The sequence below is a fragment of the Physcomitrium patens genome, chromosome 4, assembly GCF_059467195.1.
Source record: "Physcomitrium patens ecotype Gransden chromosome 4, ASM5946719v1, whole genome shotgun sequence".
Taxonomy (NCBI): domain Eukaryota; kingdom Viridiplantae; phylum Streptophyta; class Bryopsida; order Funariales; family Funariaceae; genus Physcomitrium; species Physcomitrium patens.
In genome coordinates, this window is record NC_143413.1 from 5,908,847 (window position 1) to 6,053,025 (window position 144,179).

At 33.3% G+C, this 144,179-nt stretch overlaps 8 protein-coding genes across 22 annotated transcripts; 6 read left to right on the plus strand and 2 right to left on the minus strand.

The window, feature by feature from the left end:
* The first annotated feature begins 35,705 nt into the window (after positions 1 to 35,705).
* Positions 35,706 to 39,049, plus strand: LOC112281606 (protochlorophyllide reductase). Its single transcript, XM_024518259.3, has 5 exons — positions 35,706 to 35,818; positions 36,601 to 36,705; positions 37,127 to 37,658; positions 37,827 to 38,185; positions 38,394 to 39,049. Exons 1-5 carry the CDS (start codon positions 35,762 to 35,764, stop codon positions 38,547 to 38,549), a joined length of 1,209 nt encoding a protein of 402 aa, XP_024374027.1. The 5' UTR covers positions 35,706 to 35,761; the 3' UTR covers positions 38,550 to 39,049.
* Positions 39,050 to 50,179: 11,130 nt separating this feature from the next.
* LOC112281554 (3-oxoacyl-[acyl-carrier-protein] synthase II, chloroplastic-like) lies at positions 50,180 to 54,416 on the plus strand. Of its 8 annotated transcripts, none has more exons than XM_073533828.2 (5): positions 50,180 to 50,319; positions 51,354 to 51,496; positions 52,565 to 52,767; positions 53,119 to 53,229; positions 53,323 to 54,416. In XM_073533828.2, the coding sequence occupies exons 3-5, from the start codon at positions 52,630 to 52,632 to the stop codon at positions 53,359 to 53,361; spliced, it is 288 nt and encodes a 95-aa protein (XP_073389929.1). In that variant the 5' UTR covers positions 50,180 to 50,319; positions 51,354 to 51,496; positions 52,565 to 52,629; the 3' UTR covers positions 53,362 to 54,416. The 8 variants fall into 8 exon arrangements, with proteins under 8 accessions (XP_073389929.1, XP_073389930.1, XP_073389928.1 ...); XM_073533829.2 differs by having other exon boundaries at positions 53,326 to 54,416; XM_073533827.2 differs by having other exon boundaries at positions 53,655 to 54,416.
* Positions 54,417 to 54,915: 499 nt separating this feature from the next.
* Positions 54,916 to 58,980, minus strand: LOC112280816 (magnesium transporter MRS2-3). 5 transcript variants are annotated; one of them, XM_073533820.2, is made up of 10 exons: positions 58,775 to 58,980; positions 58,539 to 58,624; positions 57,804 to 58,420; positions 57,448 to 57,702; positions 57,112 to 57,288; positions 56,752 to 56,880; positions 56,310 to 56,635; positions 56,025 to 56,126; positions 55,628 to 55,826; positions 54,916 to 55,459 (listed from the first exon to the last, which is right to left on the minus strand). In XM_073533820.2, exons 3-10 carry the CDS (start codon positions 57,972 to 57,974, stop codon positions 55,181 to 55,183), a joined length of 1,638 nt encoding a protein of 545 aa, XP_073389921.1. In that variant the 5' UTR covers positions 57,975 to 58,420; positions 58,539 to 58,624; positions 58,775 to 58,980; the 3' UTR covers positions 54,916 to 55,180. The 5 variants fall into 5 exon arrangements, with proteins under 5 accessions (XP_073389921.1, XP_073389923.1, XP_073389922.1 ...); XM_073533822.2 differs by lacking the exon at positions 58,775 to 58,980 and having other exon boundaries at positions 57,448 to 57,516; positions 57,638 to 57,702; positions 57,815 to 58,420; positions 58,539 to 58,760; XM_073533821.2 differs by lacking the exon at positions 58,775 to 58,980 and having other exon boundaries at positions 54,916 to 55,453; positions 58,539 to 58,761.
* Positions 58,981 to 84,290: 25,310 nt separating this feature from the next.
* LOC112281133 (serine carboxypeptidase 24) lies at positions 84,291 to 88,939 on the plus strand. 3 transcript variants are annotated; one of them, XR_002969528.3, is made up of 11 exons: positions 84,291 to 85,517; positions 85,669 to 85,776; positions 85,972 to 86,070; positions 86,233 to 86,325; positions 86,621 to 86,703; positions 86,998 to 87,270; positions 87,451 to 87,587; positions 87,719 to 87,814; positions 88,039 to 88,144; positions 88,316 to 88,518; positions 88,798 to 88,939. XR_002969528.3 is itself a non-coding variant. In XM_024517335.3 (10 exons), exons 1-10 carry the CDS (start codon positions 85,193 to 85,195, stop codon positions 88,463 to 88,465), a joined length of 1,470 nt encoding a protein of 489 aa, XP_024373103.1. In that variant the 5' UTR covers positions 84,291 to 85,192; the 3' UTR covers positions 88,466 to 88,939. The 3 variants fall into 3 exon arrangements, 2 of the variants coding, with proteins under 2 accessions (XP_024373103.1, XP_024373102.1); XM_024517335.3 differs by having other exon boundaries at positions 88,316 to 88,939; XM_024517334.3 differs by lacking the exon at positions 88,798 to 88,939 and having other exon boundaries at positions 88,039 to 88,451.
* Positions 88,940 to 93,435: 4,496 nt separating this feature from the next.
* On the minus strand, positions 93,436 to 96,654 carry LOC112281857 (uncharacterized protein At3g52155, chloroplastic). Its single transcript, XM_024518814.3, has 5 exons — positions 95,744 to 96,654; positions 95,079 to 95,178; positions 94,527 to 94,706; positions 94,210 to 94,327; positions 93,436 to 93,660 (listed from the first exon to the last, which is right to left on the minus strand). The coding sequence occupies exons 1-5, from the start codon at positions 96,099 to 96,101 to the stop codon at positions 93,571 to 93,573; spliced, it is 846 nt and encodes a 281-aa protein (XP_024374582.1). The 5' UTR covers positions 96,102 to 96,654; the 3' UTR covers positions 93,436 to 93,570.
* A 5,181-nt stretch (positions 96,655 to 101,835) lies between these two features.
* On the plus strand, positions 101,836 to 103,999 carry LOC112281883 (uncharacterized). Its single transcript, XM_024518869.3, has 2 exons — positions 101,836 to 102,401; positions 103,160 to 103,999. Exons 1-2 carry the CDS (start codon positions 101,901 to 101,903, stop codon positions 103,700 to 103,702), a joined length of 1,044 nt encoding a protein of 347 aa, XP_024374637.1. The 5' UTR covers positions 101,836 to 101,900; the 3' UTR covers positions 103,703 to 103,999.
* Positions 104,000 to 107,717: 3,718 nt separating this feature from the next.
* On the plus strand, positions 107,718 to 114,962 carry LOC112281402 (uncharacterized). 2 transcript variants are annotated; one of them, XM_024517878.3, is made up of 20 exons: positions 107,718 to 107,950; positions 108,549 to 108,864; positions 109,430 to 109,786; positions 109,934 to 109,993; positions 110,162 to 110,260; positions 110,465 to 110,512; positions 110,659 to 110,745; positions 110,881 to 110,979; positions 111,093 to 111,146; positions 111,281 to 111,331; positions 111,466 to 111,537; positions 111,745 to 111,849; positions 111,982 to 112,047; positions 112,156 to 112,299; positions 112,475 to 112,510; positions 112,638 to 112,694; positions 112,890 to 112,997; positions 113,150 to 113,265; positions 113,365 to 113,782; positions 113,908 to 114,962. In XM_024517878.3, the coding sequence occupies exons 2-20, from the start codon at positions 108,619 to 108,621 to the stop codon at positions 114,328 to 114,330; spliced, it is 2,646 nt and encodes an 881-aa protein (XP_024373646.1). In that variant the 5' UTR covers positions 107,718 to 107,950; positions 108,549 to 108,618; the 3' UTR covers positions 114,331 to 114,962. The 2 variants fall into 2 exon arrangements, with proteins under 2 accessions (XP_024373646.1, XP_024373647.1); XM_024517879.3 differs by having other exon boundaries at positions 107,944 to 108,125.
* A 408-nt stretch (positions 114,963 to 115,370) lies between these two features.
* On the plus strand, positions 115,371 to 116,760 carry LOC112281403 (large ribosomal subunit protein uL23). The gene is made up of 2 exons (XM_024517880.3): positions 115,371 to 115,808; positions 116,515 to 116,760. Exons 1-2 carry the CDS (start codon positions 115,426 to 115,428, stop codon positions 116,597 to 116,599), a joined length of 468 nt encoding a protein of 155 aa, XP_024373648.1. The 5' UTR covers positions 115,371 to 115,425; the 3' UTR covers positions 116,600 to 116,760.
* Positions 116,761 to 144,179: the final 27,419 nt, after the last annotated feature.

Genomic DNA, 144,179 nt, shown 5'->3' on the forward strand with positions numbered 1-144,179 from the left:
TAAAAAGTTCCAAGGTAATTGAAAAAAATATACATAAGACTAGCTGAGGCCATTTGGACATTCCGTTAAGGATGGATTCAAATTCTTTCTTTTAATAAAGTTTGGTTTTCTTGTTCCATTTTATTTGATTTTGTTTAATTCTATTCTCTTATATTCAATCCTGTCTTTTATGTTCCATTCCATTTAGTTACTTTTAGTTTTATTTTGGTATGTTTGGTCTTATTTTGTGTCAAGATCTTTGTTGTTATGGATTTGGTATCACGGGCATATTTATGTAAGCTAGTATTTATGTGTATAAGTAGGTAAAAATAAAATTAATTCTATAATATCTTCTATAAAAGCTTCTTAGAAGCTTCATAGATGTTGCTTTGATTTTATAGGTATCTATAATTGACTTTTTGGATTAGAAACATGGTCAACAAGTTGGCAATGTACCACACATATTGTTATCTTGAAGACCAAGTTAACTATATGGCCCGTGCATAGAAAAACTTGCTTTGTAAGTCAAGATATGTATCCTACAAAGTCAACACATATTGGAGGTCCTATAGAACATTGCCATGTAGCTCCTAGTTACATAGTATATATAGACACAAGAATGAAGCCTTCTTCACTATTGTCAATTCTTTTCTTATTTCTAGTCTAGTTTAAAGAGTCTCAAGTTTTTTTATCTTTTGGCAATAAATCATTCTAGTTTTTTTTTTAATATATGTACTTTGTTATTTCTATTTTGTCACTCTTTCTTTGACACAAATTTTATTGATTTATGCATCATCTTTTCATTCATGTCCTTGACAGATTGACAAGAGTACACTTACAATATTAGAGCTTTGTCTAGTCTTGATTAACAGTGGATTATCCTTCTCTTGATAAGACATAAGCATATTAGAAGTTGTGGATTACCCTCTCCTAAATGGATATTTTTCTTAGTATTTTTTTTGGCCTCAAGTCCTTTCTTCTACTTATCTTGAGTAATATTAGATATTTTTCTAAGTATTATTATGGCAGAGCTTATTGAAATCAAGAGTACAATGGCACAAATGCAAGAACAATTGAAGGAGTTGATACTTGCGATGCATAAACTTAGCTTACCACCACAAGGATCAACAAAAATGGCAAGAAGTGAGGATATAGAGATGATTAGAACAGCTTCAATATCTGTACCAAATCATGTTCCTCCACCCATGATAGAACATCCTTCAAGTCTTAGAGAACTAAGAGTTGCCTTGTCCGAGATGTTTGATAGTAGAAGATTTAAATTTTGAAGATTTATCAATCAACTACAAGTTGTGATTTAACTTCAACCTCAAAGCTATCCAACTCCAGGCTCACAAGTTAGATTTATTAGTATACTTCTTTCAAATTTAGTACTATCATGGTTTTCATCTTTTTTTGAATGATGAGATCTAATATTGGATAATCTCGAGATATTTTTGACAAAATTTTGGTCCATATATAGAAAACATGAGACAATTTGTGTTTCGACCAAAAAGATCCATATTTTGTGAAAAGGCAATCGATCGTAACATTATATGCTTCATAATTTCGACAACTTGCAACTAATATGAAGTGAGATGATGTTGCACTTATTAGCCAATTTTTCTATGGATTAAAATATGAAGTAAAGAAATTGATGCTTAACTTATCTGATCTTCAAACATTGAGTCAAGCAATTGACTTTTCTATGAAGTGCAATAATCAACTTTTTGAATTTTGATCTGAAAGTTGTATAAAAGGGCTCAAAGTTACTACAATTCAATGGCAATATCAACATCTCTTCAAGACATACATTTAAAAGTGGAAGATATGCAAATTGATATGGTATGTTTTAAACCTCTGACCGAGCAAAAAAAAGCTCGTTGCCATCAAGAAGGATTGTACTTATATTATGGAGAATCTAAACATACTACTCAATATTATTCAAAGAAACAATAAAACTACAAAATGAGGAGCACAACTATCAAAGAAGATAATGTGTCAAAAAAAAAATTTGTTCAACTAGAATAGAGATTGTGCCACTGAAATCTTGTACAATTTTTAATGAAGGTCCTATTCTCTCATCAAAACTCTCTCCTTGTTTTATAATAGATGTGTATTTAGGACCTAATAATTATAAAGCCTCCACTTTGATAGATTCAAGAGCCTCAGCTTGCTTCATACTCTTGATTTCTCTAAAAGTATAACTAAGAGTGAAATTAATCCAATAAAAAATCATAAGTCTAGCACAATAAAACTTGTGTTTGTAGGTATGAGAGCTTTCTTGCATGTTGCAAAAAAAAATATCACCTTGTGTCATTTATGCCACATCTATTTCTAATGATGCAAAGACTTCAAGTAGTATTCCAAGCCAATATTATGAGTTTTAAGATATATTTAAGAAAAAGAATGCAGATACTCTTCTAGAATATTATCCCTATGACTACTCAATTGACCTTCAAGAGGGAGCAAAACTGCTATTTGGACCAATCTATAGTTTATCATAAAATGAATTGGCTGAACTCAAGGAATATATTGAAGAGAATTTGGCCAAGAATTTCATTCGCCATTCCAAATGACTAGTAGGAGCTCCAATCTTATTTGTGAAGAAAAAAGATGGATTATTGCGGATATAACTTGATTATCGAGGACTCAATAAGATCACCATCAAGAATAGGTATCCTATACCTTTGATATTTGGACTTCTTAATTAAGTGAATCAAGCTAAGATCTATACAAAAATAGATCTATGAGGAGCATACAATCTAGTATGTATTTTAGAAGGAGATGAATGGAAGATTGCATTTTGAACTAGGTATAGACATTTTGAATACAATGTCATGCCTTTTGGACTTACGAATGCACCGACAGCTTTTTAATACTTAATGAATGATATTTTTTGAGAATTTTTAGACGATTTTATTGTTTGTTATTTAGACGATATTTTGATCCATTCTAAAGATACAGATGAACCTAAACTTTATATTTGTCATGTGTTACAAAATTTAGAGATGCGAGACTCTATGCCAAGATAAAAAAGTATGTATTCTATACTATTCAAGTCGACTTCTTAGGATACATCATTTCAAATGATCGACTTATAATAGATCCTAAGAAAGTTCAAACTATCATAGATAGAAAAATCCCCAAAATGGTAAGAGATATTCAATGCTTTTTGGACTTTGCCAATTATTATTGAATCTTCATCAAAGACTTCTCTCGAATTGTAGCCCCACTAACACGTTTGACTTGCAAAGATAAACTTGAGTGGAGCAAAGAAGCTAAAGTAACTTTTGAAGCTTTGAAGTCGACCTTTATTTTTGCACCAATCTTGTATCACGTCAACTTTATTAAGGCATTTTTTATGGAAATAGATACATCAAACTTTGCTTTGGGTGTTGTATTATTACAAATGGAAATAGATGATAAACTTCATATGTTAGCTTTTCATTCCAAAAAATTTTTAGTAGTCAAGATTAACTATAAAATCCATAATAAAGAGCTTCTTGCAATTGTGGATTGATTTAAAGAATGGCGTCATTATCTATAAGGTGCTTCTAATCCAGTCACCATATATATGGACTACAAGAATTTCAAGTACTTCATGTCAACATATATTTTGAATTGTCGCCAAGCTCGTTGGAGCATGTCTTTATCAAGATTTGATTTTAAGATCACATATCAAAGTGGAAAATAATATGGTTTATTAAACGCCCTTTCTAAACATTCTTATCTTCCACCAAAAAAAGGAGATGCATCTTTTCATCAACAAAGAACGATTTCTTAAAGATAGAGCATTTTTATCTTCAAATAATGAAATCAATATTGATTGTTGATTCAATTCTTATAAAACAAATTCAATCAAGTATGTCTTCTAATTCTCTTGTTTACAATATCAAGAATCCTTCTTCTAAGTCCCAAAATACTTCTAAGTTTGAATTCAAAAATAACCTACTCTATTTTGAAGGTCAATTATATGTTCCAAAAGGAGAAGCACAATTACATGTTCTTCAAGCGCGTTACGACTTTCCAGCAGCAGAACATTTTGGATACAACAAGACTTTTGAGCTTATATTTAGAGATTTTTAGTGTTGACAAATGTGAAAAAGTATGAAAGATTTTTTTTAGTCATGCAACATTTGTTCAAGATCAAAAACTCCCTGTCATCAACCTTACGGACTTCTTCAACCATTACCTATTCCAGAACAACCATAGTCTTCTATTTCTATGGATTTCATTACGGATCTTCTAATCTCAAGTTCTTATGACTCTATATTTTTGTTAGTAGATCATTTTACCAAGATGGCACATTTTGTACTATGTACAAAATCTATCACAAGTAAAAAAATAATTAAGCTCATTCTTGACAACATCTATTGCTATCATGGATTATCCAAGGATATTATATTAGATAGGAAAACTCAGTTTATATCAAGATTTTTGTGGATTCTTTTCAAGATTCTAAAAGTGGATATAAAACTACCTTTGATATTCTATCCTCAAATTGATGGATAAATAAAGCATCTTAATCAAGTTTTGGAATAATATTTAAGATGTATCATCAACTACGAATAAGATGATTATACAACTCTTTTATCATTGGTAAAATTTGCTTACAATAACACGGTAAATTCTTCTAAAAAATAAACATCTTTCTTTGCTAATTATGGTTATCTTCCTTAACTTGATACTTTTGACTTTTTAAAAGTTGATAATCTTGTAACGAAAGATTTGGCAAATCATTTGTTAGAGCTACATGCAACAATGAAGAAGCAGTTAAAAGAAGCTCAAAAACAATAAAAGATCAATGTAAATGTTTATCAAAATGAAAAACTATCACTCCATGTAGGTAAAAAGATATGGTTACTTTGTCGCAATATCACGACCGCTTGTTGTTGTAACAAATTGGACTATCGTAAGCTTGGACCATTTCGTATTTCTGCACAAATTAATCCAAGTGCATATCATTGACACTTCTAGAATCAATGAAAATCTATCCAGTATTCCATATATCTCTTCTTGAACCATACAAGACAGTGGACATACCAAGAAGAAGACAAACTCTACCTCCTCGCATAGAAGTAGACAATAATGAAGATTTTGAAGTGGAAGAAGTCTAAGATTCAAGGTGATGCTAAAATAAATTACAATAATTTTTCGATTGGCAAGGATATGATATTAGTAAATGCACATGAGAATCAATAAAAATCTTGCATATACAATAAAGGTGGTGGAGGCTTTTCATCGATGGCATCCATCAAAATCAAGATGAAGGCCTTCCTTATAAAAGAAATAAGATCTAAGCAAGATAACATTCTACTTTTAATCCTTATTTGTAGCTTCTTTGTATATGTGATGCTAAAGAGATGGAAAATCAACAACCAACAGATTCGACTGAAGAGCCTTTATTTGCTAACTTGTCAGATGAGACATTGTGATTATGACAACCTTCAAGACAATGCAATCAAGATGAAGATCTTCAAGAATGACATGTTTTTCTTTCAATAGATAGCAAGATACAATGCATTTGATATCATGATCTTCAAAAAAACTGTCAATGTTTGGTAATTTTATTAGAGGTAGAAACAACTCTTGATGGTATTTCAAATATTTTATTTGAAGGAAGTTATGAAGGCCTCAACAATAATCAAATAATAGGGTGGTCTTTTTGTCTTGGTATGAGACACTATTATTGGTTGAGAGGCCCTATTAATCATCTTGGAAGAGAACAAAGATCTGAATACGTGGTGAATTCAATTTATCGCATCATAGATTTTTTCAACATATGATTATCAATCCTCATGGAACTCGATCCTAAAAAGGAGGGTAATGTCATGGACATACACATATAAGCCAGTAATTACCTGTATAAATAGATTAAAGTAAAATTAATTCTATAATATCTTCTATAAAAGCTTCATAGAAGCTTCACAGATATTTCTTTGACTTTATAGGTGTCTATAATTCACTTTTTGGATTAAAAACGTAATCAATGAGTTGGCCATGTGCCACATATATTGTTAGCTTAAAGACCAAGCTAATTATATGGCTCAAACATAAAAAAAATTATCTTATAAGTCAAGATATGTATCCTACAAAGTCAACACATATTAGAGATTCTATAGAATATCACTACGTAGCCCTTAGTTAGATAGTATATATAGAGACAAGAATGAAGCCTTCTTCACTCTTATCAATTCTTTTCTTACTTCTAGTTTAGTTTCAAGAATCTCAAGTTTTCTTATCTTTTGGCAATAAGTCATTGTAGTTTTTTTTTAATATATGTACTTTATTATTTCTATTTTGTCACTTTTTCTTTGACACAGATTTCATTGGTTTATGCATCATCTTTTAGTTTATGTTCTTGACATTTGGTAAGGTATTAGACCTTAGAAAATCCAATCTTGTTTTATTGATATCAAAGCAAGTATTAGTTTGTTTATTGATAGTATATTGATATCCACTGTTTAATTAAAAATCAATTACAATGATCACATGAAGTATTATTTTAGGACTATCACAGGCTATTTTAAGAAGTCAAAAAAAATAGAAGAAGGTATTACAATAGCAAAGTTCAATAAAGAAATTACAGCATAGGAGATATGGTGGAGCAATTCCAGATGGACACTCAGATACAATACCTTCTAGGTGAAACAACTACCTTGCAAGGATAAATACAAGATTTTAAGATAAGAGAATTAACATATGTTAGACTGAAATTGAGCAAGCCTAATACTTACTAAGGAACCTCAAGGCAAGAAGATGTATACTAATGGCTCTTTAACATGCAACGATACGTGTAATTATTTGGAGCAAACACTATCAAAGGAATTATATATATCTTGAGTGATTTGTACAATAGCCATTTGATAGTAACAACGAACTCAAAGCTATGGAACTCAAGGTGGGTATGAAAATTGAGAGGAATTAGAAACTAAACTTAGAAATTAATTTTGGGCCATTAATACAAAGAAGTTAGTACGCAATCAGTTGATTAACCTTACATAATTTAGATTAGTACAAGATTAAGTCTTTTGATTTAAGTCCCTATGTCTTCAAATTAGCAATGTTTTAGAGGTAGAGATGATGGATCAATTTGTAAGAGGGTTGAAACCTATGTTCCAGCAAAAAATAGAATTAAGAGATCTACAAATATTTGAAGAGGCAATTAAGATTGCAAAGAAGGTCAATACTATGGATTTCAAATATTATGGAGTACAACCTATAATACAAAGTCCTATGCTACTAGCCAATACTATGATACAACAACCAATGCTAATAGAAATTGATGCTCTATAAAAACTATTGACACCATAGAGATAACAATTATTGGCTTGAAAGCGATTGTGTTTTTATTGTCACAAGTTAGACCATCAGATTAGAAACTACCCAAAATATCAAAGTTCAAGTACTAACAAATCACGACATGTTTACAATCTTCAAGGCTACCAAGTTCTTGAAGAAGTGGAAGAAGAAAATAGAGCTCCTTAATAAAGGCAACGAGGGTCAATATTGAAAAAAGTTACTATTTTTAAGAGACAAACGACATGGCCTTGGATAACTATCAGAAGGATTCACTAGTGTGTCTAATAGATTGAATAAAAGAATAACCATATCAAATGCTTGTGGATTGTGGCTCTAAAAAAAAATTACATCTTGACGACAATTACTAATCAACTTGGGATTTAAACAAAGATGATCAAAAGAACGAACATATACTTAGTAGATGATCAAGAGAATGTATTGAACAAAACAAGTGAAGAAAAAAATATAAGGCTAAATAATACCTATGCCTTGAGAGAGAAATTTAGAATAACAAAACTTAGATATGATATTATTCTTAGTATGCCATGGCTAGAGATGAAGAATAAATATGTTGATTTGCTAGCAAGGATAATTTCTTTTAAAGATAGATGATGCACAATGATTCTTTGTGCCCCTATGTCAAGTAAGATAGCAAAATAATCTACGACTAAGAAATTACTTGTAGAAATAATCTTTATAAAGAAACAAATATGGCATAAGCAATTGATATATGTAGTGGTTCCGAATCTTACTTCAATAGTAGAAAAGACAATCAAATGAGCAAAAAAGATAGAACAATTTTTTACATGAATATTAGGATGTCTTTCCAACCAACTTACTTAATAAGGAGACACCTAATTGAGGTACTCCTTTCCAAATAGAATTAGTGCCCGAGATCAAACTAATAAGTTGACCAATTTATTTACCTAGGACCAAATAAACTTAAAGAATAGCAAAAGTTATTATGTGAGTTATTGGAAAAGAGCCTTATTTAGGAATATACGTTACTATAGGAAGTACTTATATTCTTTACATCCAAAAAAGATGGTGGACTTCAACTTTGCATCGATTCTCGGAGCTTCAATAAGCAGGCTGTTAAAAATGCATATCCACTTTAATGTATAGATGATCTTCTTAATAAACTTCAAAGTGTAACCATCTTTAGCAAATTGGACCTTTGAAGTAGTTAATGGCATATCCCTATTACCAAAGAAGATATAAAAAAGACTGCATTCCATATATATTGTGGATATTTTGAGTGGACTATATTATCTTTTGGCCTTATTAATGCTTTAGCCTCTTTTATAAATCACATGAATAGATTATTCAGGGACCTTTTTAATAAGCACGTGGTCATCTTCATTGATGATATTTTAGTCTATAGTAAAATTCATGAAGATCATGAGCAACATCTATAAAAAGTGCTACATCACCTATGTGACAATTCATTCTATTGCAAGTAATTAAAGTATAAGCTTTGGAAGTCGGAAGTCATCTTTTTGGAGCATGTAGTGTTTTTAGAAGGTGTGCACATGAAGTAGGATAAGGTAAAAGTAATGGAAGATTGACCAAATTTCAAAGATGCTTTTGAAGTTCACTCATTCTTAGGCCTTGTTAGATATTATTGCCATTTTGTTTGGCAATTTGTATTAATTTCTATCTTATTGATAAAATTATTAGAAAAAGATGCTCCATTTGAATAGAAATTGGAACAAAAAAGGATCTTCAAGGGATTGAAGGAGGCACTGATTACTACTCTAATATTACAATCATATGATTTCAACCTTCCATATACAGTTGATATTGATGCTTTTGACTTTGCTATTGGCATGGTTCTTTAATAAGACTTTGATAGAAGCTTTCAATTTGTAGCGTATGAATTATACAAACTCAAAAGAAAAAAGTGTAATTATTCTATACATGATCAAAAACAACTAGCAATTATACATACTACAAAGATGTGGTAACACTATTTGTTGGCAAAGCTAGTAACTGTTTGGATTGACTATCAACCCCTGCTATATGATTTGTATATGAAAAATATGAAATCACGACATCATCATTGAAAAGAGAAATTGCAGCTCTTTGATATTGAGCTTGACTATAGCTAAGGTGACAACATACCATACCAGATACCTTATTATGCAAATTTGACTTCAAATCCGAATCAAATGATAAGGTAAAACTTGCTACCATTAGTAGTGTCATTTCAAACTAAACAAGAGGAGCAAAATATAGAGAAGCTATATGTCACTCTTGGGATAGAGAGAGTATATCTCAAGAAAGCACTTAGATTTTGGTTGCCACTAAATGCTCAATCAAGTCTAAGATATAAACGTACCAAGTTTATATATATAATATTTTTTCTTTTAGGGCAATTATATCAATATATAAGCCCAAGTATAAAAAAAAAACATCCAAATGTATGATAAAGTATCTTAAAATCTTATATATTCTTATAAGAAATATCCTCTAAATTTCAACAGCTTATATCTCATGATTGGACTATCCAAAAAATCTAAAATTTTATATAAAGTACTAATATACTTTAAAAAACTTTCAGAAAAAAATTCAATTGCAAATTCATTACAGATCTTGAGATATCTTAAAAATACTAACAGTAGCTTCAAACCTTAGCTTACATACACCTGCATGCTATTTTCTTCATATGTCACAAAATAAGTACTCAAATACTATGAAACTTTGATCTATAGCTTCTTAACCTAATAACTCATACTTTCAAAAAATTTGAGTCAAAAATTCGTCTAGAAACTCAAGACATGGCTCCAATCATTACTATCAATAAAATGACTCACTTACTGCCTTTGAATTATATGTGCTATCTTCTATTCCCTATAACTCCTTCATATAGACTTGGAATTCATCAAACAATATACGTAAAGTATAGTTAAGAAAGTGTTCTTTCCAACTCTAGTCGCTCATCTTTCATTGCTTTTCGTATACATATGTTATGCTTCAAAGAGTGACAGTAGGTACAAATTTGACACCTTAACTTTGAATACCTATATCTCCTTCACAAAAACTCGAAATCACACAAATTCTTCGTCCAAATTATATCCAAAATCCTGAACTTGTTGAACTTAGCCTCCAAAGCTCAAATGCCTTTGAAAGTGAAACTCTAATTCCTAATAATGCCTCGGGCAGCCTCCTTGAAGCCCATTGGGCATGACATTCGACCAATAGGAATAAAGATCTCCATTCCTTGCCTTCATCCAACCATGTCTTGCTTTCATCCCTCCCAATAAGCCTCCTACTAGTTAAGATTTTCTTCTTTAGACTCTAATCTCCTCTCAAGGCTTCATATTAAACATTTAGATCCTATAATTTTTTTAAATGCTATATTCAAAATAGATAAAATCCAAAATAAAGTTTTTAAAAACACTCTCTTTAAATTAATTTATTAACCATTCTAATACATATCAAGACTTATGAAAATATTATATATTCTAACTAATTTTTACAAATTATAAGCATTTATAATATGACATCATAATGCTTATTTTAAGATGGATATCAATCAGCTAAAGATGGATACTATATAGATAATATCAAAATTATCATATCAATGATGGCTTGTTCTATTTTAAAAAGCAGATTTATATATCTCACAATGTTATAGTTTAAACGTACATACTTCAAGAAGGACACAACATCCCAATATCTAGATATCTAAGGCATGAAAAGATTTTAGAATGGATCTCAAGATTATGATTTTGAGCAGGTTTAGATTATGATGTTTGAGCTTTTATGCATTCTTGTGAATCATGTGAGCATAACAAAGTATATAATATAATATCAATTAGGCTATTGCAGCCAATTCTACTACTTGTGGCACATTGGAAGCAGGTAACTATGGATCTCATTATGTATTTGCCATAGATGCCTTATAATCATACTGCGGTTGTTATCTTTGTAGATCGATTCTCGAAGCAACTTCACTTGGCTCTAATGTGCTTTCATATTGAAGCTTTAGTACTTCCATGAATCTTCTTTAACATTGTCCTTTGTCACTATGGATTATCTCATGTCATCATTTCAGATCAAGTTCCATGCTATCGTGATGTAAAACTGCTAATAGGTGAAAAGATGAAAAAAATATCATATTTTTTATTATCTTATTTTAAATACATTGTAACAAATTATCTTAGAAAAATAGATAATAGTCAAGGGATAGAAAAATTACAGGTATTAATGCTATTTTTTTACAAAATAGGCTTCTACTCACTTTGTAGGACCATAATAGAAAAAAATAGTATAGATTAGAAAAATAAAGAATATATATACTTTAAGAAAGAAGTTAAGAGTATTTTATAGCAAAAATTACCTTAGAAACCTAAGAGTTGATACTCAAAGAGGACCGGTTACCAACCAAGGTCGAAATCAGACCTTGACGTACAAAATTAAGCCTCGATGATGATTTTGGGATTCTTTTGGAAATCAAAGAAGAAGATTTGGAAGATAACTTGATGACGTTTTTTTAAGTATTGATTTGAAATGATTTGAGTATGTATTGACTTTGTAAGAACTTTACAAAGTTGAGGTTTGCTTTGCATGACTCTAGATTTAAGAAATAAAATAGATGACATTTTTTGGAGATTTCATAAGTTTGGTAATAGATCTACAAGTGAAATTTTTTGGATCTGTGGATGTAGTTGTGCTTAATGTGTGATGTGAATTTGAATTTGATTAAATGGTTAGATTGAAAGACATGAAATTTTTTGTAGATTATGGCCTTAGAATTTAGGATTTTGAGGATTAATGAGGTTTTCCTAGATTTCTATCAATCCGCCTTTTAAATTGAGGCAAATATTTTTATAAAGATAGTTACTTTGATTTCTAATAAGTATGTAAATTTTGAAAATAAAGTAACTATTTAATCAAGAGTAATTTACTTTGAGAGATTGGCACCAAGGTTGGATAATGAGGCCAACTAATACCTGAGCACATTTTTGAGGTTATCATCTATTTGGTAATTCCAATCTCTTTTAATTTTTCTTTTACTTATTATCAATTTAATTTTTAAGAGATATGCAAAATTTGAGTTAAAATTGACAGTTCATTCATTACTTATTGAGGTTTAAATTTGATATAAGAATTACTTGAGATTGATTAGGGTTTGGTTTAGGGTTAGAATTAGGATTTTAGATTGATTTAAGATTTGATTGATATTCAGAGTTGATTAGGATTGGGATTAGAATTTTGGATTTGATTTAAGATTTGATTAGGATTAGGATTTGGTTTAGGTTAGATTTTGGTTAGAATTTATCTAGAATTTGACTAAGATTTATTTAGGATTTGATTAGGACTTATTTAGGATTTATTTAAGGTTTGGTTAGGATTTGTTTAGGATTTCATTAGGATTTGATTAGAATTTGATTAGGATTTGACTAAAGTTTGATTAGAATTTGGTTAGGACTTATTTAAGATTTATATAAGATTTGATTAGGATTTGATAAGGATTTGATCAAAGTTTTGCTAGGATTTGTTTAGAGTTTGGTTAGGACTTATTTAGAATTTGTCTATGGTTTGACTAAGATTTTATTAGGATTTGATGAAGGTTTGATTAAGATTTGACTAGGATTTGATTAGGATTTGATAAGGGCTTATTTAGGATTTGTCTAGGATTTTATTAAGACTTATTTAAGAATTGACTAAGTTTTGATAAGGATTTGACCAAAGTTTGTCTAAGATTTGATTAAGATTTGACTAGATTTTGAGTAAAATTTAATTAAGGTTTTTATTTTAATATTTTATTAAGATTTTTATTTTAATATATATTTTTTGAATTTCTATGTTATTCTTTTATGATTTCATTAAAAGGTCTGTAGGAATTCTTTGTGTTTTTTATATAATTCCTTTGAAATTTGAATTGAATTTGATTGATGTTTGATTATATTTACTAATCTTTAATTATAAATTATTTAAGAATCTATTAAAGTTGTTAGGAATTGTTATTGTAATTTTCCTTTTTATCTTCAACAGCTAGATGCGTGGTGCATTCTCAAGCCAAATGCCATATAATATGACAATGCTTCATGAGGAATTTTTGGCAAGCCTTATTTAAGCTACTAAACATACAACTTGTCATATCTATGGCCTTCCATCTTCAAACAAATAAACAAAAAAATTGTGCAAATTGAACCTTAGAAGAAATGCTACGGATATTCATAGCAATATCATATTATATGTTGTCTTGTTTGGAAATGCACTAGGCATCTGGCTGTAAAAGGTGATGATATATTTTACAAGTATTCAAAAATCTTAATATATTTCATCCTTATAAGAAGAATACAATTTGAATTTTAATTCAAAGTACTTAAATCTAATACAAAGTACTAAAAACACTCTTCTTAGTAATCTCAACCATATATATATACTCCAATTTCGTTATTACTTTTATAATAAGGCAATTTTAATTTTTTTTATAAGTCCTAATCCTAATCAAGAAGTTGTAGCTCCTAATTTAATTATATAGTCAGAGTAGAGAGAGTTTGCGTCAACAAAGCGTTGTCATGTTGCAACACAAGTATATAGTGAAAATATAAATGGAAAATATTTATTAATATTTAGTCATCTTAGATGTTAGAAATAGTAGCCAATTCCAATGCCAATATTCAAGGGCCAATTAATGTCACCCCATTGCAACTATATCATTAAATGTGACAACAGCTTATGCTCCACCGATGTCATCGAACCAAGTACCTTCCATACCAACGGGATGACCAGGATCATTTTCTAGCCCTACATGGAACAAGCTTAGTAGGTATAAACTGGTGGAGACACCCAATATGCTTGATGGGGGTACAAGAAGACCACTTCGTTGTTTCCATTGCAAACAGATTGGTGATTATGCTAGCGAATGTTCCAATCTCAGAGCCATTGATAATTACGCATCAATATGTGAGAATAGCAAACAGTCGGGGCATACTTATCAGCAATGTAATGCTCCATTCAATTTCAATAATTAAGATCAGCAAATCTAAAGCCAGGAAAAAATTGAGAGAATAAATCAAGATCCTCAAGATTCTCCGATAAATCGAGTAGAATGAGTCCAAGCTATTCTTACTAAGAGTCGACAAAAGAGAAAAGGACCAATTCAATATTCGCATGAGTCTGATGTGAAGGGCCAATTTGACCCAATTACAGGGACATCCAATGTAGGTCTTGTTATAGGCCTCTTACCGAGTATGAGACCTGACTCGGTTGGGCAACCCAATGAGGTCCCGAATATAGAGGCTTCAATTCCATTTCAAGCTGTTTCGTTCTCTATGTCATTTTGGGAAAAACATCCTTTCTATAGAAAGATTCTGTTAGAGGCGGGAATTCTATAGAGGCAGGTTTGCTGTTCCAATTTGGAGTCCAAGGCACAAGAATAGGGGACCTCACGGAGTTAAAGGGAAGGAGAGGAAAAAGAAGAAGACATTTGGAGATCGAGATTTTGAGATGGGAGAGTTAGCTTCAAGCTCCTTGGAAAGGTGTAGAATTGGAATTCATAGGGTTTGGGAGGACTTTTGCAATCGTTGCTGAAAGTCAATGTTTGTATTGGTGATTTGGATTTTTTTTTGCAATAAAGTTAAGGCTGGTACTCTTGACTGTTTTGTGAAATTAGAGAAACTTTTGCAGTTGAAATTTAGAGGTGTCTAGAGGGTTGAGTATGCCAAATGCAAGTAAAAGTTTGTATTAATCTGACGGAACAGATAGAGGATATTTGACCATTAGTGTAAAGAAGTATCGGAAGTTAGCAGATTGGGGTTGTTTAGGATTTTTGTAATATCTAGAGATCTATCGGGTGGAATAGGATGACTTTTTTGGCGTGGTAAGTCGAGGACTTCTAGGCGGCTGTCAAGATATATCAGTGTGGATTTACGGTATTTTCTTGCAACTTGTAAGTTAAATTAGATTGAAACTTCTTGAGCATTCGAAAGGATTGCAAAGACACTAGTGGTAGAAGTTTATAACAATCCGATGGTCAGATTGAGAATTACAACTTGCCGAAGCTTGCTGTCTAAGGTTAGGATTAAAAATAAAATAAATTAAAATAAAAATAATAATAAAAATAATAAATAATAAATAAAATTATTAAAATAAAATAAAAAATAAAAACTAACAAATAATAAAAGACTTTGTGCTTATAATATCTTGAAGTTATTAAAAATAGTATTTTTAAGTACTTTGTATTGGGATTAAGCTTTTACATTGAAATCCAAAATAGTTTGTATTTAGATGGTTGAAACCCACTAGCCTACCCAGATACTTATAAAACACTGTTTTATCTTCCACAATCAGACATCCAGTGCGTTTTCAAGCAAGATAGCACATAATACGACATAAGTAGTAAACTCGATGTGAAACGATTGAGGTGGGAGGTATTGGGATTTGTTTATTTTTATTTTTATTTTATGGAGAACAAGAATAAAAGTTTTGAAGGAGCTTCAAGTGGAACTTCTTCTAAAAGACAAAGTATGTACATGGATCCATCTTTTGATGGTATGTTTCAAGCATTATGATTATCTATGTAGCAACAGCAAAGCAATGATCGCAAAGAAGCTTTAGCAACCAAAGCTTTGTACGTAGTGGTCAATAAAATTGACCAATTTCATGGAAGGAATATTTCAAAGTATTTAAGATGTTATGTTCAAAAAATGGAATTAAATCGAGTTTCTGAGAAGAAGATGGTTGAATTATTTGGACTAGCCACAATATTGGAAATAAGAGAATATATTACCTCAATTATGGAGAATTATGGAAATTCATGAGAGATTTTTTTACATGCATTAAAAGACAAATATTTCTTGGAAGACACTGATCGTATTACTAAGAAATTATTTCTAGAATAGATAGAGTGGCCTAATAAGAATTTACAAGCAATAGAGCTACTAAGGAAATTTGAGAGGCAGTATTCTCAATTATCGAAGGTAGAAAAATTGACATTAGAGTCGAACAAGGTTGAATTATTTCTTCAACCTACTGATGGAGAGTTACAAGGGAAATTGGAGTTGCTTCTTGAAGACAAAGAAGAAGTTGAAGGATTGACAACAAAGTAGAAAAATGTTGAAAATGCGGTGGATTTGCTTGCAAAAAGAAAAAGAAGAAAGGATAGGAGTAATATTGTAAAAGCAGTACAAGCACCTAAAAATCCAGTATATACAATACGACTGACAATGCCTATTGTTCAACCTTCGACATCTTTATCAAAGAAAGGATAGATGGAAATTGAAGAAATTATACGTGGAATGTAAGATCTTCAAATCAAATTGGCAAGACTTGAAGAAAATACTTCTATAAATAATTTGAAGAATGTTTCAAAACAAGGGTATATACAAAGATGTATCTAGTGTGATGACATTTCACATACTAGAAAAGATTGTAGTGAATTTAATAATATAGTGCATCAAAGAGTTATTTATTGGAAAGATAGAAAGATTGCATTAAAGGATACAGAGGATCTCCTTCAAACCAATTTTGACAAAAGAGGTATGAGAGCATTGATTCAAGATTATTTAGTAGAATATGAAATAGCAACACGAGAGAGTGCAAGTTATGGCACTAGGGTAGATGATGACATTGGTGGAAATGTAGAAACTAGTGAATTTTAGGCTTCTACCATTTTCACAATGCAAAAACGAAAAATGCCCCGAAAAGCGTTATTGAGGATTACAACTATAATATGAAGTGCAACAGGTTGAGAAGATCCTATTGATTCTCTTTTAGTTCATGCATATATTACTAAGAGCCAACATGAAGCTTTGATGGAAGAAAAGAGATGAAGAAATTTTGATGATATAAGAGAAGGAAATTCTTCTAAGAGGCAAATTCGAGGAGACAAGGCTCGTGAGGCAGCTTCACAAGAATTGCCTATAAATGATACTTTAGCATCATTTGAAGAAAAAACAAAGGAGACAAAAGATAAGAATAAATCAATTGCTTATAAATTACTTTCTCATATTGAAGCGCCAACAAATTTAAAAAGGGTGTTGGAAGAACGTATATTAAATGCTAAGGTGGAATTCACATTGAAAGAAATTTTGGAAATTACAAAGAAGGAGTTTTATGATGTTATCATTGAAAACATTAAGCGAAAGAGGCAATTAATGGGCGAAGCTGGAATGAGTCATGCTATTGATGTAGGATTATATAAAGATGAAGAAGAGGTTGATAATGGTTACAAGAAATCAACAAATGAAAAGAATGGATATAATCAACTAATATGTTTCGAAGATGATAGTGATAAAGAAATGAAAGCTTCAAGCCATTATACTCAAAAACATTGAGCAAACGCAACTACTGAGTATTGGTGAAAGTAGGAGATATAGAAGAACCAATTGTTGCTTTAGTTGACCATGGTTTTGAAATAAATCTTATGTCTAAGGATCTTTATAAGAAGTAGAAATGGCCAATTGATATGGAACATGGATGGGCAATACGAGAAGCTAATAATACATGAGGCAAATTATATGGAACTAATCCAGATGTCAAAATTTGGATTAGAGATATTGTGGCAGAACAATATTTCTTTGTTCAAGATACAACATCTTATCCATTGATTTTAGGACAACTTTATATTACGGCAACACGGATGGAAACAAAAGTACTTGACGATAGTTCTGCTTATGTAAAGGTACGTAGTGAAGATGGAAGGAAAGCTATACAATTTTTGAGAGTACCTCCTAATCATGAACGGAATCGAGATAGGTTAAGGGAGAAACCATTGCCAAGGGTTGTTAAAGGATTTAAGGATTTTGGAGAAGTACCACTATAAAGTGGAATTATTGAGGTACAAAAGAAGAGGTACTCTCGCGAGATGAAGGTGCCTTTGATGCGAGTTTTATTGGTATTTTTGAGAATGAAAATATTATGTATAAAAAATTTGATGATTTTAAAAGAAAAGAAAGAAAAAGATTATATAGTATTGAAAAAAAATTATGCAAGTTAGGGACATTAAAAGATGATGAGAAGATTTTAGGTGTTTATGAAGAAAATGGCTTGGAGGATTATTCGGAATTAATTGCATATATTGGATTAGGGGATAATGATAAGATTGTGGAAATTTATTCGAGGGAGGTTTATTCTATACTTGAATCTTTTCAAGCACCACAAGTTATTGTAGAGACAAAATATGAAACAGTAGATAAAAAAGTAAACCCTGTTGCCAAACTTTTATCAGAAGCTTCTAAGGAACAAATGGAAGGAGCATCAAAAGAAGAGAGTTTAAGAGATCTAAAGAAGATTGGACATCAGTTTATAAAGGAGACTTTTGAAGAATGGAAGATTAGATGTGACGGTGTCGTATTACGTGCAGAAATTGAATATTTTAAAAAAATGCTTGCGAAATGAGGCAAATCATTTGCTCTTGGATCTCGTGAAATAGGATGTGTAGATCTTAATATTATTGATTCTATGGTTATCTTTACAGTACCTCATGTGCCTTGGAACTTAAGGCCAATTCCCGTGCCGAGGGCACATTTAACTAAATTGGTGGAATTATTGAAAGAAAAGATGTGAATGAAAATTTTGGAGCCTTCTTTTGCTCCGTATTCTAGTCGTTGGTTTACAGTGCCTAAGAAAAATGGATCGTAATATTTTATTCAAGATATGTAGCCAATGAATGTAGTAATTATAAAAAATACAGGTATAGGACCTCTAATAGACGAGTTTGCAGAAGCATTTGCGGGAAGGGCAATTTATTCAATGGGTGATTTACATTCAGGTTATGATCAATTTCAACTAGCGCATGGGAGTAGAGATCTAACAACAATGAGAACACCACTTAGATTACTTAAAATGTGTACTCTCCCTCAAGGTGCTACTAACTCAGTTGCACATATGATGAATGGGATGAACAAGGTATTAAGAGACTTCATTCCTGAAAAAACTATGCCTTTTTTATATGAAGTTCTTATCAAAAGATGTAAACAAGGAAAAAAAGATGAAACTTTAGATAAGAGGGAGTGTCGTAAATATGTTGTTGATCATATATAAGATTATGAACAGATTTTAACTCAATTTAAAGAGGTTCATCTTACACTTTTATGAACAAAATCTATATTTGGAGTGCAAAAAGTTCTTATTGTTGGGCATTTGTGTGGATTTTATGAGAAAAAGCTAGATTCAAGCAAAGTTGATGCAATTGGAAGGATGAAGGATTCATGTGACTCTTTAACAAAAGTACGCAGGTTTTTAGGAGCTTGAATATTTTATCGTATATGGATTCTTCAATATGCTAATGTAACGGATCCATTGTATGAATTATTACATAAGGATTATCGATTTAAATGGAAAAGAAAGCATACTAAAGCAATGTAGAAGCTAAAGATGTTATTGATGACTCCTCCAATTTTAAGAATAATTAATTATTACTGTTATAGATAAGTAATTCTTATTGTGGATACTAGTCCTATTCCTATTGGATAGGCTCTAGGTCAAGATGATTCAAGTGGAAATAGATTTGCAGTTTGATTTGGAGCTAAAGTTTTAAGTACTCGTCAACGTGCATATTCGCAAGTCAAAAGAGAACTTTGGAGAATTATTTTGGCTATGAAAGCTTAAAGGGATTATTTGATTGGTGCAGCAGTAGTAATTGAAACAGATTGCTTGCCATTGCTTGGAATGATTACTAATTGTTTAATGCCGAATATTGCAATGTTAAGGTAGATTGCTTATATTAAATCATTAAATCCAGAATTTAAGCATGTTATTGGAAAGGACAATTTAGTAGCAGACATGCTATCTCGAGCAAGATATGAAAGAAAAGACGAAATGGTTGAAGACATTGATGATGTTGGGTCAAAATTCTATTCAGTATCAAATCTTAATAAAGAAGACAAGCTATTTCTTCAAGAATTTTATGAAAGAGAATTATTAGATATTAGTCATTACTTGAATACCTTAACTAAGCAAGAAAATTGGTCTACAAAAAAATTTAAACAAATAAAAAAAAAGGCATATAGATTTTTGCTTCAAGAAGGATTCTTATCGAAGAGACCAAAGAAAGGAATTGGAATGCCACAAAGAGTGATAGGCAATAAGAAAGAAAAACAAAAATTATTAAAGGGATTTCATGATAGTTTATGGACAGGACATAGAGGAATTTGGGCTACTTTTGCTAAGCTTAAGGAATGATATTGGTAGAAAAATATGTATCGAGATATTTTCTTATTTGTAGGATCATGTGAAATTTGTCAAACATATTCTAATATATGACATCAAGATGGTCTTCATCCTACATATCCTCTATTTATTCATTTTAAATGGATTATTGATTTGATTATTATGCCAATCAGGTTATTGCAAATGAGATATTTGGTCTTAGCTCGTGAAGATTTATCAAATCAAGTAGAAGGAAGAGCATTGAGAACAAAATCTACGGAAGGAATTTATAGATTTTTGCTTGAAGATATTATTTGCCGCTACGGATGTATAGGAAAAATCACTGCAAATCATGGAGAATTAAATGCACAAGAAGCTCAGGAATTCTTTGAAAGATATGGAATTAAACTATCATAGACTACTGCTTCTAATCCTGAAGGAAATACAAAAAGTGAGCGTGATCACCCACCGATTGTGAAAGAATTAGTTAAAGCTTGTAATGGAAAGGTTAGAGAATGGCCACGACTTTTTTCATTTGCATTATGGATTGATCGAACAACTCATAGCTCAGTAACAGGATATATGCCTATTGAGCTTATGACAGGTCAAAAACCAATTATGCCAATTAAAGAAAAAGTACCTACTTGGATTTTATTACCATAGGAAGATGGATTGAAAAGAGAAGAACTTCTAGCTATTAGAATTCAACAATTAGAGCAAAAATCAGAAGATATACAAATAGCATTAGAAAGGTTAAAAAGATCAAGGTTACAAAACAAGGCACGATTTGATAAGCAGCATCAATTGAGGCCTAAAGTAATTGAAGAAGGTGATTGGATTTTGGTCTATGATAGTAGCTTGGACAATCAACATAGTATTTTAAAGAAGTTTTCTAAGCGATGATTTGGACCGTATGTGATAACAATTGTTCATGATAATGCAACTTACTCATTGCGGGAGTTAGATGGAACAAGGTTAAAAATACCAATTGCGGGGAAGCGAGTAAAAATATTTAAACAAAGATCCACAAAAATAAATATACAAGACATTCGTGAAGACATAGATATTCTTCAATAAGAAGATGAAATTGACTTGGATAGCAAAGGTGATGAAGAGGATTTGGACGAAGACTTGGAGAACATATTATAAATCAAACAACAACTAGATTAATTGGTGCATACCAAATGATGCACAAATTCAGAGAGGGTGGATGTCGTATTACAACGTGACTATATGGTAAAAATATAAATGAAAAAGATTTATTAATATTTAGTCATCTTGGATGTTAGAAATAGTGGCCAATTCTAGTGCCAATATTCAGTGGCCAGTTAATGTCACCCCATTGCAGTTGTACCACCAAACATTGTCGTATGGCATGATTTGCTATCTGAAAATATACTGGATATCTAACTGTAGAGAGTGTAGCTTAAATCTTTATATGAATCTTGTGTTAGCCTCCCAAAACTCCTTTATTTTACATAAAACTCAAAATATAACAAAACCCCTTCAAAACATATTTTTTCCGTGAAGGATTTTCTTGTCTCAAACTTTAGAAAATCATAACTCAGGATCTAACCGTTCTGTTTGTCTCAAATTTAAAAGATAGATAGAATTCATCCTTAACTTTTATCACAAAAAAAAAGTCAATAGCAAATTCACTCCCGATCTTTTGGCATCTAAGAAAAACTAGCAGATGCTCTAAAGCCTAATTTACAAGCATCCAAATACTATTTTCTTAATATCTCAAGAATCCAATATTTAAATTTCATAAAACTTATGCACAAAGTTTAGTAACATAAAATTAATCATTCCCTGAAATTTTGAGCCAAAACCTTATGAAATTGCTCAAGATATAGCTCAAGTCACAACTACTAGCAACTCGGATTACTTATTATCCTTAGATTGCATGCACTGACTTCAAAATCTAATAACTCTTTTACTTCAACTTAGAATCTAGTAAGCAATATGTGAAAAGTATAGCCGCAAAAGTTCTCTCTTCAATCGCAGTCGCCGATCCTCAATTGTTATTTGTACGTGTGCGTTATGCCAAAAAGAGTGACAGTAGCTTCCAAATCAACACCTTAACTTTGAGTGCTTGTATCTTCTTCATATAAACTCCAAAGCATACATAACTTGCATCAAAACCAAAGCCAAAAACCTAAACCTTTTGATCCTAGCCTTTAAAGCTTGAATGGGCCTGAGATAGTAATCCTAATCCCTAATATGGCCTCTGGCAGCCTCTTCAAAGCCCATTGGTCATGATTTTTGACCAATAGGAATGGAGATTTTCATCATTCATCTCCATTCATCTATATTGGTGCCCTAATTACTCCCTTTGCCACCAAAACCCTTCTTCAATCCTTTTTCTTATAAGATTTTCATAATTTATGCTCTAAACACCAAATAAAAGAACCAAAAGAAGTTTTCAAAGGTCACTAATGTCTAACAAAGGTGATTCTAAATATTTAGAAGTTACTATCAACCAAAACCGATCTTAAAAGCCACTATCAAAAGAAAATTAAAGTTATAAAAATTCTATAGTAATCTTTTTAAACAACCTCTTCTCAAGGTCATAATCAAATTATATTCTACAACGAACTAAAATCTACTAACATGGCTCTCACCATGTTACTTAATAAATTATATATTAAGTACATAATTACATTATTTTCATATAGTAGCCAAATCACAACACGACAACGAGACAATATCGTATGCTCCATCGGCATCATCGAACCAAGTATCCTCCGTACCAACGGGATGATCAGGATCATTTTCTAGCCCTACATGGAACAAGCCTAGTAGGTATAAACTGGTGGAGACATCCAATATGCCTGATGGGAGTGCAAGAAGACCACTTTATTGTTTCCGTTGCAAACAGATTGGTGATTATGCTAGCGAATGTCCCAATCTCAGAGCCATTCACAATTATGCATCAATGTGTGAGAATAGCAAGCAATCGGGGCATACTTATCAGCAATATAATCCTCCATTCAATTTCAATAATCGAGATCAGTAAATCTAAAGCCAGAAAAAAAATTGAGTAGATCAATCAATGTCCTCAAGATTTTCCAGTAAATCGGGTGGAATGAGTCCGAGCTATTCTCACCAAGAGTCGACAAAAGGAAAAAGGATCAATTCAATATTCGCGTGAGTCTGATGTGAAGGGCCAATTTGTCCTAATTATAGGAACATCCAATCTAGGTCTTGTTACAGGCCTCTTACCCAGTATGAAACTTGACTCGGTTGGACAATTCAATGAGGTCCCGAATATGGAGGCTTCAATTCGATTTCAAGTTGTTCCATTCTCTATGTCGTTTCGGGAAAAACATTGTCATAATACGTGAAGTCTTGTTTGAGAATGCTCCGGGCACCTGGCTTTAGAAGGAAGAATGGAAATTGTAATAATAAAATCCTAATTCTAATAGAATACTAACAATGCTCTAATTAGACTATAATAATATTAACCAAGCTTAATCAAATTCAAAAAAACCTCAAAGAAATTTCAAACAAACAATAAGAATTCTTAAAGAAATATTAGAAGGATTAAAAATATCAGTCAAATATATCTCAATTCAATCTTAATTTAATTCTAGTGAAAATCCTATTGAACTTCATTAAAACTTTAGGCCAAAACTAATTGAATCTTAAATCCTAATAAAATCTTAAACCCTAAATCAAACCCTAAACAAATCTTAAATCAAACCCCAACCAAATCCTAAACCAAATCCTAACCAAATCCTAAACCAAACTCTAAATCCTAAATAAAATCCTAACTAAACTCTAAACCAAATCCTAATCCAAATCCTAAATCCTAAACCAAACCCTAACCAAACTCTAAAAACTAAATAAACCTAACCAAACCCTAATCCAAATCCTAAATCCTAAACCAAATCCTAACCAAATCCTAAATCCTAAATCAAACCCTAATCTAAATCCTAAATTCTAAATCAAATACTAATCAAATCCTAATCCTACACCAAATCCTAATCCAAATTCTAAACCCTAAAACCTAAACCAAACCCTAATCCAAACCCTAATCAAACCTTAAACCAAATCTTAAACCAAATCCTAACCAAACCCTAACCAAACCCTAAACCAAACCCTAGTAATTCCTACAAAAAATTTAAACCTCAATAACTAATTAATAAACCGTTGATCTTAACTCAAATTTTGCACACTTCTTAAAAACTAAGTTCAAAACAAGCACAAAAAAATTGAAAAGGATCGGAGTTACCAAATTGACAATAACCTTAAAAATGTGCTCAAGTATTGGCTGGCCTCCTTTTCCAATCTTGATGCCAATCTTCCAGAGCCAATATCTCTCCTTTACACCGTTCGATTCATCTCAAAATTCTCATACACATAGAAAAACAAGTCTAATATCCTCTCACACAAATCTCATTCCAATTCAACAAGTAGATTGCACGAAATCTTAAAAAATCCTAATAGACCTAAAATTCTACTTTTTGAGACCTTGATCCACTTAAACCTCAATATTCCTCAATTCAACAGTTAGATTAAGCTCAAATTCACGACTCATATTAAAAACAACTATAGCCATAAACCCAAAAACTTTTACCCGTAGATCTACTACAAAACTCTTGAAAACACCTAAAACTTAAACCCTATTTTATTTCATAAAACCCAAATCATCTGAAACAAACCTTGATTTTGCAAAGCTATTACAAAGTCAATACAGATCCAAATTACCCAAAAGCAACACCCATAGAAACCCTATACAATCTCCTATCAAATCCCATTCTCCGATCTGCCAAAGAATCCTTAAGTCGCAGTCAGAGCACGGTTTTGTGCCTTGGGGTCTAATTTCGACCCAGGTTCATAACTGGTCCTCTTCGGGTATCAACTTTCGTCTTTTTGAGGTAATTTTTACTAATTTGCACTTCAAACTCCTCCCTACATATGCCTATATCCTTTATTTTTCTAATCTACCTTATTTTGCCTTATTTATGGCCTTACAAAGTAAAAAGAAGCATAATTTGCAAATAGGCAGCATTGGCACCTTTAATTTTTCTACCCTTTGACTAATATCTATTTTTCCAAGATAATTTGCTACAATATTTTTGAAGTAAGATCCTCAAAACATGATATTTTTTCCACCCTTTCACTTGCTATCCGTGTTACATCACGACAACGTCCTTTCTGAGGAAAGTTCCTCTTAGAGGCAGGAATTCCATAGATGCAGGTCTGCTGTTCCAATTTGGAGTCAAAGGCAGAAGAATAGGGGACCTCACGGAGTTAAAGGGAAGGAGAGGAAATAGAAGAGGGTATTCGGAGATCAAGATTTTGGGGTCAGAGAGCTAGCTTCAAGCTCCTTGGAAAGGTGTAGAATTGGATTTCATAGGGTTTGGGATGACTTTTGCAATCGTTGTTGAAAGTCAGTATTTGTATTGGTGATTTGGATTTTTTTTTGCAATAAAGTTAAGGCTGGTACTCTTGATTGTTTTGTGAAATTAGAGAAACTTCTGCAGTTGAAATTTAGAGATGTCTAGAGAATTGAGTATGCCGAGTGCAAGCAAAAGTTTGTATTAATCTAATGGAATAGATAGAGGATATTTGACCATTAGTATAAAGAGGTATCGGAAGTTAGCAGATTGGGGTTGTTTAGGATTTTTGTAATATCTAGAGATCTACCGACTGGAATAAGATGACTTTTTTGGCGTGGTAAGTCAAAGACTTCTAGGCAGCGGTCAAGATATATCAGTGTGGATTTATGGCATTTTCTTACAACCTGTAAGAAGATTGGATTGAAACTTCTTAAGCATTCAAAAGGCTTGCAAAGACACTAATGGTAGAAGTTTACAACAATCGGATGGTCAGATTGAAAATTACAGCTTGTCAAAGCTCGCTGTCTAGAGTTATGCTTAAAAATAAAATAAAATAAAATATAAATATAAATAAAATTAATAAATAAAATTAATAAAATTAAATAAAATTAAAAAAAAACTAACAAATAATAAAAGACTTTATGCTTATAATATCTTGAAGTTATTAAAAATAGTATTTTTAAGTACTTTATATTGGGATTAAGCTTTTATATTGAAATCCAAAATAGTTTGTATTTAGATGGTTGAAACCCACTAGCCTATCCGGATACTTACAAAACATTGTTTTATCTTCCACAACCAGACACTCGATGCGTTCTCAAGCAAGATAGCATGTAATACGACAGCGTTGGGCTTCTGGCTGCCACTAAATACTCAATTAAGTCTAAGATATAAAGGTACCAATTTTATATATATAATATATTCCCTTTTAGGCCAATTACATCAAAACACAAGTCAAGTACCAAGAAAACACCCAAATGTATGATAAAGTATCTTAAAACCTTATATATCCTTATGAGAAATGTTTTCCAAACTTCAACAGGTCATATCTCATGATCGGACCGTCCAATCAATCCTAAATTTTATATGAAGTACTGATATACTTTCAAAAACTTCTACAAAAAAAAATCAACAACAAATTTGTTACGAATCTTGAGATACCGCCAAAATCCTAACAATAGCTTTAAACCCTAGCTTACATACATCTGCATGCTATTTTCTTCATATCTCATTAAATAAGTACTCAAATACCATGAAACTTTGATTTATAGCTTCTTAACCTAATAACTCACACTTACAAAAAATTTGAGCCAAAAATTCGTCCAGAAACTCAAGATATGGCTCCAACCATTACTATCAACAAAATGACTCTTTTACTACCTTTGAATTACATGTGCTGTCTTCAAATGTCTATAACTCCTTCATCTAGACTTGGAATTTGTCAAACAGTATATGTAAAGTATAGCCAAGAAAGCTTTCTCTCCAACTCCAATCGCCGATCTTTCATTACTCTTCGTATGCATATGTTATGCTTCAAAGAGTGAAAATAGGTACAAATTTGACACCTTAACTTTGAACACCTATATCTCCTTCACAAGAACTTGAAATCATTCAAACTCTTCATCCAAATTATACCTAAAACCCTGAGATTTCTGACCCTAGCCTCCAAAGCTCGAATGACTTCGAAAGAAAAACCCTAATTCCTATTAAGGCCTCAGGCAGCCTCCTTGAAGCCTATTGGGCATGGCCTTCGACCAATAGGAATGAAGTTTTCTATTCCTTGCCTTCATCAAACCATGCCTTGCTTTCATCCCTCCCAATAAGCCTCTTATTAGTTAAGAATTTATTCTTTAGGCTCTAATCTCCTCTCAAGGCTCCATACTAAATATTTAAGTTCTATAATATTTTTTTTTTGAAATGCTAAAAGTAAAAAGATAAATTCAAAATAAAGTTTCTTAAATCCACTCTCTTTAAATTAATTTATTTAACCATTCTAATATACACCTAGTCTTATGAACATATTATATGTTCTAACTTATTTTTACATACTATAAGCTTTTACAATACGACACCATGGTAAAGAAAAATAAACCACTACTATTTACTTACTATTGAAAATAATGCTTGGATTTTGCTATGAATTACGAGAGATGGATTGTGGAGGATTGGAAGAGGATTATTTGGTTTGATGAGATAAAAATCAATAGATTTGGATCAAATGGCAGAAAGTAGGTGTGGAAACAAAAAGGTTAGTTTTTGCTTGATAAAAAGTTTCAAGAAATAGTTAAGCATGGGAGATAGAAATATAGTGATATGGGGTTGTATGGATTGGAATGGAGTTGAAAGGATGGAAGAGGTTGAGAAAAAGATGGATGCCACGAAATTTATAGAAATTCTTGAAAAAAATCTTTTTCCTAACATTGAAGAATCTGGCATTTCTGAGGAAGAGGTGATTTTTCTACAAAATAATGATCTTTAGCATAATTCAAAACTAGCCTGGAAGTGATTCGATCATCATGGGATTAAAATAATGGATTGACCTTCTTAGTCTTTTGATCTTAATTTCATTGAATATCTTTAGAAGCACCTCAAATGCAAACTCAACACTTCGAAGATGAAATCAAAGAGAGTTTGAGAATTATAAGAAAGAATAGTTACAAAATGAAATTATATTGAAGCAATTTTGTGCCAAAATTTAATAGAAAGTATGCCTAAGAAGTTAAAAGCAATTATGAAGGACAAAGAGGTTTTACAAAGTAATAATATGTAATTGGATATCGTACACAAAAAATTATTTTAATATTATTTCAAATTGGATTGATTATAACTCTATAATTACTTGATGGATTCTTTTCAACATAAGCTTATTTAATAGCTATAAAAGAGTACTTTATTTGCTATAAAAACCATGTATCATTATTCACTATAATTCATTTGTAATACACCATCTTTTCTAAAATATATCAATATTGAAATAATTTTTTGAGTCACCATATTTCTATGTGTAAATAATACAAATATCCAATCCATACCTTGTTATAGCTAATTGCCATCTATTAATGCAAAACGTCCTTATTTTGGTCTTAATAATATTTTTAAATGGTTTCTTGACAATGAATGAAGTTTTGTGCAAGTTTCTACTTTGTATTGTAGATAGAATAATCTTTATAAAGAATTTTGTACTAAAGTTGCAAACGTCCATTGCTATGGTAAAGGTAGGAATGCTCCAAAATATTGTCCACTTCATATTCTTATTTGTCATCAATCTCAACCGATAGTGGTGGTAGTTGATGTCGATCTAAAAAGTTCCTTGATTCAATATGAAATTCCTTGAGCTACAAAATATCAAAGATCACATGGACCGAAATATGTGGTAGAAGCTTGAGGCAGTTTACAACATCAAAAATTACTACAGAAATGCAAAAAGATCTAAGCTATTAAAGTTCTACTTTATGAACTTAGGTTGATGTAGCAAGTGGAAGGTTGGCATTAGAAAATAATACCTGGTCATTCTCTCAAAAGCTCTTATATTGCCAATGGTTATTCACATATTGCTTCTATTGATTTTAAGTAGTAAAAAGATGATATCATGTCTCTTACAAGGCCATTGTAAGCCGTTGTCGTAATACGTGAAGTCTTGCTTGAGAATGCTCTGCGCACCTGGCTATGAAAGGTAGAATGGAAATTGCAACAATAAAATCCTAACTATAATAGAATACTAATTAAACTCTAATTAGACCATAATAATGTTAATCAAGCTTTAATCAAATTCAAAGAAACCTCAAAGAAATTTCAAAGAAATAATAAAAAATCTTAAAGAAATATTAGAATGATCACAAATATATCTCAAATACATCTCAATTCAATCTTAATTTAATCCTAATTAAAATCCTATTGGACTTCACTGAAACTTTAGGCCAAAATTAATTAAATCTTAAATCCTAAATAACCCTAATAAAATCCTAAATCCTAAATCAAATCCTAAATCTTAAACCAAATCTTAACCAAATCCTAAACCAAACTCTAAATTCTAAATCAAAACCTAAACCTTAAACCAAATTCAAAACCTTAAACCAAACCCAAATCAAATCCTAAATCAAATTCTATCCAAATCCTAATCAAACTTTAAACCGAACCCCAACGAAATCCTAGACCAAATCCTAAATCCTAAATCAAATCCTAACCAAATCCTAAACCAAATCCTAACCAAATCCTAACCAAACTCTTAACCCTAACCAAATCCTAATCAAACCATAGTAATTTCCACAACAAATTTAAACCTCAATAATTAATGAATGAACCATTGATCTTAACTCAAATTTTGTACACTTCTTAAAAACTAAGTTGAAAATAAGCACAAAAAATTTGAAAAGGATTAAAAATACTAAATAGACGATAACTTCAAAAATGAGCTCGGATATTGGTCAGCCTCCTTTTTCAACCTTAATGCTAATCTCCTAAAGCTAATATCTCTTCTTTTCACTGTTCGATTGATCTCAAAATTCTCATAAATATAAAAAAAACAAGTCTTATATCCTCTTACATAAATTTCACTCCAATCCAACTAGTAAATTGTAAGAAATCTTAAAAACCCTCACTAGACCTAAAATTCTATTTTTTAAGACCTTGACTCACTTAAACCTCAATAACCCTCAATTCAATCATTACATCAAGCTCAAATTTAAAAAACATATTAAACACAACTATAACAATTAATCTACAAAATTTCATCTATAGATCTATTACAAAACTCTTGAAATCATCCAAAACATAAACCCTATTTTATTTCACAAAACCCAAGTCATCCAAAACAAACCTTGACTTTGCAAAGCTCTTACAAAGTCAATACAGATCCAAATCATCCAAAATCAATGCTCATAGAAACCTTACCCAATCTTCTATCAAACCTTATTCTCCAATTTGCCAAAGATTCCTAGATTCGTCGTCAAGACTCGGTTTTGTGCCTCAGGGTCTGATTTTGATCCTAGTTCATATCCAGCCCTGTCTGGGTATCAATATCTAGTTTTTCTAAGTAAATTTTGCTAGAATTTATTCTTAACTTCCTTCTAAAGATGCTTGTATCATTTATTTTTCCAATCTACTTTGTTTGCCTTATTTATGGCCCTACAAAGTAAATAGAAGTTACTTTTCTAAAAAGACAGCATTACTACTAAAAGTTTTACTACCTCCCTATCTTTTATCTATATTTTTCTACTTTATCTTTTAACTTGGCTCTTCTATAATAAGATCCATATTATCATCTTTCACCATATAGTCGTGTTACAACATGACACTATTGTATAAATTCTTCCATTGTCAGATTATTGGTGTCGATGGAACAATGGAGAGTTGCTAGTATAATTGGATGCTGATTGGTGTTAAGAAAGAATGGTAAATGATTGATATTTACTTGAGTAATATCATTGTAGTAAAATTTTAAGGGGTTCAAATATTCATCCTATTCATTATCATGAATTATTATTGTGTTGTAACACGGCTATATGGTAAAAATATAATCAAAAATAAATTTCTAATTAATATCTAATTATTTTTATTTAATAATAATTTAAGATATTTAAACATTTATTTTATAAAAGAATCTTAGTTTATTTTCTTATCTTAATAGTTAGTAAGAAAAATATTGATTAGTAGTTTTATCTTCTAGGTTGTAGAGACTCTTTTATTGCCTTAAAAAGACCATAAATTGATAAAATTAGATTTAAAGAGATAAATAATTAACATGGTTGATACTAAAATTAATTTGACATTAGAATTGGACTAAAAAATCTCTAAGATATATTAGATTGATATCCAAGGATCAACCATTTGTGAAAAAGGTTAAATTCAAACCTTTAGCCACTAAAACAATGCCTAAGGTAAAAAGGCAAGGCATTTAAAGATCAATGATTAGAATTAGAAATTTAACTTAGAGCTTTTTTTTAGAAACATAAGACTTTTTTTCATAGGATTTGGTTTGACTTTATAATTTTTGTTCAAAGTTAGGGTTTGTATTGGTGATTTGGGATTTATATAATATAATTAGAGCTAGCACTCTCAATTAGTTTGTGAAATTGATATCACATCTATAGTTCAAAATTTCAAAATGCTTCATTTATTGGATGTGCTAAGGTATGTGAAATTTTATAATAATCTAATAGGAGAATTGAGTGATATCTGAATTTTGATACAAGAAGGTATCAAAAGTTGGCAGTTTGAGATTGGGTAGGATTTCTATGATATCTAAAGATCTACTAGTCAAATCAAAGTAAAATTTGACATAATATTTGAAGACTTGAAGATTAAGCTATACACCAATTTTGAATTAAAATTAATGGTTGGAGAAGGAAAAATCACTCGTAGAGCATTTGTATCAACTTTCAAGTTGGCAGTCAAGTAATATCACTGTGGTTTTTGGGTATTTTCTCACGATCTATAATTTGGATTGCAGTAAATTCTTTCAAACACATAAAAGAATTATAGTGGTATTTTTGTGTAAAATTTTGTTCTAAGTACGTTGTCATACTGTAAAAGCTTATAGTATGTAAAAATAAGTTAGAACATATAATATGTTCATAAGACTAGGTGTATATTAGAATGGTTAAATAAATTAATTTAAAGAGAGTGGATTTAAGAAACTTTATTTTGAATTTATCTTTTTACTTTTAGCATTTCAAAAAAAAAATATTATAGAACTTAAATATTTAGTATGGAGCCTTGAGAGGAGATTAGAGCCTAAAGAATAAATTCTTAACTAATAAGAGGCTTATTGGGAGGGATGAAAGCAAGGCATGGTTTGATGAAGGCAAGGAATAGAAAACTTCATTCCTATTGGTCGAAGGCCATGCCCAATAGGCTTCAAGGAGGCTGCCTGAGGCCTTAATAGGAATTAGGGTTTTTCTTTCGAAGTCATTCGAGCTTTGGAGGCTAGGGTCAGAAAGCTCAGGGTTTTAGGTATAATTTGGATGAAGAGTTTGAATGATTTCAAGTTCTTGTGAAGGAGATATAGGTGTTCAAAGTTAAGGTGTCAAATTTGTACCTATTTTCACTCTTTGAAGCATAACATATGCATACGAAGAGTAATGAAAGATCGGCGATTGGAGTTGGAGAGAAAGCTTTCTTGGCTATACTTTACATATACTGTTTGACAAATTCCAAGTCTAGATGAAGGAGTTATAGACATTTGAAGACAGCACATGTAATTCAAAGGTAGTAAAAGAGTCATTTTGTTGATAGTAATGGTTGGAGCCATATCTTGAGTTTCTGGACGAATTTTTGGCTCAAAATTTTTGTAAGTGTGAATTATTAGGTTAAAAAGCTATAAATCAAAGTTTCATGGTATTTGAGTACTTATTTTATGAGATATGAAGAAAATAGCATGCAGATGTATGTAAGCTAGGGTTTAAAGTTATTATTAGGGTTTTGGTGATATCTCAAGATCCGTAACAAATTTACAATTGATTTTTTTTTGTGGAATTTTTTGAAAGTATATCAATACTTCATGTAAAATTTAGGATTGATTGGACGGTCCGATCATGAGATATGACCTGTTGAAGTTTAGAAAACATTTCTCATAAGGATATATAAGGTTTTAAGATACTTTATCATACATTTGGGTGTTTTCTTGGTACTTGGCTTGTGTTTTGATGTAATTGGCCTAAAAGGGAATATATTATATATATAAACTTGGTACCTTTATATCTTAGACTTCATTGAGCATTTAGTAGTAGCCAGAAGCCTAGAGCTTTCTTGAGGTAAACTCTCTCTATCTCGACAATGGCTTTCATATTCCATTTCTTTAAAATGGAGTAATTCAAATGGATTGGATTTATATAAGATTATTGATAATATAAATAATATTTTTAGCAATATCAACAAAATTTTCAGCCTTCTCAACATTGATTTTGTAAATGATTTTTCTTTCATCTACTATAGAGAGCTTCTTTGGTGTGCCTAATTTAAGATTATTTTTATTAAAAGTGATCTTTTTTGCTAGTCTAAATATATTAGTTTTATTATAGCTAAGTTCATAAGTAATTTGGCCATAAGATTTTTAAGAATAAAAAAGAGTAGAGGTGATGTTGTCTTAGAGAGAGCAAGGAATGGATTACATAGTTGTTTAAGAAATTGCTAAGGTCACAAGAATTCGATAAAGAAATATGTCAAGATTAAAAACCAAGAATGAGATTGATAAAAAAAGTAGTTCCAAAGATTCATATTTATACTATAATGAAGGTTACAAAAGTCTATGGTACTTTTTATAGAAGTTTTTAGAAGTCTAAAAAGGCTTCAAGAATCTTATGGAACTTTCTAAAAGATTGTGGAAGATTCTATAAGTATCTAAAAGGTTTTAGAAATTTACAAAAGATTCTAGAAGGTCCTAGAATGTAGTAATTTGAAATATGTCTGTGTTAAGAATTGTGATTAAGAATGGTACTTTTATAGCTACTAATAAGTATTAATGATATCATTAGAGTAGTGATAATATTATCATAGTAAATATGATGATGATAGAATGTTGTAATATTGAGTAATTGACAGAATCCAAAAATTAGACACCACATTCAAAAAATTGTTTCAATATTACTCCAAATTAGATTGGTCATAGCTCTGCAATTATCCAATGGATTCTTTTCAACTTGGGTTCATTTGATAGATATAGAGGAGTATTTTATTTGCTATACAAACCATGTATCATTATTTACTATAATTTATCTATAATACACAATTCTTTCTAAAAAAATGTTAGTATTGAAACAATTTTTTCAGTCATTGTATATAATTATGTTAGTATAGAGACTGCAATACAATGGATGCAATAGATACAAAACACTTGAAACAAAAACTTGCTATTCCATTAGAAACCATAACTTCAGCTATTCTATTTGAAACCAAAACCCTAAACTCCGCCCAGGTGATATAAGCAAAGAGAATACATCGGAGAGGATTTCAATGCATCTCACATCTAATGGGCATGGTCATAGGTGGCTTGCCTCCACAATGTCTTGGTCACCTAATTGTGGTGATACTAATAGTGTGATGGATGCAAAGAAGTTTACGCACATGTGGAAGGGGGGAAGGAGGGATTATAAGAAGTTGAGTGGGGTTTGTTGTTGTATTCCTAATGTATTTAATGCAGTGTTAACAAGCACTCATTTAATTATTTGATGTCATTTCTTCCAAAATTGATCAAAAGAACAAATCAGGAATTTAGGATTCTAGCTCTGTAAAGTTGAGATAAATTCTATCAAAGATCTGTATGGTTAAAATCCGTACAAAGAATGGACCACAGAAAGAGTAGTTACTGGATTTCATTACACTTATTGTTTTAATTATTTCCAATCCTAATTCCATTATTATTACTATTATTATTTGTGTTGTCTAGAATGCATTAAAATAGGTGATTTAACTTGAACTCACTGCATCAAACATAGAACCAGTAACAACGAAGATGAAACAATGTGTGAACTGCGAAGCAAAACTAGAAAGTTTGACAGGGTTAGGTCCAAATTCTATTAAAAAAACACCTCTTAATTGATGATGTCCTATAAACAAGTTGAGGAAAGGGAGCGACCACTCCTCACCATGAGTTCCACAGCGTTCCCAGATCTGTTCCCGAACTGGTGGTTGTCATGGCGCGTTCCCAATTGTGATGCCAAGGTGGCAGTGAAGGCGAGGCTTGTGATTGGTGGAAATGTGGATATGGGGTCCAATTGGATAAGCTGTCTACCCTAATCGACTTGCAAGGGCACAGGACTCAATCTGGTCTTGTGGAACTTTCTGGAGGAGAGCCCCCGGCCAATGGCGACTGCCGTCTCTTGGATTCCGGCGATCTCGTTCCATCTAGGTTACCCCGAGATATAATAAATTGATAGATATGACATGCGCCTCTAAATCCGTGAACGGCGACCCCTTCACCCGCGCTAAGGAAATAAGATATCGTTGTGATCTTCAGCTGTGTCGGACGTGAATGAATTTGTTTCCGGAGCTTGCGAAGTCGATCAGCTCCCCGCCAGTGTCTCGTCGCCATGGCTACCTGCGTCGCTGCTGCTGTCTCTTCGTCTCTCACAGCTCTCACCTCTGAGGTACTGAACAGAAATCCGTAGAATTGGACTGCGTTTGAGTGAGTTTTTGTTTGGTTTCTTTTGCACGGTAGTCAGTCGCGGAAGACTCTGAGTTGATTGTTTGAAGGAGTGAAGCTCTTTGCGTGTCCTGTTGTTGGTTTACGTCTTTAGGAGGATACATGTAGGGTTTAACTGCTTCTATTTTAGAGACATGACGTAAAATGTGTGCGTTGAGACTGGGTTTTGGGCGAATTTGACTTCAGGGGCACTGAGATTTTCCCCAGGTTAGACCTTGCAGTGTGGGTGGTTTTACATGGGACACGTTTCCGATAGTGCACGTTTTTTTTATTTTTTTATTTTTTTTTAATTTTTGGTATTCCCTTAATGAATTGTCGTGCTTGAATCTCGACTCTTAGCTGCACTTCTTGAGCAATGCACAGTCTAAAGATGAATAGATAGACTTGCACTCATTACGTATCACTTGCGCACATAGTCTGGCCACCGCTATCTTTCTGGCATTCACATTTATTTCCAGCGTCAAGAGAGAATTTAAATGCCATGAACCTAAACACTTGTGCCTTACTGCCTAGAATTTTGGCATTGTATTTGACAATACCCACTGTCAATGTTCTTTACTTTTCTTTTCTTTTTTCCTTTTATTCCCCCTTTCACCTTTTCCAGTAAGTGGTCCCAGAGAGTGTTACGATATGAGTCCATCCATGCTGTTCTCCAGACATGGAGCGCCTGCAACTTGGACTTTTGAATTCTGATTGGTAACCCGTCCGGGACTGACTTCTATGCAGAGGGCTACCACAGGGATCACCGCCAGCGTACAATCATCAGCATTCGTGGGAATTAAAGTCTCTGTTTGCAAGGATGCCTCCGCACTTCTCAAAGCAGTCAATGCGGTACGTAATTTATTTATTTATAATCGCTCCTGAACCACTGTAGAACTAAATAAGTTACTGTGGTTACGCTCCACAGGCGTCGCTTGGTCAGCAAAGTTTTTTGAACTTCAGTCACCATAAGAATAAATTTCGACTCTAGCTGTATTTCCAATTCCCTAGTACTAGGTAGACAGTCACGCATTCATCTCCAAGTTTTGAAGAGATTTCTGTTCTCTTCCGGGCCATGGTTTTAGGCTTAGTCCCCTAGCAAAATGTATGGGTTCTTGTGTCCTTGAGTATCCGAAAGTATGAATTTTACCAGGTGTTGGAGGGGCGATATCTTAATTTGAATTGTGCATCGCAATCACGGTCTCGAGGCCTTCAACAGTTTCCTTAAACGTTGTTGTGTACTTATAGTGTACTGAGATACATTTGTTTTCAGGGTACTTCAAGGCAGCCCCTAGTAGAACCTGTCCGGGCTCAGAGTGTTGCAGCTCCGGCTAGTACGAATGCATCCACATCATCCAAGAAAACCGACACCAAGTCAACTGTTATCATCACCGGGGCCTCATCAGGTCTCGGCCTTGCTACCGCGAAGGTACTTGCCGACTCCGGCGAATGGCACGTCATAATGGCTTGCAGAGATTTCTTGAAGGCCGAGCGTGCTGCGAAGTCTGTGGGCATGCCTAAGGAAAACTATACCGTGATGCACTGTGATCTGTCCTCACTGAACAGTGTTAAGCAATTTGTTGACAACTTCCGCCGATCGGGTCGTCCTTTGGATGTACTTGTATGCAATGCTGCTGTGTACTTGCCCACTGCTAAGGAGCCCAGATACACTGCTGACGGCTTTGAGCTGAGCGTGGGCACAAACCATCTAGGCCACTTCCTTTTGGCCAACCTGCTCATGGAGGATATCCAGCACAAAGAAAATAACAACAGTAGACGGGTGATCATTGTTGGTTCGATTACAGGTATTATACGCTCGGCACCCTTCTAGCAGTAATGTAATTACTTGAATCTTTCTCCTGTCTCAGCTTCTGCTGTTCAAGGTTGTGAAGAAGGAGGGAATTCTCTCTGGAGAGTAGTGTTAGACGTCGGTTTCTGTTTATAACAGAAGGTGCCGTTCCTTCACTTTTCAGGAAACACAAACACTGTAGCAGGAAATGTACCGCCAAAGGCCAATCTTGGTGATCTCCGAGGGCTTGCTGGAGGCCTTGATGGAGTACGATCCTCTGTAATGATTGACGGGGGAGAGTTTGATGGTGCCAAAGCCTACAAAGACAGCAAGGTGTGCAATATGTTGACCATGCAGGAGATGCACCGCCGGTTTCACGAGAAAACTGGTGTCACCTTCGCATCACTGTATCCTGGATGTATCGCTACAACAGGGCTCTTCCGCGAGCATTATTCACTATTCCGAACCCTCTTCCCTCCCTTCCAGAAGTACATCACGAAGGGATATGTTTCAGAGGAAGAGTCTGGCAGGAGACTGGCGCAGGTATTCATCTGAGCATTCATCTGAGTATTCATCTGAGCATTCATCACACATTGTTTGAAATATGTCATGTCTGCTGTTCGTTCTACATCTAGTACTTGATTTCCAGCATCTTTCACGACCCAGCTGACATTGTTAACTTCCGAAAAGCACTGTATCTTTGTCCATGACGGGTGCAATTATTTAATAGTGTTATTTTTTCTTGCTTCAGGTCGTCAGTGATCCCTCAATGAACAAGTCGGGTGTATACTGGAGCTGGAACAATCAGTCGGGCTCGTTCGAGAATGAACTATCTCAGGAAGCTAGCGACGCAGAGAAAGCTAAGAAGTTGTGGGAAGTTAGTGAGAAGCTTGTCGGCTTGGCCTAAGTTCAGACCCTCGCATTTGCTAAAATTGGGCTGTGGCTTAGGTTGTAGAGATAGCGCTATAGAGAATCTCACCCATGCACAACGGAGTGGGCCAAGTCCAACTATTTCGAGTTCGGAATTGTTACACCGTCGTGCATCACGAATATTCATATTCTTTCTGAAGAAGGAAAGTAGAATTTGATCCGGTAACAACAGCGTGTACCTGAAGGAATGCTGCTTCACCTGGTCTTGACTACCACGGAAGAAACAAGGCGCTTGATAATTCGTTACAAGATGCTGTATGTGACGGTTTTGCAAGAAGGCGTAGGTTAGTGTAGGAAATCAGGTTCAACTGTGAAGCACATGGAAATTAGGCATCTATCATTACTTATCTCCATTCCTGCATGACTTTTGATGTGTGAGGATAACTGGATTGCATTTCCTACTGCATAGGGGTATATGTATATATATATATATATATATCTGTGCATTGAACTAAAAAAAACCTTTTTGTGTCTCCATTCTTAACTCAAATGCAATGAATTGTGTTGACAATGTTTAGAAAGATACAAGAGGAGTAGTAAGTAATACACACAGAAGATTAGTAGTAAGTCATACACACAAGAGGGTTTCTAAGGAGAGAGAGCTCCACACATGAAAATCTATTGTTCTGGTTGTGTCTCGTATACAAGAAGAGAAAGGGGAGAGGATAAATAGTTCTTCTCCACTAACTCTAAATACTATAACTACAGTGTTTATTGTAGTCTACAGTAAATATGATGGAGAGCACTAGCTACATTTAATGCTCTCAACAAATTGCACTCCGATGAAATGACACCTTTTGAAATTCATGCATACTAGACACTAATAATAAAAAAAAAAAGGCTACTCATGCACCTATGGCTAACATACTATTCTTTTGATCATTAGAAAGTGTAATTGAAGAGAAAATTGGATAACATTTCGTCGAGCATTAGTTGTGACGAAATATAGACTTTGTAAGTGCTCTGCAAAATTAAAATTATTTAGATGACTTTGTTTTTTGCTAAATAAAAAATTGATAATATTTTGATGAATTATCTAAGTTTTCCAACAAATCCTTGTATATCAAGTTTTAAATTTGTGAAGGTAGTTATTTTGTATTTATTTTTGTCAAATAGAGGTTAATAAGGTGGTCAATTTAAATGTAATTAAGATACGAGTTACAATCTTGGAAATTACATTTTAAAAGGCAATGAGATTTTCTACAATTACAAGCAATCACTGAGTTGGATTGAAATGATTTTTTATATGATGATAGTTGATTTGATTTATAACATTTGTGAAAATCTTAAGAGTAAGTAAATGATTAAAAAGGGAGCTATTGATGCTAGAAGATTGACATCAAAGTTGAAGAAGGAAGATGGCCAATATTAAAGTAGATGAGAAGCATTTTCTTCCAATTTATAATTTTAATTATTTTCAAAAAAATTATTTGTTTCCAATAAGTAGATTAAGAAGTAAAAATATGTTAAATTAAGATTGATGGTTAAATGATTATTAATTATTAAGGTTTGAAATTTTCTATAGAGTTTATTTAGGATTTAATTAAAGTTTTATTGGAATTTTTTAGGTTTTATTTAGTATTTGATTAGGATTTGATTATGATATTTTAGAATATTCATGATTTTTTATAAGTATTGTGTTTTTTTTAGGAATTAATAGGATTTTTAAAGAATTTTTAAGGTTTATTTAGAATTGATTAAAAAGTGATAAGATTTTCTTAAGGTTTTTCTAAGATTAAGAGATACTTGATATAATTAGAAGCTTATTTAGGTTGTTTCAAATTGCTAAGAAGACATTTTTAAACACCTTATGTATTGTTTTTAGATTGTAAATGCAACTTCAAAGTAAGATCAAATCTTTTCATAGATAAATGTGCATTCATGGGTTGATTTTCATATAATTCAACAACATGTAAAGTCAAATTTGTATTTATAAAGCTGACAAGAAGCTTTTCAATAAGATATTAATTTACTTCTACATGCTATATTTATTCCTACTTATTGAACTAAGTATACTAGTAGTTATAAATATCTGTGACATAAATTTTTTATATCACTAACATTTAAGAATTAAAAGTAAATAAGATAAAAATGATAAAAAAATATATAAGCATGTAATTATTTGTACTAAAAGATATATATATATATATATATATATATATATATATATATTTTGTAACTTTTTTTATATTATATTTTTGAAATACTAAAAAGAGATTTTATCATAATAAAAAGACTTGAAGATAAAATTTTGTATTCTAATAGATATATATTTATTATAGAAAAAAATACTTGGAAAAAATTAAAATATTATTTAGATTTTTTAAAATATTTTACATAATCTAATTACATAATTTTTTTTTTAAATATTATAAAATATAAAAAATACTATTTTTAAGAATTGATAGTTTTTATATTACTTTTTTTTTAATTCTTTTTTATATATTAGAATATTATATTAAAAAATTATTTATTTAGATATATTATTTTTCTTATTAGCCAATATATGAATAATTAAACAATATTTCTTGAAAAACAATAACCAAGCATTTATATAATTACAATCATAAGTTTCAATTGGATTATATGTTAGAACTTATTGTAAATATATAAAAATAATTGTCAATGTGATATTCTTATTATCTAAAATAATAATAGAATAAAAAATATTAATAGAATTAGATACAAATAGGTTAGCTGATATTTTATCTTATATCTTTTTTAGATTAGAATTAACTTATCTATAAAAAAATTATATCTTTAATTCTTAATTTTTTTAAAAAAATTGAATTATATTACAAAATAAATAAATTCAACTTAATTTTTTACATCTTTTTTATTAATTATATAATTATTTTTTATTTTTTTATTTCATTATAGTGAAGAATATATCTATCTAAGCTATTAGAATTAAAGAAATTTGATTGAGAATTATTTTTGGACTAAAGAAGAATCTACTAAATGATCAAAATCCTTCTAGAAAATAACAAGCTATTGAATCAACTATGGAGAGCTTAATTTTCTAGGACAAAAGATATCTCATAATATTCTTGCCACATATTAGATGCTGAGTTTTTATCTTATTTTATAATTTATTGTTTAAACAAACATCTTTGGATGACTTTATTTAGTATAGCTCTTAACTTAATCCTTCAAAGATTTCAATAGGTGTCACAAATTTAGAATACTGACTGCAAATCTAAACAAGAAGCTCAAGAAGAATCGACAAGAATTAGATTAATCAAATGAGTACAAGAACAACATTAGAGAAGTGAGCTAGAGCTCCAAGAGATGTATTGTCGAGACTGAGGATCCCCTTAGTCTCGGCTCTTATATATACTACAAGCTAGGAAGCTTCTCAAGTAGCTTCCACAAACTAGGAAGCTTCTCAAGCAACTTCTACGAGTTAAGAAGCTTTTCAAGCAGCTTCTATGACTTAAGAAGCTTCTCAAGCAGCTTCTACAAGCTAAGAAGCTTCTCAAGCAGCTTCCACGAGCTTGAAAACTTCTCAAGTAGCTTCTACAAACTACAAAGCTTCTCTAGAACCTTCTAAAATCTTATACAACTTCCTAGTATATGTCTTTGACATCACCCCCTTCTTTAGTTTTGAGGTCTTCGAGAAGCACTCCTATTGTGTACCAATGTAAGAAGTTGAAAATTTGTCGCATAGTATCTGCAATATACTCCAATTGTTGTTCGCACGGTAAGTAGTTCATTGGTCCTTATAACCAATAATAGTATCTTACGTCTTCAATTTTTGACCAAGCATAAACTTCCATGTCTTTATTATGAAAATGCCCTGCAAACACTCCTTCGAGAAGATCACCGTAGGCAGGTTCTATCGCAAACACAATTATTAGCAACCTGTTATTAGGTATCCTCTGTCATCTTCATGGTATAGGCAGTTCTTCATCTTGGGGTCGTCTTTGTGAGATACTCGATTGAGAAGACATAACTGGTATGGTATCTATCTCTTAGCTATCCATATCAGACCGAAAAATACAAATACTAAACATGGAAGAATGGACTCAGGTTATAGATTTATAGTCTCTAACTATGTCTTTTAGAGGTTCCTTCTCCCCCTTCTTTATAAGGTCGAGGATTAAGAGACTTCAAAGAGAAGGGACTTCACTGAAAAACTTTCATCGAAAGGGCTTAGGTTTTTGAGGATATCGTTGATGAAACTCTTATACCTTTTGCGATGCATTGATAAGATTTTTTTGCTGATTCAGATGAGCACTCATTGATATCATAGCCGCTCCAATGCAATAGGTACTCCAATTTCTTCCACTTATGCTGCAAATCTAATACCTTTTCTCCCTCGTATTCCTCGTGGTTCTTAATTTCAATACTAGGTGGCGGACATTGCACTCTTCTAGGAAAAGACAACTCTCGATAAGGCTCCAACAAAGAAACATCAAAGACTGGATGTACCTTCATAGCAGTCGGTAATCCCAAATGGTATGCCATTGGATTGATTTGCTTCTGGATGACAAATGGTCCCAATCTCCGGTAGTCCAACTTATCACATGGCTGCTTGGTTTTGATATTCCGTCAAAGCAACCATACTTTATCTCCAATTTTGAAAGTAGGTGCATGATTTCGAAATTTATCTACGGATGCCTTGTAAGCTTCTTGGGCAGTTTGCAATTGAAGCTTCAATATAGTTTGAAGCTTCGATAGTTGTTTGACAAATCCTTCAACTGTCGGATTGTTATTAGTTGATGGACTCAACAAATCAAGCTTCAGATGATATCCATAGTTAGAAAAGAATGGTGTTTATTGAATCGATGCATGAAGGATGTTGTTATATGCAAACTCGGCTAATGATAGATATGCAATCCAATCATCTTGCTAATAGTTGATGCTGTATCGTAAATACTACTCCAAAGTTTGATTCATATGTTTCGTTTGGCCGTCAGTTTGAGGATGGAAAGCCAAAGAAAGCTTGATATCCACCTTCAATATCTCAAAAAAAGATCTCCAAAACTTTGATACAAATTGGATTCCTCAATTCGACATGATATCATCTGGTAAACCATGATATCAATATATACTATCAAAGAAGAGCCTTACTATGTCTTTGCTTGATGATATTTTCTTGCAAGGGACAAAGTGTGCCATCTTTGTAAGCCGATCTAGTACAACAAAGATGTTATGAAATGAATTCGATGGCGGCAGGTTTGTAATGAAGTCCATGGAAATTGAAGACCATGGCCGACGTGGAATAGGCAATGACTGAAGAAGACCATAAGGACGATGCTAAGGATTCTTAGATCTTGAACAAATGTCACAGGAGAGGACAAAATTCTTGACATCCTTCCACATTCGAGGCCACCAAAAATCTCGAGAAATAAGTTTCAAGGTTTTATTGAATCCAAAATATCCCATCGCTGGAAAGTCTTGTCGAGATTGGAGAACTTGGAATTGAGCTTGTCCCTTTGGAATATACAACCGCTCCTCAAAGTATAAAAGATCTCCTTCTACCTTCAACTTGTCATTATTCACAAGTTGTGTGATATCGAGGGCTACAAAATCTCCAATAGTAGCAGTACGTATCTAGTTGAGGAAGTCAGTTAAATTGGCACTATAGGAGAGCAAAGCCTGAATCATTCCAACTTCAATAATATTGTATAGTTTTGATCAAATGCTGCTTCTTTAGCCTTTGGTACTAGATACAATCTCTTTGATAATGCATCGGATAGTCTTTGTTGCTTCCTAGGTCGATAAGTAATAACAAAGTCAAACTTGGATAGTAATATATTCTATTGAGCTTGACGATGATTCAGAACCCAAGCCGACATGAAGTACTCTAAATTCTTATGATCTTTGTATATGGTCACCAGATGTGCAGCTCATTTGAAAAAGTGACGCCACTCTTAGAAAGAATCTACTATCGCAAGAAGTTCTTTATTATGGATTTCATAGTTGATCTTGGTAGCAAAAAACTTTTGAGAGTAGAACGCAACTGGATGAAGCTTCTCGTCTACGTCTATCTGCAAAAGTACAGCTTCCATAGTAAAATCTAAAGCATCGGTCTCCAAATAGAATGCCTTTGCAAAATTTGGATGTACAAAGATTGGAGCCATAGTAAATGTCGTCTTAAGATCTTGAAATACTTTTTCCACTAGAGGTCCCCATTCGAGCTTGTCTGTATATGTCAACCAAGTGAGCGGAGCAACAATATGAGAATAATTCTTGATAAAGATCCGATAGAAGTTAGCAAAGTTAAGAAAGCATTGTACATCTCTAATCGGCTTTCGAACTTCCTATGATACAATTGCTTCCACCTTCTTAGGGTCCATCTTCAAACCTTCTGTAGTTGCAATGAATCCCAAAAATTCCATCTTAGTTTGGTTAAACAGGCACTTCTCCAATTTGGCATAAAGTCCTCGCTCGTGGAGTTTTTCAAGGACCAAACGAACGTGTTTCTCATACTCTTCTATGTTCTTGGAAAATATCAGAATATCATCTAGATAGATGACAACAAAATCATCAAGGTGCTCCCAAAAGATGTCATTCATCATGTGTTGAAAGACCACCTAAGCATTGGTAAGACCGAAAGGCATGACATTATATTCAAAATGGCTATACTTTGTATGGAAAGCTATCTTCCATTTGTCTCCTTCCTTGATTCGCATGAGATTGTAAGCTCCTCTTAGATCAATCTTTGTAAAGATCCTTGTACATCCAAGTTGCTCTAGAAGACCTGATATCAAGGATAATGGATAACGATTCTTCTTAGTCACCTTATTGAGACCTCGATAATCTATGCATATCTGTAGCGAGCCATCTTTCTTCTTCACAAATAAGATTGGTGCTCCAATTGGTGACTTTGAATGATGAATGAAGTTCTTGGCTAGATTCTCATCAATGTACTTTTGCAACTTCGCTAACTCCGTTTGCGACAAATTGTAGATTAGGCCAAAAGGTGGTTGTGCTCCTTCCTGCAAGTCTATGGCACAATCATATCGTCAATGCTCTGATAGCATGTCGACATTCTTCTTTTGAAACACGTCTTCAAAATCCTTATATTGCTCTGATATATTTGCTGTCAAAATCTTCTCTCTACTAGTTAGAGTCGCATAAATGACAAACGGTGTGCCTTCTTTGGACGGTGTTATAAATGCTCTTGCTCCAATAAATAAGGATTTTTTGATTCGAGATCTTCTAACATGCGTACTCTCGGAATGTTCTATAGGAAATGTCATCCTTCGTAACCTCTAATTTATGGATGGATTATGTATTTCTAACCAAGAAAGACCAAGAATAATAGGGTTTGATGGGATTCTAATAATATTAAAAATATTATAACTACTATGATCTTTAAACGTCACTTTTATAGGTTCTGATTCATGGGTGATACTACCAAATAATAAAGGTTGTCCATCCATTACTTCTATGTGAACGGATTTAGATTTTTATACTAGACGAATCTTATGATGCTTAGCAAATTCTTCATCTAAAAATCAGGCAAATGCTCCTGAATCTAATAATGTTAAGGTTTTTAATTTCTGAAGGCCAAAAGATAGAAGAATAGTAAAGCAATGGGCAGGTTGAGCAGAAAGAGAGGAACCTGATTGTTGTTGTGGTATTGAATTGTCTAGCCGCATGGTCCCTCTTGTGGCTGGGCATTCTCATTTTTCTGAACAAATGCACCTCTAGTCTTGACAATTCATCAATTTTGCTTCTTGGGGTAATTTCTAGCTCTGTGGCCTTCTTCACCACAATACAAGCATAGTCCTTCTTCCATACGCCGCTTTTTTATTTCTAGAGTTAGAAATTTGTCACATACCGCGTCAATTTATATGTCTTCCACCTCTGAATGTGAATTCAGGCTGCTTGCTGATATAGTTGGAGCATGGTGAGCCATATGTTGTCTTGAGTGTTGGTCTTAGCGACATTAGAATAGGTGGTTATCGCACTTCACAGCTTGGCTAATGGCTTCGGTAAGCATTCGCGGATCAGGAAGAGATAATAATAAATCCTTCACGTCGTCTCTCAAGCCCCAATAAAATTGATTTTGTAATGCTTCCTCGTCCCAGTTGATGTCGTACGCTAATTGTTTGAAATTTGATGTGTAGACTGGTACAAAGCGTGCTCCTTATCGTAGTGACCAGATCTTTGTTGTAGTCCATTGCGTCTTATTATGTTCACCAAATGCTTTCACAAAAGCCTCTAAAAAAGTTTCAAAGTTGTTCAAAATTGACGATCTTTTCTCAAACAAAGGAGCAAATCATGATAGAGCTTGCCTCGTGATCAAAGTTTCAACCAATCCAACACATGACTCCTCCGTCAGATAGCATTCGGGTTGTAAAGCTATTATCAATCTAATTTGATTGACAAAACCTCAAAACTTGGAACTCGTACCATCAAACTTGTTTGAAAGGCTAATTCGGAGTTCTTTTGATTGTAAGACCAACGGTCGTTGTTGAACTAGAGGAAAAGTTGCTTCTCTTGGTGTTGAAGCTTGAAGTTGGTGAATCCTCGATTATGCCATTCTAGATGCTCCATCATTATGAAGTCTTACAATGATTCCTTCAATCTCTACAGTTCTTCGTGATAACGTAGCAAGAGCATTCATAATGACATCCAATTTGGACTCCAAACTTTCAGTCATACTAATATCTTGACGTCCAGCTATTCTAAGAGAAGGAAAGAAATGACTCTACAAGAAGGCAGTATTGGTTTAGAGGAGGGTACTTTGCAACCTCTAAAATGCCTTAAAACCTTCAAGAAGAGGAATAATCTACTCTCTCCAAGAAAGATAAGACTCCAATATTATAATAGAAGAAATATGAGTTTAGAGGAGGGTAATCCGCAACCTCTAAAATGCCAGCACCTTCAAGTAGAGGGATAATCCACACTCTAACAAGAAAGAACTAGCTCTGATATGAAAGACGAGTACAATCTGAACAAAGTGTCACGAATTTAGAATACTGACTGGAAATCTAAAGAAGAAGCTCAAGAAGAATTGGCAAGAACTAGATTAATCAAATGAGTACAAAAATAGTACTAGAGAGGTGAGCTAGAGCTCCAAGAGATGTATTGTCGAGACTGAGGATCCCCTCAGTCTCGACTCCTATATATACTACAAGTTAGGAAGCTTCTCAAGTAGCTTCCACAAACTAGGAAGCTTCTCAAGCAGCTTCCAGGAGCTTGAAAACTTCTCAAGTAGTTTCTACAAACTACAAAGCTTCTCTAGAACCTTTTAGAATCTTCTACAACTTCATAGTTTATGTCCTTGACAATAGGTGGAATCTAATATATATTAGATGAAAAAACATACTTCAATATATTCTATATAATCTAAGATTTAGTCAAAGATGTGCGTAGCTTATAAGCTATTATGCAGAGTCCTTAATCACAGTATGTATGACAATTTCTTTTCTAATTAAGATTTAATGTAATAAAATTCAAGATATATAAATCTAATAGCCAACATAGTATCAAAATCAACTACACTTTAGCTATATAATATTAGTAAATACAAAATTAAATATTCGTAGTTTACTTAGTCAAATGATCAAAAGCAATGAACACAAACAATAACTAAGTTTAACTTGATCTCTATAAAAATTCTTTTATGAAAGTGTATTTTTTTTCAAGTACCAAATAAATGGATTGAAATTCTATAAGAAATATTTTTGGAGTTTAAAATAAAAGATCACAAAAGTTGATTCTAAATCAATAACTTGGATTGATATTTATTCTTATTTCATATCTTATAAAGTATGACATGAGATAAAGATGATGATTTTTTTCCAATAAAATATAATTTAATATAAAATACATATTTTCCAAGAAAAAACTCATATTTTAAAAAGATTCTAAAGAGAGTATATTAGATGAGTCTAGAGATTAACTAGTATAAATTTTATTACAAATCATATATTTATGTAGAGTATTAGCATAGCAAGGCTCTTAAATTATATGCACGATTATCTTTTATTGATTACGAGAATCAATGTTTGATTCTAATGACTTTTTATGAAAAATAAAATTATTCTTCATTATTATATATATATATATATATATATATATATACATTTGTTTTAAGACAAAATATTTTGATTTATTTATAAAAAAAATATTAATTTCAAAATTAGTGATATTAGTGTTTTTTTTTTTTTTTTTTTTTTTTTTAATATATTAGCAATCTTAAATAGATTTTAGACCTAGATATTCAAAAATATAAGGTGCAATCATTATGCAATACTTAAGCTAATAAGAAATACAAATTGAACTACAATTGGGATTACACTTCCCATAATTATTTTGGAAAAAATCCTCAATCTTATCAAAGGTATGAAAGTTGTATAGCCACCAATTAGCATTACTTTATTTTAGACTATTTAGAAACAATAGAATGACAAGATATTCAGGTACAAATTTTGATTAGATTAAAATATTTAAAAAATATATATTTCGAATGTGTGTGTATGTATGTATATATATATATATATATATATACTGAAAAATACATAAGAATTGATTTGCAATAAACCTCCAAACAAACCTTTTTTTTTTCTTTTTCTTTTTTAAATTTTTTGATTTGATCTATGCTTTGTGGAAGGAAACTAGCTAACTCAGCAAGGAAACAAATTCTCATTGCTGAGTGCAACGCCTCAAAGCACTTTACTGATAAGCCTCCCTAACACATCTATAATGCATTAAAAAAAAAAAAAAAAAAAAAAAAAAAAATTATGCTCTGCTATGTTAGGTCATTCCCATCTGGACCACCTAGGAATAGTTTTTTGATTCAAACTTCACCAAATCCCTGCTTTCTTCCTCTGCTAGAATTCGACAGTGTATAGAAGTCCATTATAGAAAATAAATATAGACGAAAAATATAATTTTTTAGCTTCACAATGTTTACAATGAGTGAGCCAATAAATTCGCAAAGGCAATTAATTCTATTGGCTTATAAACTTTTGTATGGGAATTGAAACAAAACCTGTCCAGATTGAACCTTTTGTATAGAAATTGGGAGGAATTGAGGCTCCTCACAGGATTTTGTCCCAAAAACCTCCCAACTTATTCCCAATTTTCAACCATAACTCTTGCTTCAAAGGATATTTTTTTGTTGTCAGACACAACAGCATTCAATGTATGTGACACTTTTGTTTCCAGGAAGAATTTTTACAACTCAAAAAAAAAATCTCATAATTTTTTCTCAAAAAAATATATTTTATAAGTAAGAATTCATCATTGATTATTTCCTTTTTACAAGAAATAAAATATAGACTGGCCAAATTTTAATTTATCTCATTTTTGTGATAAATCTTAAATTTACTCACTCTATTGAAAAGATTGTAAAATTTTATTATCACATTTTAATAAAAAAAATTAAGAAAACTGATTTGATTAAGTTTCTCTTTAAAATATTATTTTGGTATAAGATATTAGATAAGTTTATTTTGTTTTGAATTATTTTGCAAATCATAAAACATTTTCTACAAGCGCCTTGTAGACTTGGAAGCGACCTCCCTCCTCGCTCCCCTGCCCGCGTGGGAGTGTGGGAGATTTTTTAAAGGTCAGGATTTAATCTTGAGATATAACGGCTGAGATGCCTCGACTGGAGGTATCTGCGGCACGTAGTGACGAGGCTGCAGTGTTGCATTCTACAGGACAGAGCGATTCGCCGTCCTATTGATGCACTGTCGTCGCGGATGCAAGTGGAGCGGTCGTAGATTGGGTCTGTTGCTGTCTCTTTTCAAGGCGAGATTGTGTGGCGCGTTTCCGAGGTAGTTCACTCGTGACTGGAAACATTTGCCAAACGTTTTGAATTAGTAGTTGCGTTTAGTTTTGTGTTTTCTGATTTCGTTTACGTCTTGGCGAGGGAGAATGAGCACAATGCACGCGTGCTCCGCTGGAGTTTCGTATTTTGGAGGCTGAAAGACAATGTAGTGCCATTTTTGTAGCGACTATTTTTTATTTATTTTTTATTTCATTTATTTTAGGCTCGGGTTGTTGCGAGCCTATTCTCCATTTTCATTTTATTACATGCTTAGTATTTTTCTCTCATTAAATATGGCTTTTGGTCGTGGTAGTTACATTTTGCCCTAGAATTTGCGATTCTCTTCATGCAGAGCTGGCTTTAGTCGCGAAAACAATGGTTTCATATCAAACTTCCATCGTCACCTAAGAAATCTCGTTGTTTATGTGCGTATTCCCTACTGGATTCTGTAGCTTCGGTATCTCCTCGATTTTCTGCAAAGGAAAAAAGTGCTTCATTCAGTCCAAGCGCAATTTTTTAGAAGCGGGTAGAGGCTCCTGTTGCTACTGGTTGGAGATTTAGTAATTATGGAGCACTTCACTTCAGTGCACATATCTTGCTCTTGTGTCGCTGAAAGCGATCTCAGATGATTTTCAGGTGGAGCTGGAATTTTAGCCCATGGTAGATGTAGCAACAGTGTGCTTTCTCATGAATTATGCCGGAGTTCTCTATTCGACAATTTTGGAAGTGGTTTCGTCCACTTTCTCTATCTAGTAGTACTTGAAGAGGATGTTCATACTTATGCTTCATGATTCCCGAGCACCACACACCCGACTCCTCCTCCTTGCCTGAGTGTCTGATATCATTGTTCCAGTTTCATCTGGAAATTCTGCTCACTGCCAGTACCGAAGGTTAACTCTTCATTTGTCTGAAGTATGCTTTGCTGCTAAATTGATTGCAATTTCATGTCGCTTTCCTATTTTGGCTGGATATCCCTCATTGCAGTTTTGATTTCAGTATTGCTTCATTCTAACTGGATTGAGGTAAATTATTCTTGTGCAGAAATTGATTCCTTGAGAGTTGTTCCTGAACAATGGCGATAGGTGCGGCCTCGCCCTTTTGTACCTGGTTTTTCGCAGCATACGTGTCCAGTTGCCGGGTTCGCAGATGATGTTCTGTGAAGAGGCCCTTGAAAGCTACATCAGGTGAAAAATTCTCCCCGACTGTGTTGTATTCTTTGTGCTTTAGTATTTAAAAGTTCTGAGCAACACTTGTTTGATGAACATGCTACTTATGAGTATCTAGGAGCTGTGAAGCTCTAATTCTCCTTGAGCTGCTTAGTGTATCATGGAAACGAGGAAGATTTTTACCTCTGAACAGCCATACCAGTAAATGAAAGCATCCTTCGCACTATAGATTTTTTTTGTAAAACATTGGTGTGGGAAATTCGTGATAGAAAGTAAGAAACGAAGATTAATAGAAAATGTACTTGAAAATGTAATAATTCTGAAATAAGTTTCACTCATCTGAGAGTTCAGCCACTTCTGTTCTATGGCCAGGTTCTTAATTCTGTTTGTAACTTACTCACTTGATGTATAAGGAAGGCCTTAGTTGTTGCAAACAACGCCTGTTCAACCCGTCAAAGAATCCTTCCATTCGAAGAAAAGGTCCACTAAGCCTAGGAGGGTGGTTGTTACTGGGATGGGTTTAGTCTCCAGTCTTGGTCACGACGGTGACACCTTCTACGCGAATCTCCTGGAAGGAAAGAGTGGGGTTTCTGAGATAGAAAACTTCGAGTGCAAGCAATTTCCCACAGTAATTTTAAATAACATATTTTATTCATGATTGAATTTGTGGTCATTAATCTGGATTATTCACTTAGTTGTGAGTGCTTAACCTGCTTGCCATAGCTAGCGGAATCTGGAGGCTAGCTGTGAATGAGATTGATTGATTTTACTTTTGTAGTGAAGTTGCTTATCGCTCTTTGAGTTAGGTCAGTCTCCAAGATGTCAAGGTGGTTTGACTTTGTTGTGGAGGTTTTTTTATTTCCTAGGCTGTAATTTTTGTAGTTTATTGCATACATTTGCTTGTAACTTAGGATAATCATTCTGTGACAGACTATGATGAAGCGTGCAAACCTCACTATGTCATAAAGTCTACGTAAGAAGTTTTAAGAGGACTTCGCAGACTCTTGCCAGCAGTGCATTATCGTTTTTTCCACCAATAATATTCAAACCATTATTTTTATCCTCAACTCTACTATTTTGTGACAGAGGATTGCAGGCGAAGTTAAGTCATTTCACCACATGGTTGGGTTGCTGGAAAGTTTCCAAAGCGGATGGATAAGTTTATGCTTAATGTGTTAACTGCCGGGAAGAAAGCTGCGTTCGATGCTGGACTTACAGAGGATGTAATGAAGAATTTAGATAAGTCAAGATGTGGTGTACTTGTCGGATCAGCTATGGGAGGCATGCAGGTATTCTCACAAGACTTGCAGTCGAGTTATCTTTCCAGAGATCTTGTTAGTTGAAATTAGGTGACAGTGCAAATTAGTTATGAAATCCATGGTCTCTTTCAGTACGTTGAGTTTCTTATCTATATCATGTACCTCCTCATATTTGGATGATATTCTTGGTTTCAAAACTAGTGTAATACTTGCAAGGACCTGCTGTAGCTTTGTTCGGAGTACTCTCCTCGAATCGGAGTATAGGTCTTCATGAAAATCACTGCTCAAATAGTTGTAGGCATCGCATGGGGTGCCATGGCAGGTAGTTCCATTTAGCCTGTGAGCTCTTTGTGATCATAACATCAACAATTGTGGACGCAGATTTTTAGTGATGCTATCGAGGCCTTAAGAATATCTTATTGCAAGATGGACCCATTTTGTGTACCATTTGCAACGACAAACATGGGCTCTGCTGTGCTGGCTATGGACTTGGTGAGTGAAGTTCTGCTCTCCGACCTCGCACAGTATGAGGGCCTGTTTTATATTTCATATTGATGTACATGTTGTAATTGGATATTGTTGTAGCAGGTACCTCACAGTTACGATGACTCTTGGAAGGAATGAAGCAGATAGTCCATCACATCTTTGCATCTTAGACATGAGACTCTTTTGAACGAACTATAAATGTTGATGTTGACGAGACTAGGTTGAGTAGGTCCACACTTAATTGCAACTTTCTATCATTGTTTACTTACATTTGTGCTTCGCACCCAGCATAACATAGTGGAGCCAGTGTTGGCTCGGCTCTTCATTTAGTTTCATGTATTTTATGTAGGAATGAAAGGAGAATAAGCAAGGAATTGTTTCTAATGTCAGTTGTGAACCTCTACGTTGGACATCGCTTTTGTGTGTGTTAGGGCTTGTGCCGAGGGTTCTTTGTTACCAATGAAGCAAACTGGTATCATTGCAGGGATGGATGGGACCCAACTACTCTATTTCCACAGCTTGTGCGACAAGCAACTTTTGTATATTAAATGCTGCTAATCATATGATCAGGGGTGAAGCTGCGAGTTCCTTGCTTCCTAATATTCTTTAATGTGTGCGACAATTATTTTTCCTTGAACGACCCATGTCCGGATGTGCGCAACAGTTACAACTCCGTACATTTCTGTCCTCCTTAGTGAAATGTGAAGGGCTAAGTTTCCAGGTCATTATCTTGTGCTGATACTAATTGGGAATTCGGTAATGCTTTTTGGCCGACTTTGAAATTACTTAAGAACTTCAGCTAGATATTCCAGCATATAAAGGTGATTGTAGGAGAGAAAGAGAAGCTGGATATCAAGGTTGCATTGTCCTACTCTTTCTGATTTGGTGGTCAAAACTCTTCCATCCTCTTTGCCCCATACATTGAGAGTAACGAGAGTCAGGCTGCTTAAGAGGGCTCACACCCCTTCATCAGTGTTCTTATACCGATGTTTTCCTTTGTAGTTTGTAAGATTCGAAAAGGTGAATCTTACAGCGAATCTTACAGCGATCCTTTGTAGATAGTCCAAATTTACAGCTTAGAATCCAGCCTTACAAAATATGGCTGTATTCCAGAGAATGGTGATTAATTTTGGTACTATTTTTGTTTCAGTTCAAAATTGTCTCTGTGAACACGCATCAGAGTTTTACAAGATTGTAGACTATCATACAGAATTTTGTGTTAATGTTGGAACGCCTTACTGAATTCCGGCTTCCGCAAAGGTGGTCTTAATGTGGACTTACCGATCTGTCTCAGAATTGCGTCTAGTCATACTGTCTTGAGGTCGCTGAAGGTCACCTATGGTTGATAATGTCGCTTTACAAGTGATTGGGAGTTGAAGTCTGAATTCAGTGGAATTTAAATTGTAGATTTTTGTAGTTGTATTGAACAAGTTACAAGGTTTTTAGTAACATTCCGGTTGGTTGGGTCTGGCACACAAGCTCCGTGATATTTGGTAAACCTACCGAAATCCAGGACGCTTTTCATTAATGGTGTGCTACTTCCCGATTGGTGTGGGTGATGGTATCAAGATGTAGGTGAAGCACTAGAACAAGTATGAGGTCGAGGTTTGAGGTGCCCTGTTGATTTCGGTTGCATGCTGATGAAAAGGCGTGCACATATCGAGTAGGTTCCAACGAGAGAGCTCATACGTCTATCAGGCAAGAGGCTCTAACATGTTCCATTGCAGTTCCGTTCTTCCCAGAGTCTAAATTGAATTGCTTTTGCAAGCAAAATATCACACCATAGCCTCTCTCATTCTTGGCTCCTTTCTTATGTTCTAATAGTAGGAAATACGAAAGCTTTTGGTAAAGTTCACATTAGATAAAATTCGTTAACTTCTTTTCACGACGTCGCAATTATTACCGCTACAAAAGATAAACAATTATGAAGAATTCACAATCCATTCTTTCTTCGTACTCAAATGAGATCTGTATATTTACACCAGCCAATGATCGTTGCCGACAGAATCACAGTAGCTCCTGAGGACATGCCCACCACAGACCAGAAATACCCATACGAAGGAACGTTGAAAAGAGGTATATCTATGTTCATACCAAAGATTCCTGTGACAGCAATGAACATGCTTATCCCCAGGCAGGAAATGATGAGTACAATGTTTACTTTCAATAAGGTGTTTTGATGATCGGCAAGCGTGATCTTCACAAAATCCTCGGTGTCATCAATATATTCCTGCACCTACACTCATGGATGCAATCTCCTTTCCATTAACATAGACACTTGTCGTCCAATATACTTCACATCCTTCACGTTAACGATCAACATTGTTATATATTCCTATTTAAAAACATCATGTTTCTTGTGTACCATGTTAATAGACAAATAAACTGAAGGAGGTCGGATTACCAATGCAACACGGCGAATTATTCCATCAATGAGCACAAAATATGCCTCCAAGAGCATCTCCAGTTCCTCCACGTGTTGTCGTTTGCTGTGGATTGCCGATCCCATCGTGCGAGACATGCTGCTGGTGCTGCTTAGCAGAGAGGTGTTGTTGTGGACTTGTTCTGCGTCGAACGAAACGTGGCCCAGTTTCAGATGCTCCCTGTAACCATTTTGATGATTCCCATGTTTCTTTATCAGTTCCCGCAAGCTTGTGACAAACTTAGCAAGTTTTCATTCTCTGGCCTGCCGCGAACAGTGGAAAAGAACGACTATGATGGTGATTGTTGTTCACCAAGACGAAGAAACAAACAAGTAAATGAGGCTGGCTTGATCTTGGCAAGTGGGATGCGAAAGCAACCGAAATTGTTTTGCTGACGATGCCATGTTGTGATGCAGGTTGGAACGACGCAACGGTGATTGATTCCTGGGGCTGTTTCTCTGTTTGGGGTGCTCCTCTTCTCTGCACACACGATTCACTATTTGAGGGTCAGGTTCGGAGCATCTCAACCAGTAAGTTTTCGGAAGCTTCCGTGAGTTCCTGAGCATGCGAGTGACACAGCTTTGAAGATTATGATACTTGCCAGTATGGGAAGTGGGTTGTCTGGAGTTGAGCAGAACAATGCAAGGAATGGCGAGGGAGGACCTCGATGAGCTTGAGTGATCCTTCGCCGCATGCCGCTTGGTTCTGGAGGAGGATCTTGTCGGGACCAGATCCCTCAGGTTCGAGTCGTGAACATACTTTATGGGGTCCTCGACAGTGACCATGAGGCAACTGCCTTCGCTGGTGGAGTGCACGACTCCGTGGTTTCGCCCATGGACTCCACTATCTGCCGATTGGATCGCAGGTGTTTGTTCGGTGGTATCCGAGCGCATCGATACCTCCAGCTGCTGCTTAACCAGCTTGGTGCTCAAGTACATTTCGGTCATGTCTCCATCGTCATCCAGTAGCTGCTCAATTTCGGCTCTCACCTGCGAATACGATTCCATAGAGTGAAGTCATGTAATTGTTCTGCAACCAGAGTGGACTATCCAATCCAAACCTATGGTAATGAGTTTTAGTGATCAATATGGTTGAGTTCCCGCACTCGTTGCGCTCGGCCAGTGATAAGTACTAGCTTATTCTTGACTTGGCGAACATTCTCTAGGTGCTTGATGCTGACTCGCGAGGTCAGGGCATCAAGTGCGTGGTGCGCGGCTTTCGACAAATCACCTGCCTACTCAAAGCACCAAAACCACTGGTAACTAGAGCGCCCCAACAAACCAGCAGCTCAATTTGAGCAGGGAGTAGAGATCCAATTGCAAGGCACGGCAGAGAATAAGAGCATCGGATACATTGTTCTTTTATTTTTTTGTCGTTCCAACATGTTTTAGATTCGAGCATGTTGATGCCAATGGTTGATTACAGCAACTGTGGTCTCTAGGAGAGAAGAGATGAAACGTGAAACCTCGGAATCAAGACGTTGACATGCAGCTTCCAGACACACTTCTAGCGCTTGAAACTCAAACGGCAGCGCCTGCTCAGTGGGTGTGTTCGTGCAGTGACGTCCTTCGCGGCGTTCTCGATCATTAGTATGGTCCTCGCATCCAGAGCCGGCGTGATTGCATCTATCAGGCGGAACATTCTAGCATCGGGTAGTAGGTCGACATAGTTAGTTCTTTTTGCCTTAAATTAACTTCATTAGATGACCTTGAGCATGTCAATAATCCATTTTGTCAAACTTCAAGCTACACAGAGAGTTAGTTTGTTGCAATTTAGAGTTTCAGCAAGGGGTCGGTCCAACCTGGGTGGTGGAGTTTGAGGCAGGTAGTCGGCGCCGTAGGTTTTGCACGAAGGGGGCAACAATTGGGTTCTGCGCATCCAGGAGGAACACTTCTTGAGCAGTTATAATCATTTTAATGTGCTCAAGGTTGACAACGATGGCATGTTCTCGACCCAGAATTGACGAAGGATAGGACAGCAGTGGGTCCAACAAGCGTAGGTCGCGCGCTGGAAGGTGGGCCCGCCTCATAATCGCTTGTTTTCCGACCTCTAAATCCTGATGCAGCATCACCACCACCACCCTCCATGAATTACAGATGTCATCACAATGATGAAACATTGTAAATCATAAAACCTTTGAGCCAAGTAGGTAGTGACCTGATGGTTACCGTTCACGTCAATGTACAGCCATGATTTCTTCTCCCGCTTGGTATGTCTAGTATGACTTTGAACGGCACGCCATTGCTGGGTGTCGACGTCCATCGCTATTTCCTCCGTAACTCTTTGTGGAATTTGGGGTCTCATGCCCATGATTTGTGGGTGCTGCATGGAAAAGAAACACTGGTTTTCGTGTTTCGCCGAAGTCTGGGTTGCTTCTATCAATTCAGGTCAATGGCCTCAGCTAATTCTTCAGCCTGTGCATCTCCCCAATCGACCTGTTTGATCCGTCGTACCATTGATCGTTACCTTCGTTCTCATGGTTTCGTTACCATCTAGGGCTATTATCAACTACCTCCAATCAATCTTATATTTTGTTTCAAAACCTAAATTTCTCTCAGCAAGACGAAGTTGCTTGAATGGATATAATCACTCGTTTTACAGGCGATCAGATTGGAGTTCAGAATAACATCAACAGAATGTTAGGAGAAAGAGAAATTCAAGTTGAGGCCTTCAGCTCCTAAAACTTCTGTCGTAAAGAAGATTCCTGACAAGCGCAACTGCTTTTAGACGCTTCGTTAGGCGTCCATAATTGAGAATCCCTCATCTCCTCATTCCTGGTTGGGGACAATTGTGCCACGATTTGTTTTAGGAGCGGAATAAACTTGCTTACAAGATTGAAACCAATGTACTTAAGCCAGCATCACTGAGTTCAAAGCATTCTCGAAAAACTACCGTAGAAACAGAAGGTAGAGCGCTTGTGTTTCATAACTGTCGCTTCGTCGATTGACACACATCGCTAAATACTGCACCCCATGAATCTGTACGAAACACCCAGGAATATGCGAAATAACCCGGCATCAACACAGGGAATGCAACAGGGGTCGCATCAAAATAGTGCAAAGTACTGCTTGGAACATAAAGAGATTATTATTGCACGTGAGTCGTTTGCAGCAGCAATTACGACTCACATGCAACAATTTTACTGTTAACGTTCCAGAGCCGTCTGAAATTCAAGCAAACCTGCCGATTAGAAGAGAAAGAATAATATGGAACTCTACGCTTAGTCATCCATCACTAAAACAAAATTTAATACCAAACAATATTTTTAAATTGGATAATTGGTGTGTGCTTAGAGTTTAACAACATTATAAAAAAAAGATTTGAAATGCAACATAGCAAAGGGGGATAAACAGCCATGAAAGTTGGCTAAAAAAGTAGCAATACATATTATTTAGTTTTTATTTGAAATTTAATAATATACTTTTATTTTAATTTGATTTTTTTAAATTAGAATTTGTAATAGTTTTGTTATACTTAACTTCTTCTTTGATGGATTGCAACCATATATTGTTTTATATTTTGTAGTATATGTTTTATGATAGATATTTATTTTTCATATAAATTCTACATTTTATATTGATATTATTTCTGATATCATGGGCTACTATTTTTTATTATACTGTTTGTTATATAAGAAAACCTAGTGTCATTAATTTATTTAGATTTACTTAAATTTTATAAAATTAAAAGCACATATTTTTAATTTTGCATTAATGATCATTATAATTATTTTAAATATTATCAAATACATTATAGTTCATTTTTTATTAATAAATGATGATTATATATTATTATTAAATTTTAATTAAAATTAAAAAATATAGATATTCAGATTATGAAAATTAAATAGAAGTTTTAGTTACCTATATCTTTTTATTATAAATGTAAGCTACATTATTCCTAGACTAGATCTTTTTAAACGTAAATTTTTATTATTTATACATAATTCTTAATTCAAAAAAAGATCTAAAGTATATTTGTAAATATGTTCAAAATCTTTTTAGATTGCATTAAAAACCATCCTATTTTCATAAACAACCTTGGACACATTGAATAAGCCATACTTAAATTTTAGTCAATTGAGAAGTTATTTCAATTTGAGCAATGTAGAAATAGTTTCTCTTATTAAGTATTTTGTTGAATATTTGATAATTAAATTAGATTTATATATATATATATATATATATATATATACTTATTAATGTATATATATATATATATATATGTGTGTGTGTGTGTGTGTGTGTATGAATCATTCAAAACATATAATTAAAACCCAGAAAATAAGTCAATTTTAACAAAATCAGTAATAATATGTTTTTTACTATTGAAAAATTAAATCACAATCTATGATTATGGTCCATAAATGTTTTTAATAGTAATCTATATATACATATATATAAATAAAATAAGACAAGCATAATCTATAATTGACATCTAAGAAATACATATATATTAAAATTATAATAATATTTTTAATAAGTTTAGATTAAATTGAATAAATAAAGTACTCATTGTGATTATAATTTATCAATTTTTTTTCATAATATAGAGATTTATTTATTGAAAAATAAATAAAAATTTAAAAATTTGCATTAGTATTGGTTGTAAGTAGAAATGCAATTGTATAAAGTAGATTTTAAATGTATAAGTCTATTTTTGTAGTAGGTTTTTATGCAATCTAAAATTTAAAATTTCTAAAAAAATTTAGAGTGCATAAAAAAGTGAGCAGCACTACAAGTATGCACCATGACTTATATACAAAAATCATCACTATATTACTAAAAATGTTTTATAAATGTCTTATAAACTACTCTATATTTAATTATTTTACTCTAAAAAATGAAATTAATATTAATGTAAAATATAAATCCTAAAAATATTTTTTTAAAAAAAATTTAATGACTTTTTTTAGTAAATTTCTAAAAAATAACATAATACAATACAAAAAGTATATTTTGAAAAAAAAAATTAGTGTGACTATTTCTAAATTTATAAACATAATGCATTTAATTCAAATTATTGATTCAAATTCCAAACCAATTTTACAAAATATGATAGATTGAAATATTGTAACTCCATTGAATTTTGATAAATGAATTTTGCCTACTTCTTTTCTTAGACTTGGTCTAAAGTACGTATATAGGTATTGCTCTTGTAATTATCATTCAATTTAATTCAAGTCTTGTTTGTATTATCTAAGTTGTATTGAAATTGCACATGTTATCATATGCTAGTGATTATGTGAGGTGTTAAGTTGAAACTTCTTTAAAATAGAGATGGTTTGGTGTAGGATTGCTAAGATACAAGAAGAAATTGGATATGAGACTGCTAATCTGTAGAAGAATCCAAATCCCATTCTATGGTTTGAATTGAGTTGTTTTGTTGTTATTGTTGTTGTTGTTGTTGTTGTTTTTTTTTTTTTTTCAAAAATTGTTTGTGATTGCAATAAACGCAATATGCATACTTACTTTTAATGTGCCCTATTAATCAAGCTTATACTTTTTTCATTCTATGAGGTTCTAAAGTATGATTCTTGTTCTAACTTGCAGTGCTTATGGTAGAAGTATGTGTTTGAACTTTGAGCTATGCAAAAGCCAAGTTTAGTGCTAGTACTAATTGTTAAACTTAGTACTAGTATTGGTTGCTGATATTTAGTTATTAGAGAAGAGGCTACCAAAGGTGATCAATAATAAGAAAATCAAATGTTTATGTCAACACATCTAACGTCATTTAGAGAAGAATTAAAGCTATTAATTAAAATTAACAAAGTTTTCTCACCTCGCCAGCAATAAATTTTAGAAGCAATATACAAAGATGAAAATTGACCTCTTAAGAAGGTCTAAGCATAAGATGGACTTTTGATATGTAAAATCTAAGGCACCCAAGTTAATCAACTAGCAGAAGGATCAAGCTGGTGCTACTTGCAGTTTTGGTCTTAATTGCAATATTAGTTTTGGTTGCAATATTAATATTGTTTGTTTATTAGTCCTAAAAAGTTTAGTTGTCTACAAGGGATGGTATAAACATTAATTGGTTAAAAATCTATGATTATTTATAATTTATAATCTATAATATTAAGGATTGATATTAGCATTATTCACGCTTGCTATTGGTTGGTGTATATAAGTAATAATTGTCAATAACAAATTTGAAATGACTTGATTTACTTGTATTCTTTGGTGGTGCATATTTTGTCTTTGTAGTTTTGTATCTATTATCATTATCACATGCTCTAAAGCTCACAAGCATCATTTTGATTTTTTTTTGATTTTTTTTAATTTTATATAATACAAAATTGAAATAATTTGATAAGTCAATCATTGATAGATTTTTTTTTCTTCTAATTGCTTTATTTTTTTTCTTAAAAATGACTTTAAAAAAAATAAAAAATTTCTTTATGCTCTTTTATGAATAATGTATAATAAAAAAATAAAATAGTAATAATTAAAAATAATAAACTAGTAATAATCTATATCTAGTTGATATGTTGGTCTACATTCAATGAAGATAATCTTTGAAGATCGAAAGCTTTTAATATAAATTAAATTTAATTTTGCTCTAAGACTTAGTAAAAATATCCATCAATTTATTATTGGTATCAATATAATATAATTGCATTTCTCTTCCATATATTCTTTCATAAATAAAATGATGGTAGATTTCAATATATTTAGTTTAAGTATAGAAAATTGATATTGTGTAAGTTTAATGAAACCATGAATATTATAAAATATATTGATATTATTTGTCTTAGATTTTTTTAATTTTATAATGATTTCTTTATCATATCAAGAAATTAGAATATTACTTATATTTCAATATTTTAATCCAATGCAAAACTTATGAAGTCAAACTAATTCTTATTCATGGTTGTTTAAAGCGTGGTACTCTAATTTGGTTAAAGATCTTAAAATTATTAATTGGCACTTATTTTGCAAGCTAATAGATTTTTTTTATTATAAAAATATATGTATCTATTGAGTATTATTTTTTGAATATGAGCCTCAATTTGTATTTATAAAAAAATTTTATTGTACAAGCTTTTTTTTTGATAAAATATTCCATAATCCATTATATGCTCAATGTAATGTAGAATATATTTTGCAATATCTAAATAAATGTCTTCTAATCTTGGCATAAAATTCTTCATTCTACTTACTATATACGAAATATTTGGTCTAATAATAATAAAATATTAATTTTTTAATTAATTGATAAAAAAAATGTAACATTACATAGAATAGAATTTATATTGTTGGTTAATATTAATTCCTTTAATAGTAGTGTTTTTATAGATTTATACTCCAATATACCAAATTCTTTCAAGATGCTTTGAACATATTATATTTAATAAATGAAGATATTTTGTATAATTGTATTAAAGTAAATTTTCAAGTATTGATTAAATATTTTAAAATTGACCATGTCAAAGGTGTTTTGAAGGTGATTTTTCAATCAAGTAATAAAACTATTATTATTTCTATTAATAGATAAATTATCAATATAAAGCATAAAAATAAATATATCACTTTCTTTGTATATATAATATATATTAATATTAAGGTTTCTCCTTTGCATATTTATGCTTCTTAATACATTATCAATGCTTTTATACTATGCTCTTGATGTTTTTTTAAGTCTATATATAATTTTTTTAATTTTGAAAAATAATTCTTTATTCCATGATGAAATAAAGCCTTTAAGTTATGTCATATACACTTCTTTCTTAAGAAGATAATTTAGATAGACAATTTTTACATCTATGTAATAGATATTCTAATTATTTGTTGATGCTAACATGTTATAGTTGTTCAGATTGTAGAATATTTATTACCATAGACAAAAACCTCTAAAAGATCTATATATTTTTTGTAATTAAAGCCTCTAGCATCTAACCTTGTCTTCTTTTTTTTTGGTTGGTTGTTAATTCCATATTTAAGCTTATATATTCATTTAGAAAATATGGATTTTTTTTAGGTAATTATTTCAAAGTCTAAATTTAATTATTAATAATAAATTCTATTTCTTCTTCTATTTTTATTTTCCAACCTAAATCTTTATAAGTTTGATTGAAGTTGATGTTATCATCTTATGTGCTTATTTCTTTGCTATATGTAATGTCACTATTATAATTTTTTGAATATAAATAACACAAGACATAATTTTTTATTAAAAAAATAGACATAATAATCATCTAATCTTATGTTTGTTTGCTTAAATATTATGGATTTATAAATAATAAGACTATTTTTTAAAGAATATTTATAATTTTGTTGTCCAACATAATTTGGATTTATTGATTTTGTTATTGAAATGTTTATTGTATTATCACTTCATTATAAAAATATTAATAATTTTTCTATTGACTATTTATTTGGATTAGTATTAATATTCTTTGCCATTTTTTTGCTTGATAATATATTATGAATAAATATAAACTAATCAAAATTTTCTTCTAATAATAAATTAATAGTTAGTGTAATTTTTGGATCAAACATCTATTCATTAAAATATAGTATCCTTAGAAATAATTATCTCTCTTATTATAGAAGCATAGCACTAATATATTTGGCTATTTTTATCATAGTCTATAAATAATATACAAAGAGCTTTAAGATCTAGCTTGTTTCTATTTATTGATGGTATATGACAATGTGTTGTATAGCCAAAGACTTTCAAGTGAGGTAGATTAAGTTTATTATCTATAAAAGTACCTTTAAAGTTATAAATTAAAGAACTTTTGTAGTAATATTTTTTAGATATAATTAATTGTTCTTACAACCTTATACTATTAGATCTTAAGTATTTTTATTTTAAAAATAATACTTCTTATTTTTTTTAGAATAAATTTATTTTTTTGGTTTATTAGGCCGTTTTCTTATAGAGGATATGCTAAGATAAGTTTTTTCCTAATCTTTTGTTGTTTACAATAGCTCTAAAATTCGATTAATATATATTTGTCTCTATAATCACTTTGTATATATAATATTCTTAGGTTATGATGTTTTACTAATATTTTAACTTCTTTAAAGTTTTTCAAGAATTTTAGACTCCTCTGACAATAAATAAAACCATATTCTTTGTATATAATCATCTATAAATATTAAAATATACTTATTCTTGTATTTTGATGGAAATAGTAAAAACCCACATAAGATAAAGTAAATTATTTCTAATTGGCTTAATATGAAGTTATTTCTTTTCTTCAAAAAGTATTCTCTATGTATCTTTCTTTGTATGCAACTCTTATATATTTCATTTTCCAATGGCAATTGTAAAATTCCACCATCTAATCTTTGGATAGATAAGTAGTACAAAGATTGATAATTAAAATAACCGATCTTCTTATGCTAAGGTCAAATGATTCCTTTAAAAAGATATAGTATTTTTAGAGCAAGTATCTTATTTTTTATTATGTTTTTGTTAATTATTTAAATAATATTACCTTTTCTTGCTAATGAAGAGGCCATAAAAATATGATTTGTCTTTTTTAACATAATAAAGTTTATTTTTTGTTCTAACTACTTATGAATAAATCATCTTTTAATTATCTTAATTAAATACCTGAAAAAATTTAAAGTCAAATAATCTAATGTATTCTAAATTTGTAAACTTTTTAACTAAAAATAATTTTGTTTTTATTCTTAGAACATAAAAAATATTTTTTAATTTTTTTATTTCTTCAAAAGAATTTATAATTTTTTTATTTTTTTGTCCAAATACAAATATAGACTAATTTTTAGTTAATTTAATTTTAGATTTATTTAAATATTCTATTTTTATTAATAATTATTTATTTCTAGTCATATTTGAACTTGCTCTAGGATCTAAAAATCACTTGTTGTCACAATTAAAAGCATTAAAATAAGCATTTATTATAGCTTTAGTTTAAATATTTATTATATTTTCTTCTTCTTTGTCATCTTCTAAACATTGATAAGAATGTTTTTCTTTATTCTTGACAGTTGTAGTTGTAATTGTTTTATTTGATTTTCTAGATTCTTGACATCATACACTTGAGCAAAATGGCCAAGTTTGCTACATTTGTAGCAAGTAATATATTATTTTGATCCTTTGATTTATTTTGATTATAGTATCACTTATTACCATTTGATGGTGATTGTATCTTCTTTCTTGATGATGACAACTAAAATATTAGTATAAACTTCTTTTTTTAAAGTCCAAAGCGTCAAAAATATCCTTCAATATATAATACTTCATCTTCATCATCTTTCAAATTGACAAGAAAATTTTTCTTGTAATAATTATCAATCTAATTTTAAAAAATACAAACAACTTTAATCTTCATTTTTAAATTTTTTTAAAGATAGATCAATTCCTTCGGAAATCATTTAAGGTTAAAGAAACAACATCTTTATTACATACAACAATATATATTTTAGCTAATTAATTAAGTAGCAAATTAATTTCTTGGAAATACATTCTTAAGTTTTTTTCTTTTGGTAAACATACAACATATAACTTTTTTCTCAAAGGAAGATTTTTATTAGAATTTTGTATATCATATAATATTCATAGTTATTTTTAGATAACTTAAAATTTAAAAATAATAATTACATAAAGAATGAAATATTCTTATATCATAGAAGTGATAATTTAACAAGTTCTAATGCAATCTTAAATAATATAATTGAAATTATATTTTTAGTTGTGGATATATTATTGTTGATTAAATCTTATTTTTTTATATTAGATATTGCAAGTGTAGCTATAATAACAAGTGAAGTTGATATGGATTATTTAGAATTGAAAAAAATGGATGAAGATGATTCAATCAGCTTCTATAGGTTTTCTTGTACCAAAATCATTTGACTTCTATAGCACCATACCATATAGTCTAACTTCATAAATTCAATGATGTTCTCTGCAAGTAAATCTATATTTCTATATTCTAGATATGTGAGTCAATAGACAAGTAGTAGAAAAACAAACTTTTTTTTACTCGCTTTGAATGACTTTGTCTATTCAAACAAATTTAAAACATACTCTTAAGAGATGAAATAGGACTACACTATGTCAAAAATTGAAGATCCTTCCATTCCATAGCAACACAAAACCTCATTATAAAATTCGACAATACAAGCTAGAATTGAATTGAACAGAACTAAATAAAATAAGACATAAAAGACAAACTGAGCAAATGAAAATAGAATAGAACAAATCTGAATAGAAAGATGCAAAACCAAATTTTATTAAGAGAAAGGGTCTAAAGCCATATCTCACGAGATGTTCCAAAAAGCCATGGCTAGTCCTATTTATACCTTATCCTATCACCCTAGACTTTCTAGAATATTCTTAAGTAGTAGATTCTACCTAAATAACCACCTTAAATTCCTTTTTAAGTAGATTTTATGATAGGCTCTACCTAAATAACTATCCAAAGCTTTCTTCTAGAAGGTTCTATGGTAGATTCTACCTAAATAATCATCCTAAATCCTTTCTAGAAGGTTCTACAATAGATCCTATTGATCCAATAATCTAATCTTAATTATAAAAACTTCTATTGTTCTAATTATTTATATAATTATCTTATCTATACCTTATTATAGTTAATCCTCCTCCACTAATATAGAATGTCCTTATTTTGCTCCTGATGGTATCTCCAAATTGTCTTTTGGTAATGGATGAGGTTTTGTGCAGGTTCTTATGTTGCATCGTGAATAGGATAACTTTTTCAAAGAACTTTGTACTAAAGTTGTAGATGTCCAATGCCACAACAAAGATAGCAATGCTCCAAAATGCTATCCACTTCATATTCTTATTGGTCATTAACTACAACTAATGATAGTGGTGGTTGATGTTGATCAGGAAAGCACTTTTGCTTAGTTTGAAATTCTTTTAGTTGCAAAACATAAAAGATTAGATGGATTCAAATATGTGGGGGAAGTTCAAAGCATTATACAACATCAAATATCACTACAAAAATATGGAAAGGTCCAAGCCATCAAGGTGCTAGTTTATGGATTTGAATTGATGTAGCAAGTGACAAGTTGGCATTGGAGAATAATACATGATCACCCTCTCAGAAGGTCTTGTGCTATCGATGGTTATCCGCATACTACTTTTGTCAATTTTGTGCAGTAAGGAGGTAGTGCCATACCTCTTGTAAGGTTGTTGTAAGCCATTTTATAAATTCTTCCATTGTTGGGTTGTTGATATCGATGGGATAATAGAGAGTTGTTGGCAAAATTGGATGTTGACCAATATTAACGAAAAATGGTGAATGACTAATACTTGCTTGAATACTATCATTATAAGTAAATTCCAAGGATGTCAAGTATTCATTCCAATTATTATGATGAACTGCCATAAATGCCTATACCATATCCTCCAAGGTCTAATTTATATACTTTGTTTGTCCATCTATTTGAAGATAGAAGGCTATAGACATGGCAAGTTGTATGCCTAATAGCTTGAATAAGGCTTGTTAAAAACTTCCTATGAAACATGGATCCGAATCTAAAATTATGACATGCAATAATCGATGGTGATGAAAGATGGTATCAAAGAAGACTCGTATAAGCATTGGAGCATCAATATGTAAATGTACCAGAGTCAAGTGAAGTTATTTCAAGAATTGATCTATAAAGACAGCAATCGCAGTATGATTATGATGTATCTATGACAAACATGTAATAAGATCTATAGTCACTTACTCTCAATGTACTGTGGATTGTAAAATTAGTTGTAATAGTTCAAGAAATGTTGTATTGCATGCTTTGTTACATTGACATGACTTCCATGAGTGTACAAAGGCTTGAACATCATGATTTAAACTTGCCCAAAATCATGTCTTTGAGATCCATTCTAAGATATTTTCTCATCCCAAATGTCTAAATATTGGGATGTCATGTCCCTCCTAAAGTATGCGTATCCAGAGTTTAGTATTGTCGGATATATAAATTTGCTTCTTAAAATATTGCAAGCCTTCACCAAGAATGTAATCTTGATATTGTATATTGTCTACCTTCATGTGATTGCTAATCATCTTGAAATAAGTATCCCATTGTGTAGCTTTTTTTCATTTTATTCTTTTGGGTAGATTTGAAAAGATATTACTAATGGTAGTAACTTCTGCCTTGTCTTCTGATTTGTCCTTCAAGTCTGATCACCGTGATAAATTATGTAGCATAATATATTGTTTCCCTTGTTTGTATTCAAGTTAGATATCAAAAAGCTACAATTGTTCTTTTTAATGATGATGCTGTGATTTCATATTTTTTAGATATAAATCATGTATCAAAGATCGATGGTCAATTCAAATAACCACTAACCTCCTCAATAGTATCGCCACACCTTTGTGGCATATACATTCACTAATTGCTCTCAATTACGTGTAAAGTAATTGCGCTCTACTCTTTTGACTTTGCGTGATTCATACGCCATAGGTTGAGGCCCCCTATCTAAGTCTTATTGAAGAACCACTCTAATAGCAAAGTCGACAACATCAATATCAAGCATACAAGGGAGATTAAGATCATACGGTGGCAATATTGGAGCAGTAATGAGTGCCTCCTTCAATCTATCAAAGGTTTTTTTCTGCTCCAATTTCCAATCAAATGCGGCACCTTTCTCCAATAGATTTTTCAATGATGCACTAATATGAGCAAATTGCTGAATAAAATGGCAATAGTATCCAGTACGACCTTAAAATGAGTAAACTTCAGAAACATCCTTATGGGTTGGTGAATCTTCTACTACTTTTACCTTATCTTACTCCATTTGCATGCCTTTGAAGGACACCACATGTTCCAAAAAAGTAAATTCTCACTTTTAAAGTTCATATTTTGATTGCTTGCAATAAAAGTGAATGTTTTGCAATTGGTGCAACATCTCTTGTAGGTGTTGCTCATGCTTTTTAGGGATTTTACTATATACAAAGATATCATTAATGAAGTTAACTACATACTTATCTAAAAGGTCTCAAAATAATCTATTTATGTGACTCATGAAAGAGGCTAGAGTATTGGTAAGGCCTAAGAGTAAAACCAACTATTCAAAATATCCATAACTTGTATAAAATACCATCTTTTCTATATCTTCTCTTGCAATAGGTATTTGCTAATATCTGCTCTAAAGATCAAATTTACTAAAGATGGTCACACCTTGAAGTTGGTCAAGAAAATCATCTTTATGTAGAAGAGGATATGCATTTTTAATAGTTTGTATATTGAGACTTCAATAGTCGATGCAAAGGCAAAGTCTGCCATCTTTCTTAGGTGCAAAGAATATATGTGCTCTCTATAGTGATGCACTTTTTTGAATGAGGCCTTTCTCCAAAAACTCGTCCAATGTCTTCTATAATTCTTCAAATTTTTTTGGTGTTAGATGATAAATTGGTAGACTTACTGCTTTGGCTCAAAGTAATAGTTCTATTTGAAAGGGGGCACCTTGAATAAGAAGTATGCCACTAATTAGGTCGATTGAAAAAACATCTTGATATTTTTGTATAAGTTGCTCTATCTATTCTACTCCATCCACTGTCTTTTCTACCACTGATGCAAGATTTGGAACTACCATACATACCAATTGCTTATGCTAAAGTTGTTTCTTCATAAAAGTCGTCTCTATAAGTAAGTCTTTGATTGTAGATTGTCTTTCCTCTTTATTTGATATAGAGGTGTGAAGAATCTTCTTGCGTCTGCCATCTTTAAAAGAAATTGTCCTTGTTGCCAAATCAACTTCCTTATTTTCTATCTCCAGCCATGGCATAACAAAGATAACATCATATTTTAGTTTTATTACCTTTAATCTCTCTCTTAAGACATAGGTATCCATCAATCTCAAGATTTTTTTTTCACAGTTCTTATTCAATATGTTCTCTCGGTCATTTATAAAGTATATACTTCTTCTTTTGATTTCCTTTGTTTTAATTCTAAGCCGATTGGCAATTTCAGTTGAGATACAATTTTCTGTAGAACCACAATCTATAAGCACTCGACATGGTTGTCTTTTTAGTAGTCTCGTTAGATGCACCAATTGACTTTTTTTGTAGTTGTCCAAGGCTATGTCATTTGTCTCTAAAAAATAATAGCTACTCCCAATATTGACTCTCAACACCTTTATTGGAGAGCCTCATTTTCTTGCTTTGACTCATTATTAATTTGATGAGTTTTGAAACTGTGAACTTGCCTTGTCTTGCTAATACTTTGACTTTGGCATTTTGAACAACATCCAATCTCATGGCTTGGCTCTCCATAATAAAAACATAATCCTTTTAGCATCAATATTTGTCATCTTTGTAGTATCAATGATTCTTATGAGGTATCAATTTTTATTAGATTTGGTTATTATGTTGTAATATTAAATAGTGGCATAGCACTTCATACTATAGGTTGTACTCCATGATTTCTAAAATCTATAGCATTGACCTTCTCTGCAATCCAAATTCCTTCTTCAAATGTTTGTGGATCCTTTAGTTCTACCTCTTGCTGGACTCTAAGTTTCAAATCTCATAGGAATTGATCTATCATCTCCATCTCCAAAACATTGATAAATTTGGAGACATAAAGACTTGAATTGAGAGACATAAACTTACATTGACTTAGCTTGTGTAAGTTTTATCAAGGCATGACATGCTATTTTTTTCGCATTGATAGGCCAAAATTGATTCCTAAATTCAATTTCAAACTCTTCGTAGTCACAAAATCTACCTTGAAGTACATAACTTTGAACTTGATGTCACCACCAAATGGTTGCCGCATCTCTCAAATAGCTAATTGTATATATAATTCCTTCAATGATATTTGCTCTAGATAATTAGAGGTATTATCGCATATTGAAGAGCCATTTACATAAATCCTCTTATCTTGAAGTTTCAAAATATGTATTAGGCTTATTCAATTTCAACCTAGCAAATGTCAACTCTCTTATCCTCAAGGCTTTTATTTGCACTTCTAATGTAGCTACTTGGCCTAAAAGATGTTGTATTTAAGAATCAAACAAAAATATACTATAGCTTATATATCACAAAAAAATGGTGTTTTTGAATAGAAAAATAAAACATTAATAGGAACAGTTCTTGCAATACTATCATATTCAAACTTACCTAAATGTTTTTGGAGTAAAACACTCATAACTGCTAATTACTTCCAAAATAGGAGCCATATTAAATTTGTATAAGGTACTAAAATACTATTTGAATTATGGTACAAATACCAATCAAATTTAGCTTACCTTAGATTATTTGATTACAAAGCTCATATATTCACTCCTAAAGAAATAAGAAAGAAGTTAGACTATCATTCACAAGAAGCTATCTTTTTAGGCTATATTGAAGAATCTAAAGCCTATAGACTTATGAATATATAAAATTAGAAAATTTTTATTTCTAAAGATATTTTCTTCAAAAAACATTTAGATGATCCAAAAGCAAAATATTTGCCAAAGGACAATGAAGAGCTTTTACTAGACTTAGAATTATTTAAGCATCATACAACAACTATAGAGATCAATGAATAAAATATCTTTCTTATTCAAGGAATGTCTTCACCACCAATGCCATACCTCTAAGATATCTATGTATTTAATAAACATCTTCTAAATAGTACTTCTCAAAATATAGAAGAACTACCTCTTTTTCACATTGATGTTATCAATAACTTTTGTCAACTATCATTATGTAATGATGAAGAGATATTATCTCTTGAACATGATAAAGTCCATTCCACATTGCAAGATCCAACTCTTTCTTTTATTTCTTCATCAATAAGAATTATTAAAACAAATCACATAGTTGTTAGTATCATGGACATTTAATTGAAGAAGATTTGAAAAGATTCCAAAAGATTTTAGAAGGTTCTAAAAGATTCCAAAAGTTTCTATTAGATTCTAAAAAAGTTCTAAAAGGTCATAAGAGATCCTAAAAGGTTCTAGGAGACTTTAGATGATTCAAGAAGTTGCCAAAAAAAGATCTTTTGCTTACTTTATTTCTTAGCATAATAGAAACTTCTCAAGAAGGTTCCTAGGACCTAATATATATATAAAGGAGTTGAAGCTAAGAAGATTCCTAGTCTCAAAAACTCACTTCTTATGGTTTAACTAAGACCTTCTTGCCTTGTATCTAGTTATTGTTCTAATGTTGAGTTAATTCTATTGTGAATCCATTAGAACAATTAATGTTGAGTTAATTCTATTGCGAGATCATTGCTTTCAATGGATTCATATTGCACAATTTTGAAGCATTTTTGATAGCATTTACAGAGGCATTTGGTGAACATGATAAGGTTTGTTCTTCAACAACTAAAATTTGAAGCCTTTGACAAAGAATATATTATGCATCAATGTTTGTCTCATATTTTCAACAATTAACATGTGATATAAATTGGACAGGAGATGTATTGATGAGCCAATTTCATTGGAGATTAAAAGATGATGTTAAGGACTTATTATTGACTTTGCCAGATCCTCAAATACTCAATGAAGCCATTAGTCAAGCTATGAAGTGTAATAACTATTTATTTTAACAATGACAAGATAAAAAGTCTTCAATTATGCCACATGTATACACCAATTATTCTGCAGCTTCTTCACCATTTAATTCTAATGAACATTTGGAAGCAGAAGATATACAAATTCATACAATTTGCTTCAAATTTCTTTTTGAGCAAGAAAAAAACATCAAAGGAAGGTCGGCCTATGTTTATATTGTAGAAAACCTAGCATTAAGATTAATAATTGTTCAGAGAAATGCCAGCGTACATATCAAATGAGGAATGCAGCCACATCATTAAAAGCATTGCAAAAAAATAAGGACATCCAGCCGTAGTAAGGATTATGTGGTTGGATTCTTTACAATCATAAACCAAAAAAGGTCATATACTCTTTGCCAACCCTTCTTGTTGTTTTACTATACCAATATAGTTAAGAGTCATAAAACTAGAGTATCATGCATTATTTGATTTGGGAGCCTCCGTATAGTTTATTAACAAAGAATTTTTTAGATCACACAAAATATGTATGGTCAAAAAATCCAAAGCCGTACATGTAGAAGTAATAGATGGTTGATCTTTATCCTTTAGGGAAATCACTCATGAAAAAATTTCATTAGAAATAACCTTTGACAACCATAGCAGCCAAGTAGTATTCAACATTATTAGATCACCATCAAGTCCAATCATTTTAGGACTTTCATGGCTTGAAAAATTTAATCCATGGATAGATTAGATATTCCAAAAGTTAGAATTTCTTCTAGTACATCATAAAACTCCCAAATCTATGAAAAAAATTCTAACATTTGAAAAGCCAAAACTTAAACAATATTTATTTATCAGAACTAGAGCATTTGTCAGAGCAATCAAATAAGATAATACGTTTGCTATCTATGCAAATTCATAATCAGAACCTATAATTGCTACAACAATAATTCTAGATGCATATAAGGATTTTGTAAATGTATTTGAAAAGAAAAATATAGATATCTTCTCAAAGCATTGCCTTTATGATTGTACAATTGATCTTCAAGAAGGTACTCAACCACTATTTGGACCCATCTACAATTTATATCAAAATGAGCTTGCAACTTTAAGAAAATTTATTAAAAAAAATATGTCTAAGAATTTTATTTGACATTCAAAGTTGCCACCTAATGCTCCAATATTATTTGTAAAGAAGAAAGATGGATCTTTATGGATATATATCAATTATCATGGTCTTAATAAAATCACAATAAAGAATCAATATCCATTGTCATTGATATTTAGACTTCTTGATCAACTTAGCCAAGCATAGATCTTTATGAAGTTTGATCTATGATGCACGTATAACTTAGTATGTATTAAGGAGGGAGATGAATGAAAGATAGTATTTTGCACCAGGTATGGACATTTTGAATATAATGTCATGCCTTTTGGACTTACCAATGCACAAGTCATATTCCAATACTGAATGAATGACATATTTTGTGAGTATCTCGATGACTTTGTTGTGATCTATTTAGATGATATTCTATTCTTTTTCAAGAATTTGAAAGACCACGAAAAACATGTCTGCCTTGTGTTAGAAAAGCTAGAAAGCACTGGACTATATGTAAAACTAAAGAAGTGTATATTTCATGCACCTCATGTAGAATTTGTTGGATATATTATTTCCAACAAAGGCCTTTTTATAGATCCAAAGAAGATACAAGCAATCATCAATTGGGCAAAGTCAAAAATTATACATAATGTCTTATGCTTTCTTAGATTTATAAACTTCTACAAGATTTTTGTTAGGAATTACTCCAAGATTGCTACTCCATTTATATGATTGACATGTAAGGATAAGCTGGATTGGGGCTCCAAAGCAGAAAAAGCTTTTCAAAGCTTAAAAGATGCTTTCATAGTAGCTCCAATTTTGATACATTTAGATTTCAAGAAGCTCTATTTTATAGAGACCGATGCCTCAAACTTTACATTGGAAGCAGTCTTATCACAATATGGAAAAGATGGCAAACTTCATCCAATTGTATTCTATTTTAGAAAATTCTCAACAGCAAAAATTAACTACAAACTCTTTAATAAAGAGCTGCTTATCATCATGGATTCTTTCAAAGAATGGCACTACTTTCTTCAAGGTGCCTTTCATCAGGTGATTGTATGTACAGATCACAAGAATCTTGAATATTTCATGTCAACTCAAATCTTGAACCATCACCAAACGCGTTAGAGTATATCTTTATCACAATTTGACTTTTGCATCATGTATTGATCCGGGAGCCAATAAGAGTTATTAAATATATTATCAAGATGTTTTTATCTTAAACCAAAAGAAAGCAAGGCAGCATATGATCAAAGACGGTGTCGTACTGTATTTACTTATAGTATATAAAAATTAATGAAGACATATAATATATTCATAAGTCTTGGTATATGTTAGAATAGTTAATAGGTTAATTTAAAGAGAGTAGATATAAAAAAATTATTTTAAGTTTTAACTATTTTGATTATAGCATCTAAAAAAAATTATAGAGCTAAATATTTAGTATGAAGCTTTGAAAGGAGATTAGAGCCTAAAGAAGAAAATCTTAACTAGTAGGAAGCTTATTAGGAGGGATGAAAGCAAGTCATGGTTATATGAAGGCAAGGAATGGGAATCTTCATTCTTATTAGTCAAAGGCCATACGCAATGGACTTCAAGAAGGCTGCCCGAGGCCTTACTAGGAATTAGAATTTTTTTTAAAGTCATTCAAGCTTTAAAGGCTAGGATTAGTAAGTTTAGGATTTTTTGTATGGATTGGATGTAAATTTTTTGTGATTTGGAGTTTTTATGAAGGAGTTATTGGCGCTTAAAGTTAAGGTGTGAATTTCATACCTACTTTCACTCTTTGACGCATAACATATGTTTAAGGAGAGCAACAAAAGATCGAAGACTGGAATTAGAGAGAGCACTTTTTCAAATATGCTTTTCATATACTATTTAATAAATTTTAAGTTTGAATGAAGAATTTATAGAGGGTTGAAGTCAATGCATTCAAATCAAAGGCAATAAGTAAGTGATTTTGTTCATAGTAATAGTTGGAGCCATAGCTTGAGTTTCTAGATGAATTTTTAGCTAAAACCTTTTGAAAAAAATAGATTATTGTATTAAAAAGCTATATATACAAATTTTGTAGTATTTGAGTGCTTTGTATGTGAGATATGAAGAAAATTGTATGCAAATGTATAAAAACTAAGATTTGAAGCTACTGTTAGGATTTTGGTGATATCTTAAGATTTGCAATAAATTTGCAGTTGAAGTTTGTTGTGGTAGTTTTTAGAAGTACATCAGTACTTTATGTAAATTTTGAGTGTATTTCAATACTTTGATTGGAAGATAAGAGTTTTTGAAGTTTAGGAATAATACCCCATAAGGATATTAAAAGATTTAGAGGTTTTAACATATTTTGGATGTTTTTGGGAACTTAAGACTTATATATTTGGTGTAATAGCACCTAAAAGTGATATATATATATATATACATAAACTTGGTCTTCTTTATTTCGAGACTTGATTGAGAAATTAGTGGCAGCTAGGAGCCTAGTGCTTTCTTGAGGCAAACTCTCTCTACCCCGACAATGGACAATCTTGTTAAAACTTGAGCAATTTCATCTTTAAGAAACCAATGTATCAATACCTATGGATTTATCACTTCTTGATCAGATTTACAAAGCCTCAAACATGGATCCTTTTATTCTTAATATCAATTATCTTGCCAATAACCTTCTTGAAAAGTCTTCTAAATCCAAGTATGAAGACAACCTCTTATTTTTTGAAGTATGTTTATTCATTCTTGAAGGGCTAACTTGCCTACACGTTCTTCAAACATGCCATGACTTCATTACAACCAGATATTTTAGATTCAAGAAGACTTTGGAACTTTTGTCTAGAGAATTTTGGTGGCCTATAATATAAAAGGACATTAAGAAATTCGTACTATCATATGATACTTGTTCAAGATCAAAGAATCTATGACATTGGCCATATGGACTTCTTCAACCTCTTCCTATTCTAAGAAAACTATGATCATCTATTTCTATGGATTTTATTATAGATCTTCTACCATCAAGTTTATTTGACATTATCTTCATAGTTATTGATTGATTGACTAAAATGACATATTTTATACCTTGTAAGAAATCAATTATTAGTGAAGAGATGACAAGAGTCTTTATTGACAATATCTATCATTATCATGGGTTGCCAAAGAACATTGTATTAGATTGTGGGCCACAATTTATATCAAGGTTTTGGAAGGCACTCTTCAAGATTCTTAAGGTTGACATCAACCTTTTTTCTGCCTTTTATCCTCAAACTGATGGCTAAACGGAGTGAGTCAACTAAATTCTTGAGCAATATTTGAAGTGCACCATCAATTATCAATAAGACAATTAGACCTCCTACTTATCTTTGGCAGAGTTTACTTATAATAATACAATCTGTGCATCTACACAACAAATGTCATTCTACTCAAACTATAATCATCATCCAAAGTTGAATATAATAGAGCCTTTAAAGTCAATAAATCCAAAAATAAAGGAATTTACTAAAAAGATGGCAAAACTTTAAGCAACCATGAAGACTCACCTAGAAAGGCCTCAACAATATTATAAGCCAATGGCAGATGACTTGAGGAAGAAACATCCTCCATTCTAAGTTCATGAAAAAGTGTGACTTCTTTAAGGCGATATAAAAACCAACAGTCCATGTGATAAGTTGGACTACCAAAAGTTGGGACCATTTATAATTCAAAAACAAATCAATAATATAATTTATTGTTTGGAGTTACCTTCATCTATGGAGATTCATCCGTGCTTTTATGTTTCACCTTTAAAAAGGTATAAAGAATCGAATATACTAGGTCAAAGACAACCACTACCTCGTAAAGTTAAAATCAATGATCACATTGAATTTGAGATAGAAGAGATATTAAATTCAAGAATAAGATACGGAAGGCTTGAAAATATAGTCTATTCGCACAATATCAAGGTAGAGAGAGTTTGCCTTAAAAAAGCGTTGTCATGATGTAACATGATTAATAGGTGAAAGAGTGTGGAAATTATGATAATTTAAGAGATCTTAGTTCAAAGTATTAGAACAAATTATCTTAGAAATATAGTTAATAGCCAAAGGGATAGAAAAATTAAAAGGTATCAATGCTGCCTTTTAGAAAGGTGACTTCTACTTACTTTGTAGTACCATAAGTAAGGCAAATCAAAGTAGATTGGAAAAATAAATGATATAGAAATCTTTAGAAGAAAGTTAAGAGTAAATTCTAGGAAAAAATTACTTAGAAAAACTAGATATTGATACCCGGAGAGGGCCGGTTATGAACTAGGGTCGAAATCAGACCCTGAGGCACAAAACTGAGTCTCTACGACGACTCCGGGACTCTTTGGCAGATCGGAGAGTAGAGTTTGAGAGAAGATTAGATAGGGTTTCTATGGGAATAGATTTTGGATAATTTAGAGTTGATATGAATTTGTAAGAGCTTTGCAAAGTTGAGTTTTTTTTCGGATGAATTGGGTTTTATGAAATAAAATAGGATTTATGTTTTGAGTGATTTCGAGAGTTTTGTTGCAGATCTATCAGTAAATTTTTTTGGGTTCATGGTTATAGTTGTGCTGAATACATGTTGTGAATTTGAGCTTGATCTAACGGTTGAACTGAGAGATATTGAGGTTTAAGTGAGTCAAGGTCTCAAAAAGTAGAATTTTAGGTCCAGTGAGGGTTTTTAAGATTTCATGCAATCTATTGGTTGGATTGGAGTAAAACTTATGTGAGAGGATATAAGACTTGTTTTCCTATGTCCATGAGAAATTTGAAACCAATCGAACGGCGCAAAGAAGAAAAATTGACTCTGGAAGGTTGGCAACAAGATTGGAGAAGGAGGCCTGCTAATACCCGAACACATTTTTGAGGTTTTCGTCAATTTGGTAACTTCGATCCTCTTCAAAAAAAAACTGCTTGTTTTGAACTTGATTTTTAAGAAGTGTGAAAATTTTTAATTGAGATCAACGGTTTATTCATTAGATATTGAGGTTTTAATCTGTCATAGGAATTATTAGGATTTGGATTAGGGTTTGGCTAGGGTTCGGTTTAGGGTTTGGATTAGGGTTTGGATTAGGATTTAGGATTTGGATTAGGATTTGAATTAAAATTTAGGATTTGGTTAGGGTTTGATTTAGGATTTGGATTAGGGTTTGATTTAAGGTTTGGATTAGAGTTTGGACTAGGGTTTGGTTAGGGTTTGATTTAAGGTTTGGTTTAGGGTTTAGGATTTGGATTAGAGTTTAGGATTGGATTAGGGTTTGGATTAGGATTTGGATTAGGGTTTAGGATTTGGTTAGGGTTTGATTTAGGATTTGGTTTAGGATTTAGGATTTGAAATAGGGTTTAATTTAAGATTTATTTAGGATTTGACTTAGGGTTTAGGAATTATTAGGGTTTAAGATTTAATTAGGTTTGGTCTAAAGTTGAGTGAAATTCAATAGGGTTTTAACTAGAATTAAATTAAGGTTGAATTGACATATATTTGAGTAAAATTTGTGATCATTCTAATATTTCTTTAAGAATTTTATTGTTTGTTTGAAATTTCTTTGGGTTGTTTTGAATTTGATTATGTTTGTTTACCATTATTATAGTCTAATTAGAGCATTGTTAGTATTCTATTAGAATTAGGATTTTGTTATCGCAATTTCTATTCTTCCTTCTACAGCCAAGTGCCCAAAGCATTCTCAAGCAAGACTTTACACATTACGACAGCGTTCAGCTTTTGGCTACCACTAAATACTCAATTAAGTCTAAGATATAAAAGAACCAAGTTTATATATATAATATTTTCCCTTTTAGAAAAATTACATCAATATATAAGCCCAAGTACCAAAAAAAAATACCCAAATGTATGATAAAATATCTTAAAACCTTATATATCCTTATAAGAAATTTTTTCCAAATTTCAATAGCTTATATCTTACGTTTGGACTGTCCAAACAACCTAAAATTTTATATAAAGTACTAATATATTTTCAAAAACTACCACAAAAAAAATCAACTACAAATTTATTACGGATCATGAGATATCTTGAAAATCCTAATAGTAGCTTCAAACCCTAGCTTACATACACCTACATGCTATTTTCTTCATATCTCACAAAATAAGTACTTATATACCATAAAAATTTGATCTATAGCTTCTTAACCTATATGGCTCCAACCATTACTATCAACAAAATGACTCTTTTACTGCCTTTGAATTACATGTACTATCTTCAATGCCCTATAACTCCTTCATCCAGACTTGGAATTCATCAAACGATGTATGTTAAATATAGCCAAGAAAGTGTTCTTTCCAGTTCCAATTGCCAATCTTTCATTGCTCTCTGCACGCATATGTTATGCTTCAAAGAATGATAGTAGGTGCAAATTTTACACCTTAACTTTGAACACCTATATCTCCTTCACAAAAACTCAAAATTACACAAATTTTTTATCCAAATTATATCTAAAACTCTAAACTTATTAATCCTAGCCTCCAAAGCTCGAATGCCTTTGAAAATGAAACCCTAATCCCTAATAAGGCCTCAGATAGCCTCCTTGAAGCCCATTAAGCATGACATTTGAGCAATAGGAATGAAGGTCCTCACCCTTACCTTCATCCAACCATTCCTTGCTTTCATCCTTCCCAATAAGCCTCCTAATAGTTTAGACTTTTATCTTTAAACTCCAATCTTCTCTTAAGTTTTATACTAAATATCTAAATCTTATATAATATAAATACTATAATCAAAATAAATAAATTTCCAAATAAATTTTATTATATCAATTCTCTTTAAATTTATTTACTAACCACTTTAATCTACATCAAGACTTACAAACATATTATATGTCTTAATTAATTTTTACATACTATAAGCAATTATAATATGACAATAGATATAATATCAATAGTTGCATGTAGAAACTAGCTGAAAACCTTATAAATGCACAAATGAAGGTTCAAAAGTTCTATCAAAAACATCCATCCAAACCAAAAGCCACAAAATAAAGAATAGTAGCTTAGTAAGATGGCTTCACCATGAAGATTCTTAGTTCTTGGCCTCATAAAGAAAAAGAAGAGCTAGCCTTTGAAGAAGTAATTTTTTCAAATATTTAAAATAGTGTAAGACAGTAGTTTGAGTTCATGACCATAGCTTGTTGATCTTGTATATTTATGTAATATAGATAGTTAAGAGATAGACACCCTACCGATTATACCATCTCAACTAAATAGCTTGCGGAGATGACCCCGAGATGATGAGCCACGTGAACCAAGAAGACATTGAAGGATATCCAATAATAAATCATTGATAATTGTGCTTGAGGTAGAACTTACTTATGAAGGACATCTAGAAGGAGTGTTTGCAGGACAATTCCATAACAAAGATATCGAAGTTCATGCTTGGTCACAAGTAGAAGGCTTGGGATATTATTGATGGCTACAAGGGCCTATGAACCATTTGACTTGCAAAAAATAATTAAAATATATAGCGAACATTATGCAACAAATCTTCAACTTCTTGTGCATACAATGATTTACAGTAATATTATTTTTTTGAGACCTCAAAGCTAAACGAAGAGGTGATGTCATAGACATACAATTGAAGAAGGTTCAAGAAGATTCTATGAGATTCTAAAAGGTTCTAAGAAGGTTCTTTAAATCCTAGAAGGTTCCAGAAGGTTCTAATAGGTACTAAAAAGGTTCTAAAAGATTCTAATAGTTTCCAAGAAAATTTTAAAAGTTCATAGGAGATCCTAGAAGGTTCTAGGAGGCTTTAGATGATTTAGGAAGTTGTCAAAGAAGGATCTTATGCTTGTTTTGTTTCCAAGCCTAATGAAAACTTTTCAAGAAGCTTCTTAGGATCTAATATATATAGGAGTCAAGGTTGAGAGGATCCTCAGTCTCGACAACTCATTTCTTGTGGTCTAGCCATGTCTTTTTTGCCTTGTATCCAGTAATTGTTCTAATGTCGAGCTAACTCCATTTCTTGGTCTTGAATCATTATCTTGTACATGATTCCTAACAGTTAGAGTATATATAAGGTACAAAAGAGTATAAATATCATTGTCATAGATATCACCAAGCCCACCTTGTTTCTACCATTATAGAAGCTTCAAACTCCATTCAAAAAGCAATGAAGATGAAAGATGCTCAAGAATTGCAAAAAGCAATCAATGATAAAATTACATCTTTAAACAAAAATAATACATGACAAATGACAAATTTACCACCTAATAAAAAATGACAAATTTACTACCTAATCTTAGTCAAATCTTAGTCAAATCTTAATCAAACTTTAAACAAATTCTAACCAAATCTTAATCAAATCCTAAATAAATCCTAGTCAAACCCTAATAAATCCTAGTCAAATTCTAAACAAATCATAAATTAGTCCTAATCAAATCCTAGTCAAATCTTAATAAAATCCTAAAAAAATTCTAAATAACTCCTAACAAAATCCTAGATAAATCCTACACAAATCCTAATTGAACTTTAATCAACTCCTAAACAAATCCTAATCAAATCCTAAGCAAACTCTAATCAATTTTAATTAATTTCTTTAGCAGATTTAGACCTCAATAACTAATGAATGAACTATTGATTTTAACTCAAAATTTGCACACCTCTTAACAATTAAGTTAAAAATAAGCACAAAAAAATTAAAAATAACCAAATAGACAATAACTTCAAAAATGTGCTTGGGTATTGGCTAGCCTCCTTCTCTGATCTTCATGCCAATCTCCCAAAGCCAATTACTCCTCATTGATCTATTACTTTGCTTCCAAACTTTACATGCTTCTTAGAAATCATGCTGACTATTTCTATGAAAAAAAAAATCTTCAATCTAATTGGAAAATTTATAGATATCTAAGAAAACCTCAATGGTTTTTAAAACCCTAAATTCTAAGACCATAACCCACAAAAACCTTCATGCCTTTTAATCTATCCATTCGATCAAATCCAAATTCACAGCAAATATCAAGCACAACTACATTCACAAATCTAAAAATTTTCATCCATAGATCTATTGCCAAACTTATGAAATTTTCCAAAAAGTATCACCTATTTTATTTCACAAATCCAAAGTCACCCAAAATAGACTCTCACTTTGCAAAGCTCTTACAAATTCAATATATACTTAAATCACTCTAAATCAATGCTCAAAGAAATGTCATCAAGTCAGCTCTCAAATCCTATTCTTCAATCTCCAAAAGAACTCCGGAATCAATACTGAGGCTTGGTTTTGTGCCTTATGGGTCTGATTTTGACCCTAGTTTGTGACTGGTCTTCTCTGGATATCAATATCTAGTTTTTCTAGGTAAATTTTACTAGAATTTACTCTTAACTTCCTCCTAAAGATGCTTATGTCATTTATTTTTCCAATCTACTTTGTTTTGCCTTATTTATGGTACTACAAAGTAAATAGAAGTCACTTGTCTAAAAAGGCAGCATTTTACTACTAAAAGTTTTACTACCTTCCTATCTTTTATTCATATTTTTCTGCTTTATTTTTTAATTTGGCTCTTCTATAATAAGATCCATATTATTATCTTTCACCATATAGTCATGTTACAATACGCCACTGCGCTTGCTACAGAGCTCATAGCAAACTCCCCTACCAAGGCTGCAAGCAACACAACTCTTGTAATAACGACCGACGTCCAAAGTGATGCATACCTTTGTACCTCTGCCCAAACCTACAGTAGCACATTTATGGATAGTTAACCACAATAGCGCTGCACCTCTACAACCCTACATCAAACAAAGAAATCAAAACAAAATTGAAATAGCAAATACATCCAAATCAAGAAAAGACATCACATACCTTTTCAAACTTGAAGAAGCAGTGGGAGAATTATAAGAAAACTTCCCAACATTGCTACACCAAAAAGGAGATTGAAATCCTAAATTTCCCACATTTATGGATGAACTTTCACAATGGATGAAATTTAATTCACATATAAAGACTAATGTTCTAATGGGAGTATTGGGAGAATTATTCAATATAGTGCATTAGTTTCTAGTATAGAATACTATCTACTTAATTGTGACCTTATACTAAGAGTTGTGACTCTTGGTGTCACACTTGTACACATAATATATTCACATAATATATTTTTTGTGTGAGAATTGATCATAATGTTTCCAACATGCTGATCGGAAGATTACCAGCTGAAATGATGCATGGTGTGTGAAAATGATGCTACCAGTTTGTAATGCGGAATTCCCTGGAACCTCAACGTGCTGTGAGTAACCACGACAGACGTCTATTATGTTCTAGGTCTTCCGCAGAGATGAGGCGGATCGGAGAGACTCCGTTTGGGAGACTTGAGGAAAGAGAGGAAGATCGAGATGGAGTGGAGAAAGTTAGCAGAGATCGTAGTGAAGGCGGTGAGATTTGCTGCTTGGGGGTCGGCGCCACTTGAGGTTTTGGTTGAGAATGGTCTATTCTGAGCTAATCAGCTTTTATCAACTGCCAGATTAAGTCGCACCGTTTTCATACATTAATCAAGTGGAGATGCCCGGTTTTGGAGACCGAAAGCGGTTATCCGCACCACGATGCCCGTGATGCTTTTGTACACTTCACAATTTTGTGCTTGTGCAATAAATTACTCCAGGATTGCTTTCAGGCCAGTCGTTAATTTATGTAATGAATGCTCAGTGATGCTGACTCGGAGGAATATGACACGATCTATGTCCTGTTTGATGCCGAAAGGATTCTATGGTGCTTTGAGTAGGTGACGGTGACGAGAGACAATGACTCTGCTGTTGTTTTCCATATCTTGCTCATCGTTGCCCCAATCTGGAGCTTTGAGACTTGACAACACACCAGTTTTCTGAGATATGCCACATTACCTTCGCGTTATCGATCAAGATGGTGATTACTCCGTTGAGCATTAGAGAATGGTGTAATTCTCGTGTCGAGATTCCTTTCGAGATCCGTCCTTCAACCCACACTACCACCGAGGAAAGGGAGAGGCCGCTCGCCGTAGCTTTTCTCCAGCTCTCGAGACATCTACAAATACAAAATGTACTTGAGGAAGAATAAGCGCCAGTCATTCGTTACTTTTTTCCTCACTTTCCATAACATGGCAATGTTCCAATTTCTAGTTGCGCTCCTGCTCGTCAGGAGTTTGATTGGAGGTAGAGCGCACAGCCATAAGATGCCCATCACACTGGATCAGGATGCGGACAGAGTGACGGCATTACCCGGCCAGCCGCTCGTGGGATTCAACCTCTACGCGGGGAATGTGACTGTGGACAGGAGTGAAGGACGGGACCTGTTCTACGTATTTGCACAGTGCTCCAACGACACATATGGCACCAAACCTTTGGTTCTCTGGTTCAATGGAGGTGCGGCCAAACACACACACCCCAGAAACTCAATTTAAGGACGTAGTCACTTGAAAAAGAAACGAAAATCTTGAGAATGTCAATCGGTCATACGACATCTGGATAGAGGATTGTAAACAACCCGTTTGAGGTTTGTGGTTTCTGAATTCAGGCCCAGGGTGTTCTTCTATAGCCTCGGGATTTGCACGAGAGAATGGGCCATTCCAGATCTTACCCGGTGGTAGCAGCCTCATCATCAACGAATTTTCTTGGAACGCAGGTACTATGAAGGATCATACCACATTCTCGAATCGAATTCAATTCGTCCAGCGTGATTCCATCAACAGTCGCTCACAATTCCTCAATTTACTATTAGATCGTTGCCTATCCTATAGCTGTACACCGTGGATTTTTTTTTGTTCCGTGTGATAATTCTCAAGTGAAAAATGCGTGTTTGAATGAATGCACACCGCAGAGGTGAACATGATATGGTTGGAATCGCCAACTGGAGTGGGATTCTCTTACGCCAGGCTCAACACGACTGCCAACACAGGCGGAGGCGACACTCGCACAGGTGCTACTTCCTCACTTCTTAAAATACTTCATCTTGTGGTTGATTTCGATAGAATCAATTGATCCAAAGCCTAGAAAGACGTTGCGTTCCACCGAAGTCTTTTAATCGTACTGATGTAGAGCAATCACGTGCACGGTAGTGACACGAAGAATAATTGTGCAGCTGAGGATGCGTACAACTTTCTGGTGGGTTGGTTGGGTCGATTCCCACAGTACCACGGTCGAGAGTTTTACATCACCGGAGAAAGCTACGCAGGTAAATTCCATGAAAAAAGACGTCTTACGCTAACAATCGTATCGGGCTTAAACTTCCTTCATTCTCATAACTCCTGTTTACAAACATTTGCTCTTGCTATATACAAAAATAGACTTGGTTCAAGACTTGTCGCGTGATCTTTATCTTGCTATAAATCCACTTGTTACCGAAATTCATCTCCTAATTAGGAAAGTCCTGTGGCTTCCATGTTAAGAAATCCGATTGATTGTGTGACAGTTCGAGTAAACGGGTAAGTTTTTACATTGACAAATTAATTCGACACTCATCTATGCAGGGCATTATGTTCCTCAACTTGCCAAACTAATTGTGGAGCACAACTCAGCCTCACCATTGAAAATCAACCTCAGCGGTTACATGGTCAGTGAACACTACTTCCTTTCAACATAACATGGATTGATCACGAAATAAAAATTTAAATATTAATGTTGTTTGTTGGCTAAATTAGTTGATTTTAATGTGCGCGTTCATTTTGCTCGAACTTTCATTTTGAAGATTTCATGCAGGTCGATCAGAAGCATCAAACATCTGCGAAGGAAAATGTTTTCATAGCTGGAAACATCCTCACATGCAGAGTCGCTAATGTGGTTTATATAGGAGATATTGGTTTGAATGTCGATGTTACTCCTATAAAATTGTGTGCACTGAGAACAGATCGGAAACCCTGATATTGATAATTATTGGGATCAAACTGGCGACATAGATTTCCACTACTCGCATGCGATGATTTCAACGGAAACATACAACGGCTTAAAGGCCAACTGCAACTTTTCCGATGAAAACTGTTGCTCAACGCGTTGCGAAGAATTCTTCGCAACCATGAATTTTGAGATTGGAAATATCGACTACTACAGCATCTACACAGACAGGTGCATTCGGAGTAACGCAAAACCAATGCAAAGCAGGTCATGGACGCGGAAAACCCCAGTGAGTTTGGTTTATGCTCATGGTTTCATGTGTTTCAGGAGGATTCCATATATCATCTAGTTTCACTTGCTTGGTTTTATGAATCGTCTTGATAAAGGCGGTATTCGTTGAGTAAGCGATTGAATGCGGCCATCTCAGCTGTCATAGCAATCCCAAGTCTGATTTTTTTCCAGTGTCCAGACGGATCGTGGGATGAGGGCGCGATATGATCCGTGCTCTGAGGACAATGCCGAGGTCTACTTTAACAGACCGGATGTTCAGCTTGCGTTGCATGCGAACACTACCGGTGTTATCCCTTACCGCTGGACGATGTGTAGGTGAGGAGGACTTCCAGCTTTAATCTTGAGCTCTAACGAGTTTTATAACTGTATTTTTCGTCGGATTTTCATATGATTCGATTCCCAAACTACTCTCAAATTCCATCGTAATAATGGTGGGGAAATCGCAGTAACGTTTTGTATGCAAACTGGACTGACGCACCTCAAAGTATGATCTCAACTTACCATTACCTAATCGCCGCAGGACTTAAGATTTGGATCTACAGGTAATTTTTAACTATTTCCTTTTTTCCATGCATGGTCTTCTTTAGTGAGTAGTGAAGCCATTCTGTAGCGATGACTAATATTCTGTTCATCATTGCGAAGCTGATTAAATTCCAGTGACTTTTTTGCGAAATCCTCCTTTTTGCGACGTGAGTAGTTTTCCATTCGGTTTGGAAAGAGTCAGAAAGAGATTACTCCATGAAAGTTGGAATGTGAGTGCATGCAGTGGGGACGTAGACAGCGTTGTGCCTGTGACTTCAACCCGATACTCAATCGAAGCCATGAAATTGCCTGTTTCGAAACCATGGCATCCTTGGTATGATTACCAGCAGGTTGGCCACATCTCCATGCCCAAGTTTGCCACACACCCCCCACATCACCGCAAACCTCTTGAGAACGTCAAGCTGCTTGAACCACCTGGTCCCACTTCTGCGTACCCTTCCCATGTTCCATTATTTCCAAACTTGCAAGAGCACAATTCACTCTGAGAGTTGGAGATGCAGGTGGGTGGACGTACTGTGGTTTACGATGGGCTGACTTTCGTGACTGTTCGCGGCGCCGGCCACCAAGTACCTCTCCTGGAAGCTGGCCGCCTACTGCAAGTGTTCAGGGCCTTCGTCTCTGGGAAGCCTCTTCCAGGTGCCCCTTTCTAGATGAGAGCCCTTAGCAATCCAGTGCGGAGCTCTCATCACGGGGCATACTTGAGGTCGTCATCTCAGGCGTTCCTGGCTTGCAAAGATTTCCTAGTTTCCGAAGCAGATCACTGTTTCAGTGCAGATTAAGAACTGGTTATGCATAACCAGATTTGTGCATGACATTATCGTGCTCAACAGAAAAACAAAAACAAAAACAAAATTAAACCAGTATGCAGTTGTAATAATCTATGTCCACGAACGTGATTCTTTGTGTTCTGGAAATTTATTAGCTGGGTTTTCTGATGACGATTCTGAGTTGTGCTCAAGCTGCTGAATTCGGTGTTGACCAGATGCTGTGGGATTCATCTCCCGTTTCATCTCCGAAATGACAGCCTGCTCATCTGCGATGTCCATGAGCAAGGAAGCCTGAAGTCTTACAAATATTGAAGATGATTGAAGAAATGCATATGGTGCAGAACCAGTTGGTCAAAAGCTTAACATGTTGGTTTTGTGACATGTGGGTTTGTTTGGTAGAATGCTGCGGTGTTCAATGGTAACTTTAGATTATTGAGATTGTACGTAAATTTAAACTATTCTTTGCATTACACTACAAAAAAACTATACTAGAATAGCAATAATTGAGATACACCTGTACAGAACGATTAGTAAAATTAAAGAGAGAAATATAGTATTATATATATATATATATATATATTCAATTTAAGAATATCCAAAAATTAAACCAAACTTTAAAATAATAAAAAGAAAAGTTCCTAATATACATAATAAACACAAAACTTCAAAATAAATAAATCATAAATTTTATTCTGAATTAGTATATTATTTATGGAATATTTTTATTATTTTAAAATATTATTTTAAAATATAATAAAATATAATAAAATAGAATTTTTTTAGAATATGCTCTTATAGTTTTCATTTGAATATTAATTAAGATATATGTATTATAAATTATTTCATATGAATATAATTTTTATATTAAACAGTAATAGTAAATTTTCTATTACTGTTTAATATAAAGATTTAAAGTTGGAAAATAGTTGACTAAGTAGTTGGAAAGTCAATAACTATTACAAAAAGGTTATTAGATAAGAATTCCAATTAATGTTCTATTTTATCTTAAAATGATTATATAGTAAACTTTTATCAATCTTTCAACTAGATTTGATTATAACTTTCTTGTATTATATTTGAATCCAAGTGACAAATAGTTTATTATTTGAAGTGAATGGAATTCTTTACTTTTCTTTTCTTCTCTTTTTTCTCTTTTATCTATAGAAGTATGTGGATTTAAAGTGTAATCAAAGGTTCAACCCTTTAAATCATGGTACCACAGGAGGACCTAGAAGATAGAAGATGATATCACTAACTAAAGAGATGGTGGTATCATATATATTATAGCATGTCAATCATATTTTGGTAGGTTTTAGATTCTTATAATAAAGACTAGATATTTCATTGTAAAATCTAAAACACAATTAATTTTATTTGTATCAAATAATATGTGAATGATATTAAATTTTTATTTTATGCCTCAAAAGTGATAGCCACTACTTATCTTTTTCAAGCTTCCTCCAAGTTCTTTAAATATCTTCAAGCTTTTTTTCACATTTCTTTAAGTTTGTTTTGGCAATTAGTCAAGTTTTTATCTTTACTTTTCCAAGTTCTTCTTTAAAATATAAGCAAGTTTGGGATCTACATTACTTCTTTTTTATTTCTTTTAAAATTTCAATTGCAATTTTGGTTGTGATTTTTAGGGTGAAAAACATGTGATGCTTAAACATTAATTATATATCTTAAGAATTTTTGAATATATATATATATATATATATATATATATATATATATCTCATTTGTATACAAAATAATTTTTTTGAACTACAAATATAATTGCAACTAAATTTTTTATTATCTAAAGTCAATACAATTACTAAATAATAATAATTTATTTTTTAAATTTATTTTTATATGGAATATTTTTATTTTTTTATATGACTAAACAAACTACTAGTTGACCTTTATATTATTTATTTTTTTCAACTTAACAATATTTCCAAAAAAGATGTTTAGTTATAAGAGTTTTAAGGTTTTCAAAGCCAACTTCACAATAAAGCATCTTAATTAATCAATGAACTTATGTCATGCACTTTTAAGAAGTTATATTAAAAAGAATAAGATATGCTTGAGTATTTCTACATAAATTTTAAAAATTTTAAAATTTTACATAAATAAATTTATAAAAAATAATAATAAATAAATAAATAAATGTATATTATTTTTATTTTCTTAAGTAGTTTGATGCATATAAATACTTGTGATTTTAATCTTGAACTCATCTAATTTTTTTAAATTAATTAAAAGAATGCATACAAAAATCTAAAATATCAGTTTCATACTTTAAATTTGGATAGACAAGATTAAGGAAAAAAAAAACTATTATGCCTTAAAAACATTCATTGGCAATAAACATTATAACATCCAAGAGAAACCAAATTTTAGAAGTTTGTGATTGTTGATTGAGAAAACGCATATAGATTCTTGTTACTGTTTTATTTAAAGTAACTATTAAATATTTTATTTTTAAGATTTAAGTTTTGAAATTTTTTTTGTTTCTTTAATTTTCTTGAAAAAAATAATATTAGTCAAAAATATTTAGAATGTGCATATATTTTATAGGAAGATTCTTTTAAAAAGTTAAAAATAGTTTTGTATAGATAAAACAAATAATTTTTATTTTAACTATTTTAATCATAGAAATAAAGAAGAAATAATGGCCAATATAATTATATTGATATTATTAAAACGACCTCTAAGATTGTAAAGTCTAATCTAATAAATAAAATTTCAGTTTCAAGATTATTAAACTTAGTATTAAAAAATATAATTAGATTTATTTTTTTAATTTAAAAAATTTTAAGTTTGTACCTTTATAAATTAAAGTATTTGATGTAAGATATAATTATATTTATGAATGGTTTGATTTACTTTTTATTTTTAAAAATTATCCATTTACCAATTGCAAGTGAACAAAGACTCATTAAATTGAAAATGAACAATGGCAAAAAATCTCTAAGAAATGTTTGTCCACTGGTGTTTTTGATACAAATCTTAAAGCTAGCATAAAGCAAGGCATACCTACCACAACAAAACATCTTAAATGTAAAGTTCTTTGTAGAAATTCACTAGGGATTATCATACAAACTATTAAAGATATGTTGATTATACTACACAAAATACTAGCATGAAGTCTTAATATTATTTTGCCTAATCACATATCAAATTTAGAATTCATGAATTTTATGTGTTTTTAATTATATATTATATAGTTACAACTATTTAGGTCTAAATTGAAATTTTACTTTGCACTATTTTTTTGGTTGTTTAAACATTATTATGTATATAACATGAATATTTCTTATTTTTATTTTGGATTTTTTGCATTTGTATACATTTTGATTTTAGATTATGGTTCAATTTTTTTAATGTCATAAAAAACATAGATATATGAATATATATATATATATAATATTTAAGGTATTTATTTAGATTTATAATATATTTTTTATTAAATTAGTTATTTAAACTAATATATGTACTTATCAATGAAAATTAAATAGTTATTTATAAAAAAATTGAAATTTAATTTTAATCTTATTTGATTGTAGTAAATTTTATTCAGAATTTACAAATGAAAAATCTCTATAATACTTGTAAAGTGCTTCTATTTAAATATAAATATAATTTTTATCTGAATCCTATTTTTTCTAACTTCTACTAATTAAAAATCTTTATAATTCCTATGCAAATGGTTTTTGTTTTAGTCCTAGAAAGTCTATGAAAAAATTGTTATTATTTACCTTCATTACAGTGGCCTATAAGAAAGACACAATCCTCAACAACATTTGAGTGATTTGACATAATATTATATTATACAAAATATAGCATAAATATTTCTAGCTATTAAATGACAACAATAACTCATTTAGACACATATAAATAATAACTTACAATCTTTTGTAAACCTAATGAAGGATGTCATTGCAATTATGGACCTAAAAACTTGCACAAAATTCTAATTACTTTATAGAACTTCAAACCATCAACTAATACAACTCTACTAAATTGGTCCTACCAATAGATTGAATGTGTTTTTTTATACACCATAGATTCTAATTTATACTTCAAATGTCTCTTTTCTATAATTCTTCATCATATTATACCTTTGCAACATTTTCATCACCTCACAATTTAATTTGTGCTATAAAAAATTAAAGGATCTAATATTTTGTACTTCTTTTCTTTGGCCAAGTTTGGATTACCAAGCAATAGTTGAAAGATTTAAGCATTAACAATTCTAATCATAGCTATGAGGTAAAAATTGTGAAACCAATGAGGTAAAACAATTTGAACTTTAAAAAAACCCATTAAAAACATTGCTTTCTACAAATACATTAATAGATGCCTTTATTTACAAATGCAAGTAGCATTAACTACAGAGTTCTTACATGAAATTGAGTGAACTGGGTGATATGTAAGACTGAATTGAGTCATATTTGCACATTTTACTCACTATGGTCACAAATTCTCTAGATAAGCGACGGTGATGATTGCGGACAAAGTGCTGGTGCCCGGTGGATGGTGCCCGGTGAGAATCAGTTCGTGATAATTCATAGCAGTCATAAGTGATGTAATCGATTTTAAGATTGAATCAGCACTCGTTAAGGGTAACACATTCTCGTACCATCTCTCTGAAGTGTTGGGTTTTCTGAAGTCGAGCTAATATGTTATCTAAACTTTTCGTGACGCATAATTCGATAAGAAAAGTCGATTATTATGGATTATTCTAAAATATTTGAAACAGCTTCAAATGGAACCTACTGAAAGTTTTACAAACATCAACGACCCAGGAATGGATCTGGCCGTGGTTCACCCAGGAGCAAGAACTTCACAACAACGAGGTTGCGGCATGAGTGTCATCGATGTCCTCGGTGGAACTTAGTATTCAACATGTTCTGGAAGCATGCAAGGCTTGAGCGGACCTTGTGTCATACTTGACAGAAAACATATCCCTCTACAACAAAACTTGCCACTTGGAAGACCAACTATGCTGCCTCATACTCGATATCAGACATAGAATCTGGCTTCATGATGCCTACTAGCTTCCAGCCTCCCATTCCAGCTTTCTCAAATGCCTGATGATCAAGAAAATAATACAGAAACGTCAGTATGAAAAAAATAGAAGTGACCAAATAGGTTCCAAAGTAGCAACATGTCACACAACTACTTTCAACTACACGACATCTTGTGCAACTAACTGGCTAATGTAGTCATCACTTCTTAAAAGCGTTAATATGATCTCTGAATATTACGTGACCTGACAAAATAAAAAGGTACTAAGGCCAATTCCATGAAGGCCCCTTATACAATACAAAGGATTGCCTGCATCCACCGACAATGTCCCATGTGCATTGCCAGGTACTTGATGAAAAATAAATATAATTCAGAACATGAACATACAAACAAAAATAAAGTGCAGACGCAGCAGAATCAGAAGCCGTAAGTTTCTGTTATGGATGTATTCCCAGTTTTAGCTCTCTGAATTCATGCTATTGTCTTGTTCAACACCAATTGCGAGGTTTAAGGATAAATACTCGCAGTCATCATTGAAGCAAAAGCTAAAGTTCAGTTTCATTGTTTCATAATAGATTTTCGATCCTAGAAGTAAAAAAATAATAACTTACTTCTTTCCATGAAATGCCAGGAGCTTCCAGAAGAGCAGCATTTGCAGTCTTCAATTCAACAGCAACGCCACAAAATTGACTAGCAGCCTCTTCCCAACCTCTATTGTGTCCCATACACCTGTGCAGCCAACGATCCAATCTTCAGCACGAAGCAACCATTACCTTACTGCGAATTAAACCGGAAAAACCAGGTCAACTAATGAAGCTAACAAGGGCAGTCTTCACTGAATAAGTTACAAATCAATTTTAGTCTTGACTGAGACATGCTCTTAATCATTCCCCAGCGCTATAAAAATATAGTTCAAAGCAACAAGTACATGATGGTGGTAATGTCATCTCCAGCGTATTTCAGCACATTCTCCTGAATATGTTGGGCAGTCTGTCCATCCATAGCTGCCACAGAGTAGAAGCTGCCAAGAAACCGAACATCTGCATCTGCCAAAGCGCTATACCGTCCTTGCATAATATGCAACGTCTCCCGTGTTCTTTGAGAGTCACTGCAATCCAAACATTTATCCACAACTCTTTAAATTCTGAACAAGCAGTAAGTGGCAATGCTGATATTCTTGGGTGTGAACACGGAGCTCAAACACTTTGAAATCCTGGAAACACGCAGGTTGCTGGAACATCTTTTGGAGTTGATTTTTGTGTTTAAAAGGGACTTAAGCGCTGCATCTTATGAATAAGCTGGAAATAACAGCATTTCATGTAATCACAACGTTCATATGATTCAATTCTAGTACGGAAAATACCGTTTAAGCCACTTTCCAGCGTCCAAAACCCCCATCTCCATGGCTCATACAACCAGGTTCGAATACTCTGAGGATCCTAGTACTGTACCAGTTGGAAGGTCAGGTGACACAACAAACCTGCAAAGGATGAGTCCAGGCACCCAGCTGTGCTTTTCCAATTTGCTTGCAATATTAGCTGCTGCTAAACGACCTTTATTGCTCAGCGGCCTTTTGTGATCTGCCATTGTAGCATCGAGATATGAGAACACGAGTTAATTCATCCATGGTAAAAGATAGTGGGACGTATACTCTTTAATCGAGGCGTCGCATTAAATTTTCCAACTCTACATTGTCATCAACGGAAATCTCCAGGAATTCATAGACTCAAATGCCGGATATAATGCAATCATGACAAGCTTGCATACACAACATGATTGTCTTTTCTGTTGTCGTGTTTCGTATGGGATACCAAACGAGAAAAAAAATATAAAATAAAATAAAATAAAATAATCCTAACTTTAACAGTAAATGTGTGGGCAAATAATTTTCCCGCCCATTGTCAGCACTGCAACGGTGGATTGATTCCCATCTACACGGAGTCGAGTTCTTGTTATCACTGACGCTATTTTCGATCATCGTGGAGTTTTTCCGTGACACCAAATTCCTTGCAGCAGTTCGATGTATGGTCTAACTGAATTCTTATCCTAAACCAAGAACGGGATGATTTCTAGTGAAAACCACTCCGCGGACATGGAAATGATCCAAAAACAGAGGAAAAAAATTTAAATCAAGTCCAGAAATACCTTTCAATGAACGGTCTGCCCATGAACTCTTGGCATGGCGGAGCAATATCAATCTTCGTTTGCCGGTTTCCTTCACCTGAGTCAGACCCCCAACAATTTTCTCTGTGGTTGTGTAAGCGCTACGGAGCTGACGGTTAAGGTTGCAACCTTGAGAATAGCCTACATCAAATATTGGCTGTATCCTTCCCGTCAGTTGCTGCCTTCCGAAAAATTGCGACCGCATGGCACGCCCTAATTTCTTCCGCTCAATGTCTCTCGCCTCTTCCCTTCTCAAAGCGCTACAATTGCTAGTGCCCAGGATAGGGGTGACCCTCACTCTTTCCAAATGCAAAACTCCACTCAATGCGCATGTTTCCATTTGTTTCTGTCTACCACTCTACCAACTAAGAAACAAGACCAATCTAGAACGAAATCAAATCCCACTCCTCCACATCCAATTATGACTGCAACCTCCACTCTCCGCTCTTTCTGGATAGAAATGCTCAAACGAAAGAACAATTCGTCAGCTCAAAACACTGTCAACCATGGTTGACATCTGACTGCAATCCTCATCGAAATACTCATGGCTCACGACGCTCCAGCAATATTTACATTTCTAATGCCTAGAAAGAAAGACCTAATTCACTTAAAGGCTGAAAACAAGAAAAAACATGCGGCAATGGCAAAACGCGACCTAGCTCATGTAATCCCGAAGGACACAATCGGTCAATTGTAACTAAATCCCACTCTAAACATTTCAAACTCTACTCTAATCGGTAGCAAATCCCCTCTTCCTCCTTCCTCTCATCCACCCCACCGGCAAACTACGCAAAGCAATGATTCACAGTACCACCGCCTCAAAGCCGAGACCTCGACCCGAATTTCGACGATTTCATGACGCATCATCATCCGCCATGGTAGTACGTAGAATCACTCTTAGCTTCTGAACTGGTTTGAGCCATGGAGACAGGATTTGAAGTAGCCAATATGTGAACAGAGTTGAGGCTCGCGATGTGGTTCGGAGAAGGGTTCTAGGTTCGGGAAAATAGCCGGGTGGCTAAGGTGAGTTCACCCACCTCAGAATTCCTCCCCCTCAATCTTCCCCCTCGTCTCACCCGTTCTCTTCCACCACCCGAGCCCCGCCCGCGTCCCGAGCCTGTCACCATACCACGGTCATGGGCGCCGTTCTAGCATCATATCTATACTGTGCTCCGAGTCGCACATCGCAACAGAGTGAGCTTGAGATTGCAGCGATGGAGTTCGCTGCCGATTCAGTACTCGCTCGATGCATGCAGCGCTCGTGGTAGGGAGTGGATGTGAGCCAGCTTCTTGCTTAAAACTCTTCTCACAGTTCCGTGTGAGTCTGTGGAGGCATGTGTGAGATTGCGGATCTGTACGAGAAACACTGTGCACGAGTTTTGGTTTATGTTTCGATTGGCACGACGAAACTGTGCTTTATGCTTTGCTTGATGGATATCTGTGAGTTATTTCTCCTGAATCTCGCAATTCGTATTGGATAAGATAATAACATGGATTTCGAGAGCTGATACTGGGAATGCGAGTACTACTGACCCTTTGTTGCATTTGATTCTGCTGCGTCTTGTATCTTTTTGTATGGAAAGTGTGCCTGAACTGTAGTGTTGGATAAATGATACAATGATACGAAGCGCTGAGAGTTTCCTTTCACTCTGTTACTTCAGTTTTTTGGGCAATAGAATGCTGTATGACTTCACTATCGGAATAATGAGACAAAGTCGTTGCTCCGACGATGACCGCCGCTGTGAATTGACACATGCGTTTTCTTTAGTCTTTTGAAGTTTCATTTCTTCACAGCACAAGATTGAAAGTCCAGTGGAAACTTTGCGTTGCGGATATAACTCGCAAATCGGGTGATGCGTTACCTTGGAATGATAACAATGTCTGTGTTGGAAGCTCCTCAAGTGTCTGGGCTTAACTATGGCTTCCACGAACACCTCATTAGTTCACCCTATTTGGATGATCCTTCCTGAGTGAAACCTTCCCTTTTTTATCCCAGGAAAATCATCCTGAAATCTAATGTTTGTGCAAGTCATAACTGTAAGAATTTAATTATACAGTGATTTTTAAAATTTGTTTTTTTGACATATTTTAAAATCAATTCACGTTTCTTTTTCTTCTTTTTCGAAGTTGTATGTGTGTGTGTTAAGCTATCGTTATATTCAGTCAAACGACAAACTCTTTTTGGTCAGCTAGTTAACAAACATACTTATGGTTTTAAATCAACTTAATAAAAAAAAAAAAAAAAAAAAAAAAAAGAGGTTCTACAATAAAATTTGCTGAAATGGAACACCATCATTATTTTTAAGTAGTTGGTGCTGGTGGTAAAAGTTCATTAAAAGATTTCTTAATTCATTTTTTATTTGGTGCATGTGCCATATGATTGGTGAAAAAAATTAATTATATATTTCACATTTTAAACTACTAGGTTGTTAAGATTAAAAAGTTTCTACAATATTTTAGAATCAAACTTCTTAGAAGTTAAAATAGGGATAAAAATAATTGATTAAATGATAAATTATGCTTTATATATATATATATATATATATATACTACTTGAACCCATGTCGCTGTCACAAAAATATTTGATCACAGGTAATACAATTTGGTAACACATGAGACTTGAGAATGTGAAAATGTTGATGAAATGTTCAAATACCTCAAAGGTTCTTTGTTCCAAATGATGGATCTATGCTTTGTGCACATGTGCACATCAATGTAGTTTTGACTTCATAAAAACAGATAAGTTGTAATCCACAGTTCTCTTGGTACCTCTATTTAGATATTAGATGAATTTCTACTTTTGCAATCAAAACCAGTTCATTTCCATTGTAGAAAAATAGAAGTAATAAAAATTGTTCCTTTCTACATGATCAAATGTTTTCCAGCCATAAAAGGATATTATGCACTAGCAAAAATAAACCATGATATAAAGAATTAGAAAGGCATTGTTTAATATTGAAATTCACTTAGAAGTACAAAGTTAAAAAGAGACTGAAGCACTCATCTAGTCTATGGTAGTAATACATAATTCTATGAGGCATAAAAATATTTCCAATTTTTTCAAAATATCTATGTAAAATTACTAACAATATGAGAAAGTGTTCTCAAAGATTCAGCTATAGAATAATAGGCCTTGAGGAATCTTCAAAGATGTGGAGTTGAAAATAGAAAATTTGCTTGGCAATGTTGTTAATTGAGAGATCTGCAAAGCATGTATTCCTTTGGCATTAGAAAAGGACATTGGTATCATGCATGGAGGGAGAAGCTGTCCAGTGGTTGATCCTATTAAAGTTTCCTTTATCACCTCTAATGTAAGCTCTATTTTTTGCCTTTGCTACTGTAACAAGCTTCAGAGCATTGTATAACTCCTCTTGTGAAAAGAACTATGTGTGTCTTTGGTCAAGAATTGCCTATATATAAGAAACAAATAAAAAACACTATGATTGCACCAAGAAAGCTGAGGATACAAAGTTACATTAGCAATCTCTTGAGTATTCCAAATGAAAAAAACTTTGATAGTGATGTCAGTTATCAAAAAAAAGATCTAATCATTGATCTCATTATCCAACTCAAGAGAAGAATATTTTTGCAATGTCAAAGAGGATACAACCAAAATTGAGCTTCACATAGATGCTTCATATATCACATAGTCACAAAAAGCTGAGCTTCACATAGATCATGAAAAAATGTGTATTGTAGCAGTACCTTTGTTTGAGGTCCAAGGACTCACTTTACCCTCCAAAGTGGCAATAGCTCGCATTGTGACAAATCCAATAATTTTGTCAGTGTGAATCAGACCTACTTCTATCCACAGTTGCCCATGATATAATTCCTCATTTATGAATAATGATAATAAAGAACTTAGTTCCATATCTACAAAACCAAACTTTTATCACAATTAGGCCTAAAATCATCTACATGTACCAAGTCAAAATGACACGAAAATACACTACTACAAAATCTCTTTTAAAATTGCACAACCTTCTTAAGTTGCTTTATATCATAGGAGCAAAAATTTGACAGGCCAAGAGTAGAAGAAGCAAGGACCTACATTGTTCCTTACTTTCAAACCTTTTCAACATTTAACAAGTCAATTCTAGAAGACCACTCCACTATTCTAACCTACAATTACACAAACACCCCAACACATGCAAAAACCAGCTGAAATAATTCTATGCAACATATGATTCATCTCCCATTAAATTCACACAAAACTCTGCATGCACTGCATATATAAGCAAAAATGGCACATCCATCAACATTTCCAAGCACCTTCAAAGGTTGAGCATGTCCAACCCTACACAACAAACTTCAAAATAAGTACAAAACAATTTTAAAGAAATACAACATAAAGACTTCTAAGTTTTAAACATATCTTAAATATTGTAAGTCATTTGAATATTTTAAAGATCACAACTTATGTTTCTATATATTTTTAATTTAATTTTTATTCTGATTTTCTTTTAGAAAAAAGTATAATAATTTTATGTCAATGATTTATAAAATCTAATATTTTAAAATTCTAGTATTGTAGAATATAATTTTTTATTTATTGTTTGATAGGATCACAATACAATAAAATGTTTTAAAAGCCCAAGTTTTTTTTGTTGATGACACTTTGATATAATAATAATAATCAATAATAATATATAAATAATAATCAAATAATCAAATAATCTATACTTTTATGCATTTTTTATTAATTTCTTTTGAATTAATTATGTTTATCTTATAATAAATTTGAATGCATTGTGGTAAATATGATGAACTTCCAAAAAATTCACTTATATACATGTTTGGTCAATTTTTAATTGAGATATCAAAATTTTCTTTTTTGACTTTATTTTTAAAAAATTGCATAGTTTTAAAACAACAATTGATGCAAGAAAAAAGTTTAATGGTAGTATTATGTAATAAAATAAATTAATAATAAAATCATATTAAAAACATGTATTCTAAAAAAATTGGAGTAATGTAAGTGTTATCTTGTTTTAAATCTAGTATCTTTGTCTTTGCATTTTTGACTAATATTATTATTTGATGAGTTTTATAACAACAATCATGAGTGAATTATAGTATTTGAAAATTAAGACCAAACAGAGTTTCAAAAAGCAGTAAACACATTCTTTTCAATGCACATTCCTCATTGTCTTATCAAGACTCATGATAATTCAATGATAGTGAAGTTCCATGCTACAAAAATGGTGTTTGGATATTTAATACGAAAACTATTAGGAAACTATTGGGATGAGTATAATTTGATATTTGATCAATAGCATTGAAGATTGATGTGACTAACATTGAATGCTCAAGACTATCCAAAATTGCTTTAAAAAGAACGGTATAAAAACACAATCCCAATTAAGTACAAAACAAAGATTATTCATAGAAAACATGCACAATGAATTTCACAAAACACAAAGCATCACCTATGTAACTAAAATTCACAACCAAATAAAACATGCGTCAAATCTGATTTCCACCCACATTCGACTTTGCCAATACCATGAGATCAAAGTCTAAGCCAGAGAATCCTCATTAGTTGTCACTAAAAACTGCATTACTAAAACACATCCACACACAAACAACAGAGGGACCAAAATCCTGATTAATCCTCTGTTTTTTTTTTCTTTTTTTTTTTTTTTTTTTGTTCAATTCTTTTACAGGAAGGGAATAACGCTGCTCAGGTGTGAGGCATGCAATGAAGGGGACGACTGTAGACCTGCTTCGTGGCCACGGCCATGGAGTTCTAGAGCTCGAGCTCCACTGCGATTGCGATTGCGAGCGAGCAAATGCATCAGGTTTTTGAGGCCTGAGGGAGCAGCGGCAATCGACGGAGTAGAAGGAGAGGGAGAGGATCTGTGTGGGAATAATTCAGGGTAGGGAATTCAGGATTTAGGGAGAGAGGGAGGAAAAAAGACGCGGGGAATTCGTGCCGGTAAAGGTAAAAGATAAACCAAAAGCTCGTCTTCGACGTCGTCGGATCTGCAACGGAGTCTTAGAGTCGATCCCATTGTGATTACATTCAGGATTTAGAACCACAGTGTGCCGTGTTGGAAGCGCCTCTTGTGTTTTTCTTGTATTGTAGTAGTTGGTGGAATTGGTTTCCGGAGGATTTTGAATTTGCGGAGACGCCGCGATGGCTTCGTGGAAATCCGTAAGCACTGTGCTAGCGAAAGAACCGATTGGGATTAGGTCGGCGCCTGCGGAGCTGATCAAGGGCACGTCGAGCGTGAAGTTTTCCTATCCTGCGAAGAAAGCGAGGTTTCAGAGAGCTAGGGTGGAGGCAGTGACTGACCAAACTGCGCGGCAAGCTGCTGTGAGAACGAGTCAGTACACAGGGAAAGAGAGAGTGGACATTTTAGCTGAAGCTTTGCCCTTCATCCAGAGGTTTCAAGGGAAGACCGTGGTGGTTAAGTATGGCGGGGCGGCCATGAAGGATGAGTCTCTGAAAGATGGAGTCATCAAGGATTTGGTGCTCCTGTCTTGTGTGGGCATGAAGTGCGTGTTGGTGCATGGTGGAGGCCCGGAGATTAATCAGTGGCTTGGAAAGCTTGGCATTGAGCCTCACTTCAAAAATGGCTTGCGCGTCACTGATGCGGCCACCATGGAAGTTGTGGAGATGGTCCTTGTTGGCAAGGTGAGCACTGTCTATCCCGTTTTATCTTAAACCCTGTTCTAGGGTTTTTTGGATCAGTAATGCTGATCTCTGCCTTGCTCACCTCTTTGGCATTGTGGTCTATGCTGTAGAGCTCAAGTTTGCTAATCAGCTGCAATGTGTTCCAAATCTGTTGAAGAAATCAGCCTACTTGTTGACGGCAGGGAAGGGCTTTAGCATTCGCCTTGTTCGCCTCGTTCTGTGATCTGAGTGGCCAATAACAGTGTGGATATTCTGTATTTGACCGATCAAGTAGTCCAGGGTTTTACACAGGCGGAGTTAAATGGGAAAGGATTTCATCATAAATTTGATTCTAAACTAGGTTTGGTTATCCTCTTGGGATGAGTATAATTTTGGAAACTTATCACTTTCTGCGTTATCATCAAATTATTTCTTGTAGTATACTGAATGATGGATGTGAACTTCACACACTGTAACTGAAAAATCGTTTCTTGAAGTTATGGATTTCCTCTTTGATGCTATGGTTGCTGATTTTTTGAATGGTCTTTCTGTGTCATCTCCAAGGCTTTTATAACCGTCCAGCAAAGTCATCGTCTTTGTGGATTGTAGCACTTGGTTACGTGAATTTTGTAAATCATGTGTAGGCATTAGTATAACACATGTTTCTGAATCTTAATTAGCTTGATATCGGCTTTATTATCTATTTAGTTTGTGACACTTTTATGTTCCTTGCGTCCAATTGTACTTGATTGTGCTTGACCCCATATTCTTGATTGCAGGTGAACAAGTCTCTTGTCTCGCTTATCAACAAGGCGGGTGGCTGCGCTGTTGGAATGTGTGGGAAAGATGGAAAACTTATTAAGGCTAGGCCTCTTAGTGATGACCTTGGCTTTGTAGGCGAAATCACTGCCGTGGACACAAGCGTGGTGAAAGGAATATTGAACAGCGGCCATCTCCCTGTTATTGCTACAGTTGCCGCCGACAACGACGGGCAGGCGTATAATATCAACGCCGACACCGCGGCGGGAGAGATTGCTGCGTCTTTAGGTGCAGAAAAGTTAATTCTTATGACAGACGTACAGGGATTGATGCTGGATCACAAGGACAGCAGCACTCTCGTGCCAGAGGTGAATATTAAGGGCGTCCGGAAGCTAATTGAGGATGGTATTGTAACTGGGGGAATGATCCCTAAGGTTGAGTGCTGTGTGAAGTCCCTTGCGCAAGGCGTACATTCGACGCACATCATTGACGGCCGAGCACCACATTCTTTGCTTCTTGAGATTCTAACGGATGAGGGCGCTGGGACTATGATCACTGGCTGATTACGCTTCTTCATAACCCTTCAGTTACCAACTCTTGAACATCCTCAACACGGTGAGCAGTTCCCATGAGATTTCATACTGCTTCCACATATCTAATCCCAACCTCAATGGCCTCACGACTTACGGTCTATGTTCGTGTCTTTCACTCTCGTGACTTGTCTTGAGAAGAGAGTTGCTTTTGGAGCTTTTCAGGTTGAATTTTCAACCTGAAACTTTCAAGTTTGTAACGAAATCATCATTTGACGTATTCATTAAACAAAGTGAGTGAACGACGCTGCGTCATATTTTTGAGTCCCATCACTTAGTAATACTTTATCTTGAGATACAGCACAATGAGAGTTGTCCCCGACGTTAAGATTATGAATGCCAAATTTCTTGATACAATGTGCGATCTCCTTGTTTTTAAGGTTTTAACCAAATGTTTCTTACTTCTTTCTTGCTCCTTACTTCTTCGTCTGTGTGAAAGAATACGAACCTTTCAAAACGGTATGTGATAATGAACAGTATCCAGATCGAAAATAGGTAGCTTTAAACTGAACACTATTCAGCACTCAGTAGAGACCTAGTGCTTTAAGTCACTACGGTGAAACTGAAGCCATGCATTACGACCACTAGGGCTTATGCCAATGAGGGATATACTAGTACACGACTTAATGAAAGATTGTCAAATCGCTTTAGTAGCTACAATTTATGGGACTTCGTCAGAAAGCTTCACTTATCGGCTTTCTACTGAATGAACTTGTGGAGATCGCTATCATCATCTTGTGCCATTCTGGAGCTTGCGGAAACCAACTGTGCCAGCATTGCCAATTTCACACTGATGAGAAGCATTTCCAATTGATTTTTAGTTTAGGTCAAACCCTCAATTTCATGAGTTATTAGAAGAAATCGTGATTTTGGGGTAAGATTGTTTAATGTAAGGATTCTGAGCTTTGTGGACCGAGAATCATTTCAGCAAGGTTGAGGGTATTGATCAATCATGTGTTGAGAAAGAAATAAATTCCCAAGATAACGTTGAAGTTTACACGCTGACATTTGCCATGGGAACTTAAAAGCATGTGAGGTAATTGTACAATTTACTGTAAGTGGAAATTATCTGAAGTCTGATTTGTTGAGCATCTAAAAATTATGTGGCCATGCTTCCATTAAATATATTTGCGAAAGTTGTTTACATGAGACTCACAATGTACAGGAAGTTTATTGTGAACCGTAAAGGCACCAAAAGAATGTGTATGTTTCAAAACATATATATATATATATATATATATATCTATGTACATATATACACATATGTATATGGTTTTATTTATTTGTTCATTTATTTAAATGATTAAATAATAGTTGAATACAAATTTGTTATAAACTCAAATTAACGTGTGCACTTTACTACTTATGCTAGTATAAAAATGGATTTGAATACTATAGAATTGTTGCACAATGAAATATCTTAAACATAATTTTTATTATTGTGATTAAAGTATGTGTTATCAAATTTTGCAATACATTGTAAAAATAACGTGCTACATTGAGCAAAATTAGTTGATAAGATCAAATTGAGATTTGCTTTTATACTTACAATAAAATTGTTAATGTTTTCTTGATCATAATACTATGAGGAAAATTTTAAATATTGTTACATGATTGAATATTTTTATTTAATAATTTTGTAATTTTTTTTCCTTATATGTCTATTCAAACTTTAATCCACACTTGCAATATGGAACACCAAACTTTGCAAAGTTTTTGGATAATAAATTTTTGTAATCTTTTTTGACAACCAACCCCGATATTCCATCAAATGCCACAAACAAATTTTATAATATTTCTACAATCAGAAATTTTCAATACAATCCATTGCCCCCCACACAAAGCATTGAAGTGGACTTCATAGTTTACCTTTTGGTGACCTTAACTCCAAAATAATGTTTGAGTAACACTACTAAATCTTATTAAGTTATTTTTTATTTGAAATATCAAAAGAATATACACCATGTCACAACTTTGAAAGTATGCTTTTTATGAATTGTAACATTTGTTAGTATATAACCAAAAAAATTACAAGGAAGCTAACATCCATTGGGGCATTTTTGTATTCCTTAAAAAAAAATCAAGAAATAAATATGTCCACAACAGTTTTCTACAAAAAAAGAAATATATTATGTCGTTGGTTGATAAAAAAGTAAAAATTTAAAGTGAAGCATTGACATGACTCAACATTCCACGGATCATGACCCAAACATCATCCAAATCCTGTAACATTCATCCAAAAGTCGGCAGAAACATTTTTTTCTTTTTCATTCGCTTTAATTTCGACACCTTTTACTTTACATTTTTGTGTGGGGGTTTTGGAGGTGGGGGGGGGACGTGGGGGCTCCATTCAAAAAAAAAGGCCCGATTATGGTCCCTATTTATAGAAATAGTGGGCTGCCATACGATGGATCTATTACTGTTACATTCTATTTATATCCCAGCCGCATGCTCGCACGACCTCTCTCCCGGAAGTCCCCGCCCCCCTCCCCCCCCCCCCTTCCACACTTTCAAGACCCAACCCAGGGATCAACCTTCTGGGAACCCCTTTTCTGGACCTCATATGCATCCTATTCCACGTCAGATCTGAGTTGGCAATGACCAGTGCGTTCCCACCTGGTGACGCCGTCCACGTCCCCTTGCCAGCTCATCAAGACATTATAATACAAACCACTGTATCATTAAAAAAAAAGATTTTTTTTTCCACAAGTACATGTTATGACGTTTCAGCAAAATTTAAACAAGTAAAGAACCACAACCAATGTAGAGTTCCTACAACAATCCAATAAACATTCATTAAACATGTCAATCAGCAACACACATTAAAATGGGGTGCGAATCCTGTGATACACTCGCCATGTATTGAATCACACCACTTCCTTTCTTTTTTTACAATTTCACCCTTCCCCTCAAGATCATCCCCAAATGATATCCCACGTCCATTATTGAGCGTAGTAGGCTAGAGAAAGCAACGGCCATCTCCTTTAAAGACGAAGAAGAGGAAACGGCAAAGGAGGAGAAAAGTAAAAGGTGAGGAATTAGGAGCGTTGCGACACTAATTACCACGTGCAGCGGGGGCGAAGGGGGGCTATGGCGGGGTGAGAGAGAGTTCACATGCCGCCACAAATAACCGCAGCCGTTTCTTCGTCACCCAGCCTGACGCTGCGCAAATTTCCCGACTCGCATTCATTGACGATGGTCGAGCATGGCGATCTGCTCTGCGCGCAGTCGCATCGCTCGCTCGCTCGCTCACTTACTCTGCGTGACGCGGCTTCCGTCGCAACCAGACTAGAAATGGAAATGGGAAGTGAGAGAGAGAGAGATGGCGGGCGATTTCAGGTTCGGCAGTGGCGGAGCGTGTTTGTTTGTTTTGTCACCGGCAACGAGGAGGACAGTGTAAGTGATGGATGAGGTGGTGGAGTTAGGGAAGGGAAGAAGGGCGGAGGAAGTAAGGGGAGGATGAAATCGTGCGCTGGGAGGGAGTCAAAGAATCCCAGTTGCAACTGTAGCATTCAATGGTGCGTCCGCCACAATGGACAGGCTGCGATTATCCACATGATTAGCATTAAAGTTTGGCTTTACCCGGCTCGGATGTCGCGGAATCGAAGTGGGGTTGTAATGCTATAAGTTCGCACTTGGACCAAGCACCAGCTAGCATTGTCTGCAATTTTCTTGGTGCGGTAAAGAGCGGCTAATTTATCGACGCCAGGGGTAAGTAAAAACCCGTGACTGTGACTGCGGGAGATCCGAGGGCGCGAGTGCGAGGCTGCCGAAGAATTCGAGGGAGACGGAGAATTGTTGGAGGAGTTTGGGGGGTTTTTCTTTACCGCTCAATTGTGCCCAAATTCGGCGAAGCATAGTGGTGCTGCCTGCCAATAAGGCGACATGGCCGGGTGTCATAATCCTGGGAGGTGCGTAGGATTGATGGCAGGTTTATCAGGCCGTCTCACATTCAGAATGCCGCAATGTTAAATGTTGTATTACAGCACAACAGAACAGTGGCAGACTACTTCATGATCTGCTGGTTACTGTCAGGCTCCCCACGATATGTTGCCAATTCAGTGACTCGATGACAGGCGAGGTGGAGACCTTGTAGGCGTGTGCAGATTCCCTGGGGGAGTGAACACACGCGCATATTTTGCCAGTATTCTGGTGTGTGCAGCGAGGCTGTCTTCGCATGGCGTCTATCGGTTGGGTTCCGTGCGCAGACCTTCGCGTGAGGTAAGCGGAGCGAACTTAGAGTCTTGATCTCTCACCATTTCCCCCACTTGAGGATGGATTCGTAGGAGGCGTGATTGGTCGTGAAAGGTGTACGCGAATCGATCGCAATGTAACATCGGCGTTTGTTTTGAGTTAGTCAAAGAGTGACCACCCTGTTCTCCCTGTTCTCTCTGAGGTATCTATCTGGCGTGACCATGCTCGTGCTTCTATTCTGCAATCTAAACTCAGCTGGGTTAAGGGCTTAGAGCGAGAGTCACTCTTTGAGATACGGAAGAAATCGTAGATGCTTCTCGTGATTGTTTGTGCTATCCTTTGTGGCTTCTGCATAATTATAGCATTGTTCGTAGAACTACCTCATCGACAAGTAACAAGTAATTGTTCTTTTTCGTTACACTGGTGTTTTTGTTTTAGTGTGCGCGATGTTGTCAACCAAATTGAGGGCCATCTTTCGTGTTGCACAAGCCCAATTTTTTTACTTCTGATTGAGAGAGTGAGATTTGCTGCTTTGGGTCACATGCATGCCAGAAGAATTACTGCGAGGACCCTTTCCAGAATCACAGGTTTAGATTAATTTTTCTGTGGACTTCCTCGCAACCAGGATGTCTGCACCCAATTGAGGGCGCCATCAATTTGCCTTTCGACCTGGAAGCTTTGAGCTGCGAGGTTCAATGGCTGCGGCTGCTACCCTGCGAGGAACTGGTAGAAACTCCAGAAGCAACAACAGCACCTGCACCCGTCTAGTTTCCGGACCCGTCATCGCCACGTCTCCATTCCACACCCTGGACTATGATTGCACAGATTGCGGTTCATTCTTGTTTGGCCAGCGCGGGAGGCTGCGACTTCGACCGCCTGGCGCTCGTAGCACCAGTCATAACCATGACTCTTGCGAAAGCAGCATCAGTGAAACAGCCCAGGTACTGCTTTGGCTCCAAATCCCTACGCTATAATTTTTTTGTTTCGCAGTTCTCTTTTTGCGATAACTTTCTGGGCACAGTCGGCTGGGAAGAGAATAGTTCTCAGTAGTTCCAACGCGAACGAAGTTCTTGAAAATTCGGATTGTGGGAAGGGTTAATGAACTATGGACGCCCTTGGAGTTGAAGTTAGAGAACCTTCAAATGCTAATCTCGGAGTTCAGTGGTGGGAACAGTGGCAGTTACTGAGCAGCGGTTTGACAGAATGGACCAGCAATTACTTCGTTTCTATTTTACTTGATAGATCTGAGCATTGCTTTGTTCCTTCCTATGAACGTAATCGTATTCTCTTTAACACCGTCACAAGTTGACAATGAATAACCTAGACTTGGAACTACCTCAGGATACCATTACAGCCTTGAATTAGTGGTTATGCCCACTCGTACTGTTGTTTTGAAGAGGCGGAGCAGTAGTACCTTGAGGATAGGTCGACCTGCCAATTTCCCAATTTATCTTCATTTGCCTTTCTAATAAGTGGGTACAATTTGGAATTCATGTTTGGTTGCAGGCTCAAGTACAGCGGCTTCTCTTAGATGATGACTCGCTAAGGCAGAGGCACCCGTCTGAACCTGTTGAGTCTCAGCAAATGGTTGTACCACAGAACGAGCAGATACCGGCACTTGCTCCAGTGACGGAACCTGAAGACACTGTCGACTACAGAAGCGCATCAGGACTCTCAGTTTCAAACGATGTTAGTGAACCATCTTTGTTGCAGCCCTCCGAGAACGAGGTGGAGGACGTGGGCATTGACAGAGAGATAGATTTTGTGGCATGTCAAGGAGCCTCACCTGTGGTTGCTGAAAATGACAACGATTCGTCTTCCGCATTGGCCGATATTTTTCGATGCTTCATCTGTCTCGGAAAGGTGACTGATTGTCCGTGTCGTCTCGCATCCATTTTTCAAGCTTATTTGTTGTTGAGTTCCGCTAAAGTGATAACAATTCATAAGCTTGTTTGAATGTCTTGATCATTAGGGTTTGGTCTCTACGCTCACACTATTTGCTTTCTTCAGGTTGTCGAAGCTCAGCTGTGTCCTTGCTGTTCGAAGCTGGTGTGTCAGCCGTGCATCAAGGTTAGCGGTGTCTTACTTTACTACATTCCAATTATTGTTTCATGGAATTTAATTAGTCACTTCAATATACTTCAACTTGTGGCGGTTTGTGGCACGTTAAAGCAAGGAAAACTGCTCTCTCATTATTTCTGTAGAAACTTAGGCACTGAATAGTGACTCTATGTGCAGAGATGGCTCACAGACCAGAAATCGGAGTGCCCACACTGCCGGGCACCTCTCCTTGTATCGCAGCTCGTGAGTTGCAGATTCATTTCCGAAATATCCACGGTAAGGATCCCGACTCTTTCTCTGTCCCACATATTTACCGGTTTACAACTCATAACAGATGTTATGAGTGTGATTTGTATGACATTTTTACCGATATTCTGAAAGTTGTCTATCATGTTTGTGAAAATAACCTCTTTTCATGTGCAATATGAATCTCTGTATTTGTGGAGACGTTGAACGCATTGTTTTTTTGGTGGATGATAGGAAGTGGAGAAGATTCAAGGAAAGCTAGGTGACAGTCCAATGGAAAAGGTACATCATGTGTTCCTATCTAATATCGCAAGTCTTCGAGGAAATGGTAGAGCCTTTCTGCTTCAGCATTGACATTCATGCATGAGTGTGTGTTTCGGCTTGTCTTAGCTGATGTATTTGCCATGTGGGTTGCCGAAAACTTGCAGTACTGTCCGGCTCATGATAGCCCACTTCTCTACTTTTGTAGCACATGCGCAGTCGCTGTGTGCTCAGACTGTGCTGTCTTGATTGAGGTATAACTTCTCCCTCCAACTTGAGTTTTGTTTCTTTACAAAGACATTGAAGCTTAGAATCTAAAGCAATTGTTGAAACCTCTTTGCAGCTGTCAATTACCACTCTCTGATTTGATGTCTTGTTCGGGTGCACAGGATCACCGAAATCACACATTTGAGAAGTTGAGTGTGGCCTACGGTCGTCACAAGAAGAAGATTCGAATGGAAGCCGCTGGGTTACGCAGGCGCAGAAAGGCACAGAACGTCACCCTGATCCCAGATTAGTGGAACACCAATTGTTGAAAGTAGTGATGAGTGTGCTCATTGTTCCACAACCCCGAGATCTCACTTCCCTATCTGTCCTGCAGGAGCTCTCTTTGTTGGTGGCATCAGTGGATAAAAACATCGAGAGTGTGCTCAAGGTTTGTATTACATCCATCTTCCTGGGCGACGGTGAATGCTTTGAAATCAATTCTTCTGAGTATTTCATCGTTTGGATTGAATCAATCAGCAGTCTAGACATGATTACTCAACCGCGTTCCTGCTTGTCATGCAGTCGAAGGACGAGTCTGTTGCAGAGTTGCAAGTGGCATTTAAAAAGATGCAGGTGAATCCCTCTACCTTACTTGGTCTACATTGTTTGCATCACGGGCTGTTTCGTTTAGGTGTAGATGACCATTGTTTACAGTGAATAACAAGATGTATGAGAATCTGATTTTGTGATGGTATGTGGTAACACAGTCTCGGCTTGAAGAGCAGCTCAAGTGCAAGCTCCTGGCGTTACTTTCGCACAAGGCCTCCATGACTCAAGAAGTACGTATGTGTTTTGTTGATCCCAAACTCGATTACATATCGGAAGAGAGAGAATATCTCTGCGAGCTTGACCTCATTTTTTCCATTGTTTTCCTTCTTTCTTTCCACCAATTTAATGCAAATGCATCAGAACAAGTGTCGGTTGTATGGTGGAGCACTTGTCATGACTTTTGCATTGATGGAGTACCTCGTATTTGACTGACGCAGATGGAACTTCTCGACACAATATTGCAAGAGCTAGATCAGCAGCTGAGCAGTATTCCAAAGAGCGACCTTATAGCGCAGGAACCTAACATGAGCCGCATGTTACAGGTTGGCCTTCTACCTCTATTTTTTTGGTTTGTGCTCCACCCGTGCCTAGCTGATTGTTCTCAGAAGCACGCATGTGAACCATTGTGCTACTTTTGTAAGCATAGAAGGATAAACTTTTGTTTGGTTCTTCAGGATATTCGGACTCGCACGTTTTCACATGTCTCGCGCTCGCTTATCCCCTCAGAGTTCATATCTGAGGTACCCTATCACGGAACCCTGCCCTTCATTCATTTTATATGTTCTTGTAGACAAATATAAGCGTGGTATTTCTTGACCTCGATTCACTAAGATTTCGTGGCTGTGTAGGTTGTGCCTTCATATGAGTACGGTGAACTCGTTTTGAAGAACTACAAGGAAAATCTGAGTCAAGTCAGATCCGCTGTTTTCGTACCAGGCGGCACTCCCAACATCAGTCAAATTCTGTTGAATAAGGATGTTGTATACAGCAAGGTATTGCATTCTCACACACTTTTTCTTCTTTGATGGTTTTAATTTTCTGATTGCAGCGATGGATGATCCCCAAGCTTGAGAAACTTGCGTTTGTGCCTAGCTGGTCATTTAATTTCTCCCACATACCCTGAAAGAAGCGTGCCTTCTCATTCACGTGTCGTACTTTTGAATGCAGCCTATTTGTGCTTCAGGTGTTGCATGGCGGCTGAAGGTATTCTCGATATTTTCTACCCTTCGTTTGTTTATTCAATCTTTGAATTGTTTCTCAGTCTTTAACTGCCTTGTAAGCGATCGTCCATCTTGTACACTGAAGCCTCCAAAATACGCGTGTGCTATAGGTGTATCCGAACGGCAGCGGCGCTTCTCAGGGTACTCATCTCTCGGTGTTTTTAGAGGTAAGTCTGTATTTTCGTTTTGACTACTTGATTGTGCACGTCCTATAATGAGCGTAGTATTACACATGGTAATCCCAATGTAATATTTTGGGTTAACGTTGCATGCTGAACATGTTCAGGGACCTATTCATCATGGCGCAGCTTTTCTCCTAGTCGAACTCTCTCTAACCCTGGTTTGGCTTGCTTGTGCATCAGATGGTGAAGGGCGGACACGAACCAGCTACTTACGAGTATGGCATTGAGCTCCTGCACCCCACGCGACCTAACCAGCGGATAATTCGAAAATTTTCCTCCGATTTCGAGGCAAGCTTGACATTATGAATTTGCACTCTACAACGTTGTCGTAACCTCTTTCCAGTAAACTTGCTTTAGAGAAGTTCTAAAGCTGTATGGTTGTTGTAAAAGTCTAAACCTTGAGTCCTAAATCCTAAAGCTTGAGCTGGTGCGTATATCAGATGGGGGCATGTTGGGGCTACTGCCAATTCTTCAGGATTGATCTTCTGGAGAAAGAAGGCTATCTGCAGCCAACTGAGGACACCATTGTCATGCGCTTCTACGTTCGGCCTCTCACGTATGCTACTGCGCCAAATTTTTCTCTCGAATTCAATTTAAAGCCCATGGAAAATGTATTCCTGTAAGAAATGTAACGGTGCGGCGGTATGATATGCAGGTATAAGCAACAATGCCAAGACTTGCAAAGAGCACTTGCAGAGTTACAAGTTGAGCGCGACGAGTCCATCACGCAAGTGGCAATAATTCGAAGAGCATTTGCAGCAACATTTTTCCAACGCAGGCGGAGACGAAGCATCCGCTTGGCTGGGTGCGTCGGAGACGAGGAGGCGGCGATCGCTCAAGCAGTTGCAGCTGGGACGGGCACTAATGTCTCCTCGCCAACGCTGGCCGTTCGAAAAGTATCGCACATTCCTAGCATCAAGCACTTCCAGGTAAAAATGCAAGAGTACAGTGGTACGAGATCTAAGTCATGGATTTCAGGGACGTCGCCACAAGCTGGGATCAAACGCTACTCCGAAAGCGCTGTTAAAAACTTCGAGATCTCTGCGGCAGATACTGGAGACTCGGCAGCTCAGGTACTTGAGACCCCATTCACTTCAACTCAAACGTCATCCCACACGATAATTCTCCCAATGAAGATCCTTTTGTAAAGTATCTGACTCGGCTACTGGATGTTGACTCCACTACAAATGCTGGCCAGCAAGACGAAGATGACACAAGGGCACCCTCTGTGGAGCGCTTTGATACAACGCGAAGAACAGACCGGAAACAAGAGCCGTGGACGAAGAATAGGGAAGAAGCAATCCACAGGGGCAAGATGCGCGTACACAGGAAACCGCGCAGCCGAAAATCTCACAAGTTGGCGCTTCTGGCCCCTGAAGCGGTTCTGCCCTTCATAGGTCTTCCTGACACCACTGTGCCTGACCTCTCTGTGATGGAGGCTAACCCCTCGGTTGCTGCAACGCAAATACGCACCGCTCCCGTGAGCGCAGGTGAGAGTTCAAGTGGTGATGAGAAATGCGAAGAGGGATTCTTGGACGTAGAAGGCCTGATCACCACCAGCGGACTACCCTCTAACAACGTTCTTGGAGCTAACATCGGTGAGGGCGTGGAAGATTCGTAGCACTCCTACAACAAATTTAGCAACAGCTTCTGCACCTACGATCGAAGGCTAGGGTTACCTCATATAATCATGATTTCCAGAGACACTGTGGTGAAGTTTCTCGGAGAAATTTCTCATGTCCAAACGTTCAACTTGCGTTTGTTTAAGTGACGAAGCGGAGGCGGGTGATCGAGTATGAGGACTTTCCGAACTCCAGATGGTGACAGCGTCAGGAATTTGGAATGATACCTTCATTGAGTGCCGTGAGGAAGCATGTATACCCACACCGCAACGCTCTAGCAAAAGCCTGGCGTCGGCCTCACTCTTGATTGTGAAGGTCCTAAAGCAATCCTTCAATTTTGTACAGTACATGTCCGGGTGTTGGACAAAATATCATGTCATAGCACTGCAGAACTGCAGTCGAGGAGATAGTGATTTGCGTAGTTTCGGACGCGTAAATGCACCCTCAGCTCTTTTCTGAAAATTGAAGATAAAACAATCTAAGCTATTCAGCAATACACTCCGAACCATCAAGAACCTAGTAGTCATTGAGCATCTTGATGTATATAAAAAAAAATCCCTTGTATTATATACATCGTAATCATGTGTGACGAGCATCGCATTCATTAAACCCATTACACGTTTCAACACAACTTCAGAATCGACAGTCCCTCAACATGTGGATTTCTTGTTCAATGATCCGTGAGCAATATACAACTTGAACGCCATGTTCCAGCTTGATACTCTCAGAATCAAAACACTATTAAAAACACAACAGCACTCTATTACCATTACTGCATGATAGTAGTTAGTAAAAAGAGACGGCGGGGTTTTAACTATTGGGCCTAGCAAACTCAGCAGCAAACTGATGGAACATCCTGCAACAGAGCCTCGAGGGGAAACTCTGACATCAAAGACTGTTGGGTCATGGCGGAGAAGCACAATAGGAAAGCCCTAAATGGATGAATGAATCATTTAGCGAATGTGAGGATGTGAGTGGATGTGTGAGGCAGGGGAGGTGTAAAACCCTAACCCTCCGTCAACTAGTTCTTTCGCACGATCCCAGGCCGCCCTCGTCGAAGCAGAGCTGCGCATCGTTTCCTTCTGGTGTTTGCAATGGCTCCCCCTTCGAAGGTTGCCAAGGCTCCTGCGTCGCAAACGGCGAAGGCAACGAAGGCTGCAAAGGCATTGAAGACCACCACCAAGCCGGTGAAAAAGCTCTGGAGGAAGGTGCGCACTTCTGTGACCTTCCATCGCCCCAAGACCCTCAAGCGTGCCAGAGCCCCGAAGTACCCACGGCTGAGCGCTCCTGCCCGCAACAAGCTTGACCACTACGAGGTGCTCAAGTACCCACTCACCACCGAGTCCGCCATGAAGAAGATCGAGGACAACAACACCTTGGTTTTCATTGTTGATGTGCGGGCTGACAAGAAGAAGATCAAGGAGGCTGTCAAGAAGATGTATGACATCCAGACCAAGAAGGTCAACACATTGATCAGGTACTCATTATCCCCCCTTTGTTGTTATGTCCTCCAGTGCGTTAGGGTTAAGCGTTTCAGTCTCTTCGCGATTGAATTGATATGTTATTCCCACATGGGTCGACTCTTTTCGCGGACTCATTAGCAGATTTGAATCGTTTTACCTCCCATTAGCCACCTTAGTGGTTCATTCCATGTACGAGGCATTAAATGGGAGGTTCGTCATTGACCTAGTAATGCTAGTCTTTCAGGTGCGTCAGAACTCAAGTTTTCGAAACCAACCTAGCCACTCATTACCCCCCTTCAAATACATTTGTATCATTCCTCAATTTTGTCTCGAGTCGGCTGCCTGCAAAGGAACTTTGATTACTGGTCGATTACCCTCAGTCTAGGTATTGACTTGTACTCGGATTACATAGAGCCTGCGTACTTCTTAGATAGTCTAGGTTCTCTCACACCGTTGAGTGACAGGTTACTGTAAAGTATAGCATGTACTTATGTGTTATGCCCACTTGCTTCTATCTAGGTCGCATACAATTGGAGGCAGATAACCGCTCGTAGCTGAATTGTCAGTGCACCAGAACGCTTAGTTATTTTTTGCTTGGACTGGGACATAGTATGCCTCGTGTAGTTACTGACGCTCGTCTGGTAGGAAAACTGGGTGCAATGCGTAAGTCGCCGTTCAATTCTCATCTACGTGGCTGACGTATCCTGTTTTTTTCCCCAGACCTGATGGAGCGAAGAAGGCTTATGTGAGGTTGACGGCAGATTACGACGCTCTTGATGTTGCCAACAAGATTGGCATCATTTAGATTGCATTGCTCTTAGTTTTAAGGCTTGGCCCGGATTCTGGTGCCACATGTACGTATCTTTGGGTTTTTCTAAGTTCAGGGTCTTTGAATTGCCCAAGATTGTGATGCGGACATTCATTTTTTTTGAACTAACAAGTGGAAGTACGATCTTGGACCCAAAATGATTAAAAGATGTGTATGTGGGGCTTTGTATCGTCCATACAAGAGTTGGATGGAGTGGCATGCTAGGTGTAACCCTTAACATGTTTCACAACGTTTGTCTTTCATTTGCAGTGCATGCTCTCAACTGCAATCTTTTATTTTAGTGTCAGAAAGTGACAGTTAAATGAGTGCCTAAATGTGGGAATATTTGAATGAACCATCAAGTCTGAATGGAGGAACTCATCAAAGAAATAAAATCCATTGTCCGTCAGTGTTTTTGGGCTACGCTGTGTTGGAATCAGAGGTGGACTTTTACGAAAAGCCTCGCACTACCGATCAGCGAGTGTTGTATTTCGAAATAAATTTTTATCTGCATTATATAGATTTATTTCTTACCATCCACCGGAGTTCTGAAGCAATGCTTACTGTGTAATATTTTCATGATTTGGACTCAGAACGTTTGGCAGGGAAATCCATCCCAGTAGAAAATGTGTAATCCTGTGTCCAGTCCAACAGTGAAGCCGACGTGGCTCTTACTTGCAAGTACTGCAGCTTGAAATACTGCGCACTCCGTAATGACAAGTTTGGAAGTGATGAAGTGCAGTATATATAGTCACTGCGTCGCCCTGGCTAACAAAGGCAACTGGACCATAGACAAGACTAACCTTGCAGGCAGACATCTGCTACAGTAATATTCCTCCGATCGGACCGTTAACCCTTCACACACTGCAATGCCTTGGCACCAGTCGCTGATTTCAATCGCTGGCAGCATTTGATGCTTCGGCGTCTGGACTGCAAGCCGAATATGTACATTGCCAGTCCAGTGTCCGTCCTTAAAATGCATCGTGTTGGCTTTCTGCTGTCTACTATACCCCACACCGTAACCTGTGGAACAATTGAGTATTGAGTTGTCTTCGAAGCTGTAAACGTATCTGAATTCAAATCCGGCCTCTGCTACACATGATTACAATCGTCCATGAGCTGAACACTAACATTAGACGCTCTCTCTACTAACCCGGGCCGTGTCTCTGCTTATCGTGACTTGACTCTATCGCCAGGAGAGTACCCGCCCATTCGTGGAAAAGAACTTGTGGCAAAGAACCTTCAGAAACGACTTCGCGATTGCCATGTTATAGCTCCAACACAATCAGCCCAAAGTGACGCCTGGGGGAAATCCGAAGGCGGTGTCAGAGCAGAAACTAGTTTACGCTGATTTTTAAAATTCGAATTTCAGTCATTTGAAGTTGACAAGTAAGCGGTTTGAATGGGATACCAGCAAATTTTCGCATCATTCAAATCCATTTTGCAGGTGTACCTGCATATGTACCCAGGGCGACGTGATTCTAGGGCAGTATTAGGGTGGAGGAATTCCAGGTTGAAATCTTTTCGGAAGTGAAGCTGCATGCAATCCATGATGTTCAGCAAAAATCCTTTGTAGATATTGTTTCACATTTGTTCTTTCAGAAATTCATGTCTTGTAGCTCCCATCTTCCACCGTGACGACGTCACATTTGTCAGAAGAATTTGGAGTCTTTGTTTTCTCACCAGACATCACTTCCAAACAGGCTGCAGAATGAACATATATACCAGACAAGTCAACCATGTCTTGCGTGTTCAGTCCCTTCTGTGCGAATGTGGAAACGAGCTCATCGACCCCGGCGGTGGGCGGAGGAATGTTCTGTTCGAGCTCGATTTTATTCGAGATTCTTCCATCTCTCCGTCCTGCGACAACCTGCCAGCACTTTCCACCGGTCAGTACAACTGCGTTGCGGGAGGCATACGCCAAAAAATCAGCACACGACTCGGTTCTGAGACAAGCCTTCTCTAGGCAGTGCTTGGCTATGTCAATTACTCGGAATCCATGCAACCTGGCGTTCATATGAGACGCTCGTTCAGTGTTTCTCCCGACAAAACGAACTGATGCGTCGCAACCCTCCGAACAAGATTCAGGCCCGTAGATGGCTACAATGCAACTCATTCCAAATTCTATCTTATTCATGCACAGAAGAAATCACAAACTAGTCTTTAGTGTGAAACTGATTCAGAATTTCATGGCACGCCTCATCGCTTGTCATGAAATCTAGAATGAACATATGGCATTGCAGTTACTGAGGCATCACGAAACCAGATGGTGCTTTGAGGCTAGACGTGCGGTGCTTACGCAAACGAAACAGTCGTGGAATGTCAAGCGTAGCAGTCCTGGAGCGATGGTCGGGTCCCTCTTAAAGTATCTCTAGATCTCCTCGAGTACGATTTTTTCTGCTCGAGGACATGATTACCTGTATAAGCCGTACTGAAGCTGAGCGTCCACCTCACGGACTCCCAAGGATAATGCAACGAGTATCAAGGCCAAAACTGACAAGGCTCTTAGAATGTGTGCCATCGCGAGGACGCGATAATTAAAACCCAGCTTATCAAAAGAATCACCGCCACCAAACAATGCAAAATCGGGGTTCAGCTGTCACGAATTTTATTTTGAAGAGGCCAATGTCGACACCCCTCAAGTATCTTCCCTTGCGATGTCTCTTGCAATGCGTGCGGGAGGGGACTCAACCCACACTAGCGACGCTGAGGTGGATTGTGAGTGGAGTTGCGTAGCTATGACTGCCCTAACGGAGATGACTTGAAAACTATACTCTCGTTGACAGTTGCCACTTTTCTCGATACTGCATGCGACGAAGCTAAAGCCGTCAAATTCGGTTCGCTACCTCATTCGTTTCGTTTCTTACTCCCATCCCAGTTTCTATGGCTGCGACCACCTACTTTGAACCCCTGGAATTTCACGAGTCAACCATGACACGCTTCACATAGTCAGTTGTGGCTCACCAATTCTCTGTAGAATTCCTGCAGTTTTTCGAACCAGCTCCAGGTTGACAACTAGCAGTTAAAAAGACGCAAGAGTTGACGAGTTCGCTTCCAACACAAGTCGAAGAACTGGAAGTGTACGAGGCAGAAAGAACTTTGGATCAGATCTCGAAGCCCACCGCGGATCTGAGTCACACACAGCACAGAGGCGTTCGAAATGGCTACAAGAGCCTCCGGATTGCAGCGATGGCCATCGGGTACAGCCTACTGTCGATGCAATCACCAAAGTGAAGTCGCATACGAGCATGGCGAGGAATTTTGGCAAATCCATCAAGCTCACGATTGATTGGAAATGTCGACGCGCCTCCCACGCGATGGAAGAAGATCCACAGCCTCTTCGTCCCCCGCATCCAGCCTGCCCGTTGCCACCTGTTCTGCATGGTCCCTTGTCACTTTGGGGCAGCGGGCAAGCCCCCCCCCAAAAAAAACACAAAAAGTAAACAAAAACTTGTGGATTTGCTTTTGCTTTTAACTTTTTTCCCGAGTAACGTTGTGGTGATGTGGTATTCCGTGGAGGTGGAATTAGCAGCTCAAGTAAAGGGACAGTTTTTATTAACTATTTCTTTTAGTAGTATTGTTTGGGTGAGTATTTGGTAGTCACTTTTTGAAATAATGAACATAAAAATGCATTTTATATTTATTTTTTCATGCAAAATAATTATAGAATAATCATAGAATAATAAAATAAAATACTATCAATATTTAATTTTGTGATTTTTTCATTTTGGAAATAATAACTGATTTTTTTAAAATAAAAATAAAAATTTTGGACTTGTATTTTAATTAAAAGCTTGGTTTTTAAAAGAAAAAAAACAAAAAAAAAACAAAAACAAAAACAACAACATTTTGAATAGGATATTTTGAGAACTATAGACATACATTTGTAAACATAATTTTATAAATAAGAATAGAGTCATTGATTCCACATAAAAATAAAATTTGACATCAACTACAATATTGATTAGATGCCAATCATTTGGATACTACTAATTAACATCCAAACATAAAATATAAAACACAATATCTATTTTTAAAATTTAAAATTATCTATTATTATTATTATTATTATTATTGATTTTATATTTTTATATATATTATAGTTTTCTATTTTAAACAATCATCTCATAAAAATTATATTTTATAATAATCTAAAATTTATTTTAATGATATATATATATATATATATACTATCAAGGCAAGTTTTTTATATGTGTGCAATATAGTTAGCTTATTCTATAAGCTACTAATTTGTGTGATACATGGTTAACTTCTTGATCAAGTTTTTAACCTACTAATCAACTATAAATATGTATAAAGTCAAAATTGCATCTATGAAGCTTCCAGAAAGCTTTTCTAGAAAATATTATAAAATGAATCTATTTTTATTTACTTCTATTTAATTATATAGGTAATTATTAGTGTAAATATGTATGTCCTTGATATTATTTTTTCTTTTTAGATACAAGTTTTATAAACAACAATCATTTTACATGGATCTTATATGGATCTTATTATTTTTCAGCTTAGTTTTGATTAATATCGTCAATAAAAAGCCTCAATTTTCTTTGCTATATTTGTGAGATTCTTTGCTAGTTCCCAAATGAATTTATTAATATCATATGTACGCCAATAAATAAGATATTTCAATCTATTTTTGTGTTGCCTTGAATCTAAGACTTTATTTATTTATAATTCTTGATTATTATCAACTTCTATAGGAGGACGTAGCATTTGTCATCTTTTTGAGATATTCATTGTCTTATATGACTTGAGAAGAGACAAGTGAAATACATGATAGATTTTTTTAGACTTTTATAGATATAATTGACAAGCAATAAGATTGACTAGTTTATAAATAAAAAAAGGTTTAAGCCTACAATAGTCTTTGTCATAAGGACAAGTAGTTTTGATATTGCAACAAAGTAACCATACTTTATCATCCATTTTAAATTGTGATTGTTCCTTGTGATAGACATGTGCATTGATTTTTTATCATTCTTGAACTACCTTTAATTACACCTTCAATATTGCATGTAGCTCTAACAAATTATTTGCCAAATCTTTTGTTGCAAGATTATCAATTTTTGAAAAGTTACAAGTATCAAGTCATAGCTAATAACCACAATTGATAAAAAAAGATGTTTATTAAGTAGAAGAATGTACAAAATTATTATACACAAAATTTGCCAGTGACAAAAGAGTTGTCTAATCTTCTAAATGATAGTTGATAGTTGGTATACCTCAAATACTACTCTAGAACTTAATTCACTCATTTTTTTTATCCATCAATCGAGGTTAAAAAATCAAAGAAAGCTTTATATCCAACTTTAAAATTTTAAAAGAGATTCTTTAAAAACTTGATACAAATTGAATCTCTATATCTAATACAATATCCTTGAGTAATTTATGTATCATAGATATACATAGATACATTAGTAAATATCTATATGATTAAATAGAAATAGATAAAAATAGATAAAAGTAGATTAATTTCATAATACCTTTTAGAAAAGCTTCCTAAAAGCTTTATAGACACTACTTTGACTTTATATGTATTTGTAGTTCATTGATAGATTAAAAACTTGGTCAAGAAATTAATCATATGTTGGTAGCTTGCAAACAAGCTAACTATAAAGCACATATGTAGAAAACTTGCATTGCAAGTTATGATACCTGTCTTGCAAAGTCAACACGTTTTGGAGGTCCTATATGATATTGCTACATAGATCTTGGTTAAGAATATATATGGAGGCAAGAGTGAAGCCTTCTTCACTCTTATCAATGCCTTTCTAATCCTAAATCTTATTTTTAGACTTTCTAGTCTTCTTATTTTTGGCAATAGCGATTTTAATTCAATAATATATCATCTTTGAGCGATTTTTTAGTTCTTTTCAATGTCATAAGAGTATATTAAGGATTTCTCTCTTTGAGATTCATGTCCTTGATACTTTGATACTTTGATAAGAGTGCTAACTTAATAATTTTATCTTGTTTTAAAAGTGAATAAATTATCTCACTTCTATTGCTGTATTTTGAAGGTTACAAAATATCTATTTTAAACTATTTTTTATTTTAGTTTTTAATACTAATATTTTTCTTAAAGAGAGTGGATTATCCTTCTTTGTGGAAATTTTTATTTGTTATTAGAGATTGTAGATTAATTTCTTCTAATTTAACTTTTTGAATTTGTTTGAGTTGTCTAGGATAGGAAAGATTATGGATGCTACTCGTAGCAGAAGTGAGAATAGATTTGTAACTATTGCAGATCTTCATGAGCTTGTTATCACTCTAAGAGTAGAAATCTCACATATTTCCAATATAAATCATGGAAGTACTATGCCTACATTATTGTATTACGTATCATTTTATTTAAGAATACACTAGACAACTGGCTATGGAAGCTAGGATTGTGTTTTATAAGTATTTAAGAATCTTAAAATGTATCATCGCCATAAGAAGAATATAATTTGAACTTTAATTTCAAAGATCTTAAATCCAATAGAAAGTACTCAAAAACACTCTCCTTAGTGATCCCAACTATAAATAAATTCCATTTGCTTTATTACTTTCATAATTAGGCAATTTAGAATTTTTTTTGTAAAACTTAATTTTAATCAATAAACTTTAGAGAATTTTAGCTCCTAATATAATTATTTACTTGAAGCAAAATTTTTCACACAAATGCCACTATAAGTCTTCTATATGTTAAAAAAAATTTATTCCAATCCAACTTATAAATTATGATAAAATGTCCAAAAACCACACTAATGTTACTTGACTACCATCTTGAAAGTTAAATTTTACCTTAATCCAAATAGTAGATCTTTAGATATCATAGAAATTCTATCCAATCCCAAACTGATAACTTTTGGTACCTTCTTATACTAAAACCTAGATATCTCTCAATTACACTATTAGATTATTACAAAATTTTACATACACTTAGCACACCTAATTAATCAAGCACTGTAAAAATCTAAAGTGTAGATGTAATACCAATTTTATGAACTAGCCAAGAGTGCTAGCCCTAATTGTATTGCATAAATTCCAAGTTGGTAATAGAAATCCTGACTTTGAACAATAATTGCAAAGTTTCTACAAATTCCACAAAAACAAGCCTTATGTCTTTGAAATAAGGTCTAAGCTAGCTCTAAAATCCTAATGTTTGATCTTTGAATGAATTCCTATTTTGCTTTGGGCGATTGTTTTGGTTGCTAGAGGTTTGATTTTAACCATGTGTCATAAACAGTCGATCCTCAAGTATCAATCTAATCTATCCTAGGATTTTTTTAGCCCAATATTATCCTCAATTTAATCTTAGTATCAACCATACTAATTATTTATCTCTTTTAATCTAATTTTATCAATTTATGGTCTTTTTAAGGTAATAAAAGAATCCCATTTATCTAGAAGATAAAATTAGTAACTAATCTTCAACCTACTAACTATTAAGACAAAAAAATAAAATAAGAGGCTTTTATAAAAGCCATGTTTAAATATCTTGAATTATTATTGAATCAAGATAATTAAATATTTAATTAAAAATTCAATTTTGATTATATTTTGATTATATAGTTATATTACATCACAACAACGTCTATGAAAGAAGTTCAAAGTTTGCAACAAGAAATTATGCAATTGAAGGAAGCAAGTAGATTGATTTCACAACCAAATTTGAGGAGTTTTTTTTCTATAAATATGATGGAAATAAGGATTAGTATGTTCGAGAAGTTTAATGGAACAAGATCAAAATTTGGAAGATTTCTATAACAAGTCAAGTTCTATCTAAAGTTACATCCTTTCCAATATCATGATGGACTTATTCAAGTTCGATTTATAGGTGCACTTCTATAAAAAAAAACTTCTCCTTGGTTTGTACTTTTAATGGAAAAAGATTTGAGACTCTTTTATGATTTAAATTCATTTCTAGAAATATTTATGGCTATATTAGAAGAAAGTGATTGAGAAAGAGTAGTTGAGATGAAGCCTCTATCTTCACGGCAACGATCATAGTTAACTACTATATATACTACTAAATTTCAAAATCTAGCTTGCAACATGGATTAGTATGACAAAGCTCTTATCAATCAATTTGAATATGGGTTGAAGGATAATGTCAAAGATTTGTTATTAAAAATATTGAAGGAAGAAACATTAGAATAATTTATCTTTCAAGCCATTGCATGCAACAATCAATTATTTGAAAGACGTGAAGAATAAAGATTTGGTTTAAGAGGAATAAATCAAATAATGATAGCAACTCTCAAATTTTTAGAAACTTATTCATCAAGGCTAGAATCAATACAAATTGATACAATTTATTTTAAGTCCCTCACAAAGCAAGATAAAGATTCGATGATGTCAAGATAGGCTTATATTTATATTGTAGAGAAGCTAAATACAGTGCTCAATATTGTCTTAACAAACAATGCAATTACACAATGAGAAGTATGGTTGCCAAAGAAGACAAAGTGTTGGAAAATGAGTTTTTTTAGCTACAATAGGAACCATTGTTGTATTGTATGGTTTTCTATCTGGAAATACATTGGGTACCTAGTTGTAGAGAGTTTAGTTTTAATTTATTGACCAAACTCTAATAAGTTATTTAACCTTTAAAGTAAAAGATAAATAAATACTACAATATCAAAAAGATATTGTACTAATAAAACCTTTTATATTTAAGAAGGTTTCTACATAAGGATTTCTCAAATATCTAAAAATTTCCTAAAATTCTTAGTTATACCAAATCATAACTAATTATTTGCTGGTAAGTTAGATTTTCAATAATTCCAAAGAAAATACATAATCTCCTTTCAAAAACTTATCTTTGTATAAAATTTTAATCATAGCTCTATATATCCATCTTCAACATATATAAAGTCTTAACTTACAAAAAAATCCTTTACTTTGTATAAAATGCTCAAATTGTAATAAAATCCCTTCAAAAATAATTTTTCTGTAAAGATTTTTTTTTTTTTTTGAACTTTAGAAATTCATATCTCTTGATCCAAACATTCAATTTTTTTCAAATTTATAGATGATATAGAATTTATCTTTAAAGATTACTACAAAAAAATTTAACTGTAAATTTGCTATCCATTATTTGACATCTTAAAAATCCTAGCAAGTGCTTCAAATCCTAATTTACAAGCACTTGAGTACTATTTTCTTCATATCTCACGAATCCAAAATCCAAATGCCACAAATCTTATGTATAAAATTTAATAATATGAAAATACACATTCTTAGAAAGTTTTAACCAAAATCCTATCAAATTGTATAAGATATAGCTCAAAATACAACCACTAGCAATTCGGGTGACATACTACTACTTAGATTCCAAGCACTAACTTTAACTTCTAATAACTCTCTCATTTTAGCTTAGAATTCATTAAGCATCACATATAAAATATAGCCAAGAAAGTGCTTTCATCAACCCTAGTTGCCGATCCTTTGTTGCTTTCTATATGCATGCATTATATATAAAATAGTGGCAATAGGTACAAAACCGACACCTTGACTTTGAGTGCCTATATCTCCTTCATAAAAACTCCAAATGATTCAAAATTTGTACCAAAATCATAGAAAAAAACCTAAAATTGCAGATTTTAGCTTCTAATGTTTGAATCCTCCTAAAAGACTAATCCTAATTCCTAATATGGCCTTTAATAGCCTCCTTGAAGCAACATTGACCAATAAGAATGGAAATTTATATCATCCATCTCCATTCATTCATATGGGTGCCTTAATTACCTTTTTTGCTACCAAAACCCTTCTTCAATCTCTTTTCATACAAGATTTATATATGATATGCCTTAAACACTAAATAAAAGAATCAAAATAAAACTTCAAGGATCACTAATGTCTAATAAAGGTGACTCTAAATGTATAAAGTTACTACCAATAAAATCAACTTCAAAAGTCACTATCAAAAGAAAATAAAGTTATACAAATTCTAATAGTAATCCTTTTAAACAACCTCTTTTTAAAGTAGTAATTTAACCACACTCTACAATCAACTAAAATCCAATAATATGGCTCTTACCATGTTGCTAAGTAAATTGTACATTAATTATATAAACACATCATTTTCATATGGTAGCCAAACTACAATGAAGTAAAAAAGTCTCTATAGCCTAAAAAAAAAAAATTACCAACCAATTTTTAACTTATTAACTATTAAGACAAGAAAATAAACTAAGATACTTTTATAAAAGCCATATTCAAATATCTTGAATTATTATTGAATCAAGATAATTAGATATTAATTAGAAATTTATTTTTGATTATATTTTCATTATATAGTCATATTATAATACAAAAATGCATGAAATTATACCTTTGGATGTAGCAATTAAAGATCATAAGAGTATAGTAGTATTTAATGTTATAAGATCTTCGTCCAATCCAATTATTTTGAGAATTATCTAATTAAAAAAATATAATCCTTAGATAGATTGGATTTCTTGTAATCTTAATTTTTTTAATAGTTTAATCCAAAATCTTATTAGTGAAGTAGAAATACATAAGTCTAGTACATCCAAACCCTTATTAGTAGATACAAGAGTTTTTATTCATACTACAAAAGAAGGTTTATCTTTAGTTTTATATGCTATGTCCATATATAATGGTGAAAGGATGTCAAATAATATTCTTAGCCAAAATATCAAGATTTTCAAGATGTTTTTGATAAAAAGAATGTAGATATTCTTTCAAAGCATCATCGTTATGATTGTTCTATTGATCTTCATGAAAGAGCTCAACCACCATTTGGACCAATCTAAAGCTTATCACGAAACGAATTGCCTGCATTTAAAGAGTACATTGATGAAACTTGACTAAGAATTTCATGTCATTTTAAATCTCTAACCAAGGCTCTTATCTTATTTGTGAAGAGAAAAGATGGATCTCTACAGATGTGTGTGGACTATCAAGGACTCAATAAGATGATCATCAAGAATAAGTATCTTCTATCTTTGATTTCATGACTTCTTGATCAACTGAATCAAGTAAAGATCTATACAAAAATAGATCTATGAAAAACATATAATTTGGTATGCAGTAAAAAAAGAGATGAATAGAAAACTATGTTTTGAATTAGATATGGGCATTTTGAATATAATGTCATGCCTTTTGGATTCATAAATATATCAACTACTTTTCAATATTTAATGAATGATATCTTTTATAAGTTTCTTGATGATTTTGTCGTTTGTTATTTAGACAACCTATTAATCTATTCTAAGAATACAGATGAACATAAAGTTCATATTCATTATATATTACAAAAATTTAGAAATAGAGGACTACATGCCAAGTTAGAAAAATGTGTATTCCACATTACTTAAGTTGAATTTCTAGGATATATCATTTTTAATGAAGGTCTAAGATAGACCCAAAGAAGGTTTAGACTATCATTGATTGGAAGCTTCTAAAAACAATATGAGACTTATTATGCTTTTTAAACTTTATTAATTACTATCGAATCTTTATCAAAGTTTTTTTTTCAAGTTGCAGCTCTACTTACAAATTTGACTTGTAAAGACAACTCAAGTAGAATAAAGAAATCAAAGCATTGTTTGATGCTTTAAAAAAATAATTTACTTCTACATCAATTTTATTTCATGTTGAATTTTTTAAGGCATTTTTCATAGAAATAGATGCATTACACTTTGTCTTGAGTGCAATATTATAAAAAATGGGAGTAGATGACAAACTCCATCCAATAGCTTTTTATTTCAAATTTCTTTTAGCATCTGAGATTAATTATGACATTGACAATAAAGAGCTCTTTGTAATTCTGGATTCATTTTAAGAATGACATCATTATTTAGAAGGCACCTCAAGTTCAATCACTGTATATATAGATTATAAGAACTTGAAGTATTTTATGTTGACATATATTTTACATTGTTGCCAAGCTTGTTGGAGCATATTCTTATCAAGATTTGATTTCAAAAGAACTTATGGATCTAAAAAATAACAAGGTTTATTGGACATTGTCGGAGTAGAGAAAGTTTGTCTCAAGAAAGTGTTGAGCTTTTGGCTGCCATTAAATACTCAATCAAGTCTAAGATATAAAAGTACTAAGTTTATATATATAATATTTTCCCTTTTAGGACAATTACATCAATATATAAGCCCAAGTACCAAAAAAACACCCAAAAGTATAATAACGTATCTTAAAATCTTATATATCCTTATGAAAAATGTTTTCCGAACTTCAACAGCTTATATATCATAATTGGACCATCCAAATAATCTAAAATTTTTCATGAAGTATTGATGTACTTTTAAAAACTACCACAAAAAAATTCAACTGTAAATTCATTATGGATCTTTAGAAATCTTGAAAATCCTAGTAGTAGCTTTAAACCCTAGCTTACATATACTACGTGCTATTTTTTTCATATCTCACAAAATAAGAACTCAAATGCCACAAAATTTATATATATAGCTTTTTAATACAATAATCTACATTTTCTAAAAGGTTTAAGCCAAAAATTTATCCAGAAACTCAAGATATGGCTCCAACCATTACTATGAATAAAATCATTTACTTATTGCCTTTGATTTAGATGCACTGACTTCAACCCTCTATAACTTCTTCATCTAAACTCAAAATTCATCAAATAGTATATAAAAACTATAGTCAAAAAAGTGCTTTGTCCAATCCTAGTCTTCGATCTTTTGTTGCTCTCCGTAAATGTATGTTATGCCCTAAAGAGTGAGAGTAGGTATGAAATTGACTTCTTAATTTTGAGCGCTAATAACTCCTTCATTAAAACTCCAAATCACACAAAATTTACACCCAATCCGTACCCGAAATCCTAAACTTGCTGATGCTAGCCTCTAAAGCTCAAATAACTTCAAAAGAGAAATCTTAATTCTTAAGAAGGCCTCAGGCATCCTCCTTGAAGCCCATTAGGCATAGCCTTCGACCAATAGGAATGAAGATCTCCATTTCTTGCCTTCATCCAACCATGCCTTACTTTCATCCCTCTCAATAAGCCTCTTATTAATTAAGATTTTCTTCTTTAGGCTCTAATCTCCTTTCAAGGCTTCATATTAAATATTTAGGTCCTATAATTTTTTTGAAATGTTATAATTAAAATAGATAAAACTCAAAATAAAATTTCTTAAATCCACTCTCTTTTAATTAATTTATTAACCATTCTAACATACACCAAGATTTATGAACACATTATATGTCTTAACTAATTTTTATATACTATAAGTAATTACAGTACAATAACGTAAGTGACAAGGTATGGTTATTTCATCATAATATCAAGTTTATTTGTCCTTGTGATAAATTAGACTATCATAAGCTTGAATCTTTTCTTATTAATAAACAAATCAATGTTATTGCTTATAAATTATATGTACCAAAGTCTATAAAGATCCGCCCTATATTTCACGTATCTCTTCTTGAGCCATATAAGATAGTGAATATTTTGAAAAGAAGACAAATACGACCTCTTCTTATAGAAGTGGATAATAATCAAGAGTTCAAGATAGAAGAAGTCTTAAATCAAGGCGATGTCATACTGTAAATGCTTACAGTATGTAAAAATTAGTTAGAACATATTATATGTTAATAAATCTAGATGTGTGTTAGAGTGGCTAGTAGATTAAATTAAAAAGAGTTGGTATAAGAAACTTTACTTTGTTTCATTACTTGTTTTGATTTTGACATTAAATATATATATATATATATATATATATATAGGACCTAAATATTTAGTATAAAGCTTAAGAGAAGGTTGGGGCCTAAAGAAGAAAATCTTAACTAATAGGAGGCTTAATGGGAGGGATGAAAGCAAGGCATGGTTGGATGAAGGCAAGGAATGGAAAACTTCATTCCTATTGGTCGGAGGCCATGCCCAATGGGCTTCAAGGAGGCTGCACGAGGCCTTATTAGGGATTAGGGTTCCTCTTTCAAAGGCATTTGGAGATTACAAGCTAAGGTTGTAAATTTTAGGATTTGGGATACAATTTATGTGTAAAAATTAGGGAATTTGGAGTTAGGGTGAAGAAGTTATAGCCGTTTGAAGTTAAGGTGTTAATTTAAGACATACTATTACTCTTTTGAAGATATGAGGAGTTTTACAGTAGCTTTTGAAGATCGGAAGGTACGACTGGAACGGCGATTTCAAGGCCTACATCTTTTATGAAAGAATTATTGTTTTTGGAGTTCATATGAAGGAGTTGTAAGGAGTTGAAGATGGCACTTCCAAATCAAAGGCAGTAAGTAAGTGGTTTTGTTTGTAGTAATGGTTGGAGCCATAACTTGAGTGTTCGGATGAATTTTTGGCTCAAACTTTTTAGAGAATGTAATTTTTTAAAAAAAAAAAGATATACATTTAAATTTTGTGGGATTTGAGCTTATATTTTGTGAGATATGAAGAAAATTGCATGCGGGTATATAAACACAAGGATTTGAAGCAATTTTTAGGATTTTTAAGATATCTCAAGATCTGCAATGAATTTGGAGTTAAAAATTGTTGTAAAAGTTAATAAGAATACATCAGTACCTTATGTAAAATTTGAGTTTATTTGGACGGTCGGATTAGGAGATATGAGGTGTTGAAGTTTGGAAAAATCTCCACATAAGAATAAACAAGATTTTAGAAGATTTTATCATATTTTGGATGTTGTTGGTTACTTGAGGCTTGTATATTTGGTGTAATTTCTCAAAAAGGAAAAATTTCTATATATAAACATAGGACTTCCCTTATTTTCAAGCTTGATTGAATAATTAGTGACAGCTAGAAGTCCAGCGTTTTCTTGAGGCAAACTCTCTCTACTCCAACAGCGACACCAAAATAAGTTGGAATATCTTATTCATTGGAATCGATATGATATTACTAAATGCTCATAGGAGCCGATAAAGAATCTTGCAAATACAGCAAAGATAATTAAATTTTTTTATTGATGACATCCATCAAAACTTAGATAAAGAATAACAAATCTTTGCTATAAAAGAAACAAGATAAAAAAATAACACTCTATCTTCTATCTTTCTTTGTAATTTTTGTGTATTTATGACATGGAAAAGATGGAGAATTAATAATTAAAAGTTTCAACTGAAAAGCTTTTATTTGTAGACCTACTTAATGAGACATTACAATTGTCACAACCTTCAAGATGACAAAATGAAGATGAAGATCTTTAAGAACGACATATCCTTCCTCAAATAGATGGCAAGATATAATGTGTTTGGTATCACAACCTTAGAAGAGAGTTTCAATGTTCGATGATTTTATTAGAGATAAGAATAACTCCTAATAGTGTTTCAAATGTTTTATTTGAAAGAAGTTACGAAGGCTTCAACAATGACTAAATAACATGGTGGTCTTCTTGTTCTAATATAGGACACTATCGACGGCTGAGATAACCTATCAACCATCTTCAAAGAGAACAAAGATCAAAATTTGTGACAAATATAATTTGCTGCATCTTGGATTTTTTCAAGATATAAAGATCGCTCCGAGTGGAACTTGTCTCCAAAAGGGAGCATAATATCATAGATATATATAAATACATTAATAAACATCAAATGATTAAAAAGAAGTAAGTAAAAATAAATAAAAATAAATTAATTTCATAATATCTTTTAAAAAAACTTCCTAGAAGCTTCATAGATGCTATTTTGACTTTATGTATATTTGTAGTTAATTGATTGGTTAGAAACTTGGTCAATAAGTTAACCATGTGTGAGTGGATTTTTCTCCCCTCACTTAAATTTGATTTAATTAGATCATAACTTATATCAGAGCCCAATACTAATTAATATAGAGATGCAAATCATCTATAAGACATGAAAATCAAAATGAGGTAATAATTAAGATTAATTCAACAACACAACAAGTTAATTACACTTTTTTATGATTCAATTTTTAGCATTTGTAGTTCATTTAATTAAGTGCCTTTCAAGACTTATTCTATTAAATTTAAACTCTAAAAATTATGAATTAGAATAAAATAAAATAAAAAATAATGAATACCATGTTAGAGTGCTAATCTAAGGCTTGCCAAGGTAGTATTAATCATGTAAATTGGAGTTCTATATAGGAAGTTATCTATAGATGAAGTTTTTATGACAAAACTTCATCTAGAATTAGAAATTCAGTAATAAACAACCTTAAATATTTAAGTTCAGCACTAACATGAGGTTAAGATTTTTTTAAGATAAAAGATGAAAGTTGGAAGATCAAAAAATTAAAATAAATAAAACAAAATAAAATAAATAAATAAATAAAATAAATAAATTAAAATTTAATTTAGAATTAATAATTAAAAGTTAAGTGAAAATTTAAAAGTAAGAAAAGTAAAAGATTAAGATTAAAAGTAAAAGTTTAAAGTTGAAGGTTAAAAATAAAAGCCAAAAGATTAAGGTTAAAAGAAAAATTTAAAAGATTAAGGTTAAAAGAAATAGGAAAAAATTAAAAGATCAGATTAATCTTTATTTTTATTTTTTATTTTATTTTATCCTTAAGGGTAAGAATGGATGGAAAAATAAGAATTTAAGATTAATTTTCAAGTGAGGTAAAAGTTCTTTGAAATTATTAAATAATATTCATTGATAGTAATAAGATGAATGAGTGTTAATATAGCAATTAATGTGCTAAGAAATGTGATTAGAGGGTGATTAGGGAAGAAAAACTTATTTAGAGTATGTCAAGTTGAAGGAAGCAGGTTCCTTGTCATTCAAAAATTTGCTAACAATTCCACACAGCTCTTATGCACTTGAAATATTTTGTGGTTGAGGTTGATGTAGATTTGTTCCTATCTATCAAATTTCATGGTGATCCAAGGTTTGACATTCGAGATGTGTGTTTTCAAAGCAAGGCAACTTAAGCTGCCTAGGCAGCAGACCTCCTTCTACTTAAAAATTCACTAAAAATTTGATATAGATAAAAAAATTAGTGATTTAAATTTTTTTTAGTAAACTAAACTTTAGAGTGCGTTCATTATAATAATGTACATCAAATTTGAGTCAGAGGTCACCGAGTTATAGATTTCTTAAGCCGAAGCTCCTACACTGCCATCTTAAAAACTCGCCAAAAATTCGTCATAACTTCAAATTAGGTGTGCCTTATGCCGTTATAAAGCTAAAGGTGAGTAGAATTTGCTTACAAAGTTTTACAGAAAGAAAATAAAAAGAGGTAAATTGAGCGAATTAAAACTGAGGCCATATAAGTTTAAAGAAGAAGAGTTGCATTCACAAGATGGAGGAACATTTTGCCATGGCTTTGCCACAAGAAGATGGAGAAAGAGAGAGGGAGCTCAGTCACCCAAGCCCTCTTAACCTGTTGGGAGGAGGCCCAAAAGTAGTGGACACATCTCCACCATCAAAATCAGAAAATCCCTAACCAAGATCAAGGGTCCTCAATAACTCTCAGCCCAAATCTGATTTTAAGGCTAGAAATGCCTAGAACTCAAAAAATAACATCTTTTTGGTGAAACTAATAACATTAATGTCTATAAAACATATTTTTATCCTAAGATCAATTATTTATTAGTCCAAATCTGAGTTCTAAATCATAAGAATTAATTAATTTACTAATTTAATTATAAATTTTAACTACAATTTTAATTCTAATTAGCCTACTTGGAAATTAGCAAGGATTCTCACTATCAAAGCCTTCATAATCACTATTCTCCAATTTAAACTCCCTTAAGCATGAACTCTTGGCAAATCCAAAACCTAATTGCAAATTGGCTTTGAATTTGTGATTTTTTCCAATTTTTCTTTTTTTTCAACTTCAAGTAGTGATTAAAATCACTATGAGAGGAAACTCCACCAAAAATTTAGCTTGTCTTCATATTTTTAAGATCATCATTAATTTAACAATTAGACTTTATATTTTTAATCCAATTAAATTACAAAATAAAATTTAAGCTTAAAAATCTTCAAAATTAATTAAGAAGATAGAACAATTAGATTTAAGAAACTTTCTAACCATAGTCAAATTAGAAATTAGCTTTTGGATTGAAAATCAAGATTTTGGATTAAATTAAGATATAATTCCTAAGAATTAGAAGAGAAATTCTAATAAAATTGTAGTTTTATTATTAAGAAAAAGATTTAAAGTAATTCAAGAAAAGGTAATCATAAACCTTCTAAATTTATTATTTTTTTCTTTTTGAGTTTTAAAATAGTCAATCAATCTACTAATTAGAAATATCCATCTAATTAATAATCTAAAGATATGATCAAAATCATAATTAACTAAAAAAAACTAATTTGGATCTATTAATTAGTTATATTAGCATTAAAATTAGAAAGAATATGTTAAAAATTACAAAAAGAATTGTAACTAACCATTGGAGCTTTTAATTATGCTCACACCACATCTTAATAGCTTACAAAATAAGCTAACTATGTAGCACACATATAGAAATCTTGCCTTGTAAGCTACAAAACATATCTTGTAAAGTCAATATATTTTGGAGGTTTTATAAGACATCACCATATAACTCCTAATTAAGAGTATATATGGAAGCAATAGTGAAGTCTTTTCTACTCTTGTCAATTCTTTTTTAGTCTTTTGTCTTATTATAACACTTTTTAGTCTTATTTTTTGGCAATAGCCATTCTAGTTCAATTATATATCATCTTTGAGTGACTTTCTAGTTCTTTTCAGTGTCACAAGAATGTATTAAGGATTTCTTTCTTTGAAATTCATGTTTTTAATACCATGATAGCAATAGATGTTGTTAAGAAAAAACTTAGCGATTTCTTCACTTATGATATATTTTGTATATATTAAAAAAATGTACCAACTTAGCAAAATGATCTACTATCACAAATACAGAATCATATGAACTTGAGATTAGAAGATGCATGATAAAATCCATAAAATCAAAATATCATGGTTGTTTCGGAATAGGTAATGGTTAAAAAATTCTTTAAAATTGATGACAAGGAATTTTTGATTTTGAACAAATATCACATGATTGCACAAATTCTTTGACTGCCTTGCACATTGGAGGCCACCAAAAATCTCTTGATATTAGTTCTAAAATTTTATTGTATCTTAAATACCTAGTTGCTAAAAATTCATAATGGATTTAAAGAATGTGTAAGTATATTTCACCTTCTAGAATGTATAATCATCTCTACAAATAATATAGATTATTCTTGAATTTGAATTTAGAAGAATTATGAAACTTGGAAGAATTATTCTTAATATCACCAATAAAAAGATTACAAAAAATATTCAATTGAAATTTCTTGAGAAAGGTTAAATCAAGAATTAATATTGATTTTATTTTTCAATAGTATAAATACTTTGGCTTCAAGAAAATCATTCTTTATAAATTAAAAGATGCATCTTCTTTTTTTATATAAGATAAGAATGTCTAAAATAAGTATTTGATAAATCTTATTATTTTTTGAGTCAATAAATGATCTTGATATAGATATATTCTAATGGGCTTAGCAATGTCTAAAAACATGTATCAACATAAAATACTCAAGGTTCTTATGATTTGTATACATGATGATTGAATTTGAGGCACCTTTTAAATAATAACACCATTCTTGAAATGAATCCATGATTGTAAAATGTTCTTTTTTGTGGATTTTATAGTTGATATCAATTATTGAAAATTTCTTGGAATATAAAGTTATTACATGGAGCTTGTTATGTGCTTCCATTTATGACAAAATAGCGCTCATAGAAAAATTTTATATATTTTTTTTTATAAAGAATACCTTAGAAAAATTAATGCAATACAAAATTTGTATAGAAATAAATATTATCTTTAGAAATTCAAAAGATGTTTCAATTTCATTATTCTACTCAATTTTGTCTTTATATGTTAGATACTTAAAAAAAAGAGCTGTAACTTAAAAAAAAAGTTCTTGATGAAGATCTTGTAGTAATTAAAAAATTCTAAAAAAAATTATATATTTTTAATTATTTTTGGAATCTATCAATTCAAAATAGTTTAAACCTTCTTTAGATCTATTATAAGACTATCATTTAAAATGATATATCCTAAGAAGTCAACTTGAATAGTGTAAAATACATACTTTTTTATTTTGGCATATAATCGTGAATCTCTTAATTTTTGTAATACATAACAAATATAAACTTTATTTTTTTGTATTTTTTAAATAGATTAAGATATTGTCTAAATAATAAATGACGAAATTATCAAAAAATTCATAAAATAAATCATTCATTAGATGTAAAAAAATAGCTTGTGCATTTTAAGCCATAAATTATGCACCAAAATTTTATTCAATTAATTTTTGATGTTTTGATAAGATATAGTATTATTTATATATTAAATATGAGAAAATAAAAGTTATTAGGAAAAATAAAGTTAGTTTTAGTCAAAGTATAGTAGAAGAAGATATAGAGTTACTATTTCTCTTGAAGCCACAAGTGATGGTGAAGGAAAAAAATAGAGAGCTATTCTACTCCTCAACCATTACTTCCATGACAAAAAATCAAGTTGTTTCCTAGAGTATCTCTTTCAAAGATTAATATTTCTAAATTATTAAATTATTTAGCATAAGTTTTGACTAATTAAATTATTAGGAATTAAAAATCTATGCATTGATTGATATCCATGGTGATTTTTCATTACCTTATGACAAATAGATGCCAACCATTGGTCCTGTCCATAAAAAGCATTGGTTGGAGATCATGGAGGGTGTAGGTAGACTTTTTAATGACAAGTTGTACTACTTGTATGGATTAGCTTGTAGAAAGGCTCTTAAATTAGTTTTTACTTGCAAGTTATTGGCAATGATAATTGCCAATAAATAGCTTGAGGGCTTGGGTATATAAGGCCCTTTCAAAGCCTTGTTCTTCCTCTCTCATCTTTGGTTTGAGTCCTAGGTAAGGGTGGCCCATTGATGCACCAAAAAGTTGTAGTATTCTTGTTTGTTATAAACTTATGTTATAAGTTGTTTGTTTCATACACTTGCTGGTCCTCTTGGAGCTCACTACTAGTGGGATTATTTTCTTGTTTAGATATTTTTATTGTATAGAGGAGAGAGAGTTAGTAAGGTTAAGTGAAAGAATCATTAAATTTGAAGGTGAAATGAAAAAGTTATGAGGATTTGAAGTTGAGAGGTTTTTGTTGAGGTTGTTGCTGTGCCCTAGACGTTTCTACTATTGTTGCTCTGCCCTAGAATGTTGTTTTCATCCAACAACGCTTGTTTTCATCTAATAGTGCTGTTTTCATCTAGTAGTGCGTGGTTTCATCTAACAACACTATTTCCATCCAGTTGGACTTATTTTCATCCAAGTATGCTTATTTTCATCCAACTGTGTCTATTTTTATCTAACAACGCTGTTTTCATCCAACATCATTGTGTCCATCTAATTAGGCCTATTTTCATCCAGTGGTGCTGTTTTCATCCAAATCCTTGTTCTATTCATCTTTTTTTCATTTGGCTACTTCCATTTTGGTAGTTCTATCTAATTCTTCTCTTTTATTATTTAATTTTTTATCACTTGTTATAAATTCAAGTAAATGGTAATCATTGCTTGGAAGGCATTATCTAGAGAGTTGAATTTATAATCACATGATTAATTACGCAACCATTAAAGTAATCCTACAATTAGTGCCTACTACCTTCCAAACTTGTTGTGTAGTTATTTTTCCTCTAAAAGTGGATAGAGAAGATTTTTAGCTCACATTTTGATGCATTTGCCAGGAGATGGTGATTCTAATGGGTGTGTGTGAATGTGAAGTTGCTTGTTGTAATTCATTGTGCTTGGTTTTGTTGAGTGAGCAATTCAAGTAGTTCTTCATCATTATTAAGTTTTACATCTCTTCTTTATTAGTGGAAACAAAGCATTTCTATTTCTTACTTTACAAGATAGTAAAAATTTCATTTTTGAATTGATTGTTGATTTACTCTCGGATTTTCATCAATCAGTTTTTACTTGTTGTATGTTTCAACTTCAAACTTTTTAAAGTTGTATATCTTGATGTGAGCTTTCTAAAAAGCTATCACACGATTGAATTGGGCTAAAATTGAATTTTTAGTACATTTTTGTTTAGAAGGGGGTTCATTGCCTTGGCAGTTTTGTGTACTAAAAGTTGCTCCCAGGTTTTCATTAATCAGTTTTATATTTTTTGCATTTTCGATAGTGAAACTTTTTGAGGTTGTGTATCTTGATGTTAGCTTTTCAAAAAGCTATTGCATGTTCAAATTAGAATTGATACGAATTTATAAAGAGTTTTAGACTAGAAAGGGGTTCACTGCCTTGGCAATTTCATGTACCTCATGTTTAGAAAGGCATCTCTTAGTGCTTGGTGACAATTCAATATTGAAAAATTCTAAATACAAGAACCTTGAAGTTGAGATTTTAGTGGTGCAAAATTTGATGCTATTGAATCAAAATTAAAATTGTGGCGATTTTTGGAGTGGAGAGGGGTTGCTGCCTTAAGCGGAACACAATTGAGGTTAGTGACTTCTATCTTTTCACTCATTTACATTATTGATTTTATGTTATATAATTATATTAAATTATAACAAAAAATTTAAAATTAAATTGAAAATAAAAATTAAATAAATAATAAAAATAAAAAATTACAATAAATAGAACCAAAAATAAAAAATATTGAAATCAATTAAAAATTAAAGTAAAATATTAATATTAAAATAAATTAATTATTTTTATAATAAAAACAAAAGTATATTAGTATTTAAAATTAATTTTAAATTTTTATTTCATATTTATTTTTAATTAATATTATTTTATTTTTAACTCTTAATTTTAATTTTATTTTTTCTTTTTTATTTATTTTTATTTTTAATTTTTACTTTTATTTTTACTTTTATTTATCTTTATATGTTTGCTTTCTTTTTTTAATTTTTACTTTTACTTTTTTTACTAATATTATTATTATTATTTTTTATTTTTTTATATGCATGATAGTTTTATATATTGAAGTAAGTTAATATATTTTTTATTTATTCATTAATTTATTTCTTTGCAATAGTGTTATTTCTAATTGTAAGTAGAATTTGAATAGTTAAATGTTAGTATTAGCATTATTTGGTTGTTCTCTTTAGGTGGTAGTCACTTGTAAGCATAAAAGGTAGAGCTCATCTTCAAAGTTTCATTTCTCTCCTTCTTTGTAATTTTTCTAGTTGAAGGCCTTTTTCTAGTCATAGGGGGATTTAATCACTCCCTCTACCCCTTGTATCATTTCTTTTCATCCTTGTGAACTTCTAGTTGAATGCTTTTCTCTTGTGGTAGGGAGATTTAATCACTTCCTCCACCCCTCATATCCCTTCTATTTACAGAAAGTAGTATAGAAGGAACTCAATAAGAACCTCAAGAGAATTCTTCATCAACAAAAGAAGAAGAGATAGGTAAAAAAGTTAGTTAGAAGGAATTTAGAAAAAAATAAGAAAAAAAGAAAAAAAGAAGAAAAGAGAAGTCCAAGAAGTTCAAATCATAATCTAAGGTGAATATCTTTTCAACAAACTTCATTGAATTTAAATTTATTTTTCTAACACAAATTGTAGTTGAGGTGAAGGAGTACAAGAAGAAAGAATGAAAGCATTAATAGCTTGCAACCAAGTAAGGCTTTGAACCTTGTCAATTATTCTTTCTTTGAAATTTTAGAAAATTTCTTGAATATAAGGAGCGAGAGCTAAGAATTCGAAGGTAGAATCTAAGAAAAAGATACGAGAAAGGTAAGTCTTCAATCTCTCTTATAGATGTGGATGGGAGAAGGTAGATAGAACCTTTAATCTATTATCTTTAAGTCTTAAATCCTTATTTAAAACGTTTAGTTTGAGATCGGCTAAGAAAAGAATCACGTATTTTGGAAGTTCATTAACAAGTAACATGTGGTTGGAGATGCAATCAGGTGAATTCTTCTTCAAGGTGGTGTAATTTGTTTGTAAAGAATTATTTTTATAATATAATCTTTGTTGTTAATTTTTATAGTAGGTAATTTTTTAACTGTCTTATTGCAAAAAAACAAGAAAAAAAGAGAGCTTGGACTCCTTGCTATCCTAATACGAAATTCTTTTTGATAACTAAGATTGCTTAGGGTCACTCTTATACAACAGTAGTTTTGTATAGTAATTAAAGTCGGAAATAGTCTTGTTCGAGATGATACTTAAGCAAGCATTCTTCTTTTAGTTATTTCTATTTTGTTTCCTTTCCTTGTCAAAAGATATTTAAGTAGGCTGTAGGTGGAAGAGTCAAACATTTAAATTATTGAGAAATTGGATGGATTAAAAATTGTGCTAGGTTGAATGGTATGTCTATAGTCATATAGATACATTGTTCCTTTAGATCTAAGCAATCCAATGTATCTTCACCTATAGAAAACCTTGGATCTATTGGCTAGAAAAACAAATCAAAGCTCAAACAAGTAGAGATTTAATAGTTGGATACACAATCCTCACCTCTAATATTAGAAAATATTTTTGTTTTAAATCCAATTGAATCAAGTCTACACAAAGAAGTAAGAGGGAAAGGATTGGATTTTAAGTCTTTTAATTTAGTTGTATAAATAAATGAAGAGAGAGATGGATCAATACCTCATTCTTTTTCAATAGAACATGAAAGAGAATCCGCACCTACTTTTATACCCATCAATCCATTGATTCAATCAAGGAGTTTACTAATAGTAATTCTTAAGGATTTATAAGCAGCTCCTATGTTCCACAACCTCCCTATATTTAAAGGGACTAGAGATAATAATCCATCGACAAATGTGGAAAGATTTATGGAACTTCTCACGATGTGTTTAATAACCAATCCGGGTTATTATCTTATATGGTTAACAAGTACCTTAAAGAATGGAGCTTATGAATAATATAGAAGCCACCCTCCCCAAACCTTTAAGAATTGGGACATACTCATGAGAGCATTTATAGAAAAGTTTAGGCCAGAAGTAAAATAAAGTAATGCCCTTACAATCCTTTTCTCTTTGAGACAAGAAAAGAAAGAAGAAATCACTGAATATATTTGGCGATTGAACTTGTAGTAACTAGATTTGTAGAAATTCTTTTCATGGGTGATACCTTCATTCATTTCTTTATTCAAAGACTTAATAATGAGGGAACAATTTAAAATACCTTCAAAAGAAGACTAGATAATTTAGAAGAAGATAAAAAAATAGCTCAGATAGTAGAAGATATTAATAAGCAAAAAGAAAAAATATAGAGGAAAGAGACTATAGAATCTCTAGTTTTATTTCTATATATGTCCAAAATATAGGATATTTTCAAGGACATTCATATGGAAGTGTGGGACCTCAATTTCATTCCATAAACTACTATTGAGCATCCTTAGAGGTTACACTATATTCCGTCTTTCTTGAGTTGACATATTCAAAAGATAGGAATAGATGAAAAGAAGACTTTAAGAATGAACTTCTTCAAAGCCAACAAGGATTTCAAAATAAACTTGCATAATAAATAAAGGCTATGCAAGAATAAATGTTTCTTCTAATTAAGAGTCAAAATCCAAACCAAGCTCCACCTCTTATAAAATTTGGTAGACACACCTTAGGGCTTTGGTGCACTCAATATGGCCAATCAGAATATATAAGTCAATTTTGTTCAAACCATCAAAATTATCAATTAAACCAAAGAAGGCCACAATTTTATGCTTCACTTTATAAAAATCATAGTATAGTAAGTTCTAATTTCTAATTCTAACCTCGAGAAAATTCTATCCAAGGATTTAAGAACTTACAACAACAATAAAATGAGGTGCATTACCTTTGTAGGAAAAGAAATCTATCAGGTAGTTATTGGATAGAAAATAGGATAATATGTAGAAATTGTGAGAAAAACCATCCTACAAATGTGTGTAGGCAACCTCACAAGGTGATTCCATTAAATTTTCTACAAGAAAATTATCAACAACAAGTCTAAGATCAATTGAAGGAAGTAAGAAATCCAAATTCGGACAATACCTTAAGACCTTTTAATCTATTTTATGATCATAATAATAATTGTCAAATCCAACATCCTTCCTCAGGTCTAAATTCACACAAAGGATTTATTTCATTAAGTGTAGATCAACCTGAATATGGCCAATAAAATAAGAGAAGAAATTCACAAGATGTAAGGTATTTGGAAATAACAACTGAATAAGAAGGTTCTCAAATTCTTAGAGACCAACCGTCGTCTTCTTATATATATATTACATCTTTCATGAAGAAGCATTAAGTAAGATTAAATGACTTCCTAATATGCCAAACTTGGCAGTTATGAAAAGGCGTAGGTATACAAGTCCTCTCCCTCCTACTTCAATGGATAGTAAAAATAATTTAGAAGACTCTCTTCATTTTTTTTTTTATTTAAACGAAGTTACAAAAGAGACAATGGATAACGTTAGGAAATTGAGAAAAATACTCCATTATTTAGTACCTACCACCACTCAAAAAACTAAGATATGAAAAGAAAAAATCCTTGTAGAAGAATTTCCTTCTACAAAAGAGTAGGAAGATCTTGGAATCCCTAAATTAGAAGGTGATACTTCATTTCTTCTAAAAAAAATGATTAAAAGAAATCTTATAACTTATGAGAAGACTTGAATAAAATTAAGGATGACATAACTATTGCTCAATTATTGGATGTTTCTTCAACAATGAGAAAAGTGTTTAAAACATACTTGCCTACTAAAAGATGCCAAAGATCTAAAGAAAAAAAATTCAAATCCATGTTAAAACAATTCAAGTAGCAGAAGAGATAAAAGTAATTGAGTTAGAAGTATCTATAGTGGATAAAATCATATCTTATGCCATTGTAGATAGAGGTAGTAGATTAAATATGATGCTAGTGAGAATTATGGAGAAACTAAAACTTAGTATCATTGGACCCTTTCCTTTTATAATCAACATGGCTAATCAAAGTCAAGACATATGTTTGGGAGAAATTAGTGGTTGTAGGATGATAATGGGAGGTGAAGAATACTCCTTCACCTTTCATGTGATTCACATGTATCCTAGCAAAAACTCATATCTATTATTTTTAAGTAGACCATGGTTAAGGGCAACAAATATAAAAATTGATTCAAGAGGTAAGAAGCCCTATATCATCTATGGGCTATTAGAAAATTTGACTAAAATCTTTATCCAATCCCAAGGATTATCCTTAGCCAAAATCTTATCTTATTCTTTGGAAGATGAGAGTTTGAATCCACAACCATAGAAAGAATTATAAAAGAAAGTTAGGTTTGTTGATTTGGTAGTAAAAGAGGTGGTTTACTCAAGTACAGTTCAACCAACTTCATTAGGATTTATGGACCCTAGACTATATAATTAGAAGAAAGACAAAAAATTCACAAAATGGTTAATAGAAGATCCTACTTCTACTGTAGATGAAGTAATGAATGTCAACTTCAAAGATGATTTTGCTACTTGGCAAAATGATGAAGTAGATGTAGACTTAGCAACCTTAGTTTAAGACATAAAAATTGAAGATGTCTTTGGAATGAACTTTGATAGCACTCAAGTTGATGAATTGGATGATGTAATAGAAGAAGACAACCTTACTCCACTCTTACAATTTAAACAAACTTTGAGTGGTCTTACAATTGGAATCAACATGGCTATC

Coding starts and splice junctions, on each gene's coding strand:
- LOC112281606 (XM_024518259.3), top strand. CDS start 35,762: ATGGCTACCTGCGTCGCTGCTGCTGTCTCTTCGTCTCTCACAGCTCTC. Junction 37,659..37,826: donor CATTGTTGGTTCGATTACAG/GTATTATACGCT, acceptor TTCACTTTTCAG/GAAACACAAACACTGTAGCA. Junction 38,186..38,393: donor CTGGCAGGAGACTGGCGCAG/GTATTCATCTGA, acceptor TTCTTGCTTCAG/GTCGTCAGTGATCCCTCAAT.
- LOC112281554 (XM_073533824.2), top strand. CDS start 52,630: ATGGATAAGTTTATGCTTAATGTGTTAACTGCCGGGAAGAAAGCTGCG. Junction 52,768..53,118: donor CAGCTATGGGAGGCATGCAG/GTATTCTCACAA, acceptor TTGTGGACGCAG/ATTTTTAGTGATGCTATCGA. Junction 53,230..53,707: donor CTGTGCTGGCTATGGACTTG/GTGAGTGAAGTT, acceptor GTATCATTGCAG/GGATGGATGGGACCCAACTA.
- LOC112280816 (XM_073533820.2), bottom strand. CDS start 57,974: ATGCAGCACCCACAAATCATGGGCATGAGACCCCAAATTCCACAAAGA. Junction 56,881..57,111: donor GTCAACGTCTTGATTCCGAG/GTTTCACGTTTC, acceptor TGCTTTGAGTAG/GCAGGTGATTTGTCGAAAGC. Junction 55,460..55,627: donor TAATTCGCCGTGTTGCATTG/GTAATCCGACCT, acceptor CCATGAGTGTAG/GTGCAGGAATATATTGATGA.
- LOC112281133 (XM_024517334.3), top strand. CDS start 85,193: ATGTACTTGAGGAAGAATAAGCGCCAGTCATTCGTTACTTTTTTCCTC. Junction 86,071..86,232: donor CGGAGGCGACACTCGCACAG/GTGCTACTTCCT, acceptor ATAATTGTGCAG/CTGAGGATGCGTACAACTTT. Junction 86,326..86,620: donor CACCGGAGAAAGCTACGCAG/GTAAATTCCATG, acceptor TCATCTATGCAG/GGCATTATGTTCCTCAACTT.
- LOC112281857 (XM_024518814.3), bottom strand. CDS start 96,101: ATGGAAACATGCGCATTGAGTGGAGTTTTGCATTTGGAAAGAGTGAGG. Junction 95,179..95,743: donor GGCAGACCGTTCATTGAAAG/GTATTTCTGGAC, acceptor CTACAATGGCAG/ATCACAAAAGGCCGCTGAGC. Junction 94,328..94,526: donor GATGACATTACCACCATCAT/GTACTTGTTGCT, acceptor TTGGCTGCACAG/GTGTATGGGACACAATAGAG.
- LOC112281883 (XM_024518869.3), top strand. CDS start 101,901: ATGGCTTCGTGGAAATCCGTAAGCACTGTGCTAGCGAAAGAACCGATT. Junction 102,402..103,159: donor AGATGGTCCTTGTTGGCAAG/GTGAGCACTGTC, acceptor TCTTGATTGCAG/GTGAACAAGTCTCTTGTCTC.
- LOC112281402 (XM_024517878.3), top strand. CDS start 108,619: ATGGCTGCGGCTGCTACCCTGCGAGGAACTGGTAGAAACTCCAGAAGC. Junction 110,261..110,464: donor TCATTTCCGAAATATCCACG/GTAAGGATCCCG, acceptor GGTGGATGATAG/GAAGTGGAGAAGATTCAAGG. Junction 111,147..111,280: donor ACATCGAGAGTGTGCTCAAG/GTTTGTATTACA, acceptor CTTGTCATGCAG/TCGAAGGACGAGTCTGTTGC.
- LOC112281403 (XM_024517880.3), top strand. CDS start 115,426: ATGGCTCCCCCTTCGAAGGTTGCCAAGGCTCCTGCGTCGCAAACGGCG. Junction 115,809..116,514: donor AAGGTCAACACATTGATCAG/GTACTCATTATC, acceptor TTTTTTCCCCAG/ACCTGATGGAGCGAAGAAGG.